Raw genomic sequence first — 144,179 nt, forward strand, 5'->3', positions numbered from 1 at the left:
CCTCGTCCTGTTTCTCTCCACTGTATGCTCTCTAATAAAGCCATATAAATGTAGCTAACTAGTTCATGAACATTGGGGTGTGTCTATGATCGGGTCTCACTTAAAACACAACATTCTGGACTATTGAGGCTACTGTCACTGGAGAAATTGGTCTCTCTCCTCTTCTGCAAAGGATTTCTCCCTGTAAGATTGTTGAACATTCGTACAAAATGGTAGCTCTAGAAAGAATCCCTCACTCTTTGATTCTTTGACTGAAACCAAAGCCTGACGTTTATCGTTTAGATCGCTGAAACACTTTATGCTATCAAAGTCCATCGTAGCTGCGCTGGAAACATTTCAACGTGACGACACATCTACAGTATGTTCAGACAGTTATCCACGGGAATAAGAAAATTACACTACCAAACAACAAAACGGAGGCAGGAATGCAAAGTACACTGCCAATTAGTTGTTGAAATGATCAAACATTAATCGACAAATAAAATTAAAACTTTTTCTCTTGGTTCACAAGCTAATTACAATATGTGTGTGTGTGTGTGTTCCAGGAACCGTGAGTGTTAAGACCTAAGAAAGTAAGTGAAGCAATACGTATCTCACCAGTTCCGCCAGGCCTTCTAATCTGTTTCCTCTTGCACTTCTGAGCACTCCAACGTCTCTGCTGATGTTTTAGTTTCTGATTTTAATCATTTGTGCTCGACTACTCTTGATTTTATTGCACTTTTAAAGACAGAGTTAGGAAACCTAATGCCCTGCCTTGGCTCAATGACAGTACTAGGGACATTAAGAGGCAATGCAGGAAAGATAAACTCACTATTTCACTCAATATCCTCAAAGGCTTAATGACTGTATATCAGGATGCAGTCAAGCATGCCAGGAAAGCATATTTTTCTGAATTAATCACCAGCCAGTCCAATAATCCAAGGATTCTATTTCAAACCATTGACTCACTCATCAGTCCTCCATCCAATCAACCAGTAGAACCACTTCCTGATAAATGTGAGGAGTTTCTCCAGTTCTTTGTCAACACAATAGAAGGGATTAGATCGCAAATTTCCCCAGAGCCCAGAGACCTCTGTATGTACAATTGTCCAGATCCCCCTGCTCCCATTTCAATGGAGTCTCCCTTCCAACCCTAGAGGATACCATCACCCATATGAAGTCCACTTCCTGACCCCTCAATATAATTCCTACCAGATTCTTGAAAGAGGTGTTCCAGACAGTTGGCCCAAGTATTTTAGCTATTGTCAACTGCTCTCTAATTACTGCCGTGTTTCCTTCCTCCCTCAAACATGCTTTAGTTCAACCTCTCCTGAAAAAGCCCACTCTAGATCCTATTGTTTTAAACAATTTTAGACCAATTTCTAAAATACCGTTTTATCCAAAATTTTAGAAAAGACTGTTTCCTTACAACTGATTTCTTTTATGAATAATAATAATATGAAAAATTCCTTTGAAAAATTCCAATCAGGCTTTCGTGCACACCACAGAACCGAAACAGCACTTATCAAAGTTTTAAATGATCAACTTCTGTCTGCTGACTCTGGTGATTGTTCCATTTTAATCCTCCTTGATCTGAGTGCTGCTTTTGACACGGTTGATCACGCTGTTTTAATCAAACGCTTAGAGAAATGGGTTGGCGTCAGAGGCCCGGCTCTTGATTGGTTTCGCTTGTACCTCAGTGACAGTAGTTTCTCGGTCAGAATTGGAGAAGCCTCCTGTTCTAATGCCCCCCTTTTGTGCGGTGTCCCCCAGGGGTCAATCTTGGGTCCTCTACTATTCTCTTTCTACATGCTTCCCCTGGGGTACATTATTCATAAACATGGTATCCACTTTCATTGTTATGCTGATGATACTCAGCTATATGCCCCACTTAGAGCTGTCGAGGGAGGCAACATGGCCCATGTTATGTCTTGTCTCTTTGACATTAAGTGCTGGATGTCACAGAACTTTCTCCAGCTAAATTAGTCAAAATCTGAGATCCTTTTATTTGGCCGCCCAAACATGGTCACCTTTTACCAGTCAACTCTTGACACCTTGTCCTCCAATGTTAAACCTGCTGCCTGTAATCTGTTCTTTGACTCTGACCTCTCTTTTGATGGCCAAATTTGCTAACATTTGCGAACATTGCTAAAATCAGGTCCTTTTTATCCTATAAAGACTTTGAAAAGGTGATCCATGTTTTTATTTCGTCACGGTTAGACCACTGCAATTCTCTGTACTTGGGGCTTAGTAAGAAAGCCATCTCCCACCTCCACTTGGAACAAAATGCAGCTGCGAGGCTTTTAACCAGCTTAACCAACAATATGAGACTACATTACTCCAATTCTTGTCTCTCTCCACTGGTTGTCTGTAGGCTTTTTATATTGATTGTAAGGTTTACTGATGACATTTAAAACTCTGCATGGTCAGGCTCCTAGCTACATTTTAGACCTTTTAGTCCCTTATGTGCCTGAGTGCAGCCGGAGATCCTCAAGGTAGGGCCCTCCTGGTTGTTCCTAAAACACGCCTCATCACTAAAGGTGACCGGCTTTTGCTGTCAGGGCCCCTCAGCTATGGAACTCCCTGCCTGAGCATCTCAGGCTAGCAAAGCCAGCATCATCTTTTAAGTCACTTCTTAGAACCTATTTTTAGGCCTTTTTTTTTTTGTGTTTTCTATTTGTAAGTACTTTATCTCGTGTGATGTTTTATTGACTTTTTAAACTCTGTTTTCATTGCTGTAAAGCACTTTGAAAAGTGCTATATAAATAAAGTTTATTATTATTTAGGGCCTGAGCACGACCTCGTGCGAAGCCCTATTGTGCACGACCTCGTGCGAAGCCCTATTGTATTTCGTTCTTGGAATTATTTTTCGCCGGACAAAAAAAACGCACTTTTGAGGGCCTAAACGTGCTCGAAAAGTTGCGAAACTTTGCACACGCGTCAGAAATGGTGAAAAATTATATATTTTATGGGTCTTGCGCATGGGCGTGGCAAAACGGCTCGATAGCGCCCCCTACAAAATTTCAACGGAGTATCCCTCGCCGTACGTTTGTCCTAGACTTACGAAACTTGGTAGGCACGTGTACCATGTCCAGACTTTAAAAAAAGTCTGGCGGTACCATGCACCTAAAACCAACCGGCCATTTTGAATTGATTGCGACATTTTTGGGCGTTTGCAGGGCGTTTGCAGGGGTCGTACTTTAACGAACTCCTCCTAGGCGGTTGATCGGATCCACGTCAAACTTGGTCAGCGTGTATAAAAGAGTTTGACGATGAAAAGTTATCAAAAGCTTGAATTTTCGTCACACGGCGTGGGCGTGGCGTGTCGTCGAATTTCCGTGTTTCGCCACGAAACAGGAAGTGACTTGTAACTGGCCTGTACATGGTCAAATCTGGACCAAACTTCACACGTTGGATGAGAGTCCAGGCCTGAGCACATCTATATGCCAATATTCAGTTATAGTCATAGCGCCACCTACTGGCAACAGGAAGCTGTGTGAATTTGCAGGGGTCGTACTTTAAAGAACTCCTCCTAGGCGGTTGATCGGATCCACGTCAAACTTGGTCAGCGTGTATAAAAGCCCTCGACGATGAAAAGTTATCAAAAGCTTGAGTTTTCGTCACACGGCGTTGCCCTGGCGGCACGGCGAATTTCGATGTTTCGCCGTTAAACAGGAAGCTACCATAACTTGAGTGTACATCGTCCGATTTGCACCAGATTTCACATGCTGGACGAGAGTCCAGGCCTGAGGACATCTACAGGCCAATTAGGAGTCATAGGCATTGCGCCACCTACTGGTGACATGAAACAGGAAGTGGGTTGTAACGTGATTGTACATGGTCAAATCTGGCCCAAACTTCACACGTTTGACTAGTGTCCAGGCCTGACGACATCTACATGCCGATATTCAGTTATAGTCATTGCGCCACCTACTGGCAAAAGGAAACAGGAAGTGGGTTGTAACGACACTGTACATGGTCAAATCTGCCCCAAACTTCACAGGTTTGATAACGGTCCTGGCCTGAACACATCTACATTCCGATATTCGGTTATAGTCATAGCGCCACCTACTGGCGACAGGAAGTTGTGTGAACTTGAGCGTACATTGTCCGATCTGCACCAGATTTCACATGCTGGACAACAGTCCAGGCCTGAGGACATATACAAGCCAATTGGGAGTCACAGTCATTGCGCCACCTACTGGCGACAGGAAGTAAGCCTTGTGTGACAATCGCCACATGATTTACATGGAATTTTCATGGTGTGGGCCACGTCGACCGGTCGGTGTCCAGTAACGACGCCGCGGCTGCAGCACACCCCGACTGCGGCACACCCCGACTGCGGCACACCCCGACTTGCACACAGAGGCGAGGGCCCGCTCATCACTGCTTGCAGTTTTAATTATTATTACTTTCATCATTATTATTTTTATTATGTCACATGGACCTTCTTTGATGCAAGTGTAACGGGTCCCAGGCTTGGTGCCATTGACAGATTAAAGTAATCCTGTAAACAGTAGCGAAAGGAATTGAGACGGCACACCGACTGTCCCTTTCTCCAACTACTGGATTATATTTATTTCTCACATGCATCATCATATTATTTTCTTCTGTTTTTTTCGGTATGCATTCGCATAAATTCAGGCTAGACATAACCAGACATCTTTCTCTTAAAGAAAAACAATATAACAAAGTCCCCTATATGTCTAATAGTACCCTATTGTATTTATCACAGATTAATTCAGCTTTGTATAACAAAAATAAAACATCTCAGTCCAACACGGTCTCTATTTCTCTATAGTTTCACATATCATCTTCACCATACACCAGATGTAGCATACTCTTCAATCAAATAAACTTCTTATAGAAGAAGACATTAATGTAAATAGTTTACCATACTCATACATACTAGTGTATACTAAAAACAGAATTTAGATGTTTGCACCTGAGATAATTGTCAAAATACGTAAAGATCAACACATAAAGTAGTCAAGTGCCCATGGAAACTGGTAAGGCTAGGAACACCGCCGACCATTACAACGAGGCGGAAAAATGCTAATGTAAATAGAGGCTAACACCTGAATTTAAGATAACCGGAATACATTAAATTAGCCACCGCTAATTCTTAACTAATCTAACTGTAAATTATATCTCCATACACCGAATTGTTTCTACAAATTATGCTACCTTAAAATATAGTAATGTAAATGCCCAGGAGCTGCCAACTGATATAAAAGGACAAAGAAAATAGTACGTGGCAAAACCGCCATTACAGGGTACACAAAGGAAGCTACTATTCCAGTATTTTAACCTAGTTATCAACCATGTAGTGTAACGATGAATTTACATTACATACACACAACACTTACACATTTTCTACATCAATTTTGAGTGATTTTTAGGTTACAACCAACCTGTAAACAGTAGCGAAAGGAATTGAGACGGCACACCGACTGTCCCTTTCTCCAACTACTGGATTATGGACGTGATCGGTGCCCACATGCACTTTCCCAGTCCCAGTGACCCTTTGGAGAGGTACTGCCCCCTACTGTTATGAAATATAATAGCATGGCATTATGCGACCCATAAATCTGTAATAGTAATAAGTAAGTCTATAAATAAAGTTTGACAAAAATAAAGAAAATACATCTTCAAAAATAAACAACAAAACCTTTATGAAAACAAAAATATATATATATCTCAAAACCCTTTTTGTGAGTATCACACAAGCTGTCTGTGTGGTCTCAATGTTTTCAGAGAAACTTATGCCTACTCGCCTTTTTTGGTTTTCCACTGGGCAAGTACCAGGTACGAGGTACCATATTACCTCGTACCTGGTACTTTTTTTGGTAGCACCTCCGTCGAGGTTCCAAGCGAGCTGAGGCGAGCTGAGGTGATACCAAAAGGTGATGTGAAAACACTGCAGACTACTGATTGGTCAGAGAGAATCGTCATTGCGACACGGGACTTATGCTAACGTTAGCTACCAGGTTAGCTTACCCTCTTGCATCGCCTTGAGCAGCCAGAGAGCAGTCTTTTGTCTTGCTGCCTTCAGCCTCTTCTGAAATAAAATCTGTTTCCTTGCTTCCTTGCATTGTTGCTGTGTGTGTCGCATTTCATGCGGCGTCGCTGCGTCGCTATGACGATCAGTTGTGGGGGGTGGGGCACATTGAGGGGGTACTATCTGCAGTGGAAAACCAAAGCGGTACTCCCAGAAGTGAGTAGAGTCGAGCCGAGTCGAGGCGAGTCGAGCCGGTACCATGCGGTGGAAAAGCTGCATTAGATGCCTAAACAGACGAATAGTAGAAACAGATCTGTGTCTTGTTATACATTGCAAATACTGCTTCAACACAAAAACACATGCTGAAATAATAAAAAATAAAAAAATACCGTGGATATAAAAATTGTGTCTAAAAAAATCATATCTCCAAATATTAACAGGAATTGAGAAAAACTGATGGATTTCCCCTGTGACAGGGGAACATGCACGTTCAATTTTTTCATTTATTTTTTCAATAACATTTTCTGCAAATTAATTGTTCATTCAAATGTATTTATCTATCCCAGAGTTTCCCTATTGAATAAGTGGTTCACCCTGCCTTAAGGTATGCTAACCTACCTAAGAGAATTTAATTGGTCTGGGTTTCAATGGAGTTTTAGTGTCCCATGATGGTCTAAATGCTGTTTCAGAGGCTTTTTCACTCTGACAAGAATAAAATTCTGGGGGAAGTGCTGAATATTTTTGGCATGAAAATGATCAAATGTAAAGATACTGACTATCTGTATCAGTATTGGCCTTCAAAAACCCATATCAGTCGAACCCTACTTAACATATTACAGAGCATTATCTATAGTTTGTCTTTGTCCCAGAGTCAGGAAATACTTTCTACATGTGAGAGACAGACAGGCTTTCTAGACAGATGGAAGGAGATAAGTACACTGTGGTAAGGTTAACAATGTTACACACTGCTGTAGCTAAGATACATAATACATGTAACTCAATGAGGCAATGTACAATAAATGGGGAATGTTGGAGTAGGCATGTAGGCAATACCGGTCATATGGAGCACCATGATGAACTGGTTTACCATGAAAATATTACTAGCAATATTTTTTGTCAAAACTTTCCCACAACATTGTCTCAAAGTTAGCATATATAAACTCAGTTATAATCCTTGTTTTGCTGATTCTATTAAGCTGTTTTAGCAGACACATCTAGTTGGAACGCTGTGTGTAGTTGGAAACCAGTCAGGGTCATTGCTCAAAAAAGGAGGAAAAAAACAGCTCATCATAAGCAAACACACATATTTTTGTCTAAATACAGAGATTCCACATTGGAAATAAAATGAAGAAAACATGTAATGTAACAATTTCAAAAATGCATGGGCATTAATCTGAACAAAGCTTTCCTCCCCTAATTTATGAAGCTGTCTTTTTGGAGATATTAGAACAAATCATCCATGCACAGCAGCCAACACAGTTGTGTGTAGTCGATTTTTATGGAGAACATGTCCAAGGAGCAGCTGGTAGTATCTGACACACAAGAGTCAGTGTCAGCATAAAGAAATATTGTCAAGTCAAACTGGAGTTTTCTAGAAAATATTGGAACCTAGAAAAAAAAAAAAAACTTTCAGAAATTAAAAGAGATATATGTGTATAAATAAATAAGTAAATTAATGGCAGGAATTCACTGACAAATGGAATAATCAGAAAGCAAACCGGATGGAACATCTGCCCGGCGTAAGTGCTGCCCGGAGCAATTAAAAGGACCGCAGCGTCACAGTCCGGCAGTCCGGAAGCAACAAGTACCATGCTAACAAACACAGCGCTAGGAGAAGATGCTGTAAAGGTTTTCTTAACAGCATTGTGAGCTGCGGTAAGACTGTGCAGGACGGATACGTCTACAAAATCCGGAGAGGCAGCAGGTAAGATACTGAACTTTAAAATAGTTTGAGAGACTGTTTTCCTGGCGAAGATCACTGCTGCTACCAAGCCAGTTTGGCCAACTTATGTGTGGCTCGATAATTTAACTCTTTAGTGTTCATGTGTGCAGGATGGTTTGTCTATTTTTTAGAATTTATTGTCTATTGGTTGTGAATCTATTTGCGAGTCTGATTATGTTTGTCAAGTAGAAGCACGATGAATGGTGATGATAAAAAACAAGACTAGGTCAAAACCTAGTATATGGCTGGACCGTGTATGAGTGTGCCACGTGCCACGGCCGACCAATGGTGTAACTAACTCCGCTGTAGACTGCTAATACAGAATAATAGTCCATACATCCATACTGATCGTTCCAGCGCGTCCCGTCTCTCTCTCCACCGCTGTCATCTCCACCCACGGCCCGCATTGATCCTGCCGATCCAAGCGCCAGGCGCTCTGTTACCCGTCGGTGCCGAAAACGCTGTTCGCCGGACACCGGGGGCGCATCAGCGTCGGGACCCCGGCCGAAATCTCGGCCGGATCATCGGGAACAAATCGGCAGCCAGCTAGTGGCACTGGCCGGAACCGTGGCCCCGGGAAACTTGCGGAAGGTCGGAAATAAGCCCTCGGCGTGATGAAACCTCCATGCTTGTTTGTGTCTCTCTCTCCCCCGACAGAACAGAGGGCTTCAGGTGGACTGAGCTCGCGCATATGCATTGACATAAACGGTCATATGATATAATTGTATAGATTCTACTTTAGCTTCAGCTTACATGCATGATATTGGTCGGCCTGATTACTGTGTGGGAGAAACGGGCTCCTGATCTCAGCGGAGAAACTAGACGGCGGAGAAAACGAAACTGAAATTTCTGGCTCTGTGAGCCTATGATGTGCCACGGCCGACCAATGGTGTAACTTGATCACTCAGTCAGTCAGTCAGTCAGTGACAGACATTCGCGTTTGTAGGGCTGGCCCCGCTGTTGCGGTCCAGCCAAAAACTGTTTATTATTTGTTAATTGAATTTGAGGTACATTCTGGTTTACTTTTGGTCACAAACGTGGTGGAAAAAATGTATGCTAAAACTATGAATGGTGCAATAGTTGCATAGGCTTTTAGCTACAGCATGTTATGGGCTTATGATGGCTTAAAAAATGGTTGTTTAAAAGGACTGCATAATTTAATATTACTTTGAATAAATATGATTATAAATAATGTTAAAATACAATAAAATATATACATTACCTGTAGGGCTGGACCCGAATATTCGACTATTCGGATATTCGTTCGTTGGGTAGGTATTCGGTTTTCAATTTTGGGATTCGGATATTCGTTTTTTTAAACGTAATTAGTGTGCCTGCTTTGCAATGCAAAGGAGCACACTTATATTATTGCTCATACTTAATATTATTATTCTTCCTTGCAAAACTTCGGCGTGTAACTAGTCTCGGGGCGTAGCCGCGACACCCCTCAAAATACATCAAAACGTGCGCCTTGAACGGGAATCAAGTGCTATGACTTTTCTTAGAGATTGCACGTAAAGTTTTCGCACGAAGTGCGAAAACGTGCGATTTTCGGCCCATTGAAATGAATGGAGAATCGGAAGAAAAATCGCAGAAATTCATCAAACCGGCCCCTCTTTGGAGCCACGCCACTTGGTCATACTTTGTCGCAGAAACATGATTAAAAGTTTACACGGGTCACAAGACTTTGAACTCTGTTGGTCTAAAGACACTTTCCAATAGCTACTACGGTTTTTACTCAATCGCAGTTTACGTTTTATAAGACTTTTGGACAGTTTCAGATTTTATAATGGGTGTGTATTGCGCGGAATGTTCAGACCTAGAGCACGTGATGTCGTCACACACACTAGCTCCACGCCTTCAAGTTTGATCAGAAATCTTCCAAACATTATCATCTTAGTCCCACAGCTTCCACTCTACAAGCAAGCTTTATACACCAAATTGTAGGGATTTTTGTCCTCTCTCGCCCAATGTTACTTCCATTGAAATAGGACCCACGGTTTTTGAATAAATCGCCCAAAAGGGCAGGGAGTGCCGTCCGACACTCCCATCCGCTTCCATGTAATTTGACCGCTCAAACCCAGAGTGAGAAGAAGAAAAGGAGGTGATTTATATTTTATCACAGCTCCTTTTTTTAAAATCATACAGACACATGTCATACATCAGTGTCGCCAGTGAAGTCTTGGGACGCTCAAAGTGAGAAAACATTTTCGATGCGAGCTTTACTTTTCGAGATACAGGGATTTGTTCGGCGACCGGTTTTGGCTTATTGTGAGTGCTAATGAAACATTAGTTCAAAGTTTCCCGCCTGTATCCATAGCAACTAGTGACTCAGTCTCTGGGCAGAAATTCTCACACCTGCCCGTGATTGGCTAGGTCGACAGTTAATACTGTTTAATACTGTTTAATACTGTCATACTGTTTGTGTTTGTGTGTGTGCGAGGGATGGAGATGCGCACCAAGCAGCAGGCACACTCAAAATTTCCTGAAACTTTCTAGTTTTATATGCAATCCGTAAGCCGGTTGCCATTGACGCTGCAAAGCAGTTTTTTGGTTTTTTTTACTTGCATTCAAACGTCCGTCACATTTGCTGATCGCCATGGTGGCACAGAGAAAAAAGTACGACCTGAAATTCAAGCTGTCAGTTGTCAAATTTGCTGCACAAAACTCAGAAGAAGCAGCAGCAAGACATTTATCCGTTGATCTTTTTTTTAAAATCTTTTTTCTAAGTTAGGCTACCGGTATTTTGATACGGGGCTCTCCCTCTCTCTCTCTCTCTCTCTGTGCTTTAGAATGTAACCGCTGTGAAACAATCAGAAAATAACATTTTATTTCTCTGATTCACTGGCTTTCTCGCTACTACCGCTCCTTCTCTTCATTCACTTTCTAGCTCGCTCGACCATTTCTCTCTCTCTCTCTCTCTCTCTAGCTCGCTCGACCATCTCTCTCTCTCTCTAGCTCGCTCGACCATCTCTCTCTCTCTCTCAGGCTATTGATTGAAGTTATATGTATGTTAAGTATGTTTTCAGCACTGTGTTTTTGTGAGGAGGAACTGTGACTATGTGTGAACTTTGTCAGGTATATTCAAATATACCGCCCCCCCTCTGCTGTGGCCGAAGCTTCGAATATTCACTGTTGATTACTACCGAAGCTCCGAAGCCCAAAAAATGGTATTCGGGACAGCCCTAATTACCTGATGTTAAGCGGTGGTTAGCTTTGCTTGCATTTAATGTGGGAAAATGCATAAATTAAGTGAAATAAAGGACTGATGCTTAATGTTAGACATTTCTTTTGCAATATTTACAAATGTGTGTATTTTTCTGTTGCTTATTTACATTTATTTGCAATAGTGTACATATATATTTTCTTGTTCTGTTTTTTTTTCTATTCAAAGGTTTTTCACCTAATGACTAACGGAACTAATGGAACTATTTAACTGAGCTATCAAACTAAACTGCTGAACCTGCCAAAATAAAAGGAGAAAACAGGAAAAGATGTTTGGTCATTCAGTGGAATCCAGTTAAAAACCTTCGGTCAGATGCATCAATCTCTTTCAAGTGGGGGAGCTGCACTTATTCTTAAAACATAACTTGACAAATATACACAATACATTTATCTTTTATTTAGGCTGCTGTAGTTTGGGAAATATTCCTTATCTTCCTTGCATGGTGCCTGTCACAGGTCCAACTGCTTGATTAGAACGAACCCCTTTGACTATTTTCTAAGTTGTACTGAAACAAGTCCACCACTTGGGGTCCTCAGGGACTCTTTCATCATCATCTTAGAGAATCACACTAGTCAGAATTTGTATCTCAGGATATATTGTATAAATCAATGCTTGTCAACCACTCCTTCACTGCTGCATCACTGACATTTATTTGGGAAAATAATCATATGCTTTGATTATACAGCAGTTATATTGAAGCACAGTTTAGAAAGTCCTTTACAGGAATATTAAAAAGGATAGTAAAGTAATTAAAGAGGAGATTAAAATAGATAAATACTCATACTAATTCCCTCAGAATACAACACACTTTATTGCTCAAAATTGACAGTTGGCTGTTAGCCAACCTGAGGAGGCTATGTTAACAACAAAATAATACAAATGTGAATATAAACTGAAAGGTACAGCAATGTAAGAAGGCTGTAATTTAAAAGCAGGTCTATCCAGAGACCAAAGGATCTACTCAAACTCACTACACTAATACAATAGCATGTAGCTCTACCAATACACTATCTACACCAATACATAGTAAAATTGATGATTTCAGCAGATAGCTCTTTCACAGATCCAGTAGTTACGTGCAAGACACGACAAGTCATTCCATCCTCTGTTGGCCAGATCCCCAATGTAGAACTCAACACAGTCTTCCCCTCCTCCGCTGTTGTTAGGTTGAAGTGGATACCAGAACCTGGAGTGTTCAGTCAAAAGCAATGGAAATGAATACTGTTTATTAGGCATGTAATTATACATTCAGCTAACGGTTTGGCTTGATACATGATACTGGGGTCATGGTTTGATATGAACACCATATTTTGTACAAAATCTGAATGAAGACAATTATGTCAGAAAAAATCCCTTTTTATCTCTGAGGGAAAACAAAAGGACAAACCATAAACAGGGTGACTACAGGTTTCATCCCCAAATAAGCCTGAAGAGTAACAAAAAACAAAAAAATATAGCCACAAGTGGCCATTAGCAGGGGCCAACTTTTGGCCTTATGATAAAACTATAGAGCACAACCAAATGTGGTCTGACACACTTGTATGCCCCTCGCAAACATTTATATGAAGTTTGAACATTTAGGCCTAGGCATTAAGGAATTATGCATCCCCTCCAGTTTGTGTGTCTTCACCATCAACGTCTTTTGTGTGTCACAGCCAAACAGTTACAAGTATCAAAATTCTGTGATACAAAGATGATGTCGGCAGTTGAAATATGCTGCATGTAAAATTTGTAGGTGAAAGCGGTTGCAAGGTGGCAATATGGTGGTGCTTTGGAGCATGACAAAATGTGTTCTGACACACTTCTGGGCCCATCCCAAACATGTACAGTATGTATGTTAATTTGGTTACTCTAACATCAGGCGTTTAGGAATTACACCTCTATGCGCTGTCAACTTCATTTGTGCACCACGGCCAAATAGTTTGGATTTTCAAAAATTTTGCATCAAACTTTTGTTACATCCCTACTATTTATACAAGGCAGCAAAAAATTTAGCTCTGAAACACAGTTAAAAATATTTGTTGAAAGGACAAAGAAATGAATCACAAAAGGAAGAAATGCCTTACTCTATGGTCAGTGATGTCCCATCAACCCACTTCCAGGTCCCTTCTTGCTCTCTGTCAGTCAGACCAATCCAAACTCTCCGATTCAAAATATCGAGAATGTCCTAGCAAAGGTACCAGTTATGACAGTGCAAGGCATTATGAGAGACAGTGGGTGGAAAGAGTACCAAAATGTCCTACTCATGTAGAATTACTGTTACTTTGCTGAAGTAGTTTGAGAAAATTACAGGTGCAAAAATCAACTTCAAATTATAATAATTATTAACTGTTGTGTTCATATGTGGTCAACATCGAAAAGACAGATAGATAAATACATTCATTTTTGTGGCACTTCAACCACCGTCTGGAATTTCCGCATGTCAGACATGACAGTCAGATTACTCTTGCACCATGTGCTGTGACATTGACGTTCCACCTGACCAACGGCATTCGATGATGTGTAATCACCTACTAATATGTTTTTGACCAATGGCTATGGTGGCCCTGAAGTGCAAAACACAACAACATTTCACAAAACAACTTAACAAAACCGAAAACACAACATTTCACAAAACAAATGAACAAACCAAAAACACATTTCACAAAACAAATTAACATTGTTAATTTAATATATAGCCTATTGTTAATTTGTTTGGTAAAATGTTGTGGCAGACGCTTTTATCCAAAGCGACATACACATGAGATTTTAATACAACACAAGCAAGGATCTAGTCAGGAGAGAACAACGAGAGTAAGTGCCATAAAGCTAAGCTCTGGTCTGACAGGACATATGTGCCAAGAGGCAGTGCACAGAGGCAGATAAAGATTTTTTCCAGAAAAAAAACATTCTAATGATAATGCAGTTCTTTGATAAGTGTGAAAGTCAAATTTATGAATAAAAACTTGACTTCCTGTTTGCATGTCTTTGGCATTCAATTTGTTTGTGTTTGAAACCTATCCACCAAATTTCATTGTTCTAGGAAAAGGTACCTTTTTGAAAAGAAGAAGAAAAATACTAATAAGAATCATAACTAAACAAAAGGGGTTCAGCACCTTGCTTGGACTCCTAAAAAATGGTAAATATAGCAACAAACAAACTTTGATTATCACAGAAAAATAACAATATGATTTATAAATAAAGTGTGTTTGCTGTGGTACACATGCCAGACACACGCACACACACACTATACCTCTTCCTCTTTGCTGTTTACTATCATCAGGTGTGATTGTCTGTCTGCACAGGCTTGTCTGCTCTTCTCCCAGTTTTTTTGCTCAGTAGAGATGAAGTAGCAACTACAGCCAAAGTTCAGCTCCCCCTTAGAGCAGTTTGCTCCTTTTAACAAGAGAAATAATCCATCTTTACTGTTACTTCAATATTACACAATCTTATTATAACATTTCCTCAAAGTAATGACGAATCAGGAAGAGCATGAATCAATGATAATCAAGAAATAGAGTGAAATAGGGTCACTGACTCACTGCAAGGCTTCTTCTGAGTGTCATTTCTCTCTTTGGTCAGGTTGTGGTAACTGGCCTGTAACTGGTTATAACCAGTCTGTAAGTTGTTTTTCTCTTTAATCACCATCATATCTGCACAGGAACGAGAACCAACCAACATATCTTGCATCAGGCTTTGGTCTAATAGTAAAAACTGTGGGAGAGACATCTAAGTTTTGTACTTCCTGAACTATCATTTTGAAAACTGGTAAAGAATACTGAGGAAAAAAGAAGGAGTTACAAGGCTGTCTTCAGCCAAAACATTTAAAAATCCTTTATTTCATGGTTTGTTCAAAGGAACATATTAAAAACATATTCCAACATGTTTCAGTCGTGCTGTGGCCTACATTAGGGAGTAGGTATTGTCATTCAAGTATTTTTTTCCATTTCCACCTTGAATATGTTTGATAAGGTGTACAGCAAGTAATTCTGTGTATATGATATATTCATGTAGTTTTTTTTAATAATTTTCCTCTCATTCGTTATATACTGTATATTGAATAATATTTTGTCACTTATTTCATACTGCACTACTACTCATCAATGCATTTAACATGTTGAAATTGTTGGTTGCATATGTTTATATGATCCTCTGTGCATTTTTTCTCGGTAACACTTTACAATAGGGGTACACCAAGTTAAGGGTTAGTTAATGCTTAATAAGCATTAACTAACCCTTAATTAACAGTCAACTAATGTGTAATTTACTAATGGTGTTCATGTTAACTAAGGTATTAATTTGTACATTATTTAATAGTTTATAAAGATGACTATTAAATAATGTATAAATTAATACCTTAGTTAATGAACACCATTAGTAAATGATTACCAGACACATTAGTTAACTGTTAATTAAGGGTTAGTTAATGCTTATTAAGTATTAACTAACCCTTAATTACACTTTACCCTTATTGTAAAGTGTAATCTTGTTCTCTTTCTCTCTATCTCTCTCTCTCTCACACACAAAGACAGTCTCAGAAACAAAGTTGTTTCAGAAACAAAGTCAGATGCTGCTTATTGAAGGAGAGACTCACGGTGAATGGCCAGGCCAATGAATCCAGCCAGCAGGAGAAGACACAGCAGCCCCAGCCAGAGTGCAAGAGCTCTGCACTGACTCTTCTCTGGGTTAACAGAGGCAATAGGCAAATTTATCAGGCGTTTTTTTTTAACTCGATGCTTTGGTAACGCTTTATTTTCCCGGTCCGCAATTTCCTTTGCTCAATCCATTGCTTAATCTTTCCTGGAAAGAACCATGAAATGATGTATTAATTATAGGGGAAATAGAGAAAGAGTTCAATGGTAGTTGGTAAGTTTCCAAGACAGAACCATGAAATTATGCATACATTTTCTATATAACTACTACATAATTCTTTCCAGGAAATTTCCTAAGAAATTAACAGTTCCTTTCTAGGAAATTATTAGGAAATTGTGGACCTGGAAAATAAAGCGTTACCGAAGCTTTGTGTCAAGACAGTTTTATTAGTATGGCGTCTTTAACACAAAACAAATTGTTCCAAAAGTGTTAACACTTTCTGTATCTATGCATTATACGGGCACTCATAAATGTACTCATACTTCTATATGACCATGCTTATTAAAACACTCAGTGTTTACTGAAGCATTATATCAGATATGCCTTACTTTTTTTCCGCAATTTTTTTTTTTTCAATTAAAGGAACCTAGTTAGAACTCTGTCTTCTCGTCCTTTTTCCATTTTCTATGTCTATGTTTTTAAGTAATTACATTTACTCAGAGTACTCTGTACTTTTTTTATGTTTATTTTTTATTTAGCGTTTGCGAAATATACAAAATATACGGATCAATAAACATAATAATTATAAAAACCCATATTAACGCAAACATAAAACACAATGATGTTCATTCACATCACTGACAAGACTTAATTAACTATGCTAAAAAACATATAGGACATATAGGACCAAGGATTAGGTATTTGTATTCTAATTGACTTCTCTTTTTCACAAACATATTTTAATTTAAAAAATACTTCAATTTTTTTTTACTTCTACTTCGATTTTCACACCAATAATTTGACGAAAATTTCAGAAACCTATGTTCAAAATCTGTGAAGTCTACAAAATGCTTTTGGTGCCTGTATTAACTAATATTTTCAGCAAAATAAAAGTGTGTTACCTCCATGTTGCCCTCCTCCTGTGTCCTGTATTACAGCCTGCTGTGTCCCAAAACCGGGGTCATGATCTCCAAGGCTAGCGGCGCTAACATAGATATCCACCGTCCTCTCCTCCCACTCTCCTGTTTTCTCTATCGCCTTCTCCCTTTCCCCTTTGTGTCTGACCTTCTTTGTCATGTCTAACATGGTGTAAAGGTCCTCAGACATCTTCGCTGATGTTCAAACTCTCCAGTGAGAGGTGAAAAAGAAAGACGGAAATAACAGAGGAAGATGAAGCAATTTATTGAGAGACTGGAGTGAGGTCTTGTATCTGTTAATGACTTCAAGGCATAGGAAGTGAGAGAGTGTGTGTCTTTGTCATATGCAGTAAGAGCTACAGATCACATCAACTGTCAAAAAAAAATGTGTGATATGATTTATTATTATTATTATTTATGGAAAAAGTCATGAAGACGTGTTTTCTGAAGCTGAACCTGATAGACAGTAAACATGTCATCACAGGAAATGGGCGGTGTCGAAACCTCTGCAACCTTATCCTGTCGCTGTGACTTCCCCTAAGCATTAGTTCATCTTTGCAAAGCTCCATTCCATGTTAACAGTGACTGAAACATATTCCACTCCTCGAAAAAGAGTGATGAAATGTCACATAAACGTGTCTTTGATTCATGTATCTGTCTGCTTGAATAATGACATTCAAGGGTTAGGCCGATCTTGGTTTGTCAATTTATTGGACCAATATTGGCCTTGTTATAACTCAGATATGGACCAGATGTCAGTGCCATCCGCTTCTGATGGATATGATGCAGTTTGATTACAATTTATTAATTTATACTACACTGGTTGTCTTAAAGTGAACTACCAACTCCCATGATGGTCTAAATGCAGTTTCAGAGGCTTTTCCACCCTGACAAGAATAACATTCTGGGGTAAACACTGTCAAATTTAAAGATATTAAATATCAGCAGCTTCAGTCCAAAAATATCAGCATTAGTACTGACATTGAGATGTGAATCTCAATAGATTTGGATGGGATCCTGTAGTGTAGAGACAGTAGTAGTATTGCAGTTTTTATTGTCTTGAGGCCTGAAATGAAAACCCATGAAATCATACTTTTTCACTTTCATTTAGTGTAACAGGCAAGTTACAGTTTCCATTTTCCAGAAACTAAGAAAAATATGTTTCCATACAAGATAAGAAAGCACTCAACCCGTATTAGTATTTCTAGATTATGTCACTTTGTGTATACAAAAAGAAGCTAGTGTTGGTACTTAGTGATTGAAATTTTCACATTCATTCAGAGGTTACTGTTACCAGGTGAAACTGCACCAGGCTGCTGCAAGTCAAGAGAAATTTTGAGAATTACTTTGATAGACGTGCCATTTTAAAAATTCAGACCAAAAGTGATCATGCAGTTAATGGTGTAAAAAAAATAGATGAACCAAATAGATGTTGACTGAGGTTTAAGACCGTTTAGGCTCTAATAATTTCTTCCATTTTTTCCCTTGTTAGGTTTTTCTTGGGAGTTTCTCCTCATCTATTACATCATTTTGTTTTGTGAGTGTCATTTAGATCTAGGTAGGCTCATTGTAAATTCCTTAGCTTGTGATGAAGGGCCTTATAAATACACTTGACTTAGACACCAACAGCCTCAAGCATAGCTAAATCACTGTTTAAATACTTTTATAATTATATTAATTGTACATAATCTTGTTTAAAACCTCAAATTGATATTAGAATACCCTTTTTCTGCAGTGTTTGATTGGATTGAAAACATTTTTTCATTCACAAAATGATTGAGCTCTTGATAGGACCGATATTGTGTGTGATATAGCCTATTTACACTAATGCATTATTAAAGGAACACTTCGCTATTTTTACACCTTATGTATTGGTCCTCACTAATAAACATCGAACAAAAAGTTCGGAAATTTGTGTTTGGCATTGGCAGAGAAGATTTGGCAAATTTTTCATGAGCGCAACCCACATACTCAGCTGTGCTGCTCATCCCACAAATGCATGTTCCTTACAAATGGGGCACCATTTAAAAGGGAAATAAACAGGCTTTCCAACAGTATAAAATGTATTGCCAAGAAGCATTGTTACAACAGAGAAATAATCTACCAAACACAAATTTCCGAACTTTTTGTTCGATCTTTACATGCTATGAGACGGCACTATGTCTCTCTACTCGCTCTGTGTCTCAGAGGCAGGCTGTGGGAAGTCCCAAAATTAAACCGCCGGATGACGTCATCGGCAGGGATTTCCAACTGCTAGAAACTACAAGCGTTCTCTTCCTGGATTGGCGGCTCGGCTTCAAGGGGCGGGTACATAGACTAGAGATGGGCAGGCACTCCGACCGCGACAGGGAAGCCCTTACACATCCGCCTCCACACTTCACCTTGTGGAAAGCTTCGGGAAAAAAATTTAAATGGCAGCCCGAGAAGTACCTGTAGAGGACACGATGTATGAGCAGACATTTTATTGTATTTTGGCGGAGTCTACTGTTCAGCCCTACTTGTACGAACCCTTGCAGCTACATCGGCCCGGGGAAGATGTTAGCATGGAACCGCCCTGGGCTAACAGTGACTGGTGGTGTACCTGTTAACAGTGTACACCAATGCCTACTGAAGCAGAGTCCCTATGTTGCCACGAATTTCAACGGGGACAATTTCTGTTGGACAAACAAGCAAAGCCAGAGGGAGATCCAATTTGTGAAACAGAACATGAAAGTTTGGGTCCGCATTTGGATAGAGGTGTCTTGGAGACTTTTTTCCGCATTCCCAAGCTAAATTGGAAGAGGCAACCTAAGCCAGCGGGTCCGGGAGGGCGTATGACCGTGCATTAAGTACATATTTTACAACATGGCTAACGAGCTCAGATCAAGTAACCTAATAATCTTCGACACTGAATGCTAAATGTGGCTAAATGTGCAGGTAGTTACATAGCAGGCTAACGTGAGCCAAATGGATTACCAAATAAATTATCCCACATCTGTAGCTCTATATGTACTACTTTATGGTAACCTTGGTTAGTGTGTGGTGGAATTTCTTCAATAAGCAAACTCAGTTGACTGCTGTTGATTATGCTTTATTTTTTACAAGAGGTCATCACCCTAGCAGTGAAATTATTGTTCTCACCAGACACTAGGCACCGGTTGGTATTTATATTTTGCTCTGAGAGGAGCTAACAGAGGTAGTAGTGAAAACTTACAATCAACCTGCAGTGACACCTACAGGCCTAGTGGTGCACAGTTTATTTACATTTCCTCTACATCTGCCATGGCTCTTTGTTTTAAAAACCAATGAGTAGTTGTAATGTTGCTATCGTTGGTTGGATTCCTTCCAGCTGACCACTAAGTTTGATATTGTAATGTTTTAGTGTGTTGTTACAGTACTATGTGCTTTACTATCTCTGCACATTTGTCTTGTTTTCTGTCCTTTGTTAAATTCTTTTGGTTACTGTCCAATGAGTAGCCTACCGAAATGTTTTTTTTTTATAGCTACCAAACTGCCAGGACAATAACCTTTTTTCCTCTTCTTTTGCTCTCTCTATAGGCAATATCGCCTGGCCGCCTACAGCCTAATCCTGCCAACTGTGTAATCAAGAAAGTTAGAGCACAGTACCCTTCCCCTGATGGCCAATACAGGGGATTTGTAGAAGTTCTGAATGCCATGGATGAACTTTGAAAATTGAGAGCACCACTGATGGACAATCCTAAAGACACCATGGCGGATGGACACTTTCTTTGAAGGAGACAAAAGAATCATCTTTGAAAAGATCTCTTACACATTTAAGTCCTCTACTAGTCCACAAATTAAATGCTGAATCCATGAGAGAGGGAGGAAAGTAGGGGTTAGCTAGAATAGGGCTTGAAGGTAGTGGTTTTTTGTGTCCAAAGTGGACTCTAAATTGTGACCAAATTCTGAGGGAACCCCCAATTACTGGATTATTCTTAAAGTAACACTTGCTAATCGGCATTGGAGCACACACTAAAGCGGGCAAGGAGTTAGGTGAGCTAAGGCAGTGGTTCTCAACGTGGATTCCGGGGACCACCAGGTCCTTGAGGGGCTTCCAGGGGGTCCCCAGCAAATTGATGAATTGTTAAACTTCTTCATTACTTCATTTACAAGAAATTGACACAATTAAAGAATGTAGAAGTAAGACTGTTTTGATCATAGTTTCACTGTTATCTCTCTACCTACAATACAGATAGTCATGGAATTCTGGACAAAATCATATCTAGCAATATTCTCAGATTTGGGTCCGAGATGCCAAATCTCATTAAATTGGGGTCCGTGGCCCTAATGTGGACTAAATTAGGGGTCCTTGATATGAAAAAGGTTGAGAACCACTGAGCTAAAGTATTGCTCCATTAGAGACCATACCGGTGCCTCACGTTCAGGAATGTCAGATACCCAATACGACAACCCATGAAGTTTAGCTACCCAGTAATAATGCATAAGATTCGGTAACGCTAAATCTCCGTTCTCCCTCGGCCTCTCCAGAAATGCCTTCCTAATTCGCAGAATAGTTCTATTCCATATAAAGTTGGATATATATTTATTCAGTTCTCTAAAGAATGATTTTGGAATGAAGACAGGTATTGTGTAGAACAGAAATAAAAATCTTGGCATTATGGTCATTTTAATGGAGTTAATCCTACCTGCTAGGGATAATGGGAGGGATGACCATCTAGTCAAGTCCTGTCTAGCTCTCTCCAGTGCCACCCTAAAATTATGATTGAACAAATCTTTATATTTCTCAGTTACACAAACACCTAAATAGGTAAAAGCATCAAGTGTGACTGTGAATGGGAACGCATCAAATGACATCTGTCTTGCAGTTGTACTTATGGGAAAAATTAAGCTTTTCGATAAATTAATTTTATAGCTGGAAATCTCCCCACATTTAGAGATGATATCTAATGCAATGGATGTATCTGGGTGCGAGAGATATAAAAGGAGATCATCAGCATATAACGAAAGTTTATGGTTAAGGCCGCCTCTCTCTATGCCCACTAAGCCAGTATCCTCCTTTAAAGACACAGCTAGATGGCACAGTTCTATGGCAATGTTAAACAGTAGCGGGGACAGGGGACAACCCTGTCTAGTGCCTCTGAAAAAGGGGAAAAAATTGATATGAAGTTATTAGTGCGTACTGAGGCCTGTGGATTAGAGTACAAAACACTCACCCAGTTGCAAAATTTAGGTCCAAAACCAATCTTTTTAAGGGCTGCAAATAAATAATTATATTCTATCCTATTGTGCGCATCCAATGATATTAGTACCTCTTGTGTGTGAGCAGTGTTTGGCAAATATAGTATATTGAAGAGACAGCGTAAATTGCCCGCTAGTTGCCTGCCAGTCATAAAGCCTGTTTGGTCCTTGTGAATTATCGTGTGCATGGCTGGTTCAAGTCTCGCCGCAAGGGTCTTAGTCAAAATTTTGTGGCCACAACAGAGCAGACTAATTGGACGATAGGAGTCACATTGTAATGGGTCTTTACCCTTTTTGAGAAGGACAGATATTGTTGCCTGTGTCATTGTTAGTGTTTTCTTCTGCAAGGCTTCTTCATATACTTCACATAAAAGTGGTGTCAATTTTGCAGGGAAGACTAATGGCTCTTTCAATTTCAGCCAGCGTAAGAGGTTCTTCAAGTGTATTAACATTGTCTCGATCCAGGGACAGCATCTCTAAATTACTGAAGAACTCCGCAATTAAAATATTATCCCCTGCTTCCGATTTGTATAAATCTTTGTAGAATTCTTCAAATTGTTTGTTTATACCCTTTTGTTCTGTGGTGCTACCACCATTAGCTAAGCCAATTTCAGTAATGAAACTTGTTGCCGCCGATTGTCTTAATTGATGACACAGAAGTTTACTGGCACGTTCTCCAGACTCATAGTAATTCAAGCAGGACTTTCGATTAAGATCCTCGGCAAGATCAGTTGTCAAGATGTCAACAAACAAAATGTTAACAAAATCTTGGTTAGATAGAAGACGGGGATTTAAGCGCCATGTACGCTGGGGCACTATATTATCTGGAAAGCTAATGCCCATTACCACAGGACAATGGTTGTTGCATGGATTTTTGAATCTTAGTATTACTACATTTGATTGGAATGAACAGTTAATTCGCAGCTAACTAAGAAAACAGCATCATGCCTTGGCCCATTGTAACCAGATATGCGCTATTATCCTAATGACCGGGAGGTAACAACATGTGTCCCTCCAGTAGACGGTTTAGCCACGGTGACGTTACAGGTGTTTCTCTCAACCTGGGCTACAGGACACTTAGTCTTTGATCCACAGCAGATGGTGCTCAGAGTCACCTACTGGTAAAGAAATGAATAGCTTCACTTGGTGACCATTAGTACCATTAGCTCTCATATAAACAAAGCACAATAACGTCATGAAAGCACCGTAAAAGAGCATTATTATCTGCCAGCTCCTCTCTCTTTTGCGGCAATCCATGAACCCAAATCCTTAGGCTGTGCCGTTATTTACTTAGGCTGTGCCGTTATTTACGAGCGAGTAAAATAAAAGCACGTCGGTAAACTAATCATGCTCCATTTTTCTGAATCTGAATATTCAGCACTGATATCGTTGTAGTGTGAATGCTTTAACAAGAGCACATTGTTATAGTTTATAGTTATCTTTATAGTTGTCGCTCTAGGTATGAATGGGTCTTAGACAAAAGCCACTGTATTCATAAATTATGTTAATTAGCTAGAAATTTGGAAAACTCACCTGATCTGTCCTGCTTCGTTTCCCTGGTGGCTGCGGCACAACCACACCTACATCCATACGTCGGCCGGTGGATGGATTGGCGTCAGGTTTTAATTTTTTATTTTGCTGCCCCCAATCAACTCGGCCTTCATATCTCGTACAAAGTTTTCTTCTGTGAAATGTAAACTGCAGATATGGATATTCTTCAACTTGCTCACCGGACAGTCTTCATTGTATTTTGGATTCTGTATAAGTCGGAGCCATTCCTTGCAACGGACAGCGTCTTTTACTGGAAAGTGGTGATAGCTCGCTCCTCCCTCATCCGTTTTAACACTTTTGCAGTTGGGCACTGCACACCAAGACGGCATTTTTCTCTTATATTCAAAAACACTAAAAGAAAGCTAAAAACGAAACTCCTTTTGCCACAGACGTTAGCAACAAAGCTGCTCCTGGATTTTACATTGACAAGCGGACGTAGCGGACACACTCAGCTCCACCTGGGGGCGGGAGTTGTCATGGATCTCGGAGGCCAGCATTCACAATGAACACTGGGTATTGTAGTATCTGCTGGAACAACTCGGAACAGCTCAACATGCAGAAAAATGGCATTTTTCCGGCAATATTTGGTCGATTTGAAAATAAATTGCTTCTATGAATTCAGGAAACTTTCAAGATTGACATAATGTCCACAACAATGACGGCGAAATGTTCCTTTAACTGGTTAGTAGCCTAACTGTTAACTGGGAAGGGACCAGAGCCCTGTAGGGCTGAGCCGTTTGGCTTCAGTTCCAATGTAGTTTGTTGAAAGTGATCATTGTTTTCTGATTTTGACCTGGTTTCTTCTCTGTGTGTGTGTGTGTGTGTGTGTGGTTGCGGGCAGTGAACTAGACCTTTTTTATGAAATCTGTGAGGGGCTGTGTAGGCTATATTTCAAACTATGCTTAATATGAAACACACACATTCATATCTGAAACACACATACATATACTCATATACATACATATGAAATGTTTGCACATGCATAGGTTAAACACTCAGACATGAATGTGTAAATTAAAAGTATATGTATACTATAGTACACAATTATCTTGATTGTTCAAAACAGCCTTGAATTACCCTGATTACGTTGGCTTTGTGGAACCAATTAATTCAAGATTGATTTGTTAGGCTAACTAGTCAGTATTTTCATAGCAATTCCCAGATTTTTTGGTTGGTTATAATGCACCATATTATTACATTTTTATTTTTAAAAAAAGTGCAACTCCCGTATTTTGTAATAACCACCGCAATATGTAATAATTTATTACAAAATGCGGGGAAATTTATTACATATTGCATTCAGGCTGTGTATTACAAATGCGGCAGATTATTATAAAATGCGGGTGTTATTACGTAAGTAAAAATGTATTACATTTTGTCAAGTTATTAAATAATGCGGTGTTATTACATAATGCGTTGTTACAAGCACAGACATTGTTAAATGATGTTAAAGGATGACAGTGATCTTTTTAAGTCTTAAAGTGAATACAGACAACTTTTCAACTTTCCCCCCGTTGTCCCCCCCTAGTGTTTCCAAGTGGTATTGTTGTTTGCGCCGCTGTTGCAAAGACAACCAGATTGCTTTCTGTTAGAGCCTAGCTCCGTGCAATAGAACAAACCATCTGTCTGCTTATCAACTCATTTATCATAACACAATGTAGTAACTTTCACCACTGCTCATTTTAGAAAGGCCACTGCAAGAAAACGTGTTCTTTGTTTAGATTATCAAACGGACAATGGATCATTTGTTTGTTTCTGGCTGCTAGCGTTAGCGTTAGCTAGCGTAGCTAGCGTTAGCAACATGGCTAACGTTGCTAACGCTAGCTAACGCTAACGCTAGCAGCCAGAAACAAACATAGTTAGATGTTTGATTCTTTTGTTCCAGAAACAAGCATAGACATTTGTTTCTGGCTGGTCCTGGCTTCCTTGTAGCTCCTGGTTCGTTTTCTGGCTGCTAGTGGTAGCGTTAGCAACATGGCTAACGCTGCCAGCAGCCTGGCTACTGTCCAAAGCACGAAACAACCGCAAGAATCGCAATTTGAACTAGAAACCCTGATCTCAGTGCTATGATAAAGCCAGAGTAAAACATCCGGTAGTATTAAGTAGGCAGGTTGTGTGTTTTCCCCGGTAGCTACCAATAGCTACCGGGGAAAACCTATTCTAGTCTTCTTTTGGTTGCGCAATGGATGACACACTTCCTTTGTGCCGTAAATCGAGCCTTCATTCTCCCGGGAGATCGTACCCGGTGGCAGACAGCATAGTGAAAGCGTGGCTTATAGGGAACCAATCTATAGCCATTACACTGCAATCAACATTTACTTTATAATGATAAGTTAAAGCAAAAAAGTTGTCTATAGGGTCTTTAAAAAGATCAGTGTCATCCTTTAACAGGGATTCATCTTTGTGTAAATACACTACTTTGTAGAAATTGTGGATGGAATACATAGATATCACTTCTATTCAAAATACAGGCCCTTTGTGTCAATATTTACAATCAAAAATACATTCAAAGGTTCAAATTATAGGCTTATTTGAAGCTGGTGACTAGCTGTCACATTCTGTCAATCATTACAGAGTTCAGGCAATCAATTTGGAAGTGAAATATGTTTTCATTCCAATGACATAGTAGCCCAACAATGCAACTGGTACAACATACTCATATTACGGATTGGGCCTTGACTTACTTTTTACGTGTGCAAGAAGCTTCCTTGCTTGAATGGGTTTGAGCACGCCTGCAAGGTCATCTATCTGGACAAGCTTCATATCATCAACCGTTTCCACCCCAAGGTGTTGGAGGGCATCCAAAATGGGTTGCAGTGTAGCTGGTGTGCTATATTGGCAGCACACCACCGCATATTGGTATTGGTGCTTCTTTAATAAGTGTGGTGATCCATGGCTAAAAAGGGGAAATTAATGATCAGTTAAATGGAAACATCCAAAACACTATGCTTCAGGGATATTACTTTCATTGCAAACACACTGTATGCAGCCAGTGGATAAAAATCCAGACACTGATCAGCATTAATGCAAAGCATATCCCTTGCAGCTTCTACAACTTTAAGGAGCCCATACTCTGGCATGTAAGATGATGAGTGTGGCGTCACAAGAAAATACACATCTTTGTTTTCTTTCATCAGAACGAGCTCAATTTGTCCAAATTCCACAGACTCGTCATGCTTAAGGCATAGAAAGGAACCCTTTCTACAGACAGTTCCTGAAAGCGTACTTCTGTGGACACAAAGTCAGGTGTGACCAAGCTCGCCTCAACAGCATTGCGTACTTTACTGCTGTATAGCTCAGCATGGTAAGTGGAGGAGTCTTTCACTTGCAAAGCTGGAGGAAAGAAGGAGCTTGAGTTCATGTAGGACTGAAGCAGCTGGTGATTGTTTGCAAGAGTCTGACAAACATTTTTGAAGTTTTGTGTCCTCCTCACGCATCATTTAAAGTATGAATGCTTGCTCTCAAACCTCAATGTCCACAAGCGAATTAGTGGGCCAAGCCTCATGATCAAAGATGGGTAGTGGAGGAGGTGGTGATGCTTTGGTTTCAGTTTGTCAGAGGGAAATAAACATCGAACAAAAAGTTGGGAACTTTGTGTTTGGTAGATTATTTCTCTGTTGTAACAATGCTTCTTGGCAATACATTTTATACCGTTGGAAAGCCTGTTTATTTCCCTTTTAAATGGTGCCCCATTTGTAAGGAACATGCATTTGTGGAATGAGCAGCACAGCTGAGTATGTGGGTTGCGCTCATGAAAAATTTGCCAAATCTTCTCTGCCAACGCCAAACAGCTTATTCTGCTGTTGCTATTGACTCTTGTTTTGAGCTTCCGGTACCCCCAGGTGCTGACAATCAGGTACCTGATTGGCACCTGCACTGGAACCTGAACATGTGGAGGAATGTTATGTTCAGCGATGAGTCCAGATTCTGCCTACGGAAGTTGGATCGTAGGGTCAAAGTGTGGAGAAGATGGGGAGAACGCTATGCTGATTGCTGCACCGATAGAGTAACACCTTTTGGTGGAGGCAGTGTGATGGTGTGGGGCGGCATCGCCATCACTGGAAAAACAAGGCTTGTCATCATTGGAGGCGATCTCAACGCAGAGAGATATCGAGATGAGTTTCCGCAACCATTGGCAATCCCATATCTCCTCAGTCTGGGACCGAACTCCATCCTCCAAGATGACAACGCTCGCCCCCACAGAGCGGGGTTTATCAGAGACTACCTCCAGAATTTAGGAGTAGAGAGAATGGAATGGCCTGCCAAGAGTCCTGACCTCAACCCAATTGAACACTTATGGGATCAGCTTGGGCGTGCTGTTCGTGCTAGAGTGACCGACACAACCACGTTGGCTGACTTGCGACAAATCCTGGTTGAGGAGTGGAATGCCATCCCACAGCAGTGTGTGACCAGGCTGGTGACCAGCATGATGAGGAGGTGCCAGGCTGTTGTGGCTGTGTATGGTTCTTCCACACGCTACTGAGGCTCCTGACTGTTTGTTAAATGAATAAATTGTAAAATTGCCAATATGTCTTGTTTCTTCCTTGTTACTGATAGACTTCAATCATCCAATCCACCAAACAGCACCAAACAAGAGTCAATAGCAACAGCAGAATAAGCTGTTTGGCATTGGCAGAGAAGATTTGGCAAATTTTACATGAGCGCAACCCACATACTCAGCTGTGCTGCTCATCCCACAAATGCATGTTCCTTACAAATGAGGCACCATTTAAAAGGGAAATAAACAGGCTTTCCAACGGTATAAAATGTATTGCCAAGAAGCATTGTTACAACAGAGAAATAATCTACCAAACACAAAGTTCCGAACTTTTTGTTCGATGTTTAGATGCTTCCTTGTTTCAAGATATTCTTGAATGTGGACCTGGAGGAAACTAACTTGGGCAACAGATATCTTGGGGGCACAGACTAACTCAGCTACTTCCTTTAGCATTATCACTAGCTGCCATACCTGGTCCTGGGTGTCTTTGATTTTGTCCCCAGTAATGATGGGAAGGAATCTCAGCAAACACCAAGTCTCGGCTGCCTGCCCACCAGTCTTAATTCCACGTTCACTGACTTCTGAAGGAACAGAACTAGCATCAGAACCCAGGTACTTGAACTGTTTGATTTGCCAGTTGAGCTGCTGCTAAGTCATCCATTTCTTTACTTTCATGAAGTACTGTATGTAAATGGAAAGGTCATAGGCAACTACTCCTTCAAATAAGTCATGGCCTGTGCACGGTGGAAGGCCTGGCTGACATACATGAAAATACTGAAGACCATTGAAAAGTGAGTCAAATTTCACTCTATTTACAGTTGTTGCCTCACTGTCTTGTAGTAGCTGCACTGCCTCTTTGTAATTCTCAACTGTCCTCACTGGAAACCAGACACTCACATTGCCGATTTCCTCTCTGGGTACCAAGCAGTACCTACAGCAGTGAGAAGAATTACTGAAATTTTCAGCATAACCACCAATGCAGCGGGATCCGAAATTGTCACCAACGATGCACAAGACTGTGGCCGTACAGTATGACCTGAAGAAATGACTAGATGATTGTCTTCTAGCTCTCTCACGTCTGACAGCATCCTTGAAAACAATTTCTCATGCCCGAAGTATTTGAAATCTCACTCTGTGCACAAAAGCAACAGCTGCAGGTGATCAACACTTGACTGATAGAACGGCTCAAAGTTGGCAAGTGTAAAGTACACCAAACACTATCTTGTGATTTTCTTTGCCGAGCCAAGAGGGTTGACTACCTCAAAAGCATCCTGGTACAAAATAGGCTTTAAACTTATACCTGGCTGCATACACAAAGCATTGGTATTGAACACTGATCCATCACACACATCGGTTAACAGTAGGAGGGACATTTCACATCTTCACACATTCCTGCCACACCACAGGATCTTTTAATGTAGCTTTCAAAGTTTCTTTGAGAGGGATGTACTGTGCATACCGGTCTCTTCTGTTCTTATCTGTCCCTAGGTGAATAGGTTGTGGGTGCACATATGAGAAGTTCTTGTGGAAAACTGCTTCCTGGTATTTTCTGTAGAGAGAGGAAAGCTGCATGAAGAATGCGAATCTGCCAAAGTACTCAAAGCTGCTTCTACATCAGTCAGAGAGGTTTGTTCTCGCTTTAAGTTCCTCTTTGAATTGCTTTTTTGTGTGTGGACTGCAAATATGTACGCCATTTATCTCTTCGACAATCATCTGTATGGTGGATGAAGGAATGAGGTGTTTTGCCTGCAGTTTCATGTAAAATACAGAGATTTTTCATGTACATGGCTCTCATATCAATGTCATCTACCATATCCTCAGATTCAGTTGCATTTTCACCTGTATCAGTTTCGATCACATCAGAAGCCAGCTCAGTACGCACCAACTCTGCAGAACATGTAGCGGATACTTGCCCTGCTATTGCATGTTTATGGATCCTGGATATATGGGAAGTAAATGATGACCTTACCTTAAATGTTTTGCCACAATTAGCAAATGGATAGTTTACCAACTCACTTTTGGAAAGATGTGACCTGAGATGTGCAAGGAGGTCTTTGAGATCTGTGCACTGTTTCTGACAACTTATGTTCTCACATGTATATGGCTGATTATAGAATTGTGGGTACATTTCGCGTCTCCCAGGTTAAGCTTTTGTTATTTCCCTCCAAAATGGTCTTTAGTGAATCAGTTTTAAATAATAATAGTAATTACATTAAAGACTCACTAATAATAATGCTTGATGTATATTTTAAGCATAATTTATACATAAAATATTAACCAAATCACTTCCACCCCACCTATTATTAACTGTCTTCAGCTCCTGAGTCATACATTCAACTTGAAATAACATAGAAGAATTAAGTGTAATTTTCAGTTTTTTTGTGCTTACTCTATTAACAGTTATAAAATCAATTGCTGAGAATATTTATTTTCTGTATTATATGTAATTTCTGTAATAAAAAAATACATTTTGATCCTGTCCCTATGTTCTGGTCAACTCTGTTACCTCTGTTATAAAACTGCAAAAAAATCTCCAAAGCCTTCATATATAAAGCATGTGACCTGCACTCAGTGATGTCACTTCCTCTGGCGGGAAACATCTGTAGGAGAGGGAGGTATGTCATGCTCCTTCTCTCATTATTTTGTACAAAATGGGAGGATACACCAACAGTAGATTAATTATTTGTCAAATCTGTTATTGTGATATTGCAGTGAATCTCTCGTTAAATTTTTGAAAAACAATAATCTGATAAAAATACATAAAATTCTGTTTTTAGACATGCCATGTGCTATCTGGTTTGAGGTTAGCACATTGAGTTAAGGCACAAAATGGTGGAAAATGTCAACTCTGTTACCGTCAACTCTGTTAATGTTTTACTCAGTTTAATGATAACAGAGTTGACGATGAGTAACAGAGTCAAATGTTCCCAACCACATTTAAGCATTTTACATTATTTTACAACATTTATTATGGATGTGGGTCATTCCAGTGTAAAGGTACAGTTTAGGTACACCATTCCAGGTTAAGGAAATTTTAATAATTTCTGTTCTAGGTAGATGAAGCTGTCAGCAGCAGAAAGACAGCGCCAATACAGGGCACGGCGAGATGCCGACCCTGTAAGACAGGCAGAAAATTTGCAAAAAGACAGAAATAGATGGCACAAAAGGAGAGATGCAGGACAGACGAGCAGCGTGGCCGACATGGGTGAAAGGGAGCAAAGGTATAAGCGCAGGTATTGGAGAGAGGCGCAGCAGAAGTGCAGAGCAAGAAGGCAGAGACTCGTAGAGATGACACCACCACAAAGTCCTGAACCAGACCCTGAACCACAGACATCCAGGTTAGATGAGTGCATAGGTCCATGGGTCTAAAATTAAATTAGAGTAACTGTACACTAAGTTATAGGTAGATTGAGAAAAGTGTAGTTCTTTGATGTGTTGTCAAAATTATAATATATAAACTGAACTGTTTCTAAGGTGTTATGTCTTAAAGGTATACTCCATAATTTCTGTATAGTTTGTTTACACATTTAATTAAAGGTGCACTATGTAACTTTTTGAGTAATAATTTTGTTTATATAGTCCTATATTCTTTAACTGTATGACTTCTAGATGGACATTGTTCCCTTTTCGTTCTCACCCCACCATAACTCAAAATACAAGCTTGTGTTGCTCTAATGTTTACAAACAATGCAAGTGTAAACAAACCCTTTAAAGTACATCCAAAACTCATGTTGGCTCTTGCAAACTGCTATTCCTTGTATCAACAGCTCTGTCTCTTTGTTTGTAGGCATGTAAAAAGTTGCATAGTGTACCTTTAATGATAAATACCCATTTCTTGAAAAATACAATGCATTGTTAGGGATTAAGGAGTGTGCCTTTAAATCAGCTTCCCATGTTCTAAACAAGTTGAATAATAATAAGTGAAATAGGCTACTTTAAATTCAATCATAATTTGTTGTTATCGTTTCAGACAAAGGAGGTCAGGACGAAGAAAAATAAAACGGGAGAACTCCAAATTATACAGAGAAATTCAAAAATTAAAGATTTTGCTGAAAAAGAAAACAACCGCTGTCCGAAAATACCAGAAACGCATCCAGAGACTGACGCGTGTGTCTGAATCCCCTCAATCAAAAACGCGGAAACAGATAGGAAGACATAAAGTCCCTGCAGAGGTTCAAAGAACTCTCTTTTTTCACAACGCTCTGATAAATAATATCAGACAAAAATACCAAGAAACTAAAGAAGAGAGAGTGCGTCAGATGATATCACGAATTGTGTCAGGAAAGATCATAAAAAACTACAAATTACAGAAAACAACACAGACCTCACTTGGTTTTTCAAGAAAGCGGTTTGGCAAGAGGAACCAAAGTGAACTGTCTTTTCAAAGAAGAAAATATCAATCGACACAAAGCAAGCTCCAAAATAAGGTACGGGAATTCTTCTTGCGAGATGATGTCAGCCGCTTGACTGCAGGGAAAAAACAAACCATCACGAGGGGGAAAGCAAAAATGCAAAAAAGGTTTCTAAATGATACCTTGAAAAATCTCCATCGCAAATTCCTTCTTGAAAATCCATCAGGTCGGCTGTCATATGCACTTTTCTGTTGGATGCGTCCTTTCTGGGTTGTCCACCCTTCCATATCTGACAGAGAAACCTGTCTCTGTAAAGTTCATGAAAACGTATCCTTCCTTGCTCAGAAGCTTCATACACTCCAACTTCTTGAGACGACTGACTTGGAAATCATTGCAAACTCAATATGCTGTGACCCTGCAAGCAAAGAATGCACATATGGAGATTGTGCCAAATGCAGAAATGATGTCTATCAGTTCAACCATGTCTATGATGCTGAGGCTCCAGTGAAATTTGTTCAGTGGACAACTGAACTGGGAGAAAGAAGGAAGAAAACCAAAGAAAGCGAGAAAGAATCTCAACCAGTCCGAATGACTGTGAAAAAGGAGATGGAGAGTTCTCTGGGAGATATGATTGATATGTTCCAGAACCAGCTGAGAGTTTACACAAGGCATCAATTCAATATCAAAACACAATACATCCACTACCGTGAGCTCAAGAAAAACATGAAATCTAATGAGTGTTTGATTCACATAGATTTTTCTGAAAATTACTCATGCAAATTGTCAGCAGAGATTCAGGCTGTTCACTTCGCTTCCTCTCAGAAGCAGGCAACTCTGCATACAGGGATCCTTCATGTAGGTGAAGTGGACAAACATTTGTGCTTCACAACCATCTCAGCATCAAAGGAGAAAAGTCCACCTGCTATATGGACACACCTGTCCCCTGTGCTAGATCATGTGAAAACCCACCATCCATCAGTAACTGTGGTTCATTTTTTTAGCGATGGACCATGCACCCAATATCGGCAGAAGGGAAATTTCTATATGCTGAGCACAGAGTTGTTCAAGAAGGGCTTCAAGAAAGGCACATGGAGCTTCTTTGAAGCAAGTCACGGAAAAGGTGCTCCAGATGGAGTGGGTGGGGTTTTAAAAGGAACAGCAGACAGATTGGTCAGTCAAGGAAAAGACATACCAAATGCAAAGCAATTGTATGACTGTCTACTGGGTGTCCAAACCTCTGTACAGCTGTTCTACATTGACGAGGAAGCTGTGGACAAAGCTGTACACAAGATGCCAAAACGACTCCCAGTGGTTCCTTCGACAATGCGCCTCCATCAGATGATCACTCTCACACCAGGAAAGGTCATCTACAGAGATGTCAGCTGTCTCTGCTCAACTAAGCAAATTCTTGAGTGTTCATGTCATAACACACAAAGGTTTGAATTTGATGTCCAGCCCATCCTTTCTGCCACCACCGAATCTAATGTCAACCCCACGGTTTCTGCCACCACCGAATCTGATGTCCACCCCATGGTTTCTGCCACCACCGAATCTGATATTCAGCCCATCGCTTCTGATACCACTGAACAGCAACAAGTGCAGACAACAGATGAAATCAAGTGGGAAAGCAAAGAGATCATTGGACAGTGGTGTGTCCTCAAATATGACAATGACATTTATCCTGGGACCATTGTCGAGGTCAATGAGACACATGCAAAAGTCACTTGCATGCACAAAGTGGGGAGAAATCGCTTCTTCTGGCCAAACCGTGAAGATACTTTGTGGTATCTCTTTGATGATGTCCTCAGAATCATCCCACAACCAACCCCAGTAACGGGACGTCATGTAGAAATAAACAAACAAATTTGGGGAGAAATCGCCAATGAATGAAGGGTGTGAGAGAGCTGGTATGGTGAACATGGGGGCCACGCTTCCCAAAGGAAGGGGGCAGCATAATGACCATGGATGTGTAAGCTCTCTAGCCCTTGACTAATAGGTTGGACCCTAGCTGACTGGTTAGTGTGCTTGCTTATGTTCTGGGCAAGCTGTGTTGAATTCCTGGTTGCCCTTGAATTTTCAACAATATGATGCACATCAGTCAAAAACATTTTGAGTAATATACATTACAATATATTTTGACAGCTGTCTTATTTTCTAGATCAATAATAAACAAGAAACATGCAGTTCAGTTCATCAGTTCATTTCAGTTCATAAGTTCATTAAATATCTGTAATTCAGAGATATTTGTTAGGATTAAATAATTGTTTTTATATTTAAAAATGGTTTAAAAAGGTTCAGAGTCAGGTACTAAATGTTGTTGTTTTTGTTCTTTTAACTACGGGTGGTCAACTCTGTTATTCAGATCAACTCTGTTATCATCAGTGTCAACTCTGTTTTTGTAAGGTTTTGTTTTTAAAATGATCATTAGATATGTTTTATTGTTAACAAAATGATCAGAAGCTGTGTCATAACTAATATTCTTATCACATTAAATTTCAAAGCATTTCATTCATTTTTAAAACTATATTTAGAGAAAATGCACACTATCTTGGCAACTTGTCACTTAATTTTTTAGATTTTTTTACTCCAAAACAAAAAGTCTTTATTTTATTAGATTTAAAGTTGAATTAATGGATGTAGAGACAGACGTTCTCTTAGGGAAGGCATGGTTTTAAATTATATAACATTTGTTGACTATATATTTTTAACCCAATTTGTCTATAACAGAGTTGACCGATTTTTCTGTTAGTACATTGATTTTCAGAAAAAATGTTTTAAATATTACAGGTTTAAGATCAGCAAACATTGATAATGTTAAATTTAAAATGTGTTCTATGATAATAAAACATGTTGAATGGGAAAAAAAATCCTATTTTTGGTTTTCTTTCTGTACTTGAAATGTACCCGCAATTCTAGAATCAGCCATATGGTCCTTGCATAATGTCCAATTCTGACACAGAGGGGTTCTTGTGGTGTCCATGACAATGCGTTTTAAAAGCACTGTACTTGACAAATAGACGTTTGCAGTCAGCAACACAACATGGATATTGACCATTACCATCATGTCTGTGTAGTACTTGATCATCTACATAATCTTTTACAGATTTTAACAAAAGGCCACAGCGGCATGTAAAGACATTTGCCATTTCACATTACACTAACAACTGTGAGCTATAAAACACTTAAAAGACTTATTGACCACAGCACAGCTTAAAGTGGAGATGCAGCATTTGATAATATGACTCTATGGTTACTACTCTATGACTATATGGTTTATTTGCATTTTACCTCAGACAAGACAGGACACTGCATTCAAGCCTGAAATTCACCTAGATTTGCTGGAAAAATAAACAACAGTTAACTTTTTCGCCACTAGGGCGCAGCCACCTTCCATCGAGCTAGCTGGTGATGTCACGGGGATGGAAAACACAACGACATTTCAGAAAACACAACGACATTTTACAAAACACAACATTTCACAAAACACGACATTTTACAAAACACAACGACATTTCTGAAAACACGACAATTCAGAAAACACGACATTTCACAAAACACAATGACATTTCACAAAACACAACGACATTTCACAAACACAACGACATTTCACAAAACACAATGACATTTCACAAAACACAACGACATTTCACAAAACACAACGACATTTCACAAAACACAACGACATTTCAGATTACGGAAAAGGTGGGACAACACTTCTTGTTTGTGATTGGACAGAACCCAAGTCCATTGTCGCGGACACGTCGTAGGTTTATTAGACGCACATTCTATTCTATGGGTCCAATTACTTGTGGCATGTGGACGGGTATGACACAAGTGATTTGGACCCATAGAATAGCACGTGCGTCTAATAAACCTACGACGTGTCCGCGACAAGGTTCCGCGTGGGTTCAGTTCACGAAGCATTCGCATTACCGTCTCCCTTTTAACACAGAGGCTATGTTTCTGCTTTAAAGTCAACCACATAGTTCTGTATCCAAACATCTGTCCAGGTCCGCGCAGCTCTGATAAGATGGCCCTTCTGATGTCACTTGTTGAAGAGTAGCCGCCTCGTCTCCTCAGTCCTAAATCTTTCAAGTGTGCTTTCAGGGTTCCACGGGACATTTTAATGTCATGATATGTTGAAAGCATATCAAGAATTACATCATATGAATGTCCATTGTTAAAATATTCCCTTATGATTTCAATCTCCTCTTCCATCCTTTCAAACTCAGTTTAAAATTTGTGCAAGGACACTGCTGAGAGTAGTACACAATAGAAACAGGAAATGACATTACAGTAAACTGTCGCCAGGGACTTGGGTTCTGTCCAATCAGAAAGAAGAAGTGTTGTCCCACCTTTTCCGTAATCTGAAATGTTGTTGTGTTTTGTGAAATGTCGTGTTTTGTGAAATGTTGTTGTGTTTTGTGAAATGTTGTTGTGTTTTCTGAAATGTGTTTTGTGAAATGTTGTTGTGTTTTGCCACTCAGGGCCACCGTACCAACCTACATTTAACATTACTTTAAATAGAATAACCACGGGAAATGTGTGTGCTGGGCTACTGCCAAAGCTGTGCTCCTAAATATTTCATTAATATTTCATTTAACACAAAAAATTATGTATGATCAAGATTATCACACAAATGAGACAGGACTGTATAACCATACAATTAAGTCAGTTAAGTCTACATCGTAACAATAATTATATGGAATTATAAGATAATCATAATATACTGAAATAAAAAATGAACAAAAATAAAATATTTTCACAACTAACATGTCAGAGCAGGGTCAATGAAGTTGACCCTTCTTCCCTCCCTCTTTCTCTCTCTCTCTCTGTCTCTCTGCTTGTCAGTCTATGCAAAGACGTGTGTGTGTGTGTGTGTGAAAGGGAGAGAGGGAGGGAAGAAGGGAGGAAGAGTCCAAGGCTAAATAAACTCAGTATGGTAATTACAGGTTTTGTCCAGCATGTTGTACCTGCCCTCCTGCTGCACTCCTCCTCCTCCCTACACCCTTCCACTCCTTGTCCTCCCTTTACACCCTTCCTCTCCTAATCTTCTTCCTCCTCCTCTCTTTATACTCTTCCTCTCCTCCTCCTCGTTTTGCCCCCTTGCTCTTCACCCCCTCCCTTTACATACTTCCTTTCCTCCTCCTCCTTTTATACCCTTCCTCTCCTCCTCCTCTTCTTTCTCTCTCTGCCATTTCTTTCCACTTCTTTGTGTCTGTATCCACCTCAGTGGACACAGACACAAAGAAGTGGCAGTGTTTGAATCCCTCAAATTACAGCACCTAATGTATCCAGAGATGCAGACCAATACTGAGAGACAAGAAGAGACAGACAGGAATCAACATAAAGAAATGCTCACTGCTTTAAGTTTATTTTCATCCAGAACTTTATCAGAACTATGTAAAAGTATGTACACCTCATTTTACAGAGAAATAACAGTGTGTGTATGTGTGTGTGTGTGTGTGTGTGTGCGTGTATGTGTGTGTGTGTGTGTGTGTGCTCTCAACTCAACACATAACAATATATGAGGGGGCTTGGTTGTTTATATGTGTGTTTTCACATTTTTAACCCAACAGGATCATAACAGAATGTCTTGACTCCCCACTTTATGTGTCATTGCCATTGTGTTGAAAAGTCTTTTATGTATTGAAAACGATATGTTCTTTATCACAGTGATGTATCATAACTCTGAGCAAGGGCTTATAACAAAAATACGTCATGTCACATACGTGACATTACATTTTGTGATTGTCTTAGATTTATGAAATAAAAACTCTGGAAAATGTGATCAAAATTCACATATGCAATCATGACCCAAACTCAATTTAGCAGCAAAACATCCAAGATTTAAGCTGAACTTTATTGAGGGCATGTTTAAGAATATTAGATCTCCTATAAAGTTTGTTTAAAATGATGCTTTTGTGGCTACAAGCCATCGACTGCCTCTTCCCACCAGCAGCAGCAGAAATACAGCACACTCAAGAAAAAAAAGCACATACTGCAGCCCTGCAGAGATTAATAACTGATACATACCAATATTAAACTCTGGTTCATGCATTATATTTAACAACATCATCTCTTTTTGAACAAAATAAATTATCTTTGATATACTTCTTACCATAGAAATGCACATTTAAATATAGAGTGGACTCTTCATGTAGTATGTCATACATCAAACACTAACAGTGCTAAACTCCTCCAGATAAATTTACACTGGCAATTCAAATCGGGCAAATGTTTTCATCTCTTTGAGACAGATATGTTTCCTTAAAGCATCACATAAATAGAGGCTGGTTTGAAAGTAACAAACATGAATCAAAATACAAGTCAAATATAAGATCCTTACAAAAAAAAAGTGAGGGAAATGTGAAAGACAACAACCGACCTACTCCCTGCTCTTTGACTGTTAAACCTTAACAAACTGCTGCAGCCTGGCATCACATGATTGAGTTTTGATGCTTAAGACAGCAGTTTATAAAATCTGTCACAGTATGTGATCTAATAAAACTTCACTTACTAAACTAACTGGGACCTTTTGGGGCAACAAAGGTTTAGAGGACACTGCAGAGACAGTAATTGAATAAGAAGGCTGATCTGTCGTCTGGAAGTGCTGAAAATGTGACGTGCACAGGTCTGAAACAAAGCAAGCAGACTACCTTGCAACTATTGCGCATGCTACCATCAAAAACGCAGTCAATGCAAGGCGCCTTGTGCATTGAAGTTGGCTTGAGATAAACTTCAAATGCATGTGTCATTCAATATTCCCACTGCATGTGAGGGCTGCTGGTTGTGCTCCAAAAACACAGAACACACTACCACTTATGTCGCAGTATTTCAGTATGATTGCTTTGCCATCTAAAACAATGGTGAATTTCACAGATGATTGAATTATGAATTCACAGCCTTTCTGTGTCCCAATTGGGACCAGAGTAATTTCAATGGGAGGCTCATTTTTGTACATAGAAAGCTGTAAAGCTGTAAGTGAGTGTAAGCAATCCTCCCTGAAACAAACTTTCAAACTTTTATACTCAAGGGTCTATCTTAGTCAGACATACCTAGACTTATATACTAGGAGCACAAAATCCTCAGTGTTAATTCTGTGATTGTAAAATCCAACACTATGCCAGTGTTTCTATCAGTGTTTCTATCACCCATCAGTTAGTTAGAGTTAATTTAACACTTCAGATAGATTTGACCAGACACCCAGAGCCATATCAGCAATATGAGTGGACAGAAAGAAAGAACACTGTCAACGGCAAATCATTTCCACTGAAAAATCAACACTTATTAACTCGTGAATATTTGTTGTGTACAGTGTGATTCAGCCTCCTGTACATTGCATGGACTTGCAAATTCTTTGGCAACATCATATAGCCAACAACTTTTAATAGTAATTTCTCCAGAACAATTAGGGGACACATGTTAATATTTCTGTGACCCAACTTTAAGTCCCAACCCAGACAACAAAAAAAAAACACTTCTCCCATCACCTCTTCAATCTGTTAGAAGATTTTCACAGATACTATTTCCAAGTCCTGGTGGGACAAATCTGATCGTTTGTAAGTTTCTAAACAGGTCGAGAACACATAGACTCTAGTCGTTCTCTGTACAAATGCAGCATTTTCTCCTCAACTTATTATGAAACAGAACCAGTTTGTCAATAAAAGCATGAGTCAGCAGAAACCTCCTTGCCACCTAATCAAGCTGATACTGTTATAACAATAGCATGATTGAAGGACAGGATGAACTGGAAAAATACCACAGGAGTTTCAGCATTACTCATACCGTCTACAAGTTAAAGAGGGAATCAGTGTAGTGGTTTTAGATTTCAGGGCCTTTTCCAGTTTGTAGTAGGGATGTTAATGATTAATCGATTAACCACCATTAAGAATTTGATCGATCAAGCATATGTTACCTGATTAATCGACAATGTAGGCTGTGTGCTATTTCAAATTTTTTGCTGAAATCCCACGTTGGTAAAAAAAAAAAAAAAAAATTCCACATTTTCTTGATACTTTTTAATCGAACAATTCTAACACTGCTCAACACTCAGAAAGTTAACATGAGTGCAGTGCAGAGACTTCATTGCATCATTGTAAAAACACGCATTTTGTATTTTCTATTTTATATGTCAAAAGCTGTTTTTTTACATAATGATTAATAGATTAATTGGTCATTAACGTGACCGACGATCGATTAAGGAAACTGATTCAAATTTGCATCCCTAGTTTGTAGCACTACAAAAGAACGGTGTGTCCCCAGGCACATTTTACAAGTAAATGTATATGTTAAGTATATATTCATGTGTGTGGCTTGGTGTTAATAGGTGTGTATGTGTGTGTGTGTGTGTAATGAGGAATTTCAAGTGATGTCCATAGTATAGAGGACAAATACACACACAACATTGGCAGTTAAGCTGTAAGACACAAGTGGGTTAAACAGTGTTCAGAATATGTATGTGTGTGTGTTATGTCCTTCAGTCTTAAGAGAGAGAGAGGGAGACAGAGAGAGAGAGAGAGAGAGAGAGCACTCCTGGGGTTTCCACATCTCTTCGAGGAGTCTTTTTCCAATCCCAGTCTGTTGCATAGTGCATAGTCTGTTGCCTTCAATAAATATCAGTGATGGTAGTAGTCTCCCATCGTTGTAATATTTTATTATGGTTGACTTTTGTCACAATAGTCCTTAGCAGTGGTTTTCCCATATTTGTAGTATTTTACAGTGGCTGTTCTTTGCTGTCTGTATCTGGAGTGGACAACAAATCCCATCTCTTCTCTCTTCAGTCTATATTTGTGGTCTTTCACAGTGTTATTGGAAGTCTTGGGATGGACTATATAATCCCAGGCTAGAGCAGACATCTCACATTAACAATTTCATTCGGAGCTCACATTATCAAAACTGACAAAACAGTACATGTTGTGAATAAAAGTAATATGGATCTAGGTGTCACTACAAACCACTTTAAGGTGCGCTGAAAGGAATACAGTGAAGTTTCGGTAGATTGTCCTGTTGGTCATCTTAGCCACTGAGTGATGAGAACATAGATACCAAAATCATTCATGTGTCTCTGGTAGATCATTGGCTCCAGTGCTCCAGTGCTCCATGCTAACAGGTGTGCGGGTGGTGCTGGCAATGGGTTGACCAACGGGAATGTCTCCCAAAACCTAATTGTATTCCTTTAAACATCCTTTAAACATGGTTTGGGGCGTCCCTATAGTTTAATATATTTCTCTAACAGTGCTTAATTTGTACCTTGCAGTTTTGGACTACCTGCATTCCGGTACTTATTTGCCTTTATATATGATTAGGATATCTCACAGCCAAGTATGTGGGCATTTTTATGTTGTGCACAGGTTTGTAAAAACCCACTGTTTGGACAAAATGAGCATTATGTAGCCTATACAATAATCAAATATTGTTATAGGTTGTAGGACTACCGGGGGGTAGTCGGATCTCTAAGGTCATATAGTCGGCCATTTAGTAACGTTTAGGCTATTAGGTCTACAGTAAGCTATATGGCTGCACTGAGCACCACCGTGCCTCCAATCCATCCAGACCGACTCGCGGGAACACCGACCACTTGGTGTTCCAGGACCTCATCATTTACAAATTAAGCACTGCTCTCTAATCCAGGAGGTATCCCAACATACTATCCTCCATCAACTTATGAGTTCATAAGTTGGGTCTGGGCAAGGTGTTCACCAGCTTTCTTTTCTTTTTAGCCTGAAAAACTCTCAAACTTGAAAGGTCTCAGCTTTGGTCCACATATAGTTGAACTGTAGAAAGAGAGACTATGTATCTACAGTATGTGTCTGTGTGAATGTGAGCCTGTATGTATGTCTGTGTGCACCATGCTCTTCTACCCTTGAGTTGAGCCAAAAAGACTGTACAAAATAAATTACAAGCCTTGAGCTACAGGTAACTACTAAAATAAAGGAAACACAAGTAATGGGGATGCAAAGTATCAAGTTTACCATTATCTTGGCTAACATGGCTCAGAGAAGAGATCTCATCGACTCATTGACAGAGGGTTGGTGATGCTCAACAGACTGTTCAACTGTTCAACTGATGTTTCATCAGGAATAATGTTGGTGGTGTTGGCATGGAAGTCTGAAGGAAAGACATCACCAACTAGGAAGAACTGTGGAAGCTCGTACTCCTCAACTGTGGTGTCCACAAATTGGTTCAAAATGCGAGGAAAAACAGACAAGCAACTCTGACTCAGCTGACTGCAGATGTCAATCTAACCTGAGGAGGTAGTTTCATAAACAGTTTGTTGAGAACTTCAAGTCGCAGTGCATAGACTTTTATTACAACAATAGAAACATGTCATATGGTCAAATGAGTCTTTCACTCTAATCTCAGCAAAAGATGTCAGGCCTCTTTTCCCATGGTGAAGGGTTCTGGTGGCTGTTATGGTGTAGGCTGCGTTTTTCTGGCATGATTTAGATCCACTGAACCCCTTAGAGCAGTGGTTCTCAAAGTGGGGTCCGGGGACCCCCAGGAGTCCTTGAGGGGGTTCCAGGGGGTCCCCAGCAAAAAGGGGAGTAATTCATTTTCACTATAATTCCATCCATAAGTAACACAATGACAGAATGTACGCCTATTTTGGTCATGGGTTTCATATACTTTCTGTAATAAAACATCTAAAAGCAAAAATCTTATCAGATGGGGGACCCTGGGACAAAATCTTACCAAATGGGGGTCCGTGGTCTAATTTGTGTCAGTTTAGGGGTCCTTGACATGAAAAAGTTTGAGAACCACTGCCTTAGAGGGCAAGGTAAATGCCAATAAATCCAAAACCATTCCCTGTGATCATGATTATCCTATGGTAAAGCTTTTCTATCCTGGTAGAAAGATATAAATAAAATTCAAACGGCTCAATTTGATGGCTCAAAAACGAGCCATCAAATTTTTACAGCATCTCCAATCCAGCAACCCCCACTCCTATCAGTATAATGCTCTTCAGTGCTAAGATTTGAACAAGGAAAACAGTTCCCTCTGCCCACAAATACCAGGGGTTTAGGACAACCTTCAGTCTCTCTGGCCCAATCAAATCATCTCTAAACAGAAAGAAACTGTGAGAGATATAATGATGTATGAGAGACTTATTTTGAGAGGATAAGCAGAATATACCTCAAGTTCAACCATCTGCCAGATCCTCTCAGACTTCCCTATCTATATGGGGAGAAAAGTCAGTGTGCAGTATTGAAGAATATGTATATGAAGAATAGAAGAATATGTATGAATGTATATTCCCTGAAAAGTTCTATTTTTAATGGCTAATATTATATTTTGTTGATTTATCTTTCCTCACAAACATAAACAGGGTTACATAAACACAGAAATACTGATAGTTAGTGGATGGTGGAGGGTCTGAATACACAGCAACACACACACACACACATACACTGGTATGGGAGGGGATGGGATTCATTTTCTGAAATGTCGAAATGTGGACGAACGATTGAAATGTCCTTTGAATGTGACACTACTTCCTGTTTATAGTCGTGTCTCCTTCACGTAACCGTTTTGTGCTGGGAATACGTAAATTTAACACTTCACGTTCCATAATTTGCTGTTAACAAGTCGTGTTCATTTCATGTTTTGTGCTCACTGAATGGGACGATGAGCATGAAAATGATGTAAACCATATCCCGAGACCATCCCAGTCACCAGATCTCAAACCAATGGAGCACCAAGCGATTCTGGAGCGATACCTGAGACAGCATTTTCCACAGTCATCAAAACAACAAATTATGGATTTTCTTGTGGAGGAATGGTAAAATCTATGCCACGGTGCAGTGAAACTGTCCTGGTGGATTGTGACAGGCCAATGCCGTATTAGGATATACGACATAATATGTTGTTGTGTTTCCTTTATTTTGGCAGTTAAACATGTATGTTCTATGCTCAGAACATTACATTATTATTGAGAGGAAATTGTTCAGTAAAATTTACAGGTAATATACAGTAAAATTTAAGTTATTTACAGGGTGATATCACATTTATTAAAAAAAAAAAAAAGTGTTTGTCTCAATTATTGGCACCATTTGTTGCTAATGTAAGGCAAATTTCAATACCCTTATATCAAACTGACTCATCTAGACTGCTAGTCTCTTGGTGTATTTCTTTGGAATGGTCTTTAAACCCTCAACTGCATAGTCTTGAATAAGCCTGATTTCTTCTGGTTATTCTTCTACTGCCATCTGGTGGGGGAGTAAAAACCTTATTTTAAAGTAGTTAGTGTGTATCTTCAGGCCACTGTGGGAACAGAGTGAAATTGAATCTGGATTTTACCCCTTAAAGTCCCAAAGCCTTAACATTTTATGAGTTAACTATGCTAACCAATGTTTACATATATGTGTATAAGTGAAGCAACAATTTGTTTGAGGAACCTCTTAAGCTTTGCAAGAGTAGCAGTATTTGGGCAGCTTTTTAGATTAAATGTTATCACACATTGGGAATGAACTGCTTTTTGAACAACTGCCTCTGAATGACAAAAAACTAATTGAAATTGTCTGAACAACCTTTTGGCTAATTAGTACCAAGGGCGCCAACAATTATGGAGGCCACTTTACACAAACTGCAATTTATAATACATTCATATCACCTGAACTTCATACTGATTCAAGTATATATGTCAGCTCTCATTAGATGTTCATGTAATAATCAGTAATTTGTGACATATCAATTGAGTGAAATTTTCAAAAAATGTCATACGTGTCTGCCTTTTGTAATACCCACATGCTTCTCATGCTCTTCTCTCTTCAAAAAGCGTTAATGTTATCTAATACAGTTAAAGCTGGGGTAGGCAACTTCCTTTTTGTATTATTTGGCAAAAATGTCATAACACCTTTTCAGCTATGAGTAATTCAAATAGAGAGAGAAGAGCAGGCCTCTGTGATAGCCGCTGTTTTCAAAATCTCACCACTCCCAGTAGGCCTCAACCAATCAGGTGAGCTCTCTGCAAGGAGGCGTACCTACTGCCTGTCAATCACGCGTGCATTATATTTCAGTCTAGTGTATGGCAAGCCAAACGTGTCAAAACGTGTGTACTACGTCCATCCCAGTCCTGCCTGTCCTGCAACCTGAAGAGAGAAAACTAGGGGAGAGTCACCTTAAATGTTACGCGTTACAGTTGTAACACGCACGTTTTCTCTTGCTATGTAAATCATGATGTCATCACGTCGGCATGTGGCCAGTGCCGTACTAAACGTCCCTGAGAATTATCAACAGGATTCGTCCGCTCTGCAGGGAATGGCGGCTGGAAAACCGGTTTAGCACAAAGTAAGTAAAAATTAAGATCCAGAGGTATTTTTCGAATATAAAGTTCTGTTTGTATGTTGTGGAGCTAAAATCCACACGGTTGTCTGCATGTATCTGTTCTTCGTCAGTTAGCATAGTTTTCACATCATGCATGCTAGTTCTGGTCTGTAAGGAACGCCAAAGCATGGGTGCGACCAGTGGCTCATTTGTAACACGTCAGACTGTAAAGCTTAGTGACTTGGGGTGTTGCTACATTTTTGACCCTCCAGGGGTCAGTGCGCAATTACGTACGGGCCTCCCCAAAAAGCATGCGCCGTCCTGGCCAATACTCTGTGTTCAGTCAGACGTCATTCAATTATATTCTAAAGCAGATTAGGGTTGTATAGTATTTTTACAACTTCCATCAATCAAATTCGCTAACTATGTAGGCGTAATCAATGTTCTTGCCAACAAGGAAGGACACGAATGCACCAACTGGTACATCCGGGTAAGTTTTAATAATATCATTATGTTTTATACATTATCTGATCACATCCTTGGTATGAAATCAACGTAAAAACAGTTGCTTGACTGAAATATTGTTGATTTGCCATGAAAACTATTTGGTTAATGCTGTTTTTTTTAGCCGTGTTACAACCGTAGCTTTGAGACTCACATGCGCTTCAATTGTAACATCGGACAGCGTCCACTTTCGGTTTAATTCCTCACGACTTGTTTTCTCTATTGAAAAACTTTAAGTGGTTTATATTGGAATATAGTGGAAATATTACATATGTAGGTAAAAAAATCTCTGAGTAAAAGTGAAAAGTGAAAAATGTTACAATTATGGCGACTCTCCCCTACTATATCCACAGAAGAGATGACATGAAACAGCCATAATCCAAACTGAATACTGGGACTGGAATAAACTTGTTGTGAAAGGAAGCCACTGCACAAGACTGTTCATCAGGAAGGAGCCACATTCAGGTCAGTCAGCCAACTGGTGTTGAGTACTGTAGCTATGGTTTTGCAACTGTGGTAGCTAATCTATGTGTGACAAAAATATATTTCAGTAACACCTAGACTGAGCTAGCAGAGCTGTGTTTTGCTTAAAAGGTTTGGAATTTATCAAGTTTGGCCAATGTTAAGCACCCGGCGCTCTCTCTCTCTCCATCTAGAGTGAACCTAGCTTGTGCATGGCTAACCTAGCAATGTCCATATCACAATGTGTGTGTAATCTATGTTACAGTAGGAAGTGAGGGAGCAGAGAGGGAGGAGGTGGATTTTTTGTTGCATACTTCCTCGCTCATTTCTACGGAAGCCGAGAACGGCCGTGCTTGCAATTATTTTTTTAATGCCGTTATCTCGAGTTCATTATTTCATTATCTCGAGATAACAAAGCTCGTTTTCTCGAGATAACGGTTAATTTATCTTGTCTCGAGAAAACAAAGACTGATCTGAAATGTATAACAGAAAGACACAATGCAATTTCTGCCTGTGTTAGACCTTGATTGAAGTACATTCTGATGCGTTGATCAATAATGGATACTCCTTGATCTGACATTTTCAGCTTAAATAAGTTGCTACAGTTGTCAAGACGCCATCTATGCATGCTGGCATGGCACTCCTGATCTCTGATAAACATTATAAGTAAAAGAGGAAACAACATTTTGTTTTCTTGTGATAACGGGTTGATTATCTCGTTATCTCGAGATAACAAAGCTTGTTTTCTCGAGATCACAAGATAATTAACTCGTGATCTCGAGATAACGGCATTAAAACAAATAATTGCAAGCACAGCCGTTCTCGGTTTCTGTACATTTCTCCAAAGTTGCTTACCCCAGCTTTAATGTCAATACTACAGAAATATAAATCTAATGTTGGGTAACTGGATAACTAGCTAGCATACCTATTATGACTAATTTAAGCTTGTACTCTAAATTAGAGTACATAATGATTGTTTTTTTGTATCCAGCTTGCAGTTGGACAAAACTGGAAATGGCCCTTTCCTAAAATGGAAGCAACCAGAAACTATTCAATAATATTTTTTAAAACATATTTTCACATTAAGTAGCTGTAAAACACACCTATCTACCTTTCAAAATTGTTGGACAAGTTTTACACTGTTTTGAATACATTTTAAAAGCTGCATTTCAATGTACAATAACATTTACAACTTTAGACTATAACATCGAGGAAAAAATAAATGACCTATTTTGATAGTTATAGCCAAGTTGCTTCATTCATTAATTGAATTAAAATTTTTCCATAAGATTTAGATTCAATCATTATAATTTGTTTGTCTTTTTATCTCTTTGCTATATTTTTTTTTACAGTACCTTCAGTTTTATTTTGCATTACATGTTTTATTCCTTGCACTTGTTCCTTGTGAAGCACTTTGCAACTTTGGTTTCAAAAAGTGCTCTATAAATTAAGTTTATTATTATGTTATTATTTTAATATGCTACATAAATCACCATGCAATTTCTGAAAAACAGCAGCACAACATAAATTTGCATGGCTATCCCCATGGCATGTCTTTAAATTAAAAATGATAATTACCAGGAGGACATTTTTGCTCAGTAATTTACAAATTCACAAATGACATGAACACTTAATAAAAGCTTACATAAGGATTGAATCAGGATTCATGACTGTGCCATGTAGCTCTTATGATGCTCTTGTCTGAATGTATAACGAATGAATGTGTAATGAACCAGAACTCATGTGAAATGTCACCAGGTATTTTATGTGTACAAACACTAGGAATAATTATGAATTACACCCTCCTTTTGTATAACCCTTGTCTCAGTATATCTTAAGGCTTAAACATCCATCTATTTTCTGTTGCCTCTCCATCATTGCAGTAGATTCAACAGGTGAAATCCAGGGTACATACGCATTTTTCATTTCAAAATTCTCACACTTGATTTTCAGACTTTTTTAAGCTTTCTTAAAATTTCTTAGAATTTTTTTTGTTGGTGTTAAAAATAATGAATCTTGACAGTAGCTTGATAATGACTGTCAGCTAGGCCATATTAATCTATGTCTGAAGATTGTTCTTCATAACATGTGAACTGGCAGTGGGTCTATAGCTGTATGAAAAAAAACTCCACTATGACGAAAATTCAAGTTGCACACTCGTTTTTTTGAAAACATTTGGTAAAGCATGAAACTAAAAGAAAAGAGAAGAGCGTGCGAATTTTCTTCAGAGTGGAGTTTTTTTTTCTGCACCTTGCTGGGTGTGCGTTCTTCCTATTGAAATATAGGGAATGGATGGTCATATGTGTACTGGTACAAAACAACCTTTGCTGCTTACATTTTCTGACTTTTGTCCAATTCTCGTACTTTACCGGACCTGGAAATGACGAACTACAATTTCCAGACTTTCTACCTTTTTTTCTAGACTTTCGAGAGCTGTGCAGCAACCCTGGAAACTGGGGTCAGAGCCTCCACATATGTGGATTCACTTGGTCAGTTTTTCATAGAAAGAGCAGGTAGCCTATCCCTAAGATTTTGTACACAGTAACTTTTAGAGAGCACCCAGGTGAATACATTGAAAAACAAAGCTGTAAATAGTTTAACAGGAATAATCTTCCTGCCAGGAATAATCTTCCTGCCACCCCCCATTCCTTATCTGTGTGCGTCTATATATGTCTAACCTACGTGCTCTCTCTTTCTCTATTGCTTGTGTACATCCTCGTGCCTAAGTATCTTATAAAGAACCCAGTAGAATATATTGAAGAAGAGAAAAGCTAAGGGGAAGCCGGCCCTGGACACAGTGTCAATCTTCTTGGCTCGGTCAATAAACAACTTCCTCATCTCCTCGTGGGTTTTACCCCTTGCACCTAAGGGCCCTCCACCTCCTGCTGCTCCAGGGGGATTCTGGGTGGCGCTTGCCGTGCCTCCTGGGGTGCTGGCTACAGCGACGGTATTGTTGGCGCTGGCCTTGGAAATGGAGTCCTTTTTGTTGCTGGGGGTGGAGGTTACAGCGGCTGTGAAGCTCTGTCGGCTCTCGCGCACTTCCTCTTCCTATGTTGGAGACAAGAAGTAGTGGGTAGGAGGTCAGATAATAGTGGTCAGTCAATAAGCTCCTCACATACTGTACATACCTCTGATGTGCCCTTGAGCGAGGCACTGAACTAGGGTTAGACCGATACATTGTTTTTCTGATATATGGGTCCAACATTGCCCTTTTATTGAAAATGGGATCTAGTCCAGTAGGTGTCGTCCACCTCTGATATAATGGATTATGCAGTTTGACTGATTACATATTTATTGTAGAACTGAACAATACTACACTCGTTGTCTATGGGAAGTCCTTAAAGGAATAGTTCACCCAAAAATGAAAATTCTGTCATCATCTACTCACCCTCATGCCAAATGAAACACAGGTGAAATTTGTTAGTCCATATAACACACAGGGAGGCTGCAGCACAACTTGGTAGCAGCCTTCTCCAAAACAACTGAAGTCAGTGGGGACCAGTTCTTCAGAGTTCCAAAAAGACCTACAGTATATTTACACCATCATTTAGTGCAAATCTTAACTACAGCTGATTGATTTGCAACAAATAATGGTGTATAGGTCTTTCTATTCACAGTGTGATTGTTTGGCTGTTTTTGTTTTGGAGCTCTAAAGAACAGGTCCCCATTGAATTCAGTTGTTTTGGAGAAGGCTGCTACCAAGTTGTGATGGCAACCTCCCTGTGTGTTATATGGACTAACAAATTTCACCTGTGTTTCATTTGGCATGAGGGTGAGGAGATGATGACAGAATTTTCATTTTTGGGTGAACTATTCCTTTAACATGAATTGATTCTGATTGGAGACATTTTGATCAGATTCCACCCAAGTACGCATGAATATGTTTCATTACTATTATTTGTTTTTTATTATTTATGCTCTAAATTCTGTTTCAGAGGCTTTTCCATGCTGACAACAATAAAATTAGGGATAAGCACTGATTCATCAAATCGTCAAATCGGCAATCGATTTGGCATCAAATCATCAAAATCAATGATATGTAATATTGGCACAAAATATCGACTATCTGCAAAAATATCGGTATTGGCCCTCAAAAACCCAACCTTTAATGGCCAGTCAGTCTACCACCATACATACCTCTGATGTGCCCTTGAAATGACTTTACATCGAGTTTTGATAGCGCTCACTTGGTCAATATAAAAAAGGAGGAGAAGTAGCAGGAGAAACTTTCACACCTATCAACTGCCCATTTTATTAGTCATGTAACAAGCCCTCCTTCCCCTCTGCACTTGGTAAAACTTACCAAACCATACGTCTTGCAAGTGACCACGTGCAGAGCAGGGGGTAGGGTCCAAGGTCGAGGTCTTCACGGGTCTACCCGGACCCTAGGATCCGAGACCCGACCCGGGACCCGTACGGGTTCGAGTCCACGTTTTACTATAGTCAATCGGGTCCGGGTCGGGTCCCTTTCTATTACCGCAGGTCCCGGGTCTGTTTATCATTATGTGTAATGCCCGAGTGGATCCGAGAAGACCCGTGATCAGCGCTGATCACGTGACGAGACGAGAGACGCATGGAAGCGCTGTGTAAATTGCGTGATGATCAGGCTGACCTAGGATCAGATTACAAGAGCGAAAATAGGGTGAAAAAAACGTTGAGCGGCGCCAGCGAGTTGGAGCGGAGAAAAGGCGCAAGATGGATACCTTCTTCACTGAGGTGAAAAATAAGCTAAAAACTATTGTTTTAATCATCCATTTAACATGCAATTTAATTTCCTTGTCACTTAGCCTATTGTAGCTAAGTAGCTGCTAGATTCCAGTCTCACTGTCATCTACTGGACAAACTGTAGAACAGCACAACTTGGTCTTGTCTTTCTGTTATTTTGATCTCCTTTTATTAGGCTACCATATGTTGTATCCGACATGATTAAAGGTTTTTAGCAGTAGAATGGTATTTTTCGTAGCAATTTTAATTACCGGGTTTGTTGGGTCCATAAAATAAACAGGTCTTGGGTCTCTCTCCTCTCGGACATGCACTGGGTCGGGTCTGTAATATCTCGGGCAAAAACGGGTCGGTATATATATATATATATTTTTTTTTTAAATGATCAGGCCCAATCGGATCTCAGAACGAATTTCCCGCGTCCATTAGGGTTCGGGTCCGTCATTTTGGACCCGTGAAGACCTCTAGTCCAAGGGGGAGCAGAATATTTTAAACGGACCAAAAAGCACATGAACGCACAAGCCTGCTGTCCGAATACACAACCAGCGTGCACGTGAATGTTAAATTAGTTGTCCTCCAACCCCTCCAACCCTCCTCGCCTGACCTCTCAACCTCCCTTACTCCCTATATTCAGACTTGACCTGCACACATTACCACTTACAATAAACATTTTCATTCTTAAAATATCCCTATCCAGTGGTGTAGTGCAGGGTATACGCTCTTATTTTTCAGTCGGCATTGCGTATACCCACTTCTGAATCCCCTCTGATGCAAATCATTCAGTAGTGTGCTGCAAAGAGCGAGAGAGAGAGAGAGAGAGAGAGAGAGAGACAGACCGCACAAAGAGACTACTTCTGTTTGGATCTCTTCCCAACTCGTCTCTCCCTAACATTTTCGTCTCGTTTTTATTCGTTGACGAAATTGTCAATACATTTCGTGATAGTTTTTGTCATCATAAATTATTTTTTATTTAGTTATTATCTTGTTTTTGTCAATGAAAAAATGTCGTTGACGAATAATTATCATTTGCAAACTGCCCCTTGACAAATAATGTTAAATTTATAATGGTGGCACACTCTGGCCTACACTATCTGTTGCAAATCAGCTGTTCCAAGAGACACTTTACAAAATAAACTACTGGCCCATAGACTACTTGCAAGGTAGTTGTCCAATTTACATGTGTGGCTGGACTAAGGAATAAGGAATAATATAATATGTAGTTGTCTCACCCTATAGTCTGTGGGCCAGTATTGATTGCAAAATCTGCACCTCTTCTGTGGCTATACTGTGAATACTGTGAAGGAGCCACATTACCACTGTGTTATCCCCGGGAGACAGCCAATCAAAACCCCTAATGTCACACTAAAGCTGATTGTACGTTTTATGAATGAGCCCCAAAACCTTATAGAATGTCCCCGTAATGTCAAGTGTGGAAGTAACACATTGCATTTACATTTGTTACTGTGAGTAGCTTTTTTTTATGTCATGACATGAATTAAATATTTTTCCAATGCTTCAACTAATCAAAAGTAACAGTACTTGTATCTTGGAGTCACTACAGCAGTGTGTTATATGGAGAAAAGCAAAACCAACACATTGAGAACCGAAATGATGGGTGACGCAGTGGAAAAAATAAACAGGTTGGGACATGCAAATTGAACATGCACACATACACACACACACATATATATATACTGTGCCATTACCATGTGGTTGTTGGTGTAGATGTTGGTCATAGATCCGTAGAGTGGGTGTGATGGTTTGAGGCCGTTGTCAATGTTAACACGACGCAGGGAATCAGCTAGCTCCACCGGATCAACAGCACCTTCACCGTTCTACCAGCCGACAGCATGCATACCAATATGAACAGACAGAAACTTAAAAGAAAAACTAATCGCTTCCAAAAAACAAGGTTGGGATGCCCATGCATTCAGTCAACTTTTTTTTTATATTTATAAATGAAAGTCAATTAGCTTTTGTTTTTTTTTTATTTTAAAAATGGGTTACTCTTGTAGAACTTTTGACAAAGCTTTAATATTAAAGGATGATACCAGTTTAAGGTAACACTTTATAATAACCATCATTAATAAATGGTAAATTGATAGTTAATTAAACTTTAGTTATCATAGCTTTTTACCCTTTTTACCATCTCTTATCAGCTATGATACAATATATAATTTATAAACAAATGATTTTATATTACACAAACGAATGATAAAATAACATAAATTATAGCATTACTAATAATTAGTAAACATTATTAATGATCATTTCATTGTTTGTTAAAAGTAAAATAACTATTAACTAAAGTTTAATTAACTATCAATTTACCATTTATTAATGATGGTTATTATAAAGTGTTACCCAGTTTAATTTTATATTTTCATATCACCGTTGATACAACTGAAAAGTCTAAACCAACTGATATATTTGCCACAGTCAGAAGGTACTACTACTGTCATGGGCTCTCATTGTTTTCAAAAATACATTAAAAACAGCTCACAGAGACATACTGCTGCCTTGAATAATGTAATCTATCATTTTAAATTACATGATCATTGTATTTTTTTCTGGATTATTGTATTTTATTCTAACATGACTTATGGGAGGTAAGACAAACCTGCAGTAGAACAGACAGTAGCAGCTTCTGACTGTAGCAAATACTTTAGTGGCTTTAGACTTTTCATAGGCATTAATTAATTAAGGATTACACTGGTATTATCCTTTAGAGACCAAGGCATTTCGGCTGCAACAGCATTCGTCAGGGCTCTGCAGGTGTTGTAGCCGAAATGCATTGGTTTTTAATTTGAAAGCTTTATCAATTGTGCTTAAAGAGTAGCTGAATTTTTTTTTTCTGTGATTTGGTTCATGCACCTTCGAGGAGCTGCAAGACTGAAACAGATGTTTTGCTATTTGTCATCATTTTTGTTTGAAATTCATGTCTCTGCCTGATCAAGTGAATAGTTAATTGAAGCGATTAGAAGAGCTTGGCCAGATAATAATGCCTTGCTTGAAAATAAAGCAAAATGATTCTTTATGACAATATTTTTCAGTCCTCCACCAGTTTATAATTTAGATTTGTTCCTGAATTGCCCCCTTCAAATCAGACTGACTGATGAGAGTTTATATTTTGGATTCTCTACTTCTTTCAAAGTGAGTTTTCTGGTCAATCTGTTTGTGTGTGTGTGTGTGACATGACTGAATGCTGAGTTGATCCCTCCCAACCCTCAAAGATCCAGATCATGCACTGACAACAGGCTCATCCTCAGGGCTGGATGGCCCTCTGATGGAGAAACAACAGAATTGTAAACCAAAGAGTCACAAAACCACATAGGTACAATTATAGCCATGCTGTATCATGCACTAAGAAGGGAGATGTGGTGCTTCAGGGCACTTACACATGTAGAGTGCCAGATGCATTTACAGTTAACATCCACTGTCAAACACCAGGAATGGCCTTGTTTTCATCATTATTGTCTCCATCATCATCACTTCCCTCCTTCCTCCTCATCCTCCTCTTCTGCTATTCCTCTTTCTGAGCAGCAAACTGCAATAGCAGAATGTAACCACAGAGTGGTAACCTTGGACCAGAAATGAGTCCTCGCAAACCTTTCTATGACACCATCCAAATAAATATGGTTTTCACCAAAGATGCCCATCAGAGGTTTGTAACTTAAAAATCTGAAATTTTAGATTTCCGCCCAATGCATGCAGGGATCCTGGGGGTCCTGTGACCCTGAACAGGAATAAGCGGGAATGGAAAATGAATGAATGAATGAATGAATATTTTAGATTAATCACAGCATGGCACATGACTGTCCAGAGCTGGGGAGATAACAATGGAAAGGGTGAAAGCTATGGTCAGCAATAACCATGCAGTGGCCCACTGTGTAAATGGATCACAGTTAAATCAAGCTATTCTTCATTTTGCAAAGGACTCCTGGACCCCACTTCACTGTGTTGTGTTGTATTTTTTTATTTTTTTTTGTCTGACCAGCCATATGGTGAAGGTTCAGTATTGTTGGGTATTTGTTATTATATTGTCCAGAAGCTTCGGTACCTTGTTCTTGTTCTTGCGAGGCCTCTGGAATCGCAGCAGCTCTTTATGTTGCCTTGATACGAAGTTAACAGCAGCATACTCCAACAACGCAGAGAAGACGAACAGGAGACACACCGCCATCCAGATGTCTATGGCCTTTACATAAGAGACCTGTACGTACACACACACACACACACACACTTCAGTGAGTGAACTGAAGATGAGCAGACACTCAACCATGAGGGGTCTTATGTCTTTGCATAGATGTACCATTACAAAGCTGTGAAAAAAGATGTTTATTATTAAGATTTCTAAAACGCTACCAATACCACCAGTACAGAAACAGCAATGGATCAACTGAACAATCTCAATATCTTACATTATAAATTATTTCTGAAAAACTCTATATTCACCAATTTGTTTATATTTCATTAATCTGTTTAACTAACCATTCTAAACCATTCTAAATGAGGCTGCTTACTTGGACTCAAAAAGCATGTGCATTGTGCTTAGCTATTTTTTATATATTAACCTTTACCATGCAGCACTGCCATATCCCATACCCAATCTCATTCATGGGATTGGGTATGGGATTGGGTATGGGATTGCCACAACAACCTTTTTGACCCTTTCGGTGTGCTGTCAATCGCAAAAAAAATGTGATTTGACGCTGGCGGGTCAGGTACATACTCACCCTCATGTCTTTCGAAACCAGGGTCAAAAACACCGGTGAAGTTTGTAAGTCCATTTAGCGCACAGCGAGTTGGCTAGCGCAGCAACAGAAGCTGCTGGATACTCTTTCTTTAGAGTTCCAAAAAACGGCAAATAAAAAGGCCATAAAAGTTCTACAATCTACATGCCAAAATTGACAAAAAGTTATCAAGGTATGTAAGTTATTGGCCAAAATAGAGGGGAAAAAATGACCTGCCACTTCTATTGTACTACTAGCACTAGTACTACTACTACTACTACCAATAATAATAATAATAATGATAATAATAATAAAACATTCATTCATTCAGTTGTGTGTACTCTGATCAATTCAGGTTAGGGTCTTTCCATAGATAACCTGTGTAGTATGGATCAATGCTATAAATAATATATATAAATATTTACTGTAAATATTTATATAAATAAATATGCAATCAGTCAAACTGCATCATATCAGACTAGACCACATTCCATTTTTAATAAAAGGACAATATCAACCACAGAAAACCCTGATAAAAACATCTTAAACAAAAATTCTAATTTGAAAGTGGATTTTAACTGAATTCTGGATTTGAAAAATGGAATAAACCAATTGAGATACTACCCTGAAGCAGATATTTAGTGGGCAACAACACAGTATAATAGATGTGTATATATATAGTATACAATGTATGTACAAATGATGAGGCCTCATCCATTCATAAAATAATTACTTATTCAGACATGTGCAATGTAGCAGAGTGCAAAGCTCTGTTGAGCACTGGAAACATGAGAGAACCCTCCTAACCGCTAACACTGTCACTTCAATATATCAACTCTCTCTCTCACACACACACACACACACACATCCTTAGCTACATGGTTGAGGTGTGTGTGTATGTGTGAGAAAGATGCAGAGTGTGTGCAAATGAGGGTTATGTAACAAAGTGTTTCATGTCTGATTTTCTCTCATGCATAACAGATACCAGAACAAGACTCAGGGGCTCTCTCTCACTCACACACACACACATACAAACTAGCAAATGCATAATGTGTGTAATCAACGCGCTTGCGCTTGCCCATGCACAACATCCACCAATCAAAATTAAGAAAAAGTGGAATTTCATGTCTCAGGAGAGAGGATAAATCACCCCCTCCCTCACACACATGCACAGAGACAAACTCCCTTTCTCTCTCTCACTCCCCAGTTCTTAACAGTATATTTTCCTTAATATGCGTACATATGGTTACGCAATTGACGTAACATTGTTTTTTTCCCCAGGGCGCAGCCAAGGAAAGAGGGCATCTTTGGCTGCGAGATGTGTTTCCCATCAACCCGGTCTCACGGCAGTTCGTGAAATTGTCACGAAAATGTAATCTATTGATTCGTGTTCATGGACACGATTTTGCCATTTTTTTTCGTGAAATGAACACGACCTAAAAAACGTGCCTCCACCACGAATTTGAAAACGTAAGTTTTGCCAAATAAAACAACTTGTGTTACGGTAATGGTTAGGCAACTTAAACAACTTGGTTAAGGTTAGAGAAATGGTTTGGTCATGGTTAAATAAGAAAAACGTTCGTTAAAAATGTAAATGTGGCTTATGGTTGAAATGTACTCTGAACACGCTGGGAATCGAACCCCGGTTGTCGGCTGCTGACATTGTGTTCCAACAGCCACCAAAGCTTCATCTGTTCACTGCTGTCCTTGTAGAAACACTGCTGACAGCTCACTGTACTTTTCCACATCAGGGATTAACTTTATATCTTCCATCTTCTTCACTTTCTCCCTTTCTTCACAAACTCCCTCATATCAAGGCTGTCACGTTTATTTGTTTGTTTTCTCAGCAAGAGTCGTGACTTGTGATCAGGCAATAACTAGTAAAGCCTAGGGGACCTAGACATCTCTCTCTCTCTCTCTTTAAATAATGACATATAGGCCTAAATAAATTAAGTAGCCTATAAATAAACAAACCTAAACATGTATCCTTGTTTACTTTTGTGGCAGACTTCATTCACCCCTCACAAATGCTTGTGTGTGTGTGTGTGTTGAGGAAGTGGGGGGGGGGGGTTATGCGTTCATGTTCACCGTTCCACAGGCAGGTCCTCCCAGAATTTGCCGGCGAGTGGGGGGGCATCACGAGACAGAGCGCAGTGACAATATCTGTCTTCTTTTCCTTCTCCACCCCCTTGTCTTTGGCCCGCAGTCTCTCAGGAAACTCCAGTTTGGTCTTCTTCAATAGGAAGTCCAGTTGTTTGGACTCTGCCTCATCATGCGACTGCTTGTAGAACATGTTCTGTGATCCTCTTCTGAACTGTATAACAGCCATCTCCGACAGCTTTGGTTCTCTCTTCAGTTTGCCTCCCCCCCCCCCCCCCCCTCCACTGGCCCCTCCCTCCACTGGCCCCCCTCACTAGTCGCATATGCATAATATGCTTCTATCTGATATTTTACATTAGGTACTATTCATTGAAATCAATAACGTATATTTCTCATAATAGTTCATATGAAAGAAAATAACAAATGCATAGCCAGCCAGCCGCTTTTGACCGTCTGTCACTGTGTCACACTCCGACCCCTCCCCCGGCCTGCTGCTGCACAGTGCGCTGCCAGATGACAGTCTGCCTCATGGACAGCAGCAGCTGAGCCCAGACCTGTCAACTCAACCGTTTTTCCCGGGTTTCTCCTGTATTTTCACCCCTTCTCCCGCCGTGCTCCCGTTCGGTAATTTTCCGCGTAAATCTCACGTATTTTCCCTTTTTTTTTTTTTTTTTTTTACAGTTATACAGAGAGAGAGAGAGAGCGGTGAGTGAGCGAGAGAGAGTGAGAGAGCGGTGAGTGAGCGATGCCTCCGCCCCTTGCGAACGGAACGTCAGATGAGCCAGATCAGCGCGATCAGACAGCAATAAAACTTAACAAAAAGGAAAGGAATCCTTCCAAAAAACGAAAAGTGATAAAAAAAAAATAAAGGCCTGTGAAGCTGAGGCATCAAAATATGCAAAAACCTTTTCAGTAGTGCAAGCACCAACAGCATTTCCATTGCCGGTGGAACAGCATCAAGAGGCTCAGTTCCTCTCTCTACATGTCCATCCCTTTACTCCACCTTTTAATTGTTTATAGTTTGCTATTAGACAACGTTATAGTTTATTAGAAGTTATTGTTACCTGGTGTTGGTTAATTTCAATATTTACTGTTGAAAGTTACCAAAATTAAAGTGCTAAAAATGGCAATGGCAATCCCAGACTGATTTAATCTGTATTGATATAGATTATATCGCCTTTTCAAATATAGCCCTGTATCATGATGCACTAAATGCTCAATGTTGTGGTCTCCTCACAGTGGTGGTCTGCTGGCGACAAACCGTATGTAGTACTAATTATCTGATGTGCATAGTATTAGTCTATGCACATCAGATAATTAGCAACATTAACTGTAAAATAAGAAACCAAAGTATATCAGTATGCGATTCCTTAACTCTCATATTGACATAGTTTTCAACTAGCCTATACACTACAACAGCATAATAGAACTCCTGAAATTCAGTTATAAATTTTGGTTTTGGTGTGCCACCCCTAGATTTTCAGTGGCCCCATTTGGCCACCCCTATGAAAAATTTCTGGGGGCGCCACTGCAGTTTGGCCAGTGAGTGGCCAGCCCTCCATGCCAGGATGCCTTCATTCTGTAGCTCAGTGACATGAACCTTTCCAGCGTTGGAAGTGGCAATCACATCTCGAAAGTCCTAGAAATCAAGGACAGCACCCCCCAGGCCGCTTCTTCATCTCCTTCTCTACTCCGTGGTGGAAGCTGTCTGCACTCATAAATGTGTGTCCTGGCTCAAAATACTTAATTGTCACATCTTCAAATGCAGTTGAAGAACTGTTCACTATGGTGACCAGGGTAGTGAGGAGGCACCAGTTTTTATTTTGAGCGGTGCAATTGTCCACCCAGTAGACCACATGCTTGATGTTTCGTTCCTGTTTAAGAGCACTGACATAAGCAGATGTCACCTCCTCTGCTTTCCTCCTAGCTGTACCCTCATGCCAAATGACAGAAAGGTCTCATGAAAGACAGAAATCCTTCTTGTGAGGGCTGCTGTCTTCACCCCGGGCATGCGGGGCAGCATTATCACCTTTTGAAGATCAACACTTCTGATAGAAAACATCATACTGCTCCTTCCTGGCATCCATCTTGTAGTGGTGCCTCCCTCTCTCCGCTCTCCTCTTATGTGCTCCCCACTTTTCACACGATGGGCAGTTTGGAGCTGAGACACCTTCACTGGTCTCCCCCTGGTGGTCAGTCTTAACGTGGACATCCTTCTGCAAACAAAGCTCACATTCCTCTTCACCCAGTTTAGTAAAGCTTTTGTTCTTATCCCTCACTGCCTTTCGATAGGACTCATAGGAGCGTGATGACTTGCTTTTTGTCACATAGTCCTCATACATATCTTTGATGTTCATGTCAGATGGTAAATATCGCCGATTTGGAGCGTGCTCTCTTCGATAATGACTGATCGTTGGATTGAAGGACTCTATGTGCTCAAAGATGGGAGCCATGCTTAATTTACTGGCAAGTGTGTGTTTCCCTCTGCGGTCTGGTGGAGGAGCAAGACTGTTTGGGATGGTGTTTCCAATGACAGTGATGACCAGCCTGTCATTTTTGGGATGGTAGCCCAAAGTCGTTTGGAAGAATATCTTACAGACTTCCTGTTTCTGTCCTTCACTGTTGCTGAGAAAATAGGTGAACGAGCTAGCACGTCTGCTGGGACCCTCTGCTGTGAGACGCTCCACCTGACGCTGTGACACCATGTGAAATATGAAGATCCTTTTCGCAGCATGAGGGATTTTCCAGTACTCCTCAGGGCCACATGGCTTTCCCAGTCGCAGGATCTTCTTTTGCGGACTCTCAGGTGACGCTTCCTCTGGGGGGAACAGCTGAGGCCGTGGCAGGAATATCATTGGACTATGCCACCATCTCCAACGCACTCCATCATCGTTATCCGAAGTGTTATCCTCAGGCTCATAAGTGACCAGTGAGTGGCCAGCCCTCCATGCCAGGATGTCTTCATTCTGTAGCTCAGTGACATTAACCTTTCCAGCGTTGGAAGTGGTAATCCATCTATCTATCTATCCAGTTCGTGACATTTTTCTGCTATCTGCTCCCACTTCAAACGATTATAAAATGAAGGAAGATTAACATCTTTTGCGAAAATGTATGTTTGTGATGTGTTGAGGTCAGGTGACATTAACAACGAGGTAGGCGAAGTCGAGTCACGAGAGAGGAAATTCTCCGTAACCCTTTGCAGATAGACTGCCTTGCGGGCAGCTCCGGCTATGTCTAGTTTATCATACTAGCAAGGAATTTCTGTCTGTGTGTGTGTGTGTGTGTGTCCGTCGCATATCTCGAAAACCGTTCGTCCGATCCACTTCACACTTGGCGGGTGTATTGCTGGGGACCCAAGGACGTGCAGTGTCGAATTTGGTGCAATTTGGACACGCGACACATTCAATATTAATAAACTTTGAATAAACAAGCGAACAGTGCTCTGTGCAGCAGCGGGGCAAACAGGCACTGCACTAGTAACACAAATACAGCAATGTTTTCATGATGGGATCTAGTAGCCTCATTTACGCGATTATCAAAATGCAAGTTCACGGCTGTACGTTAACTTTTTTTGCACATAGCACTGGTGCTACAGAGGTTGATATTTTTATAGCACAGGCCACAAACTTGTAGCACGCGTATAAAACGTCTGTTACCATATCTAAAAACAACCGCAAGTAGTGCAGTTCATCACTTAAACAGGTATGTGACTGACAAAGGACATTAATGTTGCATACAGGGCACACAAAATCCAAACCTTAACAAGAAATGTTTTCAGACAAACATTTTCTTTATTTGCCCATAATGGTAAATTGCAGGGACATAACAACTGTATACAAATCATCAATATATTACGCTTCTACGGAGCCCCTCTGGGGTCACATGGTAGAAAAAAAAACTCGATGTGTAAATCCGTGCGAACGGATTTGTAAACTGTGCAAACAGATTTCTAAACTGTCCCCTAGGATTCACAATCCGTGCGAACGGATTTGTAAACTGTGCGAACTGATTGTGAAATGGTTTGCAAATCTGACCGCACAGTTTACAAATCCGTGCGCACGGTTACATGCACTCTTCTGTTCTTCAGTGAATGGATCTGCCTTGCATGGACCGCGGTGACCACATCCACCAAGTAAGGTCAGTGTTATCTAGATTTAACGGCAGATTTAACGATAGTGAAATTAGTTTAATAGATTTAGCTTTGTGTTTTTGGAGTTTCACAGCTTTTATGTGTAATTTAGCATTTATGCGAACGGATTGTGAAACGGTTTACAAATCTGTGCGCACAGTTTACAAATTCGTTTGCACGGATTTACACATCAAGTTTTTTCTCTACCATATGACCCCAGAGGGGCTCCGTAGTTTTGCACTGGGGGTTGTTTGTTTTTTGTTGTATACTTTCAAATTAATGCTAATTTCTCCAAAGTTACCTGCAGCAGCTTTAAGCTTGTATTTAAATATCTTGTGTCAAATAATTAAAGTCTTTGGTAAGCAGCAGTAATAAGCGGAATATGCTTAACGTCTTTCACCCTGTCAGGGCTTATGTTACGATATATCCCTTACAATTTAAGTGGCGTGTTTGAACACTAAATTCTGATTGGCCAATGAATTATGAGGTCTGTTATTTCTGAATAACGTCACAGACCACTGTTTTTTATTGACTGGCTCGCTGTATATTATCCCTAAATTATAGTTACCAAAACACTGGATTCCATTTGATAAAAATAATTTTTGACATATTTTTGGGAATATGAAATACACACACACACACACACACACACAGAGACCTTGGGCAGTGAAGTCCTGGAGCCGGAGCTCTGTGTTGTCATGGTAAGGACGGTGGTGATGCCCAGCGCCACTCTGGCAGGAGCAGCGTCCATGTTGATCCAGAAGGAAACCCAGGACAAGATGACAATGAGCAGGGAGGGGATGTACATCTGGATCAGGTAGTAACCCATTTGACGCTCTAGGTGGAACCGCACCTCAATACAGGTAAATTTACCTGCAACAAGACATAGATACTGTAATAATAATAATAATAATCTTTATTTCTATAGTACATATGAGTGGCAAAAGCAATATAAGCATGACAACAAATATAAAGCAAGGCAAGAAACATAAAAGGGAGGTCAAAAACAATAGACAAAGTCAGAGATCAGGGACAGTAGGGAGAAGAAGACAGTAATAATAATACTATAATAATCAAATAATATTGATCTTAATTTTTATAGCATCTTTCAAAACACATTTACAATTGTCTGACCTTAAAGGAATAGTTCACCCGAAAATGAAAATTCCAATGCCAGTTGAAACAGGTGAAGTTTGTCCATATAACACACAGGGAGGTTGCCAGCACAACTCCATAGCAGCCTTCTCCAAAACAACTGAAGTCAGTGGGGACCAGTTCTTCAGAGTTCCAAAAAGACCTACAGTATATTTACACCATCATTTAGTGCAAATCTTAACTACAGCTGATTGATTTGCAACAAATAATGGTGTATAGGTCTTTCTATTCACAGTGTGATTGTTTGTCTGTTTTTGTTTTGGAACTCTAAAGAACAGGTCCCCATTGACTTCAGTTGTTTTGGAGAAGGCTGCTACCAAGTTGTGCTGGCAACCTCCCTGTGTGTTATATGGACTAACAAATTTCACCTGTGTTTCATTTGGTATGAGGGGGAGTAGATGATGACAGAATTTTCATTTTCGGGTGAACTATTCCTTTAATCTTTTTCTCACTGATTCTCTTGCCTGTTTTCTCTCTTTATCTCAATCAGTTCTCTTCTCACCGTGTTTGTCTTTCTTTGACTAGGCTAACTTGCTTCTTCTTAATATAACTTCCTTAGTTGACCAAGGAACCCTGCATATCCTGCAGAAATGCTCTCTAGTTTATACTTGTCTTTTATGAACAAACATGATAGTATACCGTCATAGTGATTATGATCAATTTTTATGTCTTACAGGGCACAGCAGAGAGTGATGTCCTTGAAGACCCTTCAATGCGAACTATGAGGATCTACGTTAGCTGTGAGCCAGAGGCAGTGGACATTATCATTGACGGGACCCCAGTGCTCACTGGTGTTGGGAATGTGGCTAGAACGTGTTGCCTTCTCCTCGGCCTGACGTATGCCCTCAATTTGGAGTATCCTCCCAAACTTATAAACATGTTTGAAATCTTTCAAAGACTCTTTGTCGGACTCGACACATTGCACCCAAAACCAACCTCCAGGTATATTAGCCTGAGGAACAAACTCCTGGCCAAATGGATGTTGGCTGGACTTTGGCTCTCCTTGTTAAGGGACTCAGTTAATGGCGACCTTATACCAAACGACTTTTCAAGCTATTTCACTGTCACAGACAAATTTCCAATGTCAGAATAAAATCAGAGAGTTTTGCTGGAGTTTTCAAGTGATTTCAGTGTCGCAGACAAATTTCCAATGTTGGAATAAAATCTGAGAGTTTTGCTGGAGTTTTCAAGTGATTTCACTGTCGCAGACAAATTTCCAATGTCGGAATAAAATCAGAGAGTTTTGCTGGAGTTGTGGCACACTCCCGTCATCTCGATCGTTTGGTGTAAGGTGGTCAGAAAACTCAGTCCCAGCTGTCTTAAATCAGTCTTTTTCTCGTCTTGACGTTCCGATCAAATCAAACATGTTTAATATTATCGGAAGTCTTTAGTCTTGGCTCATGCAAATAGTGACCGTCAATGACGTGAACATTGTCAACAACCAATAGTTGCGCTCTCTCCGAAGGAAAAAAAAGTGGACAGAAATTGCTGTAGCCCTCGAAATCCCCGGTGAGTATGCTATATGCTATAGCTAGCTAGCTAACCACTGTCCCGAACGGGGCTACTTGCAAGCTAACGTTAATTACTGTAATGTTTGCTATTAGCCTACGAGCTAACCGTACGTTTCAGCTGAAGATCGTTAGCTTCAATCATATAAATCTGGCTGCAGTGCTCCCTCTCTCCCTTTCTCTCATACATACGTGTGTGTGTGTGTGCGTGTGTGCGTGCATGTGCATGTGTGTGTGTGTGTAGGAGGGGATTTACTTTGTAGAGGTGTTCACAAGTCAGTCCATGTTTACAATCTATTGGAAAACTCTGAATAGTAGGGGTAGCCCTTTTCAAAGTCTTCTAGTGTATGGAAGGCAGTCTTTGCAAAATCTTAAAAACTCAGTGACTTATGACACATTGTCTTTAGATGTGAGCTGGATGTGAGAGGGTGTCAGACTTTAGTCTTTTAAAAGTATTTTCAAAGTCTTCTAGTGTATGGTAGGCATTACTTGGTACTCTGTCTTTCACTCTCTTACTCTCTACTCTCTTGCTAACCTTTCTTACACTAGGCATAGTTTGACCAAGCTCTCATGTTTTTTTCTTGTTTCAGAATGAGTATTGTTGCTGGAGTTGTAAGGGTTTTCAGGCTGTATTCTCTAACCTGATGAGGGCAGTTCTTTTTGAATGTTCTCCAATGTTTTTGTTATGGATGTATGGATGTAGTAGTAGTAATAATAATAATGATAACAATATTCTTTTATAATAATAAAAAAAAAGTAAAATAAAGGAAGCTGAGATTCCTGATGCATTCATATTTTTTTCTTAGATTTACAATTTTTTGCATTTACAACAGAGTAATGTAATTTTGTGTTAATACTAATCATTTATTCTAAGTAGATTTGATTCGGCCGACACAAGAAAGAAGAGTTGCTAAAACTTAAATATTTTAGTTCATGTGTATGTCAATTTGTCTCCAATGAAGTTGGTTCAACTTAATTTTCTGTCTCAAGTAGGCTTTAATCAATTTGTAGTCCTACAGTCAAATATATATTATTGAGTTTGTTAAACTCAAAAATGCCCAGAAGTTGACCCAACTCATAAAAAATGAATGGGAAATGTTACCTATTTTTTTTAGTTTGATTAAGGTATTAATTTTTACAGTGAATTTACTTTTATTTTCAATTGATTTGTTTTTCTATTGAGGTTTTCCTGGGAATTTTTACTTTAGGGGCTAAGGTTGCATAGGTTTACTTATATCTACCTACATAGAGTTTCTAAAGCCAGCCGTTGAATTCTTGCCTTCAGGACACCATGTCATAGTGCTTCATAGGAGAACTAAGAGGAAGAGGAACTCATGTGTCCAATACGTAAATCTATTAAATGTGCACATTAAAAAAGCACTTTAACATTTGCACATGAAACTTCCCTGTTCATTATGATCTTGTTTGGCATCATGGATGTTTTTATGTTTTTTTTGTGTATTGTAACTATTTGTTGTGGTTTTAGTGTTTCATTATTGTATTGTGTTTATTGTGGTTTTACTGTGGTTTTGTCATTTGGTGTATGTTTTGTTAAAGATTGAATTGAACTGAAATATTTCACCCTGCTTGTGTGTGTGTGTGTGTGCGCGTGTGTGTGTGTGTTACCTGTGTTGTAATGCTTAGTGCAGTATCTGAGGTCTGATTCATCCTTGAGGATGAACTGTGGGAGGGTCAGCCCATCGGCCACTTGGACTGGTCCGTTCTCCTGCCACTCAAAGATCAGGTCGTTCATGGTGTAACCAACTGCACAAAGCAAACAGTGGGATAAACACAGCCTAATCGATCACTAATCAATAATACAAACACAAGTGGTGAATGCAGGGTCCAAGCACAATTTGAAAAGACAGACAGACAAAACATTAGGGAAGGTAGAAAAGGTAGACAGACATAGAAGACCTGACACAACACAAGGCATCTGACTGATAATAAGACCATCACAAAGACCTAACAGTCAGCTTTCAGGTGATGTAACACACCCTCTGGCAACCATAGTAGAAGTCCAAAACTCTTGGGCAACGGTGGCTGTAAACAGCTCATTGTACATCTTGGCCGTTTCAACAGAAGGGAAAAAATATATAATATAATATAAATATAATTATATTAAATATATGTCCTACACAAAGGCACTAAAGAAGAAATACTGTATAATGCTGAATTGGAAAGTCTTGAGAATTCTGTTTGTAGAGAAATTATATCAATCATCACGGTCAAAAGAGGTGCACCATCCACTGGTTAACAAGAAACTCAACTATAATTCTCTTCACACATGTATGAAGAGAAGCTTTGTATGTATACAAAGCTGAAAGTGCTAATCTTAGATCGAGACAACGTTATTATGAGCTGGGTGAAAAGTCACATAAAGTACTAGCCTAGCAACTGAAATCTGAAGAGAGTAAGAGAAGTTATGGAAAATCAGAAAAATGAATTAACCTATAATCCCACACACATCCCAGATAAATTATATTAAAGCATTATTACTCAGATCTCTATTCATCCAATCACAGTGGTGATCAAACTGATATGGACTCACACTTTGCTCCCACACTGAGCCCTACTCTCTGCCATAAATTTACATAAATCCACGTCTTGCCCTATAAACTTTAACGTTAAGTAACGTTATTACCTGTGGTATTTAAGTGGCGTTAGTGGAATTATTTAACCGATAACTGTGTGGCAATGCTTCAGTGCAGTGAACTGAACACACACACCATGGGTCTGTACAGGATCTGTGCTTGTTTAAGCTTCTTTGTGTGTGCAGCAGACCCCTCTCTCTACTATCACCCATCCATATGCAATAAGGCAAAACCATTTCAAAGAACATTACCAGTGCCAGTCAAGAAGAGGCAGGCAGTATTGATGGGATGCACAATGGATTAATTTGATTCAGTTCAAGTTTTTTTTTATCAATGGTGTTATCATTAAATGTATTTGCTTTTAACCAACACACCATGGACCTACACAAACACTGCAAACAGAGACTGTTCATCATCCGTAAACTGAAAACACTCCATGTACAACCCTGTCACCTACTACTCCTATACCGCAGCATATAGAGACCATCCTGCTGTACGGCCTAATCTGTTACTACTCACTCCTCTGTCGCCAATAAGAACACCCTCTTCAAAACACCTCACCTAGCCTCAAAGATAATTGGTCTACCGATACCCAAAATCACACGTCTACACACAAAAGGAGTTAGACGCAAAGCCACCACATTGATCTCAGACCCGGTCCATCCACTTCACCACCACTTTGTCCTGCTCCCGTCTGGCCAAAGGTGCAGGACAGCCAGATGCAAGAGGCTACGCTTCGAGAAAAGCTTTGTGCCCCTTGCTATCACACTTCTTTATATTCAGACTCCTGACTCACCTTTATTACAAAGCCAAGTGTAAAAAATCTCAGGAGAGGCAAAAACAGTATCATGTCACTCTAGCAATGAAAATTTACAACCAATCATACTTAACCCTATACAAAAGTTTCATGCACAAGTAAAGAATGTAAAGTATTGATTGTCAGTAACAGCTGGATATTGTTGTCCCCATTAAAGGGATACTCCACCCAGAACATGATTCTACCTCATTGTCATTCCTGTTTGGAGCCAGTAAACTGATTTTTTAGAATCGTTTTTTCTTTATAAAGATATGTAACTTCTACATGCTAACTTTTGCTAACTATTGTGTTTAGTGAGGATAAATAATATCCAGTTGTTACTGACCTCTTGTTACTAAAACAATACTTTGTGTTATTTACTTAAATATTTTAATTGTTGAGCAAATTCATACTGAAGCTTTTGTATAGGGTTACTATGATTGGTTATAAACCTTTACAATGTTTTTGCCCATCCTGTGTTTTTTTTGCACTTGTCTTTGTAGCAAAACCTTGAAGAAATCTGGAATAAATATGATTGGGATTTATTGCTCATTTGTATACACAACACTTGATCAGTCTAAACAGGCAAGAACCTAAAGGACAAGAATATGTGGGAAGAAAATGTCATTGGCTGTTGAAGACATTTAGAGTTAGCAACTTGTATAACCTGCAGATTTTTATTATATTAGTGATTTATTACATTTGTGGGAAGTTATTACAATTTTGAAAGCTGAAGATTTTCACCTTCCTGCAAACGTGACAAATCCCTGCAAATTTAATAGTTATTACGTTTGCGGGAAATGACGTATTATGTTTGTGTTAGGCAACTGCTATTACGTTAGTGGGAAACTTATTACGTTAGTGGGATTATTACATTAAAACCTGCAGATTTGTATTACATTTGTGGTTTATTACGTTTGTGGGATGTTGTTACGTTTGCGGGTCTAATAGGGATCATGACGGAAAACATGTTTGGGCTCAGGGTTCAAAATACCGAAATACTGCACAGTTTACAAATCCGTTCGCACGGATTGTGAATCCGAGGGCACGGTTTAGAAATCCGTATGCACAGTTTACAAATCTGTTCGCACAGTTTACAAATCCGTTCGCACAGTTTACAAATCCGTTCACACGGATTTACACATCGAGTGGCTAATCAGATTATGATCCATGTCCATGTGGCAGATGTGGATTTCTAAGAGATTTACTAAGAGAGAAAACTGGAGCAAGAAGTCACTCAAGTCACTCACTTGCTCAATTCCTAAGAATGGCACCAGGTCAAAATGTGAGGCATTAAGGCAATTTAACAAAATTTTAACTTCTGTCGCTTAACTCCAATGCTGAACCTCAAATGCTGAAATTCAGTGGTAAGTAGGGCTGGGTACTCGATACCTTTAAGGTACCGACCGAAATAACCCAGTACCAAGTAGTATCGAAACGTCTCCAGTCAAACGATACCTGCATTCGATACTTTTTGTACACAGATCTACAAAAAAATGACTATTTGTCTGGTTTTGCTCGCAGCCAATCACCACAAGCGTTCTTTGATTTAATGCGACGTTTGATTGGCCCACTACCGCAGCAGCTACAACCCATACAGTCTGTGGTGGTGAAGTCGAGCCCAGTGTATGTGACGGAGTTGGCAGTTCAGCGTGCCGAGATGCCACCAAAACGTTAAAAAAAAAGGTATCGAAAGAAGTACTCTATTGGTATCGGTATCACTTTAAGGGTACTGGTATTGGTACTGGTATCGTAATTTTTTAAATGATACCCAGCCCACTGGCCCACATATGCACATTTTATTCAATATGATAAAATGTACTGTAACACCATTTGTATGATATTTGATACATGAGTTTCTGAGACCTCTACATCATCGACATGATCAATACTTTCCTAAAAAAACCTGTTGTATACAATCTAATACATGTTTACACAAAAATACATGTTTGTTTCCATCGCCTAGCCCACAGTTTCTGATATGATATCTCGAGATCGATTTCTGAAATTGCTGACCCTGATTCACTTTCAGGACAACCTTAATGTGTCTGATGCAAAGGAAGATAAAATGTGGAAACTCAGGCCATGGTTACCAAAACTACGAGAACAATTTATTTGCATGCCTCCTGAAGAATATCATGCAGTTGATGAAATTATGGTGCCATTCAAGGGAAAATGTCATCTACGTGTCTACATGCCAGCAAAACCACACAAATCGGGCTTTAAGATGTGGGGACATGCTGGACAAACTGTCTTTCTTAATGATTTTTGTGAAGGTGCAGAAAATCAAGACAAAAAGAAATCTGATGTTGGTGTTACTGGAGATGTCCTGAAAATGACATCAACCCTTCCAGCAAGAAAAAATCACAGATCACAAAACTATTTTACATCAGTGCCTCTGGTGGAACACCTGAAATTACTGGCTACAAACAATCAGGTCCAGCCGTGGAGGGGAACCAGGAATGTGCCAATGAGCTAAACCTGTTTTTCAATAGGTTTGACTCAGAAAGACAGTTTTGCCCCCCAACCACCACCACCTCTGCCCTCATCCACACCTCTGACCCTGAGGACGACACTGTAGACACCACGGCTCTTCCCCTCCCCACTACCCTTACCACTCCCACAGACAATAGCACCATGGTCACCCATCCTCGCCAGACAACATCAACCCCAGGGTGTTCCAGGCGTGCACTGGGCAGCTTGCAGGAGTGTTCCAGCACCTCTTCAACCTCTCTCTGAGGCTGAAAAAGGTGCCCCAGCTGTGAAAGACCTCCTGCATTGTCCCAGTGCCCAAGAAAGGTCGTCCCAACACTCTTAATGACTACAGGCCAGTCGCTCTGACCTCACATGTCATGAAGACCTTTGAGAGACTGGTTCTGCAGCACCTCAGGCCCCTGGTGGTTGGCTCCCTCGACCCCCTGCAGTTCGCTTACCAGGCCCACATCGGTGTGGAGGAAGCCGTCATCTACCTGCTCCTCAGGGCTTATTCATACCTGGAGAGGCCAGGGGGCACTGTGAGAATCATGTTCTTTGACTTCTCCAGTGCCATCAACACCATTCAGCCCCTCCTGCTGGCAGACAAGCTCTCTGAGCTCTGAGATGCAGGTAGACCACAACTTCGCGGACTGGATTACAGACTACCTTACCGGCAGGCCGCAGTAAGTCTGGCTGCAAGGCAGCCTGTCAGACGTGGTGGTGGGAAACACCGCTGCACCCCAAGGAACTGTACTGTCACCATTTCTTTTCACCCTCTACAGCTCGAACTTCTGCTTCAACTCCAGAACATGCCACCTACAGAAGTTCTCTGATGACTCCTCCATTGTCGGCTGCATCACGGAGGACAATGAGGAGGAATACAAAGAGCGGGTAGAGAGCTTTGTAGGTTGGTGCGACAACAACCACCTCCAACTCAACATCAGCAAGACTGGGGAGGCAGTGGAGTTGGTGAACTCCTATTGGTTCCTAGGAGTGCAGCTCAACAAACTGGACTGGTTGGACAACACTGAGGCTCTCTACTGGAAAGGAAAAGAGTAGGCTGTACTTTTTGAGGAGGCTCAGGTCCTTCAACGTGTGCAACAGACTGCTGCAGATGTTCTACCAGTCTGTAGTAGCCAGTACGCTCTTCTTTGCTGTGGTGTGCTGGGGAGGCGGCATCAAGGCAGGGGAAACCAGCAGACTTAACAAGCTGGTGAAGAAGGCTGGCTCTGTAGTGGGACACAAACTGGACAGTCTGGAGGTAGTGGCAGAGAGGAGGATAAGGGGAAAGATCAATGCCATCCTGGAGAACCCCTCTCACCCTCTCTACTAAGAGCTGAGGCTGATGAGGAGCAGCTTCAGCCATAGGCTCCTCCTCCCACGCTGCAGGACGGAGCACCTCAGGCGTTCCTTTGTGCCATTGGACTGTTCAACAACATCAGCGACCCCTGTGCCAGCCAGCCATGACCCCCTTATCTTACAAGTGTAATGACAGAGAACTGGGGTGCATTCCATCTGGCCAAAATGCGTCCTCTCTCCCGATCAGAGCTGGAGCCGATAAATACCCATGACTACTGCAGAGTCATTCGACCCGGGAATGAATGCCGATTGTACCCTTTCACACTGAAGACAAAAGCCAGATGTTACTGGGTGTCAGTGGGTTTTTTGACCAGTGTGAAAGGGGCTTTAGACAGCAGTCATCCTGCGTGGGAGGAGCCTCAACGCAACACTTCAAATGTCAGTTCAATATGGCCGTACAAGGACATTCCAATTGACAAGCCAGGCTCACTCACCTCCTCGCATCTTCTCCTCGTTTCCTCCGTGACCTTTGACAGAGAAGTCGAGGAAGAGACGCGAGGCGAGGAGACGAGGAGAAATCGTTACCAAATGGGATTCAATGAGCAATGTTAATGATGCTAACTTGCTGTTTTCCAAATATAGTGTCTGTATTGTATCCCAACAGAAAGTAAAAAGAAAAACAAAAACAAAAAAAAACAAAGAAAGAGGAATTGACTTGAATACGCCTCTCAATCAGCTTTACCTACACAGCTGCTCCAGTCTAATTGACACTGTCTTTGGCCCAGAGGCCAGGGGCTATCAGTTCAGAGCACGGGTTTGACAGAGGATCTGGGGACTACAGAGAATGTGGACACTTTTAAACAAAAACTTAAAACATACCTGTTTAGCCTAGCTTTCCTGTAATAATGTCTTTATTTTAATCTTACAATTTTGTTTATTTTTATTTTATATTTTAATGTTCCCATTTTATTCTACTCTAGATACAGTACATTGTCTATTTTTTATTTATTTTTTTACCTCGCCTTTTTTGGTTCTTTTATTCTACTGCATTTTTATCTGTGTTGTGAAGCACTTTGAGCTGCATTTGCTTGCATGAAATGTGCTATACAAATAAAGTTTTGATTGATTTTGATTTGATTGATTTACTGATCACACCAACAGCATGAACGCAACAACTCAACTCTTGTAATTCCATTTTTTCAACAACAGAATAAAAAATGAAAATGTATAGGTATCCCTTGACACGCTGAGGTCCATGGAGAGAGACAATGATTTGTGTATCCATGTTGAAAGAAGGTCACTCAACAAATCACACATCCCTCTGTCCCCCTATTCCATCATCAATATTACATAATGCAAAGGAATATTTCACCTTTGTGTCAGTGCTTCATTAAAAGACAAACAAAATCCATCAACAAATCTGTATGTACTTTGGACCAAAAATCTATATGTAATCTGTAATATGAAATTGAATTAGAGATGGTGCTGGGTTTTCTCTTTTTAAGTTCCTCCATCTATCATATCAAGGCTGGAGTCATTTCATGTAATCCTCTCTCTCTCTCTCTCTCTCTCTCTCTCATTCACTCTATGTGTGCGTGCGTGTGTCTTTCTCTCCCATTTTTCCAGTGTCTCTCCACTGCATACTATCAAAGAAAGCAATGCCATAAAAATAATCTCATACAAAAAAAAACAAAGCTGTTATCTGTATAGTAATATCTCTGGCCAGTGGGTTGTGGCTGTGCAGTGGAGCAGAATAAAACGACCAATGAAGACAAATGATCTGTCCAAATGTTAGCCTGATCCACTGCCTGTGCTCTCTCTCTCTCCCCTGGGGCTAGGCTATGCTCTGGATATGACAATGGATGAATAAGTCATGACCCTATCAACATTACTTAACAAGACTCTGTGTTTCTTTAAATAGATACAGCCACGTGTCTCCTGAAATCCTTTTTCCATATGGGGGAAGAGGGAGGGAAAAATAATGAAGGAGATACTAGAGTAAGATGTGTGGCTGAATGGAAAAGAAGGGAATGAGAGAACAAGGTGTATGAGGTCAAGAGCAAAAGATCGAGAAGGATATGAGAGGAAAACAGATATTGGAAGATAAATCAACTTGTTTTTGTAATACTTTTTGTTTTGCTAATTTGCATTCATACATTTCTACTTAATATCAGAATTATCGGTTGAGTATGTTTATATGACCACTATTTGTTCTAATTTATATTCTATTATTCTTTGCTGGGTAACACAGTACTTTACAATGGCCTAATTCCAGTTTATTAACCTGTGTACTAAACCAGGGATTCCCAAAGTGTTGTGCGCGCACCCCTTGGGGTGCTCGAGCTGCCTCTAGGGGGTGCACAAGAGGAAAAATGTAATGGTGGTGTAATGGTGTAGTAATTACACCATTAAACTGTAATTTTTTCAAGTGGGATTTTCTTTGTGGGATCCTCTTTTTGTCCATGTTATCTGTTTCTGAGCCTATGCATGTGTCATTCTCTTTGTTCTTTACGCGGTGGATCGTGTGTAACTTTATTGCAATTTGATTCAAATTACTGGTGTTATAATTTCCATAACTGCTAGGTTATGTATGGTTAATTGTAATTTAAACTTGATGCAATTTTTCTTTAATGCGGCTGAAAATATGACAGCATTTTTCCCCATCTTCTCTCATGATGGGCCTATCTGCCTCTGAGCCTGTGTGTGTGTCCTTGCCCTCACCCGTCCTCTTTGCTCTTTAAAAGTGACGCTTGTGCGTAACTTTGTTGCAATTTATTGAAACTTTGTCGCAGTTTCAGTTTCATTTGAATGTGAGAGTGCATTGTTGCGATCTCTTGAATATTTTGTTACGTGTGTTCTGATTATTTGTGCATGATTAAACTTGATGCCTTTAATGCGGCTATATATTTTTTTGAAGGTGTGGGGGATTGGGGGTGCATCAACCTGGTCGGGATGTAGAAGGGGGTGTGCAGTGACTGCCAGCACTGGAGGAGTCCTAATCCTTTTCATCCCCTTCCACACCTCCTTAGCGTTGTTCTGCTGGAGCTTCCTCTCCAGTCTCCCCCCTGTAGCTGTTCTTAGCCTCCCTGGGCTCCCTCTTCAGCTCCCTCTGGACAGACTTGACTTCCTCCCTGTCTCCAGCCATGAAAGCTCTCTTCTTTCTGTTGAGAAGGGCTTTAATGTCCTTTGTGATCCACGGCTTGTTGTTTGGAAAGAAGCGCACCCTTTTGGTGGAGATGAGGCTGCTCTCACAGAAGCGGATGTAGTCTGTGATGCAATGGGAGAGACCGTCGATGTCCTTCCCGTAGTCCTTCTGGAACAGCTCCCAGTCCGTGGTCTGGAAACAGTCCTGAAGGGCCTCCTCAGCCTCCTCAGACCACACCAGCACAGTCCTGGTGTTGGCAGACTGCTGCCTGACAACAGGCTTGTACGTCGGTACAAGGTGGGGCAGTGGAGCTGTATGCTAAATGGTGGGATGTAAACAAAAGCTACAATGGCGTGCGAAAACTCCCGAGGCAGATAGTATGCCCTCAACCCCACAGCCAACAGCTCAATATTTGGAGTACAGATGCGTGCCTTCACAGTAATGTGTCCTGGGTTACACCACCTGGACTTAACAAAGACGGCCAGACCTCCTCCTTTCTTCTTACCGCTTTGTTTCTCCCTGTACGCACGCACTAGCGTGAAGCCGGCGAGTTTGCCCGAACAGTCCGGTATATTCCCATTTAGCCATGTCTCCGTGAAGCACAACACACTGCTCTCCCGGTGCTGACGTTGACTGCTCCCCAGGGCTGAGAGTTCGTCCGTCTTGTTGGCCGGCGATCTCACGTTCCCCATGACGACCGATGGAAGGCAAGGTTTGAATTTCCTGTTCCTCTCCCTCTTGTTCCTCACCCTCACACCGGCTCTCGTTCCCCGTAAATTGCTAGCACTAAGCATAGAGCTAGAACGTTGAAAAGTTGAGTAGTGCAAAATAATTCAAAGTAGTGCAATAAAATGGCAAAAAAAAAAGTACCAACGGTAGACAGAAAATTAGAAAAAGTAGCGAAAAAGTAGAAAAAGTGGGAGCTGCTGTGACCAGCTGCCACTCTCAACGACGGCGCCACTACTGTGATTCTAGCGCCCTCTATAGATCAAATTAAGCCAATTATTTGGAGGCTCTTCAAAAATGCCTCTAGTCAATGCCCTAGTCAAAGACAGCGTTTTCGACCACTGAAAACTGAGCTTTCTGAAAATGATCCTTATCCCATGAGAATGCGGTATAAACTGCATGGCTCACTACACAGACAATACACAAGACAATTAAAGTATTTTCCTGGGATCAGTTAAATGTTCCATCCCACGTAATAATGCCTTAATGGCAAGCGTCATCCATCTATAGGCAAAACTAACCCTTTTTTTCCTGGTGTCTGTTGGTATTTATGTGTGTGTGTGTGTGCGCTCACACGTGTGTGTACTTACAGCTCTCCAGCTGCATAATGCAGGTCTGGACATCCATGGGGAAGTTCTTCAGATCCATAGGACACGACAGAGTCAATGTTAATCTGAAAAAGAAAAAGACAATGACAGGATTTACAGACAGTAATCTGTAAATATTTGTGTACATTTATATTAGTGCTGCACTAGGCAAGAGCTCTTTGTAAAAATCCAACCATTTTATCATCTTAAATCACAAAGTGTGGCTGCAGCAGAGAAGAGCATCCCAACCCCACTAATTGAGACGCTGTAGATTCACCCTATTTGGCCACTTGAAATTCTGGTGTCAGTATGGTCACTGGCAGAGGTGGGAAGTAACAAAGTACAAATACTTTACTGTATATCTGTACTTTGTACAAGTTTTTCTTTCACTTAAGATTTTTACTTTTACTCACTACATCTCGAAAGAAAAATCTATACTTTCTACTCACTACATTTTCAAAACAGAAATAGGTACAATCCCTCAGCAGTCCTACAAACTAGTTCCCTATGTAAAGAACTACAACTGTTTCCTGTGGTAACCCCCCGGAACAACCAAAACCATGCCCTGATAGGCTGCCAGTCATTTCACACCTAGGTGTGAAATCAACTTTCTTAAAAACCAAGTGCTGCTATTGTTCTCTCTCTCTCTCTCTGGGGCCCCCTCTCTCTCTTGGGCTCTCTCTCCTTCTCTTTTTCCTGGTGGCTGCCCAGAGGGACTGGTGTCCCTTCTCCTACAGGCCCAAGGCCTGTACTGTCTCCTGCCTGCTCCAAAACGGAGTGAATATGCAGAGCCTGCCCTCTCTTCCCTGCGGAAGCAAACTGCGGATGTGAAAGGAACTTTCCCCTGCTAAGAAAGCAGAGTGACCAGAACCAGGACAGAACCAGAAGCCTATGATGTGTTGAGGAGCGCACAAAACTCTCTGTCTTTCCCTCCACACGCAACAGATGTGGCCAACAGAGAGAAATACAGCTGGATCACCGACCCAGACATCAGGACATAACGTAACAATCCTTTTCCCTGGACAACCAGAGTTTTGAAACCTTTCTGCAGCCATCTACTTCACTGGCACATCTTGTTTTTAAACTGGAAAAGATATTTGGAAAACAGCTAATATTTGTTTATGGCATGTCATGTTGTTACTGTTCTACTACAGAAGTATGACAAAAAAGAATCCCAAAAGGCTGCCACTACATAAACAAGATAAGGCATGAAGCTGGATAACTATTCCAAATGTCTTTGTCTTTGATATCATATGTTCAGGGCAATGCACTTGAAGCTATTCCAGTATGACACCTTCTGAACACATGCCAGGATGTACCTTGAGCCAGCTGGGCAACACTGTCATTGATATCCAGCTAGTGCAGGTTAGTGAGAACGTATGGACACGGTTCAACCGTTGAAACTTAGTTTGAATATGGCAGTAGTAGAACATCTTATGTTTCCAATAACATAATAACATTTACATATTACAGCCTTTTTTCCCCGTCTAATTTGTCTTCTTAACCAGAGCAATGAAGTTGGTGGAAGTTACCACATGGAGAAAGAGGGCCTAAAAAGGAGCCTTGCACTCTTGGAGGCATGTGGTGTGACCCTGAATTGCATAGTGACAGATAGTCGCCTGCAGATACAGAAATTCCTGAGTCAACATCACACAGTTTTATGATCTCTGGCACATAGTGTTTATTTTCAGTCTATGTGCAAACAATATGGAACAAACAATATGTCAGGGCCACACTTCCGCAAGTGTTCTTTCCTCCATGCAGCCGGAGGCAAAAGGTGGCAAATAGAGGTCACTCACTCAGTCACTCACTCATGGACGGTTTGCACAGAGTTTTGTAGGCAACTGCAAATCAATATAACTTGCCAAGGCTTGGAGCACCAACTACTGTTCTCCATGAAAATAGCAATTGCCATTATTAATTCAATATATAACAGTGTAATTAATTTCCATTTGGTTGTTCTGGTATTTATATGTAATCATAAAAAATACATGCTACAGCGCTGTAATTTTCTGAGGTTATTGGCCCAACCAAGACAAAACCTTCATACAGTAGTACCTATACTTAATTATGAAGTCTGCCACTCTGTTTTCATTAAAAACTGTAAAACTAATTAAATCTAACTGGTCCCCCATACTTTGCACAAATTACATGAAAATCATTACAGAGTATCCTTAGACTTGCACAAATGTACTGTGAATGGCTGTTTACTCCATGTCCAATCTTCATGTAAAAAATATACAATATTTTCTTGTCTTCATAGCGGCAACCTACAAAATTCAGACTTCAATCTCAAAAACTGAATTTTTAAAAAATTATTTGAATTCTGCCCTAATGGAAACGGTCCCATGTGCGTGGCCCATTGGATGTTAAATTGAGTCTTGATTTAGCCCATTACCCACTTACCCATTGAACTCATTTGGTTCAGGTAGACATTTTTGGTTGTTTTTATATTTTGTATTTTTATTTCTTTTTTTTTGTCAGGTTTGAGATTGGCCACTACCGTTGTCTGTACATGAGTCTCTTACACTAGAATACCGTAGGGTAAAATGAATGTGTAAAATAATTATTTTGGTTACTCATTTTATTGTGAACTCTCAAATCTGTAACTAATGCTTTTTTCTATTGAGAGCAGTCAGGGAATAAAGATCCCACCTCTAGTCAGTGTGATATTTTGATATAAAAAACAAAATAAAGACGTGCAGCCCATATGACTTGCAGCAATTGTGGTTTGTGCTGCAGTTTGCATGGAAAAAAGACTGAGAACACATTCAGGTTTCTTTTTCTGTGCAACTGGGGATGTAATGTTTCTTCTCCTGATGCTACTGTAATAACATGGTGAAAACCAACAGGTTTATCAATCAGCATACCAGTAAGGAATACACCATAAAATCACTCATCACATGCAACACTACCAATGTTATATAGCTTATATTTTGTAAATGTAATAAATGTAAATGTCGGAAGCTTAAAGACAGACTTAACGAACATAGAAGTAGCATCAGGAGAAGAGACATCACATCCCCAGTTGAATGACACTTAATGACAACAGTCATGAACATTCATAAAGTTCAATTCATGTTCATGTCAGTTGTCATGACATAGTTATGACAGTATTATGTCAGCCTTATTCAACCCCCTTCAAATAAAGTGTTATTGTATATCTTATACCAGGTATTTAAAAAGCAATATCTTCACATTGTAATTGTTGTTTGTGAGGATTAGATCCTTTATGCCAAAATTGTAGAGGTAATTTGTAAGTTGTGTCTGCATATGTGAAATGCTTTGAAGGCTCTTGGTTTGTTGATTCAATGTTGTAAAGAGATTATGTTGAGATGATGAGATCACATGTGTCTTTCCACACACCTGTGATAATAAAGTTTCCCTACATATAGAGCAGTGATTCTCAACCTTTTTCATATCAAGGACCCCTAATTTAGTACACATTTTGGCCACGGACCCCCATTTGATGAGATTTTGTCTCTTGGACCCAAATCTGAGAATTGTTGTATTGTCAGATATGATTTTGTCCAGAATTCCATGACTATCTGTACTGTAGGTAGAGAGATAACAGTGAAACTATGACCAAAACAGTGATTCTTCTACATTCTCTAATTGTGTTAACTTCTTGTAAATGAAATAATGGTGAAGTTTAACAATTCATCAATTTGCTGGGGACCCCCTGGAACCCCCTCAAGGACCCCTGGTGGTCCCCGGACCCCACGTTGAGAACCACTGATATAGAGGAAGAAAATTAGTTACCATTAGACACTGATGAAGGCTGGAGGGCCGACAACGTTCTGTCCATTATGAAATAAATTAAGTGCTGAACAAGGTAACTAACAAACAAACTAACAAAAGTTAACTAAGTAACTAACTATCCATCATGTCTGACCCCAACTTATATGATCTAATAACTGGATACCGCACCGAACAGTCTGAGCGCAGTGGCCGTACTACGACTCCATGCAATCACCTCTCCACCACACCATCTACATACACAAGCTGACAAATCCACACACAACCTCCCCCTTACCTTATAGAATACAAAACATTTCCATTCTTAAATATCCTGAGCAGTTTGTTATCTGTAGTGACTTCATGAAAGTGGGCTCCCTTCTCGTTGGCGAAGAACAGATCGGGTTTCCATATGGAATCTAACATAGAGGGGTCCAAGTCCAGAGAATCATCTGGGTATTCAGCGTAGGCTAGCCTGGGATCATTCCACTGTTGACGGAGGAAGATATTCACACGGTAGTCCTAGAGACACAAAGACAGAGATGGAAAGATCAGACACAGAGAAATTCCCCCAGTGCCGACTATTTATTACTGAGGTTTTACAATGCATTAGATGATGATGATGCAGCTACGGAGCAGACATGTTCTGATAATAGAGCTGTGCAGTTGTCATTTTGAACTAGTCGCTCAAAATGAATTACTCTATTGAGTTTGAGTTTTTTCCTTAGGTTGAACTATTGGTCTTCAAAACTGACACCTGTGTGCCTTATGCATTAATTGTCATTAAATGCTGTATACCTTTTAGCCCAGTAGAGAGCAGGGCATGCTAATTTAGTAGTATTGTGAGGTAATCAATGTAATACTTGCATGTCAATACATGCCGTATCCATTTACATTTTATCAGTGGTTCAAGCACGTAAGGCTGAACCACTATTTTTTTTGCTACTGATTTATTATTAGTACGTCATGCTATTGTTTTGCTACAATGTGTATTGTTTTGCTATTGATTTATTTTTGGTCTCTGTTGTTTTCCTTCCACCGTATCGTAATTTATTGTGAGATGCTACAGATTTGAAATTTTGCACAGTGATTGGAAAAGCATTGCAAATCCTTGTCAAACAAAAGTGGCCTGCAGGGGGTGCTATAATTAAAAGTACAACATTTAAGCCTTTGAAAGTCCATAACTCCCTCACCATGAGTCCGATTGACACAGAACTTGGTGCACATATGCCCCTGAGTGTGCTCTACAAAGTCCACCTAGAGTTTTTTTTTGTGGCTAATTTGCATAATTTGAAAAACAGCTTTTTCCCTAAGGCTTTTTCAGTTTTTCACCTATCAACACCAAACGTGGTACAGAGCCAGAGGGCCTTGAGATACACACCGAGTGCGTTTCATTAGTCGTTTCAACCTGCCCTCATTGACTTCCCCATCTTAAGCTCACATCTTTCAGTTCCGTTACTCTGATAATTCAAGTAAACTTTCTGAGATTGACCCTTCAAGAGCCAAGGGAGCGAGTCAACAACAATGCAGACTTCACAAATGCATCGTACACAGGATGCATTGTGATCATTTCCGGTGCACATACAGGTGATATAGTATATAAATGTAAGTAAACAAACAATGTTTTGAGGATTTAGCCATATCTATGAAATAAACTCATCCGCAATGTTTTATTTCTCATTGCTCTGTGTAATTGTTATTATTTTTTATTATTATTAATTATTAGGCCTGCTTAAGGGCAAGTGTGTTCCATTTACTAATGGAAATCTGAAGATTGGTCGTGATTGGTGAAAGTGGGTGTGGCCTATGATGTAATAACCATGTAATAGCTTGTAAATCAAAGTGCATTTGCACAATCAATACCAAACTTTTTATTTTATTTTATTGGTGAAATAGCATTACAAAATAAAAAAGAGTGACATAGAAGATAAACAAGATAGACATAATGGACAGACATACAGACAATAACATAAAGCAGTTACAATGATGTATGTGATGATATGATAAGAGTCCGGGAGCAGAGATTACAGGTTGGCATGTGAAGCAGGGAGTGTGGTATGTGTGGCGGAGAGAAAGAAACAGACAGTGTTAATGTTGTAGTGATAATAAATATATGATGTAACAGCAATATCATTATAATAACATTAATAAAATAATATGATAATAATATAATAATACTATCACCATCATCATAATATAATAATATAATATAATATAATATAATATATAAATGACACGTTAGTCCTAAATGTAGTCCAGTAGATTACTATAAAGAACAAGGTCTATCAATTGTTTGTGTGTGTGTGTGTGTGTGTGTGTGTGTGCGTTGGGACATCATTTTCATCACTATGTACACTGATCTCTTCGTTCAAAATGTTTGAAATTGTTGACATTGTGCTATTGTATGACTAGTCAAATTGCAAAGGTGCAGGTTTCAATTTAAGTGGTTTCAGTAGGGACTAACTGCAAACCTCATGACATAATTTCTCTCTGTGTAGACAGATAAACTAAAGCTCCAGTAAAAACACTACTCGGCATACAGATAGAGAATTAAGAGGGATAGAGAGACTGACTGAATAAATTAAAGAGAGGGAGAGAAAGAGAGAGAGTCAAACAGCAGTAAATCTGTTCAACATAAATAGCGTGTAGAGACCAGAGTGAACCAACCTGGTAAACAGCCAAAGATAAAACTCATGCTACCAAACACTGGCTCTAATCCCACTGTGTGCATGTGAGTGAGTGTGTGTGTGTGTGTGTAACCGGGCATTCAAAATTAACTCTTTTTTTTCCCTTGTTACTTCCTAACAGTGATGTGTGGCAAATAAAAGGCAGGATTAAAGCAAGATTAACAAATGTATATCACAGTACGTAAATAAAAAAGGATGATCACAAATGTTTTTTTCCTGTCCACAAATGCCACTCCCACACTTGTCAAACAATTCCAAATATATATTTCCAAGTCCACCGCTCTTCTATTTGTGCCAGGCACGGGCTGATTCAGTGTAAAATTGTCCATAGGGTACACTGGACCCGGTGCAGGCTGCCTAGAATCTATCCAGATATTGACCCAATATGTAATCGTTGCCACAGAGTCTCTGCTGATCTTCTGCACATGTTCTGGTCCTATCCTTCCATAAATACATCCTGGGACTCCTGGGTTTTTGACACTCTTTCTCAAGTCTTTTCTACCCCTATTTCACCGTCTCTTTTTGCTGCTCCGTTCAGGGTCTTGCCAGTAGACTCTCCACTCTTTGTCTACCAACTTGACTTTCTGGCATTTTTAACTCTACTGGCTAGGCGCCTAATATTGCTAAATTGGAAAAGTGCTGCTCCACCAACACATACACACTGGATAGCCGACATACTCCACTTTGTGAAGTTACAAAGTTACAAAGTTTGATTGCTAGCTAGATATCTCAAAAGTTACCAATGGATTTGGCTACAATTTGGTGGACAGATAGCCCTTGGCCCAAGGATCGGTTGATAAGAATTTGGTGGTGATCTGGAATTTCTGTCATTAGACAATTATCATTTTTTAGCCAGAACAATTATCAAGTGCTGACTTGACTTTCAAGTTGGCTGCTAAACTGCATTGCATTCAGGTGCTCCAGGTAAATCACACCCAGAAGAGAAATGATAAACAAACATAAACTGTTGTGGCTGCAGATTTGCAAGTTCAGGGTGCAACTTTGCAAGCAGAATTCAGCATTGGTGGACATTTGTGCTCTACCAAGTCCCTTGTAGTTTGCCTTGCTAAACTTAAACATTCCATTACTTATCTAGTGATAATAAAATATATTATTATTTTTAACTGTACTGGGCTAGTAATCATTTGTACGGGCTAGTGCAAAATTTCACCCTATAGTAGGCCAGTGGGATAGGGCCCAAAATCCTTAAGTTTCCACCTCTGATGTAAATCATCATAATCTGGGCCACAGGTTATATAACATTTAGCTAGTTAGTAACCATAAACCTGAAAATACTAGACATATAGTGATCCTAGCTATTATATGGATGGACATCTATTTTATAGTCTATTTGAATTTAAGCATTTATAAGAATTTACATGTAGGCTATACACAAGTCCATATTTTTAGCATATGCTAAATATTTTTTAGCATATATTTAGCATATTTTTAATTCATTCATTTATTCACTCACTTACTCACTCATGGTTAGCCTATCTGCCCCTACTGGCCATTAGGAGGCATAGCACACAGGATGCTGAGAATCACCATTTGGTCTGTAATACTACAAAACTGTGTAGGATGCGTCACATCTATGACTGTGTCTTTGTTATAGTATGCCTCTAGAAACAATGTGTTGTTGTCATCATGTTCATTTTTCCTATTCACAAAACGCTAGCAGCAGACATTGGGAATGGAATCTAAGAGAACGCTGGATGCTCTCCGGTTGCTGCCATCAGACGCAACACAACATAGGCAGTAGAAGGGTAAATTGGCTTCAGTTAGTCTTCACTCAATGGCTGATGCCCAATGGCTCCAGTGTAGCTTAGCCGTTACAGTATTGTTTGCCACGAAACATTAAAATGCATCCAGCAGGAAACTTTTGTCTTGTCAGATGTTTTCAAAGCAGGTATCCAGTGTGGTGTTGTTGCCCTAATCCTCAGTACCAGTTTCATCTTCATAACTACTGTAACGGATTATAGTTGGCAAGTTTCAAACCAGAAACCTGAACAACTGAGTTAAACTGTGCACCAAATTTCATGAAATTCCAACCACCAATTTAAAAGATATACATTTTTTGAATTTATGCTGCCAATTATAGAATCACCTAAAGTAGCTGAACAATTTAAAGTTTGAATTGAGTTGCTAGTTTAAGGTATGTAAGAGTTATAAGGGTTTATAAGGGTATATTTATAAGGGCTATTCTTTTTGCATACGAATTAAGATAAATAAATAAACAAACAAATACATAAATAATTAACAAGAACAACAATGCTAGCACATACATACTTGTGTAGCATCAGATCAAAATTTCTCATTAGAAAGAGGGCTTCCCATAGACAACCAGTATAATATTGATCAATTAAAATAAATATGTAATTAATCAATTTGCATCATATCCATCATATCAGGTGGACCACACTGACTTGACCATATTCATATATTTTAAACAAAAGACAATATTGCCACCATATATCAGTCTAACCCTAGTTATTACTACCAACCTGTTCTATGACATGTCAATTGCTATATGATACTGCTATAGTTTTCTGTCCTGTTATGACAGTAAAGCATTCATTTATGCAATAAAGCATAAAGTTGAAGAGTGTTGGTGATGGGTCGAGGTTATGTCACCCACCTCTCTGTCTCTGAGAGGAAAACAGGAGAGGATGAATGGAGAGACAGATGGTCAGAAGAGAAGGGTTTTAATCCTAATGTGACATATGGCCCATGTAGACCTCTCTCTCTCTCTCTCTCTCTCTCTCTCTCTCTCTCTCTCTCTTCATTTCTCTGTCTCTCTACCTCTCTCTCTGTACCACAACCTCTGCATTTGTACTGACCTCTCTCTCACCACAGTATTATTCCCTGTCAGCTCACATTGGCTGTAATCAATCAAGGCCAGAATTTTGAGTCTAAAGTCATTATGAGATAACATTAGATGAAACTTTAAAGGAATGATGTTTTTGCTATTTTTTTTTGCTATTCTCTGTGGTTGATTGATAATACAGTAGTAATTCAACCTATGGCCAGTTCATAGAAGCTTTGACATTTGCTGTTCTAAACCCCCAGGGACACATGTATGAAGGTTTGTGTAGAATCCCCACTAAAAAGATACATACAAATCTTTCTGCGTTTCTCCTAACAGACTTTTTTTTTCACCTTGTTTCTCATTCTTAATCACAATGTGAGGAAAATCATCATGGAATTGTGCACACATGAACAGGCTTAGTGTCCACCCCACAATCACCCATAACTGGATAGAAAAACGGCCATAATTAACCTGTGCAGCATATAAATTGTCTTGTTCATTTTTTCATTTTACACTGAGAGACATAAGTATTTCCTGTTGTTGACCCCCCTGAGCACCTAAAACCGTGCCAGTCATTTCACACCTAGCTATGAAGTCACCTACTATAAAACCAAGTGCAGCCATTGTTCCATGGGGCTCTTTTTCTCCTGCTGGCTTCCCAGAGGGGAACACGTAAAGCAGCTCAAGGCCTGTACTGTCATGTTTGCTCCATACGGAGTGAATATGTCCAGCCTATCCTCTTTTCCCTGCAGCAGGAAACTGCAGATGTGAAAAGAAATGCCCTTGCTAACAAAGCAGAGCGACCCGAACCAGGACAGAACCAGAGGCCTATACCAGAAGCCTATCCTGTCTTCCCTGCAGATCAAGTTGCACATGTGAAAGGAAACAAAAAATGCACCGAGATTGCATGAAACACTCTCTCTCTCTCTCTCCTCCTCCACAAGTTGGATCACAAAACATTCTTTGAACCACGCACAATGCAACTAACCAAAGGACTCCAAATAAGGTTGTAACAACTGGGCATGTACCGTAGCAATATCAGATAATAACAGATTTATGTTTAATGAAGTGAATGTAAACTGTTTGCTAATGTTAAATTGTTGTGTTTTTATTTACAAACTGTCGATCTGTTAACACAAAATATTAGGATAAATACACAAACTTATGGTTTGCATGTATTTTACCTCCACTAAAAGGTAAAATACAAATATGACTACTACGACTACTGATCTGACTTCATGATCTCATAATATCAAAGAATATATCATTATTGGATCAACGAAAGGATGCGCCTACCCAGTATTTGTGGTGCTAAACCAAAGTCATATACTGTAGTTCCAACATCACACACCCAAAAGTAAACAGGTAGCACACACAGATCTTCAGGACGAAGTTGACTAATCTTGATTTCGCCAATTTATTTTGGCCATATCAACAAACATGCTAACATGCTAAAGTTTCGGCCTATTGGCCTTCATCAGAGCATGGAACAAAATCTAAAATCATACACCAAAAGCTATAAACCAACTAAAAACCAACTAAGTGCAGTGTCCTTGATGCCAACCCAGGTGTTAAGACGGTCAATTGAAATGGCTGTCATCTACTGTGTCAAAGGCTGCACTTAGGTCTAAAAGAATTAAAATTGCACTTTCCCCCCTATCAGCTGCTAAAAGGAGGTCATTGGTTACCTTGAGGAGGGCAGTTTCTATACTATGTAAAGCTCTATTATATTTTCCCAAAGATGTTATTATGACACATAAAAGCTAAAAGCTGGGTTGAAACAACTTTCTCTAAAACCTTTGATAAAAATGGAAGTTTAGAAATGGGCCTAAAATTGTTAAGAGCAGAGGGATCAAGGTTAGGTTTCTTTAAAAGAGGTTGGACCACAGCATGATTAAAAACAGAAGGAAAAATGCCTTTCTCTAACGAGCTATTAATAATTTATAAAATACTGGGTCCAACTGTGTCAATAACCTCTTTAAGGAATGTAGTGGGGATAATATCAAGGCTGCACATAGTTGATTTCATGTGGGATATAGTTTCAAATAAAAATGTCAGTGATACAGGTTCAAAATTGCTAAAATAACTATGGATATCCCTATTGGCATGTATAACTTGGGGGGGTGGGGGGGGGGGTTTGCTGTCTTATATGCTCAACTTTATTCATATTTATTCATGTCTGGTGCATCGGTAAAATGACGGGGAGGGGGTGATGACGGAGTCTATTACATTGAATACAATTCTGGGGTTAAAATGGTTTGCTGCAATCAGGTTAGAGAAGAAGTTTGCTCTTGCTTCTTTAACTGCCTTTTGATCATTGTGCATTGCGTCTTTCCAGATCTCATAAAATACATGTAAACCAGTCTTCTTCCGTTTCCGTTCCTTTCTCCTAAAGTCTCTCTTTAATTTTTGGGTGGATTCATTTAGCCAGAGCTGCGATGTTTTCTTTGACTTTTTGTCTTTGTAGGGGGCGACAGAGGGAGACCTCTGTGTTAAAATCTGTATCAAAGGCAGTTAAAGGCAAAGCAGCAGCAGTAAAAAACCTGCTAGCAGACATAAGTCAGTAGCAAAAGGGGGGGGGGGGTAGACATGTATGTTAAAATCACCTAAAATCAGAATTTTGTTATATTTTGACATAAGATGAGATAACAACTCAGCAAACTCTTGGATAAAAGCATTGTTTGGCCTGGGCGGTCTGTATATTATTAAAATCATCACCGGATCTTTAAAATTTAACATAAAACCAAGATGTTCAAATGATGTAAAACTACTATGTAAAATTGAAGTGCATCCTTTCTGTAAATAACAGCAAATATTAATTAAAACCATCCAGCTCTGATGTCATTTGTTCCGATGTAGATGATCATGGCCGTATCACAATGTGTGTTTGTAACTGCAAAGATTAATCTATGCTGACAAAAATTATTTTTGCTGGAACATGTTTTAGTAACAAATAGATTGAGCTAGCTTTATTAAGTTTGGAAGCTAGCTCTGTTTTTGCTGGAAGAACAGCGCCCTCTTCCTGTTTTGTGCCTTTTTTTTTTTTTTTTTTTTTGCACTTGCTTCGCACTTATGCACTGCTGCACTTCTTTTAAAATGTTGTATTTTACTTGATTTTATACATTCTATGTACTCTATTTCTTAACTTTATTTTTATTATTATTATTGTTCAGTGGGTTTTATTTTCCATCTTATGTTATGCTCATTCTATGTCTATTTTCATGCATGTAATTTCTTTGTTGTAAAGCATTTGAGCTGCATTTCTTGTATGAAAGGTGCTATACAAATAAAGTTTATTATTATATTATTATTATTATTATTATTAAAAATAGTATAAGTAAAATAATAGTAGTAGTATAATAGTAAAATGCAGGGTAGAGGCCGGTAGAGGCTGCCGTCTTCTCAGTGATGATGTCTTTTGTTTACGTTAATTATACTAATGTTTCAAAATGAATGTGGTACTGATTTATTAATGGTAAAATGACACATGTGCCACCCACAAGTTGAAATGAATGACAGTTATGAAAATAAATTACCTACAGCATTATGAGGGTGTGCAAAATAATAGCAGTAGAGGAAATTAAAACTCAATAAAAGCATGTATATGAAAATGTTCCACAATATATGCAGTATGAAATAAGATTGAGATATATGCAACATATACACATGAGAGTGAAAATAGGAATATGAGGAAAACAAACTACTCTGATCAGCCTCTTGTCTGGTTTAAAATTTGGTGTAACAAAAAAAGCTTGAAATATAGACAACAGCTTCAGTAGTGCAGAAAGAGACTGGAAAAGAAATCAGACAGACAAAGGGATATGATAAGGCATTCATCTAAGGCAGTGGTTCTCAACGTGGGGTCCGGGGACCACCAGGGGTCCTTGAGGGCATCCCAGGGGGTCCCCAGCAAATTGATGAATCATTAAACTTCATTATTTAATTTACAAGAACAATTATAGAATGTAGGAGAATGACTATTTTGATCATAGGTTCACTGTTATCTCTGTCCCTACAATACAGATAGTCATGGAGTTCTGGACAAAATCATACCTAACAATAACAATATTCTCAGATTTGGGTCCGAGGGACAAAATCACATCAAATGGGGGTCTGTGGCCCTAATGTGGACTAAATTAGGGGTCCTTGATATGAAAAAGGTTGAGAACCACTGATCTAAGGAACAATTTGTGTCAGATTTAGTCAGCCCATCGCTCAGTAAACACACACACATACAGTCATTAAACATTAATTTCTGTCCAAATAAATAATAAAAGTCAAATGACAGTAATATTGAAGATGCAGACATTTCCCATGGCTTGACAAGTTCTTGTCTGACAAACACACACACACAAATACACAAGATACAAACAGACAAAGAGTATTCGTCAGAACAATTCCCAGTGGAGCAGAAACCACTTAGACCTTGTCTCTTCAATCATCCATCCATCCATCCATCTTTAGAGAAAGCTTGACTGATCACATCCCATTTTGCTTTACTGATTATGCAGGAGAGAGACCGTGTGTGATACACAGAGAGAGATTATGTAGTAAAGCATCAGAAAAGGGGGTAGGGGGGTGGGGTTTTGGATCAAAGCTGTCAATACCTGCTATTTACTATCTTTAAGTTGGACCATTTTCATGTCAAGAAATTGACAAAACATGACATGTATTCATTGGTATCCCCAGAATTGTATTCTTGTAAAGGTGGAAAAGCCATGTATCAGGAAACCCATACATTTGTTGTGTGTGCAGCCTGCACTGACTTCATGTCACTTTAAAGTATTTGCTGTCAGAGTCACTTAATGTCCTCACGGCAAATCTGCTATTCCTGTCTGGCTGTCTGTCTCGTCCTGCCTCTCTCTATTGCCGTCTGCCTCTCTCTCTTTCTCTGCCTCACTCTCTTTTTGTCAATGTGTGTTCCTGTCTTGTTGAGGTTTGAAGCCTCTCCTCTTTTTCTTTCTTCGTCTTTTTTTTCCTTCTGCCTCTCTGGTAGATGCTATTAACCAATGCCTCCGAATAACTTCCGAGATAAAGAAGCCACTGGTCAAAAGTAGTTCAACACAAAGATCTCTCTCTCTCTCAGTGAATGGCTCCAGTCACCCAGCCTGGTCTCATGAAATTTTGTGAAATAAGTACAAGCGTGTTCCGTGCACAAAAAGTTCGACAAATCGGGTTTCCTCACCAGGAAAGGATGATGCGGAGGAGACACGACTTGAAACATGCAGTGGTTTGACATTGAAATAGTGGGTGGAAATAATGGTGTGGAGGTCAGGGTGCTAGATGGGCGGATACATTTACCTTCAATGTTGACAAGCCGGGTAAGTTTTAAGAGACACTTTTGGAGTCTCTTGAGTTTTGATTGGTCCTGTGTGGAGAAGATTTCCCACCAGTGACCATACTGACCAGAATTGAATTATAGGACAAATATATGACCTCTCAGCTAGGGGTGTATGGGATGCTCTTCTATAGCTGATAGCACGGATGGATTTTTCCATTTAAATGCATTTTCATGCCAAAATTTTTATATTCAGTGTTGTGTTTGTTATTCCTTAATAGAAATTATTTGATATTAAAGTTGTTACGGTAGTATTTTTCAGAATTATAATTACAGTGAAAAAAGCGCTACTACACAATTTGACAAACTTCTACTGTATTTGCAAATTACTAAAGACAACAACTGAGTCTACTGAAAATGGAAATTTTATTACCAATATGGGTTACAAGAGTAACAACATCCACAGATTTAATACTGGAAATAGTAACTTTGTTACCAATATGGGTGACAAGATTAACAACTTCAACAGATGTAATTGTCATCAGAACTGCTGCAAACCTTCAAGCTGTTAAATACTCCAGGTAAATGATCACATCAAACAGGTAAAGCAGGTAGAATCTCCAATACTTGCTTCTTTACTTTTTTGTGAGCTCTTCACTTTGTCATTTTTGCATGGAATTGCAGCCCTGGTTTTGATTGTGAACAATTGCACATGCTGCATCCTCTCTTCTCTCCCCGCATCTCCTCATCAATCCTCATTAGATCAGAAGGCAAGAGTGCCTCCTCCTCCTCTGCCTTCTATTCTCATGGGTTTTAAGGAGATGAAGAGAAAGAAGAGATGGTGTATTGGATGCAACCGCTCACAATCACAACCAGTGCTGTAATTCTGCACAAAAATGACAAAGTGAAGAACACAAATATAAAGCAGCACCATAAATATCTTATGAAAAATATAAAACATTTGTCTCACTATCTATTCCTTGAGCATTACAAATAGAAATGGCAGGAATAAAACTGGCAAGAGTCTTTTTTCTAAACGTCACATGGTAAACCCCTGTCTTCACCTATTAAAACTTTCCAATTGTGCAACACCTAAGGTAAAAAGATCAGACCACACTAGTAAGATCTAAATTGTACATGCTGCATCCTCTCTTCTCTCCCCTTATCTCCTCTTAAAACTCATTAGATTACAATAAGAAAAAAAGAGTGCCTCCTCCTCTGCCCTATACTCTCATTGGTGTTAAGGAGATGAGTAGAAAGAAGAGATGGTGCAATGTATGCAATTGTTCACAATCAAAACCAGGGCTGAAAATCCTTAAGAGGCCAGACCAGTGAAGAACTTACATAAAAACTTACATTAAAAATAAAGCAGCACCTTGAACAGATTACAACAATAAACTAGAAAAGGTTACATTTTCTGAAGAAAATTTGTGGGCTTGCTTCAGCAAGACAGGTTGAAGACAGTTGAATTGATGACAAAGTGTTTAAATGTCTGTACATTTTGAGTATTTTGATCTGGTGTTTGAAGAAGTAGCTGAAGTTATAGTTGTAGTAGTAGCAGTAGAAAGAGTAAAAGACTGAAAGCCAGTGTAAGTCTATAAACCAGCTAGAGTGGAGTAGAGAGACTGCTGACTGTAGTAGCTGCAGTAGTAGTAGTAGTACAGCACTAGAAGTTTCACTGTTTGAAGTAGTTAAAATGTGTAACTGAACAGTAGTAGGAACACTACTACTAGACAGTAGTATTAGAAGTAGAAGTAGTAGTAGTAGCAGTATTAGAAATAGTAGTAGTAGCAGCAGTAGTAGTAGTATTAGTAGCACTATCATTGGCACTAGGTCACAGAAAGCCAAATAAAGAGATAGAGTTGTGTGTGTATCTTACACAGTGAAAATACACTAGATGGTCATATTGACCACAGAAAATGAAAAACATTTGAAAACCTAAGACACTGTTTAACCAGTTAATTCCATGCACAAAATGCAATCACACTGTAACACAAAAGTCATTCAACACTTAAGTAAACATTGTCCAGGATTCAGCAACAACAGTGCTCCCACAGAGGCATAGCCTGCTATTCATTCGTTACTTGAACCCCATCTACCCAAAGGTCCCTGTACTGGGATCCCAATGGCGCATTGAGGAAGAGTCGCTGTGAAAAGTTGAATTATTCTTATCGATGAAATGAGTGTTATACTGTTTTGAAAACAGGTGTAAGCATTCAGAGCTTGAGCTTTCAGAATCTGTAAACCAATTGTATTTTGTCCAAACTATGTCTGATTACAAAGAGCTTTAATTTTTAATAATAACGTGGTAAAAATATAGACTTAGTAAATATAAGCGCCAGTTGCGTTCAAAGGCACTGGGATACTTTTCTCATCACTCTACAACAACGGTATCGAACAAAATTAGAGATTCCCAGCTTTCCAACGACGCCAAACGCATCACAAAGACAACAGCCTCAGGGATACAGCAGTCCAGTCAGACAGAAAGCCTATGTGGGGAATTCATGGTCTTTGTCGCCATCTGCTGGCTGTATCGAAGCACTGACATGAACAGCAACAACGTTTATTTTACCTGAGGAATCACAATTAAAATGTTAAAATGTTAAGTTAAAATGGAAAAATATCAAAGGGATTAGGACTATACATCAGTCCATGATGAATATTTATAACACCAACAGGAATACAGAAAAGAAACAAAGTGACCATGATGGGATCATTGTCAACTGTTGTCTGGACTACAGGCTTTTCCTTGCAAGCAAAGACACCAACCTCATCAGCATTACAGCTCATGTCTGCATCCATGGCAGAATAATAGTCTTAATGCATCTATACTGACCTCTGTGTGAAGAAATTCAAAATCTTTTACAAAAAAGACACATCTGCTAGCTCAATCTAGTTGTAACAAAACATTCAGCCATAAAAATATTTTTTTTTTATCACATATATAGGAGTAGTAGTAGTAGTGGTAGTAGTAGTAGTAATAGAGGTAGAAGTAGAATCATTCATTGTACATGTAATGGTAATTACACTCTGTGTGTGTGTGTGTGTGTGTGTGTGTGTCTGCCTTTTTAAAGGTTGTAGTATTATGGGTTGTAGTAAAAGTAGCAGTTGTAATTAATATCAGGAGTAGAAGTAATACAACTAGCAATAGTAGTAGTATTTGGACTATCAGTATTCCACCACCAAGCTTCAAGCTTGGTGGTGTCAGAAGATAATGTTACCCACTGGATTTCAACCCACAATCTTCTGTGTTGCAAGCCTTAGGCTACTGAGTCCATTGGGTGGCATTGTGCTGCCTCTCTCCCTGTCTCCCACCAGTCACCAGGTGTTCTGGATCATTTAATCACACACAGGAAAAAAGGCTGTGTGGAGACTGAGAATTTATTTTGAAAGCGGAATACTCTGAAACAAACATCCATAGGTCAACAACTACACATGCTATCACATAGACATTTACATTGTCAGAGAGAGGAGAAGTAGCAGAACAGTTTGATATGTGATATGTATGTCTACTGTTATAATTGTGGAAATGACTACAGTTAAAAGGAAAAAATCTGTTGTCTTTACATATTGGGAGAGAGAGGAAGTATGTCAACATTTTGATGTATAATATGTGCATGTAGTGTGAAAATTGTGGGAACTATTACAGATCAAATATTGTATTTGCAGAATGAAAAATCGGCAGAAACAAGGCAAAATGACTGTTTTGAAGTGTTGAACAAACGTCTCTGATTCAAAAACTACAAACGCTATCACTTAGACAAAAGAGAAGAGTATTGTAAAGTAAAAGTACAGTTTTGCACTAGTGTTAAACAAATGTTCGTAACTCAAAAACTCTAAACTCTATGACTTATGATATTGGCATTTGAGTGGCACAAGAAGTAGCAGAACAGTTTGATGTGTAAAATGTGTATGTAGGGTGAAAAATTAGGGGGCTACCACAGTTTCAAAACTTGGAATATTCAGTAAAAATCATAGCCTCTAGAGTTCCCAGAGTGTGCCACTCTAGCAGGCTGAACATTCAGTTCAGCTTCCTCATGGCGACGCTCTTCGTTAGCTGACTCCTTCAGGAACTCCAGCCCTGGGTTGGCTCTTCGCTTCTTCTTCTGTGGAGAAGGTGTAGCAGGAGCAGAGGGAGCTGTGGCATCAGGGGCGGCAGGAGCTGTGGTGGGGGTGTCTGGCTCAGCACCTGGGATCTCCTGTAAGACACCACAAAGAAAGATATCTGTTAAAATCTTCCTAGTATTTAACATAAATAGTTCATATTAACCATCTCCCTTCATACAAACCTCGTCTGGCTCAGCTTCTATGGTGGGGGTCTCTGCAACAAAAGAGGCCACAATCATGGGAGGGTTCATGCATGGTCTCTTTCCCAACACCTCATCCATTTCTTTGTAAAACTGGCAGGTAGCAGCCGTTGTTTCACCCTGCTCTGTTCCGGACCCTGATTTGGGATATTTGAGTTCCTGCAATATATGACACAACCAACACAGAAAATAGCATTGAAAATACATAACTTTACTGGCACTCAGTAGCACTGCAGTGTTGCATATTCAACTTACCTTGTATTTCTTTTTTAGGTTTTCCCATTTCTTTGACACTTGTTTGTAGGTTATTTTTCCCTCTAGGCCCAATTCTTTGATAAGTACCCTAAACAGAAAAAAGGTGCAGTTTCTGTCACTGCAATTTGTACTTTTAAGCAATGTAAATGAAGTACTACTATCTAGCTAAAGTATTGTTTACTCACTCCCAGAGTTGCTTGGACGAATGCTTCTTCTTTAAGAACTGGCTGTCCCTCTCAGACCAAATGTTTTTGAGCAGTCTAGTCTGCTCGGGGGTCCCGACAACATAAAAAGGCCTATTTAACACAATAATATATAGAAAACCTGTTAAAAAATTAGCTAGCCTCCAGTCAGCTACCACTGGGCTAACGTTACTGAGGTTGCCTATCTAGCTACCGGTAGCCAGCTACATAACACATCGTTCGGTAGCGAATTTAAATAAATGTTTTAAAAACATATGAATTAAACACACAATGCATTAAAATAACATATTTGACATCCAGGTAATTTTTTGCATGTCTTGTCATGTCGATATAAGTACTTACATTTATGAGTTTCTTTGCCGTCTTCGGCCACCATCTTTTCGTTTCATTTTCTGGAGAGCGATTCGCAAGGTGTTGTGGGTATCCCTCGATGCGAAGTGCAGCATTGGGCGGGAGAGGGGGAGGGCTCAACAGCCACTCCGCAGAGCCAAGTTTTGAACTGGGACAGCATGCACATATTTGGGGTCAGTAAATCCTTCCTAATAAAATTATTTCCATCTCAATTGTTTTTGGGGTTGCTTCAGTATCCTGGTTACCTCCTGGTTACACTGTGCCTAATCACTTTCTATCTGCTCTCTGTACGAGTGTGTCTGTGGCCAAATATGTCTGGGTTTTGTGCTGCATTTGCACAGCTCTGTGTGTGTGTGTGTGTGCAGCTGGTTTTCTCCTCCCTTTTCTCAGATTCCAGTGCAGTCTTCTACAGTGTTGGGCAAGTTACTGAAAATGAGTACTTAGTTACAGTTACTAGTTATTTCTCTCAAAAAGTACTTGAATTACTTTACCAATTACTGCATAATAACATAGCTATATTATTTTAGTGTTGCTGTGGCACAGTGTGGGAGACAAGACAACTGTCAAATTCTATCTATCATTGTACCCATTATAACTATGATGAAAAGTAAGTAGTGGAACAATAAAACACAATAGATATGTTTTGATAGGCGTATTTATTGTAGCCTCGACAGGCCTTAAAATCAAGCATTATATTAATATAAGTCTTCGCCCACCCGGGCCAGTTTCGGTGTATGCCGGTAACAATTACAAGTGGACCCTATCTGCATGCTCTCAGGAGAGGGAGGGAGCTACGCTGTTTGTGGGAAGCGCTGTGATCATCAGACCTCTCTAGACAAGCAAGTAGAAAAAACTGGCATCAGCCATACCAATTTATTGCCACATGCTTTGGGATTCAATACATTAACATTGCTTCCCATGGTCAGAAAAAGTCGCCAGATTTGTCGCTAGTCGCTTTTGAGAAATAAAGTCGCCAGGGAGGTTGGTAGTCTTTTGATTCACTTGCACCACCGTAAAGTCGGATGATCATAAACCGGACAATCCAGTAATGAGTAACGAGCCCGTTTAAATTTCAGTAATTGTAATTGCATTATTAATATCAAAAAGTAATTAGTTACATTACTAGTTACTGCCAAAAGTAGTGGAATTACAGTAACGCATTACAGTAACAGTAACGTTACTTTGTAACGCGTTATTCCCAACACTGGCCTTCTAGCTGTCAGCAGACGGGCACTGCCCCGGCTCTGATGGTCGTCGGTGCTGGCCTTAGTCCCACCCCTGATGCTGCTCCCACCTGGATGTTTCGCTCTCTGTGTGTTCGTTGTCTTTCTGCGCAGCTGTCTCTCGCCCCTTTCTCAGACACCGGTGCAGTGCAATGCTCGCTAGTGCAGGCCTTAGTCCCATCCCTGCTGCTGCTCCCACCCGACGTGTTCTGACTCCGTGTGTTCTGTGTGCAGCTGTCTTCTCTCCCCTTCCGAGACTCTGGTGCAGTGTTCCACCTGCCAGTGGACAGGTCTTGCTCCGGCCCTCGCGGTTGTCCATGCCAGCCTTGCTCCCATCCCTGATGCTGTTCCCTCCTGGATGTGTCTCAACGACTTGCAGTGTTCTACCTGGCAGTGACGGGTGCTGCCCTGGCTCTTCCGTCGTCAGTGCTGGCCTTCCTCTTCCCTGCTGCTGTTCCCACCTGGATGCTGAATTACGACAGCTGCCCTTGTTTCTCTGACTTGTGGTTCTTGTGACAGCATCAAACCATCCCCTGTCCCACCATATTGCTAAATTTGCCAGGGTTCCCATCTAGGGACGCTCCTGCAGGCCTTTGCGGTGTCATGGCGGAATCTTGAAACATTGAAAGAGAAAAACGTAAACACAGTCATATATGGTGTACATAGGGAACAGAGGTCACAGGGTGCCTTGACACTGTCGTGAGATCTGCACCTGAAAGCACAAGCACCTGCACTTACATACAATGTAAAAAAAAAAAAAAACATAGTTCAAAAGGGGGGGTTGAGGGGTCATAACACTATAAAAGTACCTGAGCTCCCATTTCACTGATTTTCTGACAGCCAGATTTAGTGTCCAAGAGGCCCTTGATCTTCTCTTCCAAGATGAGCAAGGCGACAGTGATTTAGAGGAGGAAGTGTCAGAGCAGGAGGACAATTTGTAGGGAATCTCTCATGACAGCTCATCAGATGAAGATGAAGATGACTCTGAGGAAGAGGAGCAGGCAGCAAGAGAGACATTAATGTCCAAGAATAACAGCTGAGTCAATTTCTGAGGTGACTGAAGAGGTTAGAGGTCATGTCCAATGGCCAATTTTGATGATTGTACCAAACTATAGGTGTTTGGGGGTACTAAGTCGATATCCGGGGTATTTAAAGTGACTTGAGGTCAAGGTCACATAGTCAATGTCAATATCAAAGTCATTTTGATTTCATTATAGATCACATAAGACACGGATATGTCATATTTCAGATTTAATATTAACACTTGCAAAAGAAGAAGACAGTAGTGGCACCACTGTTCTACAACTCTATGATACTATTGTTTATATATGTTGTTCTGTCATTACTTTATGAGTCTATAGTCTATTGACCATCATCACCCTCATCTTCTACATCTGATCTCTTGGTCAGTGGGTTGAGACACAATGGGCCAGCTTCACAGGCACAAAACACTGTACAACCGATAAGGCTACACTTGCAATTTGCACCCTTACAAGCAGACTTTTCGCATCCACACCGTACCAATTCCAGGATCTCATCAGGAGCCAGCTTTGTCCCTGGTGTGATGGTGCGGGGCTTCAGGACAGAGCCATCTTGACTAAGTGGTGGTGGCACGCCGGACATGGCTGTCAGCCAGTGCGCCACTTGGTAGTGCGCTCTCTTGATATTTTCTGTGGCTGCTTCAGTTGTAGGTGGTAGGCTACACAGCTTGATAGATGTGCCAGCTCCTGTTTTCTCCTTCAACATTTTGAGGTGGCACTCGGTCATTGATTTGCAGTCAGCATATGTCTTGCCAAAGCAGGCAATCAGGAAGGCAGTTGATGAGCTGTAGACTTCATCGAGATCGGCTTGAGGGTCACCAATGATGGACAAACTCTCTGGGTCGATTGTTTGAAGGGTCTTGAGTGCCAACTTTTTTCCCACGTTGTAAGTTGCTGGGACAGTATCAGTCCCTGTTAGCGCATGCATCACCAGGATGGCCTTTGCCAAGTCCTTGTTCTTCTGAGCAGTTGCTCTCAGATCCACGATAGAACGATTTTCAACTGGGGAGCTCATGTACACTTGTGGGAGACATAGAAACGGAGGAGAAGGATGAACACATCTGTGTCATCAGAGATGACTCGAACATTCTCCCCTTGCGTACACCGTGATATGGCATGCTGGACGAGGATGGGATCGGCCTCTTCATGGCTTGATGAGAGATCTGTACACTCCAGACGTGCCCCCATCATAATCTCCACAGGCACGTCACCCCCAGCACCACGGTTGTCTCCTACATCCCGAAGAAAAACAAGAAGGTCATCCTCATGAGTACAGTTCACAAAGCTGCAGAGGTCTACAACAACAATGTGGAATGTGCTCCCGCTGTGTGCCGGTGGTTGAATATAAATGTGTTTCCCATCGAGGGAACCCAAGCAATGAGGAAACTGCCACTCTTGTCAGCAGTTGCACACCACTCTGCCTCACTTTTTGGTGACGGTAAGTAAGCCAGAAAAATAATGAAAATAGTTATCGATAAGTCATGCTGTATTATGGCAAACTAACCCCAATGAGTTACTGCCAAACGCCCACAAGTTTCATCTGAAATATTCATAATGGACCAAGTGAATAAAGCATGTCAGTTTCGTGGATTGATGTCATTCACTCTCCCCAGCCCATCCCACACCCAGCAATTTGTTCTCAGCAGGAGAACAAATTCAACTGGCTGCGCATTGTGGATGGGTCAGGGAAGAATAAATGGCTGACTTTCTATATGCAAATGGTCCTTTGAGTTGCATTAGACAACACAGGTGTGTTGCAGTGTAATAATGCTCAAGCCTACCATCAGAAAGTCATCTTCTTTCAGCACCTGATGCAGGGCTTCACAAGCTTCAGATACAATCTTGCAGACGGTGCATGCCCCTGTATTGAAAGCTCAGAAAAATAAAAACATTTAGAAAACACAAAAAACACAAGTTTTAAACAATGAAAAGGTGCCAGACAAAACAATAATATACCATCACAGCTACGAACTTGTTGCCAAAATCGGAGGGTCAAAGACCCTGTGATGTGATGGCCCGTCTCATTTTGTTGTGCTGCCTGGTGATCAGAGGTTTGACCTTTCCAAGGAGGATATCAGATTTCCCTGAGGTCATCCTGAGCATATGCCTGAAGTTGGCCCTGTATATTGCCTATCAACATTACAAACAGAACAGTTAAGGCATGGAAAATTAAGGCAGAACATTGTGTAATGCTGTAAGATGTGTCATGGACCTAAATAACACCCCCTGGCTTAAATAGCCTATACTAATAGGCAGCTATGGCCCATTCCAACAAGCCAATACAATAAGGGCATTAGCTTAGATTAAGGAGCAATCAACTAGTTCATTCTTCATGCAATATATTTGTAGATTTAAACTTTTCTGGTGCACATAGTAAAAACATCCAGATAAGACCCAATATTGATAACACAAAAGGTTTTCTAACTATTGGTGGTCCTGACAAATGTAAATGCACATTGTCCGGTTTTGCAACATTGGTCATCTGGCAACCCATTTGGCCCATATAACAAATCACTATTCTCTTAAGAGCCCAACTAAAATTATCGTACCGGAGCCAACATACAGTAGCTTACAAACTTTCTCAACTCCCACTTCTTAGCTTTGGCTCCAGTATGTACCAACAGGTATTTGATTTACAACATTTGCTACTCACCTCCAACTCCTTCTGCAGTCTGTACAGTCCATACTCCCCATGTCTACCCTTCCACAACTTTATCCAAATGCGTTTCTTCCTTTTTTTCTGTGCAGATGTTGACATAAACAACAACAACAGCAACCTCTCGTACCTCCATGTTTGCTTTGCTACCGGCGTTTCGTACCCTACCGTGAGAGCTTGTGTTTTCAAGTGAGTTTGGTGTGTTCAGTTGGGTTCAGTTGCAAGTGACAAGTCCAGTAGTGTGTGATCCCTCATCTTGCCTAGTTGTTGTGTGATAAATAAAAAAATCTACAAAATCCGTTGGTTAGTGTATATGCCCAGTCTTTTCATAATCTGTTAGGATTTTAAAAGTTGTGTGGTGTTTCCCTTAAAACAACTAATTTCTTCATATTAATTACATTATTGTACTATTTTGAACTACACCTAAGCCTTAGGACTTAGCCTCACATAGATTTTTTAAAGATAGAGATATTTAAAAAAAAATTAAAAAATAAGCCTAGATCACAAATCAGTCACTTCAGCACAGCCTAAGTAGAATCTTATCTGTATCACCAAGCCAATATACAGCGGTGCCCCAAAATTGATTATTAAGCTTTATCACAACTATAATATTCTAAGCACATTTAAACCCCTTCACCCCTTCAGACTGGGATCCAGGAGTCTCCATTAGAAATTAAAAAGAGCAGTACATCCCAGAAAAATATTAAAATACTGGAAAAAAAAAAAAAACCTGTTTCTGGAATCAACTCCCTCTTATGATTAAGGAAGGTACCCTACCACCAACTCTAGCACCATCTAGCTCGGGACCAACAGAGTCTCTTCTCCTATCTTAGCTTAGACAGTATTAAAATATAAATATGCCATTGGGAACCCAACAAAGGGATGCCTCCTGGTTGCTGCATGTCTAGACTCATTCTGTGCACTCTCTGCATGAGTGTGCACGTGGCTGCATATGTCTACCTGAGTATGTGTGTTGTGCTTGCACGGCTGTGTGTGTGTGTGTGTGTCAGCCTGTCTTTTCTCCTTCTCAGACACAGGTGCAGTGTTTGTACCTGGCTGTGAATGCGAGCGCTGTCCTTGATTCTGTGGACATCATCGCCAGCCGTGACCCCATTTCCCCGCATCATGCCTCTCTCTACCTCATTTGTTTTCTTACGTCATTGTCATTGTCCATGTTACTGTTCACTCCGCTGTTTGTCCCGGCACATATTGCACACTCAGCCGTCCTGGTGGGGGTTCCCTCTGTGACTTTGCCCGCCCACGGTTTCTTCCATTTTTTTTTTTCCTAATAAGGTTTTCTTGGGTGTTTTTCCTTGTATGCTTCGAGGGTCTAAGGTTGGTGGTGTTGGGTAGGCTAGGCTATGAAGAATAGGTAGAATAGGCTCACTATGTATTGCTAAAACATGCTATTGTGTGTCTTGTGTTATGTTCTGCTTCCTTGTGGTCTATGAGTCATTGTTGACCAGTTAGATCTAGGTAAGCGCTTGTGATAACGGGCTATATAAATAAATGACGTGAACTTAAACCCTCTTCACTTCTCTCCTCTCCTCTACGCTCCTCTTGCTTCTCTCCTCTTCTTTCTTTCCTCTCTCATTTGAAAAGACATTTATACATAATTTATATAACATCCAACAGCATGTTCCTAAGTTCATATTATGTCACTTTCACTGTCATGAGAAAACCTCCTGGCTCCACTTTTGGGGGACGGATCATAAGAGCATCACTGGAACATCATTCTCTTCCCGCTAACTTTACTATGGTGCATTCTACCTTTCATTCACTGAGCTGATAGTGACAGGCTGATTATGTATTAACGGTGACTGAGTGGTGACTCCTAACAAATGAACATGGAAAGGCAGCACATCAAAGATGCAAAAGTAGGGCTGAACTAAGTCAAACTAAGTGAAAAAAAATAATAAAGTCCCTAGAGGCAGATGCAAAACACCACAAACTGATTCATTTATCATTAATATTGATATTATTGATTATGAGTTGAGAATACATTTGGGGCAGAGAGCATGGAAGCCTTGTGAAAAACTGATGTTAAAAATGTTTACCCCATATGTAAAATGCCAAAACCATGTTAAAGATTATATAAAAAAAAACATCTCTAGTAATACTTTGTGACCTTATTGTGAGGAGCAGGGTGGTGGGTGGAGAATGAGTGGGTTGGTGGTGGTCGGCCAGTCTAGGTTAAAACTGCAGGGCTGTTTTTTTGGGGGGGGTTTTTCTATCCCAGTCCGTCCTTGCCCCATTAATTTCTGACTAACTTCCATGACCCATAGATCAATGAAACACATCAAAACCCCACTGTGCAATTAAAATCCACTGTATAATTAAAAAAAATACAAACAAAGGCTTTTCTTAATTTCTAAAAAGTTGACTTTTTGAAGAAACAAGGTTTATGTACAGCTTTTCTATGAATTATGTTTGTGCATGGAACCAGCTTTGTGCTAGTTTAGTATTATACAGTATCTCTATTACGTACCATAGTGGTTTCAGCAATGGAACCGAAGCTGTTGATGAAAATGTTACAGGAAACATTGACCGGAGGACCTGACGGATAGAGAGAGAAAGACAGAGTGATTAGTGAAGTAAAAAAAAAGAAAAGAAAAAAAAAGACACATTTTTTTCATGTTCTATCTGGGATATCTTTGGTGACTCAACACAACTCCACTCCAATAAACACAGTACTACTGTGTATCATAGCATAATGAGAGCAAGTTATCAGCTAAATGCAAGTTGATGAAAATAATTTTTCAATTGTGTTTCAGACAAAAACAAAAAAGTTTTGCATATTGTAGGCAGATCGTTCCAAAGTTTAATTTGGCATAAAATCACCAGATAAGAGAAGATAAGAGAAGATAGCACTTTATTAATCCCCTTGGGGAAATTTAGGTGCCACAGCAGCAACTGGCAGAACAGTACCAATGAAAACAAGTACAGAAAGTACAGTAAGATAATAAAAGAGAAGAGGTAATAAGATAAAATAATAGAGGTAATGTACATAATATAGAGTCTATAGAGGCAGTGCAAAAATGCAAATAATAATAATAAGATAGTTTTACATACAGTAGGAATTTGCCTTGGTGAGTTAATTTAAATAATACAATAGCAGTGAAGTAAATACTATGGCTGGCCCGATCTATTCGAATATCCGTTCATTACGTTGGTATTCGAATCTCAATTAAGTGTTCTAGAGGTTTTTGTTTTTTTTAAACCAAAAGTAGCCTAAACTTAAACACATTTCGTCAGCAAAAGCCTATCTTTTAGATAGAACATTTATTGTTAATATGTGGAAATGTGAAAAATAAATTTTAGCTGGTTTTGGTTAATGCGTTATAGATATGCATATGAGACAAGTTTGATGAATCATCTCAAATAAGTATAGTGATTGTTATCCAAGTATCGCTCGATAGGCTACATGCCCTAGACATTATGCTAGGCCTATCTCCAGTTTACATTATTAATACAACATTGCCACCTACTGGATATATTCTGAACTACAATAAAGATTATGCTTAACATTATGGTTAATTATGAAATGTTAATGTTACTGTTTTTAACAGTGTTTTTGAGAACGAGTATTTGAAAAGTCGTTCGGAAACACCGAAGGGTATTCAAAGCCTGTAAAAGCCCTATTAAACGCATATTAACAGACAAAATGTACCTAGTAAGAAACTGAGTACTTTATACAATATACACAATATATACTTCATGCATGGTTTCAATATATGCAAATTAATTATCCACAAAACATTTCAGATTATGCAGAGATATGTACTGTAGTGTGCATGGACATAGTTCAAATATATACATGGGTTAGGGTTAGCTACATGAGGCAACTTTGCACATTGGTGGCCCCAAATGATAGTAAGATGTTTTGTAACTGTTGGAATTTTGAGGACTTAAACATGATATTTAATTTGTTACTTTCTGTGTTGTGGTGCCTTTCTGTCTTGTGGTGCCTTCCCAAGACTTCTTCCAATTTCTCCCTAATTTTTAGGTTTTAGGGAGTTAGGGTTAAGGCTAAGGGTTGTTGTTGTGTTGTATTGTGTTTTCATTTTATATTGATTGTTTACACATTGTGGGCTCTGTCAAATGATCATCTAAGGTAAGGTGATTAAGGCCTATACAAATAAACTTTATTTTTTTCTAATGCCTTTCTTGCAATAAATGTTTGACAACTGATTCGTTATGATTGCATTTTTGGGTTAGGGTTTGGATAGCTTTGGATAGAATAATTTGATAAATGACACACCATGCTTGGTTCATTTGGAATAAAGCTCTTAAATAACATGGTATTGACAAGCACTTAATGGCAAATAAAGAGGTCTGAGTGGGTGCTTCTGTATTTTACTATACAATATCCACAAAAGGAAGGAGAATGACTCTGTAAATCATTAAGTCCATGCCTTCAGTACTGTTGTGGGTAGAATATTACCACTTGTATTCTACTCTTCCTGTGGCTCAGTGTTAGCAATTATTTAGTGTATTTTGACAGTACTGTCTGAGTTAGATCGTCACTGTTTAAAACTATGTCTTTGTCATAATGTGTAGTGTCATAGGGGGCTGTAATGTAGTGGTCAATATGGCCGTAGCCTCGAGAAAAAAACCTTGATAAATATGTTCGGGTATTTTCTAACATAAGCCCAAGGTAACCAGTTGTTTTAAGTAAACCCAAAACAAAATGTTACCTGGATGCTGACGTAATTTACCAATATGTGACGGAAATGGACAAATGTGAAAGCATGAGTGGCTTGCAGTGATAGGCAGGTGGTTTGGGACAGAGACTTTTGCTCTAGTGAGATCAAATCCAGCTTGACACGATCTTGCAAAGATTATATTTTCTTTTTTCGTAGGTGGCTGTGATGTAGTGCTCACTTATACAATCATATTCGCCGCAGTAGATATGAGATGAGTACTAGACTACCTCTGCCACCAGGAGGCTACCAAAAATCTGCTAAAAAAACAAAAAACATGACTAAACCCCAAACATAAGAAAAAAACATGCACTCAAAGTTTAGACCCAAAATTATGTTACGACCAAAGAAAAACCAAAGTATTTATTGTAAGAAAGAAAAAACATTGTAAATGTACAAAAAGGTCAAACTCAGGGAAACAAAAAGGTCAGGCCAAACTCAACAAAAGGAATGGGAGCTCCTCGGGCCAACCTTGCATGCATTGGGCCGTTGGACCTGGAGCGCTCACCTCTAAACTACCAGAACGGGAAGGAAAAACAAAACTGCCCCAAAAATAAAAGCTGCGAAAACTTTACTACCAGCCCCATCTTCCCAAACCAAGTTAAAAGTTAAACAAAATAACAACTTACTAAGGTAACACAAATCAAAACCAGTCAAAGGTCATCACATGGCTGCTGCTATCTGGGAGAGTTCATGTTCAAGTTTGTTTATTTACTGTATATAGCCCTTTATCAGAAGCATGTCTCAGAGGACTTTACAGAGAATGTGTCTAGCTAGATCTAACTAAACACAATCAATGGTGAACAAAATTATATAGGACAAGCATAGCGAAAAAAAACAGGGTAGGCAAGAGCAGATTTTAGCAAGACAAACAATCTACCTATTCTACAGCCTAACCTACCCGGCCCCCCCAGTCATAGACCCTAATGCACACAAGGAAAAACTCCCAAGAAAAACCTTAGTAGGAAAACTTGGGCGGAAGAAACCTTGGGCGGGCTGAGGCAAATAGGGATCCCCCCCCCCCCGGGACGGCTTAGCATGCAATAGGAGGCGGGCAAAACATTGACAGAGTCATGGGCAACAATAATGACAGGAGAAAACAGAGAGAGACAAAAAAGAAAGAGAGGCAGCATGCGGCAATGAGAAGGGGCTGAGGTCAGCGCTAAAGAGGGAGAGGGAGCAAGCTGAGTGCGCCTGGCCTCTTTGTAGTCTAGGTCATCAGGCCAGACCAGGAACAGCTGAGTCGGAGATTAAAGGAGAAAGTTTAGAAACATGACACACAGACACCAATAGGGGGAGCGCATAATACAACCATAATAGACAATGTAACTGAAGGGCTATGCTAGTTTTCATTTACCAGGATCACAATAAGCAATAGTCCAGGACAGTCCTGCCTTTGGATTTACATTGCTTATCATGAGCCTACTGGTCAAACACATCGTCCAGGGCTATTGTTGTTTTCTATGATTATAATGGAACTGCACTGACATTTTCAGAAATAGTTCTACAGAGATAGCTAACTGTTACTTCACTGAAAATACAAAAGGTTTTATGGACAGCGGTAATGTTGTGGGTGCAGTATTTCTTGAACTTAAAGACCCTATAGACAAATTTTTTGCTTTAACTTATCATTATGAAGTAAATGTTGATTGCACAGTGTAATGGCTATAGAATAATGACACCATCGGTGTTTAGATTGGTTCCCTATAAGCCTCGCTTTCACTATGCAATTCTGTCTGCCACCGGGTACGATCTCCCGGAGAATGAAGGCTCCATTTACGACACAAAGGAAGTGCGTCATCCATTGCGCAACCAAAAGAGGAATAGAATAGGTTTTCCCTGGTAGCTATCGGTAGCTATCGGTAGCTACCAGGGAAAACACACAACCGGATGTTTTACTCTGCCTTTATTATAGCACTGAGATCGGGGTTGGGATTCTTACAGTTGTTTCTTGCTTTGGACAGTAGCCAGGCTGCTGGCGGTAGCGTTAGCCATGTTGCTAACGCTACCGCTAGAAAATGAACCAGGAGCTACAAGCAAGCCAAGACCAGCCAGAAACAAAGGTCTATGTTTGTTTCTGGAACAAAAGAATCAAACATCTAACTATGTTTGTTTCTGACTGCTAGCGTTAGCTAGCATAGCTAGCATTAGCAACGTTAGCCATGTTGCTAACGCTAGCTAATGCTAACGCTAGCAGCCAGAAACAAACAAATGATCAGCTAGAGCTGCTGGTCAGTCCTCTGTTCTAATGTTGCTAGACCTATCGGCTACCTTTGACACGGTTAACCACCAAATCCTCCTCTCCACACTCACTGAGCTTGGCTTCTCAGATCTGCTCTCCGCTGGTTTGAGTCCTACCTTTCAGGGACCCCTTCTCTTTTCAATATACACCACCTCACTTGGTGCAGTCATCTGCTCACATGGCTTCTCATACCATTCATATGCTGACGACACTCAGCTCTTCCTATCGTTCCCGCCAGAAGACCCCACAGTCTCGGCACGGATATCGGCATGCCTCGCCGATATCACGGCATGGATGAAGGAACGCCACCTTCAGCTTAACCTGTCAAAGACTGAGCTTCAATTGTCATCCCAGCCAGTCCCTCTGTACAACAACAGATCAGTATCCAGCTCGAATCAGCTCAGCTCATTCCCACAAAGTCTGCCAGAAACTTGGGTGTCATGATTGATGACCAACTAACCTTTAAGGAGCATGTGGCTTCTGTTACTCGGTCATGTTGATTTGCTCTGTACAATATCAGGAAGATTAGACCCTACCTGTCTGAACACGCAGAACAACTCCTAGTACAGGCTCTTGTAATATCATGCCTTGACTACTGCAACTTCTTACTGGCAGGGCTCCCAGCATGTACGCTCAAACCTCTGCAGATGATCCAGAATGCGCCGGCACGTCTAGTCTTCAACTGGCCCAAGAGAGCACGTCACTTCGCTGTTCATATCCCTCCACTGGCTCCTAGTTGCTGCCCACATCAAGTTCAAGTCCTTGATGCTCGCCTACAAAACAGCAACCAAAACGGATCCCACCTACCTGAACTCCCTCATTCAGGTCTATGCTCCCTCCCGCTCACTACGCTCTGCCAAGGAGTGGCGCCTGGTGCTGCCACCACAAGGCCCTAAGTCTCTAGCCAGACTCTTCTCTTCTGTGGTCCTCGGTTGGCGGTTACCAAACTCTATTCGATCCACAGAGTCCCTCTCAATCTTTAAGAAAAGGCTAAAGACCCAGCTCTTTAACAAACACCTTCTCACCTGATGGACTGTGTAATTTATAAGAAAAAAAAAAATCTTTATCTGCCTCATCTGCCTCTATGCACTCTACGCACCCTATGCATTGCGTCTATGCACTGCTTCGTAGCACCTATGTCCTGTCGGACCAGAACTTAGCTTTATGGCACTTACTCTCGTTGTTCGCTCCTGATTAGATCCTTGCTTGTGTTGTATTAAAAATCTCATATGTACATCGCTTTGGATAAAAGCGTCAACAACTGTGCATTGAAGATTTTGTCATTTTGTTTTCAACTTTTTGGAGACTGATTTTATTTTTAAAAACAGAACTGAAAGATTACCCTTTGTTCCAATTTTAACTACTAATTTACAGAATCAATCATTGGTTCAGAATAAAGAATCCTAAAGAGAGTTGTTGTGTCCTGCGCTGGTTTAATCTCGCCAGGCTACAGATATCAAAGGTGTCTATGAGTGGTTTCAACAGAATCACCTTACACTGAATTAAAAAAAAACAGTGTCTATGTGTTTCTCCATTAGGAAACAAGATACAGCAAGTAAATATAAGGTTTGTTTGCAATACAAAGAAACTGAAGAAGTCAACGAATTTAAGTATTTAGGAGTAGTTGATAGGCATATAAAGACGATTGCCAAAACTGTAAAGACCATTCTCAATTGCTTTAAAATTATTAGACAATACATACCTACACAGGTAAGCCAAGTATTTATGCATGCAATGATTCTATCCCATTTTGCATATTGCATCTTTTTCTGGAGTCAAGTACCCCAATCTACTGTTAAATGCATGACTTCCCTATACAACCAATCATTGAAAATACTAGATAAAAAACCTATAACATGGTATCACTGTCATATCCTGAAAACACAATCTTCTTAGTTTTGAGATAGATTTAATCAGTTTTCCTATCTTACACTTGTTTACAAATGTTTGAACAAGTCAGTTCCAGAGAACCTAAGTAGATGCATTAGTAGACAAGAGGGCAATCAAGTAACCAGAAGTATAACTGAGGGCAACTGCAGGGAACCACACTGTAGGACTGTTTTTGCACAATCCGCATCTGTAAAGGGTACCAAACTCTGGAATAAACTACCAATTTAAATAAAATTAAGGATATTAAAATGTTTAACTCAAAAGTCCTGAACTGGCTGAAATCTAATCAGGCTTGTACTCACTTGTAGCCAGTCTTTATATTGTCATATGTAATCTTAAAATTGACTGATAATGGCGTAAAACAACCAGTTGATTGGATTGTGCACTTCTGAATCTCTTGTTTGTTGTGTTGTGTGGTGTTATGTTGTGTAATTGTGATGATGTATAATGTAGGTTTTTTTTTTTATTCTATACTTCTATACTTAGCATATGCAAGATATTTTACATAGTTGTAGTCTATTTAAAAGCCCAACTAGGGACTAGAGTTGGAAATTAGCAGTAGCTACAAACTCCATGTGCACACATCTTTTAAATTGCAATTGTGAAGTGTAATTATGTTAACTGCATGGTCCCTATCAAATACACTACTAAATAAATAAATATGATTGTTCTTGGCAAACAGATTGCTCTAGGATTAAGACAATCCTGAGCAAAAACAGGACTGTCTTGGACCAACATTTTTTATGATGATCCTGGTAAATCAAAACAAGCCTGGCCCTTAACGGTAGTCCTAGACTAAAACTAACACATCATTGCTTATCATGAGCCTACTGCTTTATCAGGATCATCATAAGCAATGTTAGTCCAGGACAGTCCTGTTTTGCCGAGGATTATCTTAATCCAGGATCATTCTTTTTATCAAGAACTGTCATACTATTATTGTTGCTGACAATGGCAGTGCAGGACCAGATTATAGACATCAGTGTCAATCCAGTGCAATCCTGTGTTTGTTTGATCAGAATCACAATGAGCAATGCAAGGGTCATTTTTATTAGGTCTTTTGTAAGGTATTTGCACAGTTACTATTTTTATGTTTATCCATAGAATTAAATGCTCATTGATTGTTATTGGTTATTTAACAGTTCATATTTAGAGTTCTGTAAAAAATAATTTAATTATACCTAGACCGTTTTCTCGTGAACATTCCTTTCCTTGGCGGTTTCTGAACAAACATCAAAATACTTCAAGCTTGTCAGGAAGATTGGACCACTAACATCAAAGAGACACTTTCTGTCAGTCGAGGAGGCCAAACCTTCCTCTCCACGGTCAGGCTACTTGAATGTAAAATGGCGGGGACTGTAGAGTATTATTTTTGTGTACAGGTGAAACGTGGGCCAGCCTTCTTAACTGTTAAGCAGCCAGTTAAATTTGCACTTTTCCCTTAATGTTTTTCGACCCTCTAGAAACTGTCATTGCTGGAAACACTGACACAATCAATAGAGACAGCTGGGAAGACAGCAGGGTATTCATTAAAGATGTGATTGTGATAAAGATTGTGATTTGTGATTCTCATGAGTCTGTAAGGGAAAAATTAACTTCACCCTTGTGGGTCAAAATGAATGAGCAAAGGTTCAGGAGTCTTCCGTGGATTCCTTATTCAGACATGTCTGGAGAGAAAACCTTAAGCACATACACTTAAGTAGGTTGCAGGATATTCTCTGACCAAAGGATAGAAATGTCAGTTTCTTATACACTTCAGTATGTATAGTTGCTTTGTTTGTCCTTTTCTAAGAAATCAATGTATGGCCAATGTAATAAGCACACTTCAAACTAGTCAAAACCAGTTCTACAATACACACTAGCATAAGTTCTATTCTTACATGATTGTTTCTAACAATGAACACTAGCCTGAGGGCTAAACTCCTGATATCCTGTGGAAGTCATACAATGCACACATGACGGCTGCATGACTTCTTCATGTGAGCAGGACCTTCTTTACTGAATACTCCATTGTAAGATATATAGGACAAAGACACAATGTCCTATTTTATTTCCTACAAGTCGCTGTCAACAGCCATTGTATCCATCTAAGTTAAAAAACAAAACAAAACAAAAACTAGCAAACTGGGTAGACCAGCAGCTCCACGATAACCTGATCCATTGTCTACAAGAGGCTCATCTCTTCTGGCAACCAGATGAGGTAACCAACGGAGGTTATGGCAACTGTGTGTGTGTGTGTGTGTCTGTGTGCTCACATTCATATGCTTCAGAGAGCTAAAGAGGGAAGAGAGCTGTCTGTGTGAGAGAGAGGGAGGGGATGATGGAGGGAGAGAGTAAATTGAGATACTTGTAAAAGCATAATGAAAGGGGTCATCTGGCTATACAATTTATATAAGCTGTGTATGCTATTTAACATCTATATTCGCAAAGTTAAAACGTATTTAGCCAATGACATTTGGCATAAGAATCCCATTTTTCTTTTTTTAATATATTCAAAGAGATAAAACCTGCATAGTTCTTTAAAATGTACCATACAGATTGGAACAAGTAGCTTTTTTCCCCACAGCACAGCCGAGGGCATGACGAGGCATATTCAGGTCAGGCAGGTAATCAGTCAGTCAGTCAGTCATCAACGCTTTATGAGTATGGCCTCTAGAGGGCGTCTTTGGCTGCGAGATGAAGTGTTTCCCATACATAGGCCCTTCTGTGGTGTACGGCTGCCACAAAATCAAAAGTTGGTCAGTGAAACTTGGACACACTGCTCTAAGAACAAGTAATTCATCCTAAACAACCACCGCCACAAGTCCACGTCTTCTGCTACCCTATAAACTTTAACGGTAGGTAACGTTATTACCTTGTGGTATTTGAGTAACGCTAGTGGAATAATTTAACTGATAACCGTGTCACACTAGCTGGGCATCGCATTCAATGCATTGCATTGCATTGAATCTGGGCCTGTAGCGGATCTATGCTTGTTTCCCCCTCACTCGCTCACCTCACTTAAACTTACAGTAAACAGGAATCTGTTAAATTATAAATTTGTATGGCTTTAGAATGAAATATAAGACCAATTTTGTGAAATAAATATAAAAAAAACCAATTATCAATCCAAATACAGTAGGTCTGCCTGAATGGGCTGATCCCTCACTGGAAAACCAACACACAAAGAAATCACAACATTGACCTCCACATTTTGGATTAGGTAAAGGTGATTCTGCCATGTCAGTCTGTGTATGAGCGGAACCAAATGTCACCTGCTTGTCTGTATTCAACTCTCCAGTTGTAGGGATCTATTTCCAGAGCCCACCTTGTTCAACATCCTGTAGGATCACAGTATAGAGCCCTTTTCCTCAGATTAAGGAGGTGACAATGAGAAAGGGGTGGCCCCTGAGGTACTGACAAAAGTGACGAAGGGACCAGACAATAGCCCACAGTACTCTGTCATAAGTCGACCAACATCTCTCGGTAGGTATTGGTACATGGCTGTCATAGGCAATGGCACTTTCCATATTATTATTGTTCATCTGAGATAAAACACATACCACACAACCAATGGCAGTGCTAGGAACATCGGTAAAGAGCAGGAACTCTTGTGAAAGATGTGACTGATGTCTCTTTTCAACATCAGTCCAGACAAAAGGTTTCCCTTTCTGAGTGAGAGTGGCATACTGGTAGATGCACAACACCGCAGCACAGAATAGCTGCCCAAAAAAAAAAAACACTTTCAAAAACCCATAAAGCTCTCCACAGCTTATCCCAAAGTTTAGTAGCACTTGCACTTTGACAAGATCCTCGCTCATCCGATTTTGCTCTCTGGTCCATAGCTGAGCCATGAGACTGAAGACCCGCTTGCAGTATGCATATGCACGCTTGCAATAACTGCACCCACGCAGTTTGTCTGTATCAATGTCTTGCTGCAGGTTCCTGGCAAGAGTCTCAAGTTTAGGTCATGTAATATGGCTGTTGAGAGACAGAACGGGCATTGGTTTGAAAACAGACCATTCGTAATCATAGCATTTCTCCAGGTAGGTAATCGTCCGTGTGGTTGCAGACTCTTCGTTAAACTTCCTGGTGACTGCTTGGCCCAGGTTCCCCAGAATAAACTGAGCTGATCTTCCAATTAACTGGTCCTGTGTCCTCCATTGCAGTTTGGCACGGATGCTTTCCATCAGTTGATCCACTCAGGTGTGTGTACAGGTCGCTTCAGTGCATTCAGCTGGGTGAGTCCTGGAAGCTTCCCATGAGGTTAAACACAACAGGAGAGACTGATTCCTTGTCAGAGAATGCTGTAGTACTTCTTTATATTCCATTTGGACAAATTCGATGAGATGCAATATTGGCAATGTTCTTAGCAGAGAAAGAAAACTCACTCTAGACTCGAAGGATTAGAGTTACGACATCAAAATGTAGGACCCTCATTTCGTTTTTAATGCCGTTGTGAATTGAATCAACCTCACAGTTCAGTTCTGATATACTGAGTTGTATCTGAGTTCACGGAAATATTATCTGCAACATTTTGCAGAAACATTATATATCATATATCATATCCATAATGTAGATTCATTTCAGTTATCCAGGTAGTAAAATGTCCAATAAAATATAAAAACAAAATCCACTTGACGTAAAATTAACAGTTGAAGACGTTACATCACTCATCCAAGAGGATTCATCAGTTCTACTTGGTGGTGGGGAATTCCCCGGCATTTAACTTCTGTGGGTGATTCACACCATGAAGTCATGTGATGTAGGGTTGGTCCGATGGACGATGCCATCAGTCATCGACCACTGAGCCCTCTACATCGCAACATCGTGATTTAAAGCGTGATTTAAAGATTTTTTTTTATAATCAGATGATCTGCTTAATGAGGTTGCTTAAGCATAGGCTATAGGGAGGAAAAGTAAGGAAAGACCGGGTGAGTAGGAGAGGATGGGCTGTGGGCTAAAATGTGCAAAAAATAGAAATAGTAATTAATATCCAACATAGGCTACATACATGTAAAAATTATAAAAGAAAGTATATATCAAATTTTTTGTACCAGAGCAGCTCACATGAGAGCCTTGTCCGTTTCATTACGGATATATGGAAGAACATCTTTTCTTGTTCGTCTATTAAATCCCCCCCCCCCCCATCGGCATCATCGTCCACTGCGATGTTTCACTGTGGACACGTCATATGCCAATTTGATAGATATCGCCCAACCCTAATATGATGACAACATGGCCCTGCCTTGCAGTGTGATCCATTTTCCTTATTGGTCTGGTGTTCTTTGTTGCGGTTTTGATGAAAGCCCAGTCAGGGTAACCACAGGTTTTCACAGCCTGTTTTATGTGATTAGGTTCCCTGTCTTTGGACTCTGTGCTTGGGGACGAGTCATTCCACGAATAGAGGACAATTTGTGTCCCTTACATTACAGGATTACAACAGGATTGCAATAAAAACCTTGCAATTTTTTTTAATCAAAACCATTTTTTAAATGATAAAGATATAATCTTTCATAATTTGGGGTCAAAAACATTATTCTACAGATACCTTCATTGTAGTTCCGTCTTTCTCCCTGACCTGACGCTCTCTTCTTTGCTTCCTGCCTGCTTATCTATTTTCAGCAATATTTTCCTGTTTTTCCTGCTGACCAACTATTTTAAGTATTTTTTCTGTTGCTGTTCTTTTTTACCTTTTATTTATTTACATTTTTTATTGTTACTGTGGGAAAATGCTGATGGTTAAAGTTACAGTCATCCCCCTGTTCTGACAGTGCTGGCTGCCTTCAGCTATCACAGCAAATTGCTGAACTGGAAGGAAGGATTTCCACACCAAATTAACCAGGATGAGCAGCTCATTGACACACTGTTTGAGTCTTCAGCCCGCATTCCTACTGTCAAAACATCTGGCAAAATTGCAGACTCCAAGACTGCGACCCCTACTATGGACCCGGACCTATAGCCGACACTCTCCCCTGGTTTAACCCAACCACAAATGGACCGGCCGCAGAGGCATCCCCTACAGACCTGACCGACACCCTCTCCTGGCCGCAATGTGGACTGGCCCCGGAGGCATCTACACCGCTACTCTCCACAGATATGGCCTACTGGCACAGCAAAGGTGCTAGGCCAAAAGTCTCTGCTCCTGGTGAGCTGTGGTCAAACGCTGTAGAGGCAGAGGTGGAGGCGGAAACAACAAAAACTAGAGGAAATCCCAATACTCTCCCCAATACATCCCCCGGCCAGGTCTGCAACTTGAAAACAGGTACAAAATACTCAGTGTTTTTATTAAAAACTGTAAAACGATTTAAATCTAACTAGTCCCGTATACTTTGGACAAATTACATGAAAATCACTACAGAGCATCATTAGACCCAAATAAAACTATCGTTGGGTTTTCATTTAATCAAGAATTGATTCGCAGGAATTTTCATCACTTGGCTCTCATAAAGAAGATGGTGGAATGAGAGATAAGCTATCTGTCACATTTTCAGCAGTTTTCAGTTGTTTTCTTCTTTATGGCTAGGGTTGTTTAGCTAAACTCATCAACCCTGTTACTTTAATTAATCATAAAGTAGAAACTTATTAAATTTCCAAACATAATAATAAAATATATAAAATTTATAAAAGCGTAGGGCACCATGTGGTCTAATGGCTCTCAACACACATGGAATAATGGCTGTCCTAAGCTGCAAACCTCAACCCTGTTACAGTCAGCCCTGTCACCAACAGTCATAATGTATGTATTCAAAATGTGGCGTTTGAAGAATGTGACTGAGATGGGAAAACAGTTGTTACTGGAGGTTGAATATGTCCAGAATAAAATAAAATGTTGAAAAAATAGAACATTTTAAGTAAATGTTTGCGAAGTTGCTACATGCAAATTGTCCTCTATTCGTGGAATGACTCAGACACAGTCTCTGCCCGGTAGTGTGAAGTCCGGATTACTCCCAGCTTGTGTTCCCAGTGTGAATCAAAAAGGAGGTACTGGTCTGTGTGAGTGGGTTTTCTGTACACCACAATATCAAGTTTACCCCCTTCTTTTAAGGAGACTGTGTAGTCTCCTCCCTTGTGAAACTGATGTTGCTGTCCACTGAGTTGATATGTTGATATGAAAAATGATGAAACTGTTGTAAATCAGTGTGCAATGCATGTTATGCAGGAATAATGAAGTGTGAAATAAACAAAAAGGAAAACCAGTCTGGTAGGAGAACATCATTGTCGCAGAATCTTTTGAGCAAACTTTTTTCATAGGGTTTACTCCAACCATTGACCATGTGTTTGCAAGTTGTCCCTTGTAAAGTAAATTTTGCACATAAACGGTAGATGTTTTTAATATCGATCAACATTGCAACAGCTTTTCAGTTCGTTAGATAGCTAGCTGGTTAGCTGCCTCCAGCTGCGCCCCAACCTCTTTCACCCTTCCCATCCCCGTGAGCTAAGGTGGCATGAAACAGAACTGGCATTCTCACAACAGACCCCACCTAGCTAAGCACAGTTCAGAAATAGTGAAGAGGTAACATATATTGCAAAATGTTATAAATGTTTAGAAGACCCCACAGAGTTACAGAAATATACAGTCAAGTAAAAGACCAATAGCTAGCTATGCTATGTTATCGGCTAACCCAGAGGTCTAGCAAATCAAGCTAGCTAACGCTAACCAACTTTACCCAATACTGTTCAGCCACTTACTAGCAACAGGTTGTTTGTGAGCATATTGCTTGACAGCTGTGGTGAGCTAACATTTGGTATGTTGCATCAACAAGAAACGTTACATCTTACCAGTCCAATAAAAACTTGTTCAGATCGGTCTTAAGTTTTTCAGAGTCATAAGCTACCTCCACCTTTGAAATGCAGCATTTCACTTGGGTTTTGGAGTGGCCTTTGTCATTGTCCTTTTTGGCATTAGAACAAGGCTTTTTTGCTTTGTTGCAGAAGTGTCGCATTGTTGCTGTACGTTTTTCCATGGAAACACAAGGGGGGTAGTTCAGGGGGCAAAACTTTGATCAACAACAGTTGCAAACCCCAGCTGATATATTATATCCAAATAGCGCATAACTTTGCCATCAAGAGCAGACATGAATTCAGTTCTACTTAATGCCTCCTCCCATAGCTCATCTCTATTTCAGAACCAAATTCCATAGACCAGGCTTTCTTTATATGGTCAGATGAAATAACCTCAGCAAAGAGCTCAACAAACTGTGAGACTAGATGTTTAGTGGAAGGTGCCTGGCCATAGGTTAAAAAAAAGTGGTGCTGTGCAGGTAGCATGTCAAATTTAACTGTATTCAAGATCATTCCACAACTTGAGTTTAGATATTATATTTTAATAAATTTTAAGACATTCAGGACCTGCAGGCACCCTATAGGCAGACAGACAGACAGACAGATGATGGTTAGATACCTTTAAAGTTAGGTCTTATCCTGGCATCATATCCAGATGTCCTCCCCATCAGTTTGTCCAGGAAGTCAGAGGGAGACATTGGGACCTGGCGGCTCTTCGCAGCATGGTCCACCTCTTTACATCGACCCACGCTGGAACAGACATAAACCAAACCAACACAAAGACAGACAACACTTACTCTCTTGTTTTATCAGTAATTATACATTTTCATATAAATAAATATCCACTTTGCAACTCTCCGTCACTGATTGACATAGCACAATTGTGATTCAACCTATAGCCAGTTCATTAAAGCTTTTACATTTGCTGTTCTAAACACCTGGTGTCAGATAGGTCTTTACTGGGAAAAATCCTATGGTGCACAGGAAGTGATGCGTTTTACATTTCCAATTTGTTCAGAAGAACTGGGTCGTTAGCAAGAGCAGCGATAGCTACCATGGCTGAACAGACAAAGAGCACCAGCTACAGAAACTCAAAGGACCACAGTAATGAATGCTTAGCGCCAAACAGACAAGAGACAAAATTAAAAAACACCACAGCAATGATCACATCACCAAAGATGGAGACAAAATAAAAAACAACAATCATATACTCTTGTCCAGCCAACCCGGGGACTGATCATACGTCCCAGTGGTCAAAACCTCTTTAAACAGAGCCATTTGACAGATTTTAACTATTACGCCAGTTGGTTGAGACACACCATGTATGAATGACGCAAGCAAATGCACACTGCTAATGGGCTAACATTAGCCTGCTACTTTTCCTCTTGTATTGGGTATGCAAGACAACTCCAAATATCTGCAAATTCTGACATAACATCACATAGAAATGTTTCATCAAGTAAAGTTATAAAATTTAAAATTACAATACAAAAACTGAGTTGTGTTTTTGCATCTTTGTTGTACCTCTGATTGAAAAAAAAAAAAAGTTTTGTGAAAATTGGATACACAGGCCAATATTCATTAAAAAATCTGGCATTGTGCACTGCAAAATCTGTGGCACGATAACTTGATGTGATTCATGAGGTGTCCTGGGGCCTCATTTATAAAACATTGCGCGCACACAAAACTGGCCCGAAACTTTTGAGCAGCACTCTTCACGCAGATTTTCAGACTTATAAAAACAAACTTGCCATGAAAATTTGATTACCGCTACGGAAACTTTGACCCATGCGTGTGTTTTGGGAACAGTGGGAAACTGCGACTTAGATGGCAAAGTAGTGAAATAAAGTAAAAATAGCCTTTCCACTCAGTGGTAAGTCTCCATTAGTCTCAATTATGCATTACAGTCTTTTAGCAGAACCCCAATTTGTCACAATTAATTACGACAAATTCGAGGTGTTAAGTAATTGGACTGATGTCACAAGGTTATAAATAATGATGCGTTATGGTTTCCTAGCACACGGGCGCATTGGAGATGGCGGTGCTTGGCGCACAGACATCTTCTCCAGCCTCCTCTTCGCTCCACACCCACTGTCTGATGACCCGAGTCAGAAAACAAGAACAAGTCTAGTCTAGTCTGGTCTACTCTAGTTAAGTGTGTTTTGCATTTTTTATTCAAATCAAATGAAGGTGAACTGTTGAATTAATCCAAAAATAAAAGGCACATTTAGGACACAGCTGCTTCTTGTAAACTCACCGCACACACACACTCTTTAAACTTAAAATGTGATACTGTCTGCATTTTTGTAATATGTGGTTATTTTTCTTTGATGTTTTTGGTGTATTGCAACTGCTTGCTGTGAGCCGAATTGCCCCATTGGGGACAAGATCTACTACTACTACTACTACTACTGATTTGACATCACTGATTGAGGTGTGGCCAGAATTGCCCAATACTTTGAAGTTTCTACCCATAGAGAGCAGTGCAGCAGGAATTTGTGATTAGCCCATGTGATTTAGTATTGATTTCTAATTGATTGTTAATGGAGAGCACTATACACTTTTATGTGGTTAAGTGATTAGTACTGTTAATCATAAGCTGCAGTATCTCAATACTTCTCCCTTTAGTTAGTTTTCCTCAATAAAACCATAACAGGTGTTTGGCTCATTAGGGAAAGCATCAGTCTCTCATGTGGAAGGTTGTTGGTTCAAATCTAGGCTTGTCTTTTCCAAAGTCTTAAACTGTCAAGATCAGTGGTCATATTTTCCAATATAAACTTTTGCCATTGTGAAAAACTTGAGCAATGTATTAAATGTTTAACTTGACAAAAGTTACAGACTAACTGCCTGTCCAATCTAAATATTACCTTTCGTATATTTAAATATTTGAATTGGTCTTTTTGCTTCAGTCGGTAAAAATATTACTTTATATATTCATTTATAGGCACAGAGCTGACAAGACATAACAAACTACCCTACAGAGCAATCAAACCCAGAGAGAAACTAGAAGGACACTCGGAGAGCACAGACCTCCGCCAAGGTTCGTGCTATTATTGCTTGTTTGTGAGTCGGATCCACTCCAAAATTGAATGGGTTCTTCCTTGGCCCATGCTACACCCTTCCACAAAGTTTCATGAAAATCGGGCCAGTAGTTTTTCCGTAATCCTGCTGACAGACAGACAAAACAGACAAATCTGGAGAACCCTTCTGAGTAGACTTCTCTCTAAATGGTACAGAACACACAGACACACACATACACACACACAGAGTTGTCAGCTCAGTGAGCGTCTTAAATCAACAGCTGTTAAGCTGCTTAGGCAGCTGTAGTTCTACCTCTTTTCTCTTCCTCTCCTTTCTTCTCTCCTCCCCTTTCCTCTCCCTTCCCCTCTTCTCCCGAGAATATAGGATAAAGACAACAATAGGAAGTCACGGAGAGAGAGAAACAGCGAGGCGACATATCCACCAATCCTCATCAATAATGGAAGACCTTTTAATCTAGAGCTGCTGTCACAGTCACACGCACGCACACACACACACAGGCTATTTGAAAGGGAGAGCTGAACAAAAACTACTACTTCTACTACTACTAATAAAATAATCATAACAAGGTGCTAACACTTTCTAGGTGGAGGGGTGGGGAGTATGCATGGCCATATCAGCGTGACTTCACAACAACAAAGAACTGTCTGGGTGGGTAACGTTGGTAGGGTTAGGCATCGGCGTTACAGTTTTAAAGCATGTGTCTGCAAACTACTCTGTTTTAAAATGCTTAAAAATTTTGGCCACTGACTTAAACAAATTGAACTTCAACTTCTGTTTTTATTTTATTTTATGTTATATAGTCAACCAGTGACACAAAGTAGGCTATGATTATCGTTAGTGTGATTCAGTGATTAAGTTCATATTCAAGTTCAAATTAAAGTCCTGATCTCAGCCCATGTAGTTTTTGGTCATTCTATTTTCTTTTCAGAAACAGAAATTAAACAAGCCCAGATCCTGTACAGACCCACTGCACGTGTTCAATTCAATTCACCGCACTGAAGCATTACGACACAGTTATCGGTTAAATAATTCCACTAACGTCACTTAGATACCACAGGTAATAACGTTAACATAAAAATTTATAGGAACGGAAGCAACGGAAGACGCGAATGTATGTAAATTAACGGCAGAGAGTGGGGCTCAGTGTGTGTGGGAGTAATGCTCGGCTAGCACGACACATTTATCGGTTAAATTACCTATTCCACCGACATCACATACCAGAGGTAATAACATTACCTACCGTTACGGTTTGCAGGACAGTACAAGATGTGGATGTCTGTAAATTGACAGCGAAGAGTGTGGCTCTGTGTGGGATTCAATGTGGCATTATCAGTGTATGGGACTGAATGAGGCCCATAGGCGAGAGGCCATCTCTTAGTCAAAGACGCCCTCTAGAGGCCATCTCATGAAGCGACATCTCACTAAGCGTTACCTGACTGACTGACTGACTGACTGAAACTAATGGTGATTTGACTTTCATTTCAAAATGAAAATCCAACTGGTCGTCAAATGTGTCCTCCTGTCATGAGTTACCCTCAGTGTAACAGTAAACTGGTAGCCCTGACCTGTGGTGGATGATTAATTGGTAATACCAAACCAAATAAAAGTAAAATGGCACGTACCACATAAACGCAATGTTCTGGGTTCTAATCCGGCCCAGGACCCTTGTCGCATCTCATCCCCCTCTCTCTCGTAATCTTTCCTGTCTGTCTCTACTATAAAAAACTCAATCACAATAAAGGCAAAAAGCCTAAAGAATAGTCTTTAAAAAAAAACAAAAAAAACAAAAAAAACAGCAGTACTCACCCACACACAGTGGGCCCTAGTAATAGTGGGCACCTCACCTTTGAGTAGTTTGAGAGTAAGGACAGCGCTATCTGTCCACCACCATCTTGGTTATGGCCTCTTTGTGCAATATCGCCAAAACCCACAACGTTATTGTCTCTTATAGTCCCACTCACTGTGCACACCAGCTGAGTCATATAGCCACAGTCACATGAAACGTAACCAAAAGCAACATTTCTATGTAAGTATGCCTATGTCAATGTCATGTGTCTGGCAGAGGTGTGTGTGCATAACTAATGCAAAACTAACCCTGACAGCTCCACATAATCCAATGACACAAGACAAAATCCATCCGTCTGTCCTTGGTTTTAGTGACATTCAGCAGGAGGAAGTTAACCTGACTCTAATTAACAACTCCTCAATACACTTCCTGTGTTATTTCTTTATTAGTCATGCAGCTGACGATGCAGCAGTCAGAACCCCTGCAGATGAGCAAGTATGGTTTAAGTACCTTTCTCTAATAGACCTCGTACGTCTGACATCAGCCTTGCCCAAATATGGACTTACAGTTCCAAAGATTTTTCTCTATGGGAGAATAAATGGGGTTTTTGCATAATCATCCCTGTCACAGTCTGTGATTAATAACCTCCAGCCCTCCATCTTCCCTGACATGCTTACAATCAATGCCTGCATAGGAGTTTCACTGGCTTTTAGAGGCTGTTAGAAGAGTTGTGTGTTTCACATTGGGATAGGGGTTGACGGTTCTCGCTGACGGATCACACACCGACCTATGGATAGAAATAAGCCTTTTGGATCTAAGTCATGAGACAATGCAAAGTAAAGCTACAATTAATGAGGAAGATACATTTTAAAAAAATATGTACAAGAAATTACAATTTTTCCAGAGTTGATTAATTAAAACATTTATTTCTCCGGGCCCAATTTATAGGCCTTGTCAGAGGATTTGGACTGACAGCCTTCCAGTCACAAGCCCTGATATATGGTTTTGCCATGTGTCAATGTATGGGGCCAATATTGGATATCATCCAGTCAGTGTCATCCATTGTCGTCCAGCCTTGCCATCGGCAAGTTTATTGTTTGTTTATTGTGGATCCCCATTAGTCAACAAGCGACAGACTAGTCTTCCTGGGGTCCATTTAAAATTCCAATACAAGACAGTCAAAGTTTTATATAAAATTACAATTACCAATTACAGTTACTACCATAATTACAAGGAAAATAATAATATGACATACAGAGTACTTCAAACTGTGAGAGACAATTCATTGAAATCATGTAACCTACCCACTTAATAAATTTTAAAATGCAACAGATGAATACAATGGCACAAGTTTGGATAATAGACTTAATAGCAGTGTGATGGTAAAGGAAGTGCAGAGTAAAAAAAGTTATTTTAATCGTCTTTTAAATTCTTCCTTCCCAGGAATGTTTCGAAGATTAAGAGGAAGTGTGTTCCATAAAGAAAAAGCCCTGTACGATACAGTATTTTTCTTTTCATTATAATGTACTGTATATTTTATTTGCTTTTCTCAAAAAAAAATCACGTGGGTCACTGAAAGGACGCCAAAGGGCATTAGTCGGTCCAGTGTGTATTCCAAAAAAAAAAAAAAGAAAAAGAAAGACATATAGGCTATCGTTACCCTTCAGCGGAAGTGATTGGCTAGTCTGAATAAACTTTATAAGGGGAGACCATATCAGAGAGGATGCATCACTTTTATGGAGGTGATCATACATTAGGTTTTCCAATGGCAAAAACTCTGTAATTTGCTGGATCTTGGCAAAATATGCAATAGTGACAAATACAGTTTCTTTTTCAGAGTTAAAGACAGAACCAGAATAGATATACCGGAATACCGGAATAGATTTCTTTACAATTCCAAAATGCATGCATATATGTTCCAGCTTCATTATTACATTTTCTACAGAGGTGTGAGTTATTAAACTTATTAAGTTAAACAGGTGTAAGGTAGTATTTTGAGATGAGTACAGTATTTTTCATTGCATTACTTCTAGGGCATGGTAATGAAAGTAGTCCTGCAGTGGCTGTTCTAGTTCTGTACTGATGAGCATCAGAACAATATCCAATTTGATCAAAAAGAACTGCAGGATAATGAGTATAAATAACATTCCTAATAAATAACAATGATCTGATGGTAATCTATTAAAAATATTAGGCCACCTGAGGTAGGAATGCATTTGATCAACATCTGATCTAGAAGAACAAGTTCCGTCTTTGATGCCGAAGCCCAAATTACAGAACAATAATCAATATGACATAACACTAACGTCTGTACAACCTGTCTTCATATAGTAGATGTTAGGTAGATTTCCTGATAGTCATCTGATTAATATGCTCAGTCCAGAGTCACACCTAAAAACTTTACCTTTCTTACTTGTTTGACTGGTTGACCCAAAATCTGTAAATTAAATATAGGTTCTCTAGCTAGACTATGTCATGATCCAAAGCCTATACTTTGTTTCTGAATGGTTTGTTACCCATTCAGCAACAGCAATCAGATCGTTTGACAAGATAGAATTAAGTTCATTCCTTGTAGAAGCAGAATAGTAAAGTGTACTCATCAGCGTACAATACCATAGTGGATCTTTGAGTAACAAGAGGAAGATCATTAGTAAAGATAGAAAATAAAAGAGGTTCCAGACAACTGCCCTGTGGCACCCCACAGACTAGACTCATGCTGTTGGACAGGGTCCCATTTAAACAAACCTGTTGAGTTCTAAAGGATAAATGGCTCTCTAACCAAGAGACAACCATGGATCCAAATCCATAACGCTTTAGTTGATCTATCAACAACTTATGGTCTATGAGGTCAAAGGCTGCGCTAAAATCAAATAAGATTGCGCCTTAGCTTAGCTTTATCAATCGTCTTTAACTTGTCATCAGTCATTTTTACCAGTGCTGTCCAATCACTGACAAGTGATTATTGATATTAGAGCAACACATCAAACATGCCACAGGACAAATTCACTTAACCTAAATTAAGATTTCAAACTTTCAAAAGAAAGAAAAACTATTGTACAACACAAAACAAGCATGGTTTGATATGTGGAGAGCATGGAAATGGGAATGAAGCCTTTAGCATGGGTGGCAATTCATAATGAATTATTTGTGGGCTTTAAGGGAAAAGGTGTAAGTGTCAGGCAATGTTTTCCATCTGTCCTGCCTCAGAATGTTGCCTGTGCCTCAAGACCTTTCTAAGGAACATGTTTCCCCAAAGCTTACTGCAATTAGTCAGTAATAACACAGACTCAGACACACCACAGGATTCAGCATCAGCATTCGTCTGGACATGAAAATGAACCTGCCCTGTGCTTTACCACCAGGAGTACTATAAAACCCAACCCTGAGTACTACAAAACCCAACCCTGTCTGGGAAGGGTTTGGTTTGAAGTGCTGACAGAATTATTTATATCTAGCTCTCTGATTATGCAACTAAACATCCTCATGAAGCAGACACGAGGAGACAGATAGAAGAAGCCTTTTGCATCTGGCCATACTGAGTGTTGAGTAGTGCCTAAGAAAACTTGGTTTATCCCCACCATTATGTAACAGACTCTATCTCTATCAGAAATAAACCTACTCAGTGGGAAAAGTAAAGTTTTCAGGAATCACTTATTGTAGTGTTTGTACCGTGGATGTCAGAGTGTAAGCTAAATGTACTGGAGTGCAGCAGCCAGTTGCACCAGCTGAACGTAAGCTCTATCGTAAGTTAGGGTGTAAAGTCTACACTAACTGTTACGTTGAAACTAGTTAGTTTGACACTAAAGTTGTGTCTTTGTTTAGTTGCACCATGAGACTTAAGGTACATCTTAACTAGTAGAGCGTAAACGGACCACTAACCAAAACATTGTCGCAGACAGTGAAGTTTTCCCCACCGTTAATATAGAACATGTTAATATAGAACCTCCTTGATAGAACCTCCTTGGGCCGCACCTAGAGCTAAAATCAATGACTATCATCTAACGATGGCTACGCGATAGCAACAGAAAAAGATTAGAAACCTTGGAAATTTGCAAACCTCTACAAACACATCAACAAATAGGTACGTTATCGAGTATAAAGTAGGCTGTAAGGATTCATGTTAGTTTGCCTCCTATACCAGTCTAGCCTAGATAGTACCCTACAACTAGGCTAGAATTAATCAAGTAGCGGTTTAACCGTTATTTTCAACGGAGCAAAAGTTAGGCATTTCCCCCTCAGTAACCATTATTGATGGCTAAAGAAAGTTGTAGATTTGTTATTCGTCAGTTCAGTGATCTAAACTCATGTCCAAGATATAAGTCAGGGGTTCCTCCTGCCCCCCCGCAGTGTTGTCGCTCTCCATACTACCTGAATGTCTGGAGCATCTCTCCTTAGCAAGTGAAATGGAGCAATATTCACATCGGGAATGTAGCTTGTTACATCATCTGGGAGACTGAAATGTTCGGATTATTGAAATATGCATGACAGACACGTGGTAACTATGAAATCGCTGTATAAAGTACGTATTCTGCATAGATGAATACAAATAATCACCCCAAGTGTCTATAATACTCTATAATACTGGCTAACACCCAAGTCTGAACGCACCACCGGGGAAGCCTATAAAATGAAGCCTAATTTAGGCTCCGATGCTGTGTGCATATCTCTGCTCGGGGAAAACGAAAGCACGAGTATAAATCAAAATCATCATACGGTTCAAAATGATGTAATCCGTCACGGAGGACACATTGCCGACATAAACCGTCCTGGATTTGTCCCTCCTGCTCCTCCAGCAGGTTAAAAATGTCTTGCCAACTGTTATTTTACGGAGGACTTTACACCTAGTAGGAGGTAGGTGTAAGTTTTAAGTTGTAACTTAAGTCTACGTTGTAACTATTTCAGTTGGTGCAACCGTTCAAATTTTAGTAATGCGTAAACTCGGATTTAGTGAGACTTTACGTTCAAACTAGCCTACGTTTGAACTTAAGTTCAGCTGGTGCAACTGGCTGCAGGACTTTTCAGACCTTGAAACAAGGTCATGAGAAGAGTTACTAACCCTCATAAAAAAAAAAAAAATCCCAAACTGGGTTTATCACCAGGGAATTTCCTACCTATTTAGACTGACAGAAATCATTCTGATATAAATTCATAGTAGACATCATCATTACCTTCAAACTGATGAACGTTATATGAAGACAGGGCATTTTAAGGGTAAAGTATGCTTTTCTGAAAATATAGCCTAACCGATTTTTGTTTCTATTAGGCTACTGGTTGCTTGCTCTATGATGATCATGGTTTAGCCACCTTTTTATTTAACACTGAAGCAGTAATTATCACATACTCTGAAGGCAACACATAAGTGTAGTCATAAGAGAACATGAAACGTTTTAACTAAAGTTTTTTTTTTAAAAAGGCCCAAAATGACTCTGGTTAATTGCAGAGCCCCCTTTTAAAGGTCCCATATCATGTAAAACAGGTTTTCCCTTGCCTCTTTGATTATACAGGAGTTGTTGTGCTATCTAAACTTTGTGAAAGAATCAAAACGCACGGTCGCCAACTAAATCCACACAATCCATATTAGAAAACCGAGCCTCTAAACGAGCCGTTTGGACTTCTGGAACTTTCTCATTCACATTTTTGTAAGAAATAATAGTTTAACAATGTGGTTTTTTATCAAAACAGTTGAGTGGTTGTAATTGTTTATTACCGGAGAGTTTTCCCTGCCTTATCTGTCTGTGGTGTCTCACTTTCACTCTTGAAACAGTTAGCCAATCAGAACAGAGGGGTCGTTAATATTAATGAGCCTTAAAGAAACAGCAACAGAAACAGCCTGTTACTGGTGAGGCTCAGAGAGAAGCTGGAAAACGAACGTGTAAAATTGGATTGAGAGTGTTTTTGGTACATGACACCACACACACAGCTTTTAATGGACCTCAAGACATAAAATAAAACACTGGAAAGTGTAGAATATGGGACCTTTAAGAACCCCAAATGATGACCATATCTGCCATGACAGCATGCCACAAGATAAAACTATCCAAACCTATAGGCTTGAATATCCAGGCAGCATCTTGAGGCAACGTATATGGAAAAATTGACCAACAATTCCAACCAACAATGTTTTGTCCATGATACTGTTATTCCTCATTGATTTGTCACATTAACCAGTCATCATTAACCAACCATCATTAACCAATCATTGAAGACAATGGTTTCTTTGGGTGAGGATATTTCCATCCTGGGGTTTTGTTACATTTTGTCTTGACTCCAGTTTGAGGTCATAACATGTCCTGCCTTCTCCTTTTTCAGTTTCCCCTATGTTAATGTATAACCTTTCTAGTCTATTCGCAGCTGTAGTACTTGGGAGTAATTAGCTGCTGGACTAGCACGCACATCAGGAACACTACATTTCCCAGCTGCCCCTGGGGTGTGTTTGGCATTACAGCCTAGGACAACCCAGTACTGTGACAGGGACGGGGTCGACTATCGCCTTTAGCCAAATGTTCACTTAATACAATACTGTGTGGAGACTACACACACCCCCCGCCCCACCCTACCACACACACACACACACACACACACTCACAGTGTTGCAGTGCATTTAACTGTGCTCTATAGCCACGTGTTTACTTCAACAACGCTCAACAGAAACGCTCTTTTGGTCAAATTTGTCATGCACCGTTACAACAGGGGCAATGACAGTAACACACACACACACACACACACACACACACACACACACAGACAAACAAAGGAAGATACACTCACATTACCTAATCATAACATTAACCCTCATAAATAGATATTACTCAATTTTTATTAGGTGAATCAAATATCAATTTTGTGAACCATTTAACATTCAAATGTGTAATTACTAGGGTAAGATTGATATATGGGTTTCCCCAATATATGGGTTTGCCCATCTGGTCGTCAAGATAAGCCAGATGAGACAGAGACTTTGGTGGCAGCAGTGGAGGAGAGGAAGACAATTCTTTTCAGAAAGTTTTCCTGGCAATTCACCGGGCAGGAGAAGGAAAAGAAGTGGGTGGAGGAGAGAAGAGGAAAAGAGAGGCCATGTACAGTTAGTATGCTACTTAGCCAAGCTAGACAAGCTAACTTAAGCCTAGTTAACAGTTACCTAGTTTACCTAGCTTTCCCAAAGTTGTAATGTCAGCGTAAAGTATTAATTCACTTTAAAGTTCATTGACAATCACATAATCATACATAAACTAAACAAACACACTATTTGAAAAGACGATTACAAGTCACATTGATCTTTACAAGTAACGTCATAAAACTACGGCTGCTGTAGCATGCAGTGCAAGAATGTAACCATGTTTTGGTACATTCCGAAGGGATCTCTGGTTGGTATGAGACTGGACTACAATCACCAACCCAGTCTCAGCCTGAGACTGGGGAGGAGACAGACGCCGTGGTCTTGCTGACTCTGGTAGCGGAGGGACAAAACAGAGACACTGGAACCACCTGCCTCCCCCGGTAATCATGGCACCGCCAGGTAACTTAACAGAATTATTATTGTCTCGCAATGTAACATTAGATAATGTAGCCAAATCTACAAGACAACCTACATGGCCTATCATTATGTCATAACACTGGCTCAAACTAAGATAAATATCCTAGTATTTAGGAAATGTGATATTTTCTATGTATGATGTATATATGACGTGTATAAGTAGTGTCCCATTAATAACAGTTCTGTCGTCTGACAAGTGATTATTGATATTACAGCAACACATCAAACATGCCACAGGACAAATTCACTTAACCTAAATTAAGATTTCAAACTTTCAAAAGAAAGAAAAACTATTGTACAACACAAAACAAGCATGGTTTGATATGTGGAGAGCATGGAAATGGGAATGAAGCCTTTAGCATGGGTGGCAATTCATAATGAATTATTTGTGGGCTTTAAGGGAAAAAGTGTAAGTGTCAGGCAATGTTTTCCATCTGTCCTGCCTCAGAATGTTGCCTGTGCCTCAAGACCTTTCTAAGGAACATGCTTCCCCAAAGCTTACTGCAATTAGTCAGTAATAACACAGACTCAGACACACCACAGGATTCAGCATCAGCATTCGTCTGGACATGAAAATGAACCTGCCCTGTGCTTTACCACCAAGAGTACTATAAAACCCTGTCTGGGAAAGGTTTGGTTTGAAGTGCTGGCAGAATTATTTATATCTAGCTCTCTGATTATGCAACTAAACATCCTCATGAAGCAGACACGAGGAGACAGATAGAAGAAGCCTTTTGCATCTGGCCATACTGAGTGTTGAGTAGTGCCTAAGAAAATTTGGTTTATCCCCACCATTATGTAACAGACTCTATCTCTATCAGAAATAAACAAACTCAGAGGGAAAAGTAAAGTTTTCAGGAATCACTTATTGTAGTGTTTGTACCGTGGATGTCAGAGTGTAAGCTAAATGTACTGGAGCAGGACTTTTCAGACCTTGAAACAAGGTCATGAGAAGAGTTACTAACCCTCATAAAAAAAAAAATCCCAAACTGGGTTTATCACCAGGGAATTTTCTACCTATTTAGACTGACAGAAATCATTCTGATATAAATTCATAGTAGACATCATCATTACCTTCAAACTGATGAACGTTATATGGAGATAGGGCATATTAGGGGGAAAAATGTATGCTTTTCTGAAAATATAGCCTAACCGATTTTTGTTTCTATTGGTGGTTGCTTGCTCTATGATGGTCATGGTTTAGCCACCTTTTTATTTACCACTGAAGCACTAATTATCACATACTCTGAAGGCAACACATAAGTGTAGTCATAAGAGAACATGAAACCTTTTTAGTAAAGTTTTAAAAAACAAAAAGGCCCAAAATGACTGTTGTTTTGCTATCTAAATATTGTGAAAGTATCAAAACGCACGGTCGACAACTAAATCCACACAAGCCATATTAGAAAGCCGAGCCTCTAAACGAGCCGTTTGGACTTCCGGAACTTTCTCATTATTATTTTTGTAAGAAATAACAGTTTAACAAAGTGTTACTCCAAAGTGTTACAGCAAAAAAGAAGACCATTCAAAAGGAGCTGATTGAATTGATTGAGAGAGCAGGTTGAGAGAAGGCTACCTTGCCACCAAATGCCTTATAACCATGTTGCGGTCTCCAATGGCCTGAACGTTGATGGCATGATAGCCTTTTCAACTGACAAAAGCAGGTTCGTCTGGACCACTGGAGAGCCATCAACAAGCCCAATAACCCCTGGCATCCTGCTCTGGCGTACGTTAACAGGATCCTGTGGAACTGTACGTATTGTGGAGCCAGTGCACATATGGATTTGATGACTTGGCTTACATTTCTGGAGACATTGGCTGTGAAGTCAAAGACAGATCCCCCGGCTCTGTTTGAAAATCTCCTTTTGCAAAACACAAGGCTGTCGTCTCTTGTAAAACAACAGTGAGATCTCCGTGTCGCCAAGTTGGCCTCTCCAAAAGGGGTTGTAGTGCATCCAGCAGACTGAGGATTACATTTCTAGGCACCCTATATATGCCCATAAAAAAATCATTGGGGAAGTGAAGAACATCATCTTCTGGTATTAATAATGTTTCGATCATTAAATTTTGATTCTCTCTCTGAATATTTTGTATTCAAGCCTAAATTAGGATTTTCTTAAGTTTGGACGCTTCTGTAATAACTAAATGACCAAATTTAAAGTAAAAATAGGATCAAAATCCTAAAGCAGTTAGGAAACCTTAGTCTGTAATGGCAAAAATCTTAAATATCCTCCTAAACTGAGACAGGATAGGATTTCATAGTTATTCTAGGAAGTTTCTAGAATCACCACCCATGAGACTATCTCTTCTACTTCGATTTATTAATCCACCATGTCCAACCCCATCAGAGATGCTGTCCACTAAAAAATGTGAGCAATTCGCCACATTCTTCAATAACAAAATTATTGCCATCAGACAGAACATTAGTGCCTCAAGTTCTATAAATGAACCTACTCTCCAGTTCTCCAGGAATATTACTTGTGCCATGTCTCATTTTGACCCTCTAGACCTACAACAACTAGACAATTTTGTTGGGCAGCTCAGGTCCTCCACCTGCTGCTTGGATCCTCTCCCTACCACATTTTTTAAAACTGTTTTTGACTGCTTAGCACCTGAGGTATTGGAAATGATTACCTGCTCTCTTCAGTCAGGTGTATTTCCTGCAGCGCTTAAAACAGCTGTCATTAAACCACTTCTGAAGAAGAGTAACCTTGATGCAACAGTTATTGCTAACTATAGGCCCATCTCCAACTTACCATTCCTCAGCAAAATACTTGAAAAAACAGTTTATTCTCAGCTTAATAACTATCTAACATCAAACAGCCTTCTAGACACTTATCAATCTGGTTTTCGATCTCACCATAGCACAGAAACAGCACTTATCAAAGTTGTGAACGATCTGCATATAAACACAGACTCCAATAAACTATCTGTTCTTGTGCTCCTGGATCTCAGTGCCGCTTTCGACACTGTTGACCATGACATTTTACTACTGGTTCTAAACTGGTTCAGATCCTACCTACAGGACAGGCAGTTCTTTGTGTCCATTGGAGACTTTGCCTCGGACAGAGTGAGTATTATGTGTGGAGTACCCCAAGGTTCGATTCTTGGACCACTACTGTTTAATCTGTATATGCTCCCACTCGCACATGTCATAGAGAAACACAAAATAAACTACCATAATTATGCAGATGATTCACAACTGTACATATCCCCATCCCACGATGACCTAGATCCCATACATTCCCTAACTCAGTGTATTGATGATATTAATCTATGGATGTCACAGAACTTTTTACAACTGAACAAAGGCAAAACAGAAATACTCATCTTTGGTGCAAAGGCTCAGAGACAGAAAATTGCAGCTCATCTCAGTTCTCTGTCTCTGGAGAGCAAAAGTGAAGCTAGAAATCTGGGTGTAATCATAGACGGCGATCTAAATTTTAAGAGCCATATCAATCAACTCACAAGATCAGCCTTCTACCATCTAAAAAACATTTCAAAACTGAGGGGCTTTCTATCAAAATCAGACTCTGAGAAATTAATTCATGCATTTATAACAAGTAGACTAGACTACTGTAATGGTCTTTTCACCGGCCTCCCAAAATCAGCTGTGCGGCGACTACAGTTCATTCAAAATGCAGCTGCACGCATTACACCGGTTCTTAGATCCCTGCATTGGCTCCCTGTCAATACTAGAATCGATTTTAAAATTCTACTACTTGTTTACAAAGCTCTAAATGGCCTTGCACCTCAGTATATAATAGACCTGCTAATTAGATACAAACCAGCAAGAACTCTCAGGTCCACAGGCAGTGGTCTTTTAACCGTCCCTCGCACTAACTCCAAAGCAGGGGATGCTGCCTTTTGTATTTATGCCCCAAGTAGATGGAACGCCCTGCCTGAGGACCTGAGAGAGGCCCCCACACTGAACACCTTTAAAACCAGGTTAAAAACCTTACTTTTCACAACAGTCTATGGCTAAGTTCTTAATGTGTGTGTGTGAGAGTGTGTGTGTGTTTTGTATATTTTGACATTGGCATATTCTGCACTGATTCTTGTGTAACTGCACTAACACTTGTTGATGCATATTGCATATGCATACTGTATTGTCTTTTTATGTAAAGCACATTGTGTTGCCCTGTGTATGAAATGTGCTGTATAAATAAATTTGACTTTGACTTTCTATGAGACTAACTCTTCTATGAACTACAGAGTTTCTCCAAACTACCTACTGTTAAGCTAACAAACCTAAGTAGTCATACTTGTTTGAGCCAGAGTCTAACAGTAGTTAATTTTAATTAAAATGAAGTTAAAAGCAAATCCCAATAACTACTAACTTTAACATAACATAAGCCGTTGGGTGGATGCTTTTACTCAAAGGTACCATGGATACCAACCCTAACCCCAACCCTAGCAGTCTTTGTGCCTTACTTTACCCAGAGATCAGTAGATGGGTGGTTGTGACAATGTGAATTCCAGAGATAACAGTAACAGAGCTGTGAAATCAGCTGTTCCAAAGTTGACTAGGTTTGCATTCGTATAGAACACACACACACACACACACACACACACACACACACACACACACACATTTGTGCACACAAACATGCACACACACACACACACACACACACACACGGTTTGAAGAATGCTACATGCTTGATTAAAATAATACTTTGCCAAGCAGCCAATGCAGTGGCATGATATGACCAGTCACCACTCACCACAGATATAGCCCCTCTGCATGCAACGTAAAAACAGCATCCTACTGGTAAGAAAGAGATGAATGAAGGGGAGAAATGAAAAAAAAATTCAGCTTTATAATTTATAATGGAATGACAAGCAGGAGGCAGATCCAGTCCAGCTCCCGCTGAATGACAGGCAGACTATAAGCATGCTAAATTTTGTCTTTGAATCCATCCATGACCCTCTAAGAAGATTTACTGAGGCTTTGATCTTTTACAGCCGCTTCTCAGGCTAAAGCTTTCCAAAGTTTTGGGTACAACACTTGTTTGAGTTTTAGAAAAACCCAATTTTAGAATACTAAAGCCTGTCCATACAGAAAGTCATCCACTTACGAAAGGAAGTACAGCTGAAGGAAAATATCATCGAAAACAATATTGGGAGGAAATCCTGATCATGAAGATTAGGAATTGGATAATATTTACTGGGATAACAATGCTGTCAATCACCCATACAAATTCCTACTAGAACATGCTGTTCACATCAGCTTTCAGATGGTAAATACTACTATAAACTAGATAGCACTCAGTAGATCGTATACCTCCACCAACACTATGCAATTGTCAATATGTGCCAGTTCCACATTTTCACCAAAAGTTAACAATTTGTTTCGTGCCACATTACCAACTTATTTCACATCAGGAGATGCACACATTTTCATGACTGTACCTGAAATGGGACATGAGATATGCCTGTTCAAATTCTAGCCATTTTTAAGAATTTCATCTCTATATCTGTTCACTGGCCATTAGGGATGCCCTTCTACCACTGGACCAGTTTTGGAAAAATTGGCAGGGCCATTATGTCTAAACAGGAAATGAGCTCTCCAGTGTCCAAGTAATTCTTTGCCCCATGACCAACATTTCCATAAGGTTTCATGCTTTTTTTTATGAGAAGCCACGCCCACTGCCACGCCCCATTAGGCCGATCGGTGTGAAAAGTTAATCTTGCCCCATGACTAAACTTTCCACAAAGTTTCATGCAAATCCGTTCATGACTTTTTACCCCTGTCCAAGGTGGAGGTTGGCGTTCAAGCCCATAACAGCTAACATTGGGATGATAGATGTTTGGGGTTAGGGTTAGGGTTAGTCACATTTCTCTCTTATGTTCATTTTAGAATTGGTGATACTAAAACCAATTATATTAAGTGAGCTAAAGGTTAGTAAGGGAACTCACCACTGAAAAATGGACAGCAAGACTAATATATCATGCACATTCCACATTTCCAAATAGGACCACTGTCCAGGGCAGTTAGTTAACATTGCCATAAAATGCAACATGGCTAGTAGTTTAGAGAAGTCCGGCAAGTGTCAGGTCAACAAGGATGATAGCTTAACAGTTGCAAATCTTAAAACCTATAGCTTTGTATGTATCTGAGCAAAATGTCAGTTAGACAAAGCAGTCACAGCCAAAAACATAATAGATCGCTAAGGTAAGACAATAAGACAATGTTAGCATTTTAAGCTGCTAATTTTACTGTATTGTAGTTGCTGTCAGCTTGCATGGCTAACATGAGTTTAAAAACTAAATGTAAAACGCTAAATGTAACGTATCTTTGCAAATTTTCTTTTTTTTGTTAGGCTTTTTTCAATGTTGTTGTCCTCGTTGTTAGCTGTGTGTCTGTAATTTTAACCTGTTTCACTTTACTCGGATAAGGATGTGTTTCTCTATGAAAACAGGGTCTGTTACATGGCTTCTTGACCCATAACAAATGTATTTGTAATTCCCTTTTTTTCACAAATACAAAATAAAGTAAAAAAAAAAAGATAGTAAGCCTCAGGAACATAAATGAATGCACTAACATTGTCCCCTCAAGCATGACCTAATCTTGCAGCTGGGGATAAGGGATTCTGGATTCACCCCATCAGTCTAATGTGAAAATGAATAGGAGTGTAAAATGATTGCCTTAAACCACGTCCAATGCTAATATTGATTATTTTTGCTCAAACAGGATCCAAAAAGCAAATTCATTTTTGCCGCATGCGAAAAAAATGGATGAGCCTAACCCAACATAATTCAAAGGAATCAAAGTGACACATACACTGAGCACACATTTCTTTGCTCCAGGGTTGCAGGTCCACCTCCCAGTGTTTACAATTAGAAACCAGTCCATCTACAGTCTATCTACGATACTCCTAACCCCCATGATACCTTGCGCAAATAATGGGAGGGACTTCCATTGTATAAACAATCGCTGCTATTTGTCTCCTATGTCTTTTCAAGATGCTGTCCTCCATAGTGTCCCTCCACACCATTTCTGGTTTTCACACAGCAAAGATGTTTTCTTTGCTTTCCTTGAGGGAGAGATGGGGCAAAGTGCCGCATTGTGCCAGGGAAGCAATGTTGTAGGTGGGAAATGGGAGGAGGGAGGGGGGTAGGCCGACGAGGGGGGGGGGGGGGGGGGGGCTACCAGGTCAGTTGTCCTGGGCCCTCGGACCAAGGAGGGCCATTATGTCTAAAAATATGTCAAGGATGACATCAGTGCGTCCTGTCAGGAAAATATGTGAATGATCTCAGATTCAGAGGTTAAACAGTTTGGCATTGCCTTGCCAAATTGCATTGGAATTAATGGGATTAATTGTGTGGCAAAGAAGAGGTTAGTACGGCTATCACGTACAGGTTTTCGACTACCATTCATCGCATGGCCTGCCTATAATGCTCAGTAATATGGCTATTTAATATGTAATACGTGGAAATAAGCTAGAGGCCTTTTGGGATCATTTTGCAAGATACGCGGCGGCCCTGGATATATGTTATGTGTTTTATGTTTGTTTATTACTTTTTGGTTACTTTTTTTTTTTTTTTAGGCAAAAGAAATGATGTCAATGACAATTGATACGGTACGAGGTCTTGGGCATATTATCAAACGCAGCAAAGTATTTTCACACTTTAAATCTCTCAAGGCCGACATTATTCTATTACAGGAAACTCATATTACTGAACAGCATAGATGATAGCAAACTGGATCTCCCAGGTATACCTTTTACACCTAAAACCCTAGGGGTGGCTGTACTTTCTCACAAAAATATTCAATTTCAGGAGATTAATTTTGACTTCAGGTCACATTAACTAATTTCGTATTACCCTTGTAAATGTATATGTTATAATGTAGATGATATGTACATATATATATATATATATACTGTATACATACACACACACACATATACTGTGTATATATATATATATATATATATAAATAATCTTTTACTTCAGTCTCTCTTTCAAACTCAACACTGACTGAACGGTGCCATGCCATGCCATTGTTCCGACGGCTCATCATTCCGAAACCCCAATAGTCAGAAAAAATGACAAGACTGCTTTTCCTAGGTCTTAAATTCTGTGCGCAATCGACAGATGATATCGACCACCGCCTCTTGATAAATCACGTTCACTACCAATTTCCATAAATTCCTCCCGTTATTTTGCACCTTAGCCTTGGAACACCCACAAATGCATATGCAATTAGACCAAACCACAAAAAACGGCGCACACAGATCAACCAATGATTTCAGGCGCAAATGCCCTGTGTGCTGTGTTAGTAGATCAGATAACAGGATTTTAGCACCCACAATGCAATTTGCACTGGCGCAAACCTTTAGTAAATCCAGGGCTAAGTTTTCTAAAAAAGGAGTTGGTTGACGCCATTAGGGCATTTCCCTATGGCAAGGCAGCAGGTCTGGTGTTTTTGGTGTGAATTCTATAAAGCATTCCATGAGATCCTTGTACCACTTATGCTCAGAATGATAAATGAATCGGTTGAGAAAAGGACTTTTCCAAACTCCCTCTATGAGGCTAATGTATGTGTTCTGTTGAAAAAAGGGAAAGAGGAAACAGATCCTTCCAGTTATCAGCCTATAGCCTTGTTAAATTTTGATCTAAAGTCAGTAACCAAAGTGTTAGCCACAAGACTTAGTAAATACATATCCTCTACGATACATCCAGACCAAACTGGCTTTATTCCAGGTAGATTCTCATTTGGTAATGTTCGCCAATTGCTTAATATCCTACTATATACCAACCATGGCTCAGAAGGCACAGCTGCAATTTTATTTATTAGATGCACAAAAGGCATTTGATCAAATAGAATGTTCATATATGTTTGAGGCACTTAAAAAAAATTGTGTTTCATCGAAAGTTTCATTAAAATGATCAAAACTCTATATCTATGTCCTTTATCTTCAGTCTTGTCTGATAATAAGTCTAGTCCTTTTATTTTACAGTGTGGGGTTCGCCAAGGGGACCCATTGTCCCCTCTACTCTTTAACATCGCATTGGAACCCTTAGCACTAGGAATTAGGAGTCATCCAGATATTAAAGGTATTAATATAGGGAGATTGGAAAGTCTTGTAACTGCCTTTCAGATCTGATGCTTTCTATCCCTCATGTCTTAAATTATGTTGAGTTTTTTTATTCTGTCCCCAATATGTGTTCCATGTACACGAAATCGACAGCTAACAGCAGACTATTCAGAGAAAGTGTCATTGCTAGTTTCCGACCGACGCAGTTGTCATTTTCACGCCCAGCGCCCACGTTGTTTAAATAGCAAATGTACTTGCGGCCATCTTTGCGCCCATGGGCGTGTTGGTCTTAAAATGAGGTGTGGTCAGGCGCATTGTTGGCGTTATCTTGAGGCAGCAGAAAGCGATTGTGCCATTGACCAACAAAAACCTGGTCTAAAGTCTGGCGCAGTATTTTCCTGCTATTTAAAGGGCACATTATTCAGATAGTAAAATGTGTCTCTCTCTCTCTCTCTCTCTCTCTCAAACACACACCCACACAACGTTACCATGCAAAATAGAAAAATAGGATAATCTACTATGAAAATTTGCACTTAACTTCATTCCTGACATGTATTTTGTTGCCAAATTGCCATATGCTTTCACCATTACGCAGTGCCAAATGCCAAAAACTATGTCTCCCTCTCACCATTGCAGTGCCAAATGCGCAACTTACATGTCCCGTTAACCATCATCACACATTGCCAATTGCTAAATACACAACTACAACCAAGAAAAACAACACAGTAAATATGTAAAAAGCGCAGCCCAGCAAAAAGTCATGAAAATAAATTGCAAAGGCATCTTACCTTCACTCGATGCACAACATAAGCTTACCCAGCGCACACACACATCACCATCGCGCACGAGCAGATCCGTTTCCTCAGCAGAAAACCGTTCGTTTCTCCAACTTGCCGAATCCGCCATTTAAATAGCAATGCGCCAAGGTGCAAGCGCACCTGGCTCTTAAAGGGAACGGGAGATGACACTCTGATTGGTTGAGTTCATGTTACCCCAAAACACACCTATGATTAATTAAGGGACTTAGTACCTTTGCGCCTTGCACCTTACTTTGCGCCCACATTGTGTGTCGTTTAAGTAGCAATTTGGATTCGGACACGCCCTAAATGCACTTCTCCATGCGCTTTAGACCATGCGCCATGGATCGTTTAAATAGGGCCCATGGACTCCAGCTCGACCTAGTCCCTCCCTCTGTGTTTTTGTGTTAGTCTGTCTGTGCTGTTTGTCTATGTGCAGATCCTGTAGTTCCCGCCCACCTGTCACCTGTTTATCCTGTTTCCCGCCAACCTGCCTGCTCCGCCTTCCTGCACATCTCCTGATCATCTTGTTATCCAATCACCTCCCTGCCAGTTTTACCACACACCTGTTGCTAGTTTCCTCATTAGTCTCAGCAATATACCAGTCTTTGTACACAGTTCTCTGCCAGATCGTCATTTGCCAGTTACGTATCCCGCCTGTTTAGTTCCTGCCCATTATGATCTCTGCCTATAGGTTTGGTTTTGTTCTTTGCCTCACAATTCTATACCTTTGCCTGTAGACTAGAGGTCTTCACGGGTCTACCGTGTCTCTCTCCTCTCGGACATGCACCGGGTCGGGTCTGTAATATCTCAGGCAAAAACGGGTCGGTATATATATATATTTTTAAAAATTATTGGGTCCAATCGGATCTCGGAACGAATTTCCCGGGTCCATTAGGGTTCGGGTCCATCATTTTAGACCCGTGAAGACCTCTAGTTTGGACTGACCTTTGGATTTGACCTTTGGAACGGACTGTATTACGAGCTGCCCAATCCTTCCAGTAAAGTTGCTGTTCTTACTCTACCTCTGTCTCCTGCTTGTAATTCTGCACTTGAGTCCTTCCTGACCCGTGACAGTTTAGACCATTAGGGGTGTTTGCTTAACTTTAGAACCAAGTGAAAAACTCTGTAAAATGAAGCATTTTGCAAAAACACTGCCACCAGGGTAGCATGCCTCTGGACTCCCCTAGGCAGGTGAGTTCCCCCAGTGAATTCTGACACCACTGTTGATTTGTGAAACCCAACAGAAGTTATGAGCTGTTATTTGATAGGTCAAGGCCACACATACCAATCAAAACCAAGCTTCATATTTTGACTATGCCCTAGACTATGTACACCAACATTTTTGAAATTCCATCCAACTGGTTGTGAAACATTGAATTTAAAGTTTGAATGAAGTTGCTAGCTGAAAGTATGTAAGTGTTATGAGAGTCCAAGGTTTTTCAGAGAATAAAGCTAAAGGAATTAATAAAAAATAAATTGATGAATAAATGAAGAACAAGAACAATGGTCAGCTAGCTTTCGGCTAGCCCAACAATATACCAGCACAAAAACCTTAAGAACAACAATGGTATAAATCTGCACAAAAACAAAAGGGTTTCAGCCCTACGGCCTTGAACACCTAAAAATATTGTTCACCTCAGTTTTGAGATGGTAAATACTAGCCTACTAGAAAATACTGTTCACTTCACCTACCAGATGGTAAATGAATGATATATTCAAATAAAACAAACAAAATGAAGGATTTAGCTACATCATGCAAGTAATTTTGTGATAAAAACTTCCATGGCAGGACTACTTCCTAGGATTTTGGTTGTAATTGACAATGCTTGGTTTGCTGTAAAAATGAACTCAAATGTATCATCACTAAGTTCACGTGGGTTAAGTGTGAAAAAACTGATCAGGAGCAACCAAAATCTACAGCAAACGGCACTCATGGCATCTTGGTGGCTTCAAACATTCCAACACATAAACACACTTTCAAGTCATTGCTTTGAACAGTTGTGTCATGTTTGAATGTTTGAATTATTGTAAGGATGCTGCTAAGTATATCTTGGAGATGAATGTTATGTCATGCAGTGACTCTGAGCCCAAGAAAAAAATCCCCAAGGGGACAGTAAAGTATATCTTAATCTTAATGTCTATTTGGAGGACTGTAGCCTAATGTGTGCCTATTTGAGATTCTGTAGCCTATAGCCTAATGTGTCTATTTGGGATCTGTAGTCTAATTTGTGCAGGCACGTGCAGGGGGGGGGGGGGGGGGGGGGGGGGGGGGGGCTCTGGGCGCTTAGGCACCTGCCCCTTCCAATATAAATTTCTTATTTTATTTTAGGCATTTTTCCGAATAGTTAATAAATAGCGATACCAGCAAAACTAATTGAGCAACTGCAAACCACAAATGAGATTGTTTGCACAGTGCATTGCCCCTTTCTCTGTCTTTCTCAGATGTTGACGCCCCTCCCCCCCCTTGCCCAACAGAGCTGCGCTATCAACAGAATCACAGAGCAGGAGGACAAGAGCCAGGGAGACCTACTGTGACAGGTATCGGTTAGTTTAATAAATAGTTGTAGCCATTAGTTAAATCTGGCGATATATCACATATCCTGCAATTATTTCTTAGCATGTAGGCTCGGCTGTCAAAGAATCAATGTAGCTAATTGAAACTTGGCCTGAATTGACTATTGCTAGCTAGCTTGATGCTGCTGTCTCTCTTAGCCCAGTAGCCCAGATGCTCTTGTTTGCCAACATTATTTTTTAATTTTACATATTATATAGTGAGTGGCTGCAAGACGCCCTCGAAAGCAAGAAGTAAAAGAGAAAGTAAAGCACAAGGCAGCTAGAGGGACTCTAGGTGAGACAACAGGTGAGAGGCAGACTGGGGAGTAAGACGGTGGCAGGGCAGCTAACCTACCTTCATATTCATCATGCAAATATTTAATATTTAGCACAGGCAGACAGAAATGCAGAGAGATGAGGGGGAGAAAGAAGAGGACAGTGAGACAGAAAGACAAGAGATGGAAGCAAATGTAACAGATGAGTAAAGGGATATAACAACACTGCATTGCTGCACTCACTTTGGGGGTCTGTAGCCTAGTCTATTTAGGGATCTGGGACATGACAACATTTGACATCTGCCCTTCTCTAGTTAGTCAGACAGAATAACAGACAGCCAGGTTTACAGACAGACGGACAGGGTCACACAGTCAGACAGGTTAACAGCCACGCAGACAGAGGAACAGTCAGACAGGCCGGGTAACCAACAGACAGGTCAACAGGCAGAAAGTCAGGGAAACAGACGCGTTATGAGTAAGACAGACAAGGTAACAGACAGTCAGACAGGTTAACAGTCAGACAAAGAGGGTAACTGACAGGCAGACAGTCAGTCAGGCAGGTTAACAGTCAGACAAACAGGGTAACTGACAGGCAGACAGTCAGTCAGGCAGCAAACACACAGGTCAGACAGGTCTTACCTCAGTATCAATACTAGTTTCCAGGCCAGTAAAAAGCCCGCCATAGGAAGCTTCTTCCTCCTCATGTCTCTCCAGAAGCCCGGGAAACTCTGCCGCCTCTGCTCTCCTGGCGATCTCAGCACCACGGACAGCGCTCGCGCTCCAGCAGTGTTTCTGCCACGGTCAAACAGCACGCGGCAACTCAAACATATAGCAACAGGAAGAGGACTGTTTATTCCACACAGAATGGCCTAATAAATCAAAAACTCAGGGTGTTGTAAGGCGGAAAAAAAGAAGAAGATGGCTGCTGAGCATCGTACAGGAGTAAATCAGTTATCTGAGGGAAAAAAAAAAAAAAAGATTACGATGGGGGGAAAAAAAGAAAAACAGACGGAGCCAGCGGCAGCTGTTAAGACTCTGGGCTCGCTCTGTGCCCTCGTGGAAAGCGGGGGCAGAGAGACCCGCCCCCAACGCTGGATTGCCATGATTGACAGGCAGCTAAGCTAATCAGCTGTGGTGCTCCGATTTTTTCCAGCCGAATCGCGGCAGCTGAAATTAGAAGGCCGGCTAGGTGGAGCGGATTTAACGTCCAACCATGCATTACGCTCTCTCTGTATATCTCTGTTTGTCTCTATAGATATCTATGCTGCTTTCCTGACGTTCTCTTCTGCCTCTTCATGCTTATTTTCCTCCCTCCTCCTCTATCTCTCATACTGCCTCTTTC

At 40.0% G+C, this 144,179-nt stretch overlaps 2 protein-coding genes across 3 annotated transcripts; both read right to left on the reverse strand.

Annotated features, from left to right (window-relative positions):
- Positions 1-11,839: 11,839 nt before the first annotated feature.
- On the reverse strand, positions 11,840-17,072 carry LOC139664621 (CD209 antigen-like protein E). Its single transcript, XM_071543524.1, has 6 exons — positions 16,842-17,072; positions 15,722-15,808; positions 14,670-14,780; positions 14,381-14,523; positions 13,215-13,315; positions 11,840-12,334 (listed from the first exon to the last, which is right to left on the reverse strand). Exons 1-6 carry the CDS (start codon positions 17,044-17,046, stop codon positions 12,190-12,192), a joined length of 792 nt encoding a protein of 263 aa, XP_071399625.1. The 5' UTR covers positions 17,047-17,072; the 3' UTR covers positions 11,840-12,189.
- Positions 17,073-49,385: 32,313 nt separating this feature from the next.
- LOC139664620 (glycine receptor subunit alpha-3-like) lies at positions 49,386-118,498 on the reverse strand. 2 transcript variants are annotated; one of them, XM_071543523.1, is made up of 9 exons: positions 118,420-118,498; positions 103,690-103,757; positions 80,691-80,914; positions 76,658-76,740; positions 66,659-66,796; positions 63,028-63,242; positions 55,471-55,620; positions 49,649-49,736; positions 49,386-49,609 (listed from the first exon to the last, which is right to left on the reverse strand). In XM_071543523.1, exons 1-9 carry the CDS (start codon positions 118,496-118,498, stop codon positions 49,386-49,388), a joined length of 1,269 nt encoding a protein of 422 aa, XP_071399624.1. The 2 variants fall into 2 exon arrangements, with proteins under 2 accessions (XP_071399624.1, XP_071399623.1); XM_071543522.1 differs by having other exon boundaries at positions 49,386-49,736.
- Between the last annotated feature and the right edge of the window lie 25,681 nt (positions 118,499-144,179).

This window comes from Centroberyx affinis, unplaced genomic scaffold, assembly GCF_046629955.1.
Source record: "Centroberyx affinis isolate AG114_WGS23_722 - 3 ecotype Tasmania unplaced genomic scaffold, CSIRO-AGI_Caff_v1 ptg004333l_1, whole genome shotgun sequence".
Classification (NCBI taxonomy): domain Eukaryota; kingdom Metazoa; phylum Chordata; class Actinopteri; order Beryciformes; family Berycidae; genus Centroberyx; species Centroberyx affinis.

What these genes read in the sequence shown, in the direction of transcription:
- LOC139664621 (XM_071543524.1), bottom strand. Translation starts at nt 17,046, where the DNA reads ATGTCTGAGGACCTTTACACCATGTTAGACATGACAAAGAAGGTCAGA. An exon ending in AGGAGGAGGGCAACATGGAG is followed by an intron (nt 15,809 to 16,841) that starts GTAACACACTTT and finishes CTGTTAACCCAG; the next exon opens with AGAAGAGTCAGTGCAGAGCT. An exon ending in CATTGGCCTGGCCATTCACC is followed by an intron (nt 14,781 to 15,721) that starts GTGAGTCTCTCC and finishes GTTCCTGTGCAG; the next exon opens with ATATGATGGTGATTAAAGAG.
- LOC139664620 (XM_071543522.1), bottom strand. Translation starts at nt 118,498, where the DNA reads ATGTCTCCCTCTGACTTCCTGGACAAACTGATGGGGAGGACATCTGGA. An exon ending in CCAGGACTTCACTGCCCAAG is followed by an intron (nt 55,621 to 63,027) that starts GTCTCTGTGTGT and finishes GTGTACGTACAG; the next exon opens with GTCTCTTATGTAAAGGCCAT. An exon ending in CTCGCAAGAACAAGAACAAG is followed by an intron (nt 49,737 to 55,470) that starts GTACCGAAGCTT and finishes TCTCCAACATAG; the next exon opens with GAAGAGGAAGTGCGCGAGAG.